At 35.9% G+C, this 144,179-nt stretch overlaps 9 protein-coding genes, 1 long non-coding RNA gene and 1 pseudogene across 11 annotated transcripts; 5 read left to right on the top strand and 6 right to left on the bottom strand.

Annotated features, from left to right (window-relative positions):
• Positions 1 to 23,381: 23,381 nt before the first annotated feature.
• Positions 23,382 to 29,192, bottom strand: LOC145059952 (uncharacterized). The gene is made up of 6 exons (XM_079007709.1): positions 28,691 to 29,192; positions 28,544 to 28,573; positions 27,477 to 28,064; positions 24,076 to 24,528; positions 23,820 to 24,008; positions 23,382 to 23,692 (listed from the first exon to the last, which is right to left on the bottom strand). Exons 1-6 carry the CDS (start codon positions 29,190 to 29,192, stop codon positions 23,382 to 23,384), a joined length of 2,073 nt encoding a protein of 690 aa, XP_078863835.1.
• Positions 29,193 to 29,254: 62 nt separating this feature from the next.
• Positions 29,255 to 29,880, bottom strand: LOC145059951 (uncharacterized). Its single transcript, XM_079007708.1, has 2 exons — positions 29,699 to 29,880; positions 29,255 to 29,618 (listed from the first exon to the last, which is right to left on the bottom strand). The coding sequence occupies exons 1-2, from the start codon at positions 29,878 to 29,880 to the stop codon at positions 29,255 to 29,257; spliced, it is 546 nt and encodes a 181-aa protein (XP_078863834.1).
• Positions 29,881 to 32,131: 2,251 nt separating this feature from the next.
• LOC145058668 (uncharacterized) lies at positions 32,132 to 39,599 on the top strand. Its single transcript, XR_013686464.1, has 2 exons — positions 32,132 to 32,439; positions 39,349 to 39,599. It is a non-coding gene; the product is annotated as an uncharacterized LOC145058668 (long non-coding RNA).
• A 19,322-nt stretch (positions 39,600 to 58,921) lies between these two features.
• Positions 58,922 to 61,787, top strand: LOC145057947 (uncharacterized). Its single transcript, XM_079005863.1, has 11 exons — positions 58,922 to 59,425; positions 59,512 to 59,606; positions 59,687 to 59,744; positions 59,869 to 60,063; positions 60,184 to 60,263; positions 60,342 to 60,424; positions 60,728 to 60,779; positions 61,133 to 61,201; positions 61,296 to 61,382; positions 61,467 to 61,528; positions 61,621 to 61,787. Exons 1-11 carry the CDS (start codon positions 59,308 to 59,310, stop codon positions 61,670 to 61,672), a joined length of 951 nt encoding a protein of 316 aa, XP_078861989.1. The 5' UTR covers positions 58,922 to 59,307; the 3' UTR covers positions 61,673 to 61,787.
• Positions 61,788 to 62,184: 397 nt separating this feature from the next.
• Positions 62,185 to 64,530, top strand: LOC145059326 (uncharacterized). Its single transcript, XM_079007180.1, has 7 exons — positions 62,185 to 62,581; positions 62,727 to 62,938; positions 63,015 to 63,296; positions 63,381 to 63,654; positions 63,731 to 63,954; positions 64,040 to 64,076; positions 64,316 to 64,530. Exons 1-7 carry the CDS (start codon positions 62,224 to 62,226, stop codon positions 64,432 to 64,434), a joined length of 1,506 nt encoding a protein of 501 aa, XP_078863306.1. The 5' UTR covers positions 62,185 to 62,223; the 3' UTR covers positions 64,435 to 64,530.
• Positions 64,531 to 64,587: 57 nt separating this feature from the next.
• On the bottom strand, positions 64,588 to 70,177 carry LOC145059325 (clathrin interactor EPSIN 2-like). Of its 2 annotated transcripts, none has more exons than XM_079007177.1 (12): positions 69,880 to 70,177; positions 68,971 to 69,058; positions 68,730 to 68,861; positions 68,560 to 68,638; positions 68,387 to 68,470; positions 68,138 to 68,283; positions 67,861 to 68,064; positions 67,718 to 67,759; positions 67,487 to 67,582; positions 66,965 to 67,355; positions 65,367 to 66,876; positions 64,588 to 65,270 (listed from the first exon to the last, which is right to left on the bottom strand). In XM_079007177.1, the coding sequence occupies exons 2-12, from the start codon at positions 68,991 to 68,993 to the stop codon at positions 64,879 to 64,881; spliced, it is 3,099 nt and encodes a 1,032-aa protein (XP_078863303.1). In that variant the 5' UTR covers positions 68,994 to 69,058; positions 69,880 to 70,177; the 3' UTR covers positions 64,588 to 64,878. The 2 variants fall into 2 exon arrangements, with proteins under 2 accessions (XP_078863303.1, XP_078863304.1); XM_079007178.1 differs by having other exon boundaries at positions 67,861 to 68,061.
• Positions 70,178 to 72,055: 1,878 nt separating this feature from the next.
• LOC145059324 (mitochondrial import inner membrane translocase subunit PAM16 like 2-like) lies at positions 72,056 to 73,832 on the bottom strand. The gene is made up of 4 exons (XM_079007176.1): positions 73,683 to 73,832; positions 73,034 to 73,121; positions 72,636 to 72,769; positions 72,056 to 72,361 (listed from the first exon to the last, which is right to left on the bottom strand). The coding sequence occupies exons 1-4, from the start codon at positions 73,683 to 73,685 to the stop codon at positions 72,230 to 72,232; spliced, it is 357 nt and encodes a 118-aa protein (XP_078863302.1). The 5' UTR covers positions 73,686 to 73,832; the 3' UTR covers positions 72,056 to 72,229.
• A 2,836-nt stretch (positions 73,833 to 76,668) lies between these two features.
• On the bottom strand, positions 76,669 to 80,927 carry LOC145059950 (1-deoxy-D-xylulose-5-phosphate synthase 2, chloroplastic-like; annotated as a pseudogene).
• Positions 80,319 to 96,497, top strand: LOC145059321 (intermembrane lipid transfer protein VPS13-like). The gene is given in 44 exon segments (XM_079007174.1): positions 80,319 to 80,463; positions 80,612 to 80,662; positions 81,449 to 81,601; positions 81,824 to 81,898; positions 82,034 to 82,133; positions 82,463 to 82,540; positions 82,660 to 82,772; positions 82,928 to 83,021; positions 83,171 to 83,220; positions 83,389 to 83,525; positions 83,614 to 83,821; positions 83,899 to 83,967; positions 84,078 to 84,157; positions 84,232 to 84,381; positions 84,494 to 84,557; positions 84,656 to 84,757; positions 84,839 to 85,033; positions 85,123 to 85,250; positions 85,327 to 85,477; positions 85,567 to 85,665; positions 85,749 to 85,850; positions 86,153 to 86,211; positions 86,293 to 86,395; positions 86,475 to 86,660; positions 86,729 to 86,845; positions 86,945 to 88,622; positions 88,703 to 89,892; positions 89,979 to 90,107; positions 90,186 to 90,905; positions 90,998 to 91,513; positions 91,577 to 91,760; positions 91,845 to 92,655; positions 92,732 to 93,005; positions 93,098 to 93,211; positions 93,287 to 93,370; positions 93,450 to 93,500; positions 93,580 to 93,759; positions 93,832 to 94,109; positions 94,192 to 94,527; positions 94,618 to 94,681; positions 94,748 to 94,958; positions 94,961 to 95,076; positions 95,156 to 95,266; positions 95,338 to 96,497. Coding segments are annotated over 40 exon segments (10,302 nt in total). The 5' UTR covers positions 80,319 to 80,463; positions 80,612 to 80,662; positions 81,449 to 81,601; positions 81,824 to 81,898; positions 82,034 to 82,036; the 3' UTR covers positions 96,211 to 96,497.
• A 1,797-nt stretch (positions 96,498 to 98,294) lies between these two features.
• Positions 98,295 to 99,756, bottom strand: LOC145059320 (NAC domain-containing protein 67-like). The gene is made up of 3 exons (XM_079007173.1): positions 99,370 to 99,756; positions 98,980 to 99,269; positions 98,295 to 98,874 (listed from the first exon to the last, which is right to left on the bottom strand). The coding sequence occupies exons 1-3, from the start codon at positions 99,587 to 99,589 to the stop codon at positions 98,437 to 98,439; spliced, it is 948 nt and encodes a 315-aa protein (XP_078863299.1). The 5' UTR covers positions 99,590 to 99,756; the 3' UTR covers positions 98,295 to 98,436.
• A 29,607-nt stretch (positions 99,757 to 129,363) lies between these two features.
• On the top strand, positions 129,364 to 130,602 carry LOC145059949 (uncharacterized). Its single transcript, XM_079007707.1, has one exon. The coding sequence runs from the start codon at positions 129,364 to 129,366 to the stop codon at positions 130,600 to 130,602; it is 1,239 nt and encodes a 412-aa protein (XP_078863833.1).
• Positions 130,603 to 144,179: the final 13,577 nt, after the last annotated feature.

Below are 144,179 nucleotides of genomic sequence, written 5' to 3'. Positions count from 1 at the left end.
TATATAGTTATAATAGATGTATATACTATCATATAATTCAAAATAATCAATATATTATATCAATTTATTATACGAATTATTATATCAAATTTAACAACAACATTATTGTTATATTTAAAAAAAAAAAACATATATTTGTAAAGATTTCAACTATATAAGTGTTTCTGCGCAACGCGCGGGCATTCGCCTAGTAGATTTTTGAGTTCCATTTATATGTTTGTTCGGAACGACTCTTCGATCCATAATAATCACGTTTATTATTTTTTTTCATTTGATAAGCTTAACAATATTTCGTATTTTTACTCGGTTTTATACATCTATCATCCTGATTCCCGAGTATACATTTATGTATGACGCGCAACCAAGATTAAATAACTTATCACAATTGTAAGCCAACTGAACCAAATCATATTCAAAGGAAAAATACATACCAAATTCATCATGAATCTCATTGAAGCTCTTTATTTATTTTCAAGTTCAACCAAATTCTGAAGCTGATAATAACATTTTGCAAAGCATACATCCATCTTTTCCCTATATCAAATAAATTAAAAATAAAGCATTTGAATTAGGTAGAATCTGAAAGTTAGTTACACAAAAATTCAAAACACTCAATCCTAAAACACCGTTATGAGAATTAGAAAGCACATACGGGTAATGAATGATTGTTGGTGATTTTTTATCATCAATATTATTTAAGTGTAATGAGATTAATTTGTTGACCAAAAGTGATCTTGATAAATATTAAACAAGTAAAGGTGTGGAGTATACAATTGTTTAAGTTTGATCAAGTTTTAAAGTACATTGTCATTTAGGGATGAAGCCCCTGAACGAATGGGGGTCCGGGGCAGAGCCCCTGGATGGGATCGAGCTGTTATAAAGAAAACGGTCTTGACAATTTTCAGAAAAAGGAAGTATTTAAGCATTTTGGTCATAATTTTCTTGGTACAACTGTAATCACAAAAATCATAACTTCCATATTCTCTGTTCTTGAAACTATTCTAAGTCTTATCCGATTAAAGGTTGGAAGTATCACCCAAATACTTTAATCTGAAAGTGTACACACGATTCTGAGAATTTCCAATCCTTTTATTACCCCAAATTCTAACAAAGATTAAAGTATTTTGTGAACATTGAAAGTGGCGATTATATGAAGGACATGACTAGCAAGTTTGACGAATTGGTGAAGTTTGATGACTAAGACTTTCATAGATGGTAGAAAAAGATGAAGTTTCTCCTTACCACTCTGAAAGTGGTGTATGTTCTGAGTACACCAATGCCAGTCTTACCAGAATCTATTGAAGATGAACCTTTTGAGGCAACAAGGAGGAGATCAAAATGAGAAAATGATGACTTCATCTATCGTGGTCACATTCTTAATGGTATGTATGACTCTCTTTTTGATATCTATCAAAATGTCGAATCTGCAAAAGAACTATGGGATTCCCTTGAATCCAAATACATGGCAGAAGATGCTTCAAGTAAGAAATTTCTGGTTAGTAACTTCATGGGTTACAAGATGGTTGATTACAGGCCTGTTATAGAACAATACCATGAAATGTTAAGGATCCTAGGACAGTTTGCTCAACACAATTTGAAAATGCATGAAGTCATTTATGTAGCTATAATCATGGACAAACTACCCCCTTCCTGGAAAGAGTTTAAACACTCTCTAAAACATAACAAGGAAGAATTAACTTTGGTTCAACTTGGAAGCCATTTATGGATTGAAGAGTCTCTAAGGACTCAAGAACTTGACAACAATCCTAAAGGCAAGAGCCAAGTCGGTTCCTCTTCTGTGATCATGGTGGATGGAGAAGGATCAAGGTATCAAAAGCGGTCTAATGGTAAAAGGAAGTTTAAAAGAAAGGATGACAAGTCTTCTAACAAGAAGGCAAAAATGATTTGTTGGAACTGTAACAAACCGGGTCATTTCAAGAAAGATTTTCGCCTTTGTAAGATGAACAAGGATGGTTCTGGTCCTAGTGGATCCAAGGATCTAGAAAAGCAACAAGGTCAAAATTCTGATTTTATGTAGAATTTTAATTATGTGCAGAATTATGTTTTTCTTATTCATGAAGCATTTTATATGCAGGATGATGATGTTTCATGGTGGGTTGATTCGGGTGCAACAAAACATGTTTGCAAAGATCTACATTGGTTCAAGGAATATCAACTAATTGAAGATGGATCTAGTGTGAAGATGGGAAACGTTGCAACTGAACCAATCAATGGCTTAGGATATGTTTTACTTACGTTTACTTTTGGGAATTGTTTGTGTTTGAAAAATGTTTTATATGTTCCAGGGATTCTGTGACAACCCAAAAATTTCCGTTAGTTTTAACGTCGAAATTAATTACGTCAAAAAAAAAATAGCCAAATTTATCCCGAACATATTTTTGACCGGATTTAAACCCGTTGGAATATTTTAAATAATATTCGTCAAGCAAACCAAAATTAAGGCGATATAATTTTAAAATTTGTCGTGATTAACGATGGTTGTGAAAAACCCCGTTCGCGGTTGGTGTCAGGTGAACGCCCAACCAGGCCATAAACTCCACCCTATATAAGGGTTGAGTGGGTTTCATCCCCACTTTTTTCCCACCTTAAATACTCTCTCTCTCTCTACTTTCTCTCTCTACAAATCGGGTTTTGGTCAAAAATCGCCCCTTCGAACATCAAATCGGTAAGTTAACCTTCTTAGCTTGTTGTTTAACCCATTTAGCTTGCAAATTCGTGGCTTAATCACCCAAAAACCCCCCCAAGAACAAGAGTTTACGGTCTTGGGAGCATCCCAAAACCGTAAACCCCTTGGAAGAGGGTTTTGATGCCCAAAAACCCTTCCAAACCACTTCTAATGCTTAGCAATGACTTAGAGGCTTGTATGAAAGGACTTAGAACACCAAAATCAGAACAAATAGGGAGTAAACATGAGTTTACGGGCTAAGAACATCCCTAGACCGTAAACCCATCTTCAAGGACCATAAACACTTATTTAAGTGTTAAACTACCCCTCAAACACCTCCAAAAGCTTCCATGAGTGCCTAGAGCCTTGTAATCCTTCGTTTGATGCACCAAAACATAGGATTCATGGAAAAACATGAGTTTACTACCGTAAACTCATGTTTTTAAGGTAGTAAACTCCCCAAGAACACCTTCTTAGACCGTAAACACCTTTCCAAGGTGTTTAAGTGCCTTTAACACCTTCCTATGCTCATATAAGTGACTAGAACCTTGCATGCATGAGTTAGAACCACCAAAAAACAAAAGAAATGGACTAACATGAGTTTACTATCGTAAACTCATGTGTTTACGGTCGTAAACTCCTCAAGGAGTGGTCATTGGACCGTAAACTCCCTAAAATGGTCCATTTGGAGCCTAAACCACTTCCTATGCCCTAGAATTGAACCTAGCCTAGTTCCACAAGTGGTATATGACCTTAATGCATCCAAGAGCACACCACCCATGATTTTACGATCGTAAACTCACGGGGATAAGGTCTTAGGGTCGTAAACTCTATAAAGAGTTTACTCTTGAAGAGTAAACTCCCTAACTAGGCCATACACTCCCTTAGATGTTACCCGGGACACACCAAGCACTTGACCAAAGTGTTTTCCACTCATTAGCATGCGTATACGTGTTTAATTAGTATTATAATTACTAATTGTATGTAAACATATGTCATCATATGTTAATAGGTCACTAAGTGTGTTCAAGTCTTCACTTGACACCGAGCACCCAACCGACACCTCCGCCCGATCCACTTACAACAGGTGAGTTCATACCCCTGAATTAACCTTTTAAATGTTTTACATGCTTTTATGGGGGGATACAAGTTAAAACATGCTAGTTATAATATCAATCGTATGTGATTAATAACCCGCATGCACAAGGATTTATTACACTTTCAGCTGTTTTACCAAGTATGATACTATAAATGGTTTTCCAAAACGTCTTTACTTGTTTAGATCTTTTCTCAAATTGTCTCTCGCGTTGTATGTTTTACTTCAAAACCAGTTACAGCAGTATTTTAAACAAAGGCTTTCTTTACTTATATTATTTTATAAAAACTCGTTATGAAAGGTTTTCAAAGGATTTCCAAAGGTCTGCAAGCTTGTTTTACAAAAGGATATCAAGTTACAATTTTCTTAAGTGTAAAGGTTTTCCAAAGTTTTCGTCAAAGTTTTCTTCTATGCTTCTATGCTTCTATGCTTCTACTTCGTTAAATGCTTCTACTTCGTTAAATGCATGTCTATACTTGTATAGTTATATAAATAATGTTTAAAGGACTTAGTAGATCAGGGACACTAGTAACTATTATAGAATTAGTTAGGAAGCTCTATTCACTCTTTCTAGTACGAGAATTCCACAGGAGTCAGTTCATATGCGAGTCTACATCATTTCTCCAGTGCCTCTAATAGAATTCAGATTACGAGATGCATCTTCAAGACACGGATCTCCCCGTCGTCGAGTTGGTAACCAGAGTCTCCTATAGGGAGAGCGGGCATTGTGTGTATAGATCTATACAGGACTGACATTCCCGCACCCTGACTACTAGCTACAGTCCACGGCCTACCAAGCCAAGGGGTGACAAATGTCATATTTATTTCGACGCTTGCAGGGCGTCAAGTACTCTAGTGTCAATCAGTATGGTTACGAGTATCTCCATGTTTACCTTATAATTCATGGCCTTAAGGTAACGAGAATTAACACTATATTCTGGAAACAACACTCTTAGAATTACTCTTTGTTTTAGACCTTGCTAGCTATATCTTTCATTTGATACCGTCTGGGGTCTCTGTCTCCTTTTGTTAGATTGAGTCAAGCGTATCATTCATTCGATACTCTCCTGGAGTCTATGATTTCTTTTGCCTTAGTCAGCAGTGTTTTCTGCTGAGGCATATGTTATTTTCCCCTAGTATTTTACTAGTGATATTCTTCTACTTTCTTTAAAGTCAAATACCGTATTTTGGGTAATGATAGTATTTCAGGGAAAATTTCTCTTTAAAACATAACACTGTCGAGTCTTGGTAGAAGACTGCTTTTAATTAGAAAATATAGGATTTTCTGGAAAGAACGCTAATACACTGTAGATTCTAAACTACTACTTTTTATAAAGTTATTTTGAATAAAAGGCTTACTTACACAAATGACACTAAATACTTATGAACTCACCAGCATTTATAAAAATGATGATACTCGCTTTCAAAATAACTTGTATTCTCAGGTCAGCGATAGACAGGTACATCCCAGGAGCTTTTGTGGAGACAGCCTTGCTGTAACATCCCGAAATATCAAGAATAGAGTTGAAGGGCTAAAAGTGTAAGTGTGAGAGGGCAACTCGGCGAGTAGGGTCGCGACTCTAATCGCGTGTTAAGTGACCAACTCGGCAAGTAGCTTGGGTGGACTCGGCGAGTTGGTGCTGAGTGGAGAAAACCCTAATTTCGGAGGTTGAGCCCTATATAAAGAACATAACACTTCTTCCCCAACCTCTTTACCATTCCTTGAGTTCCAGAAACCCTAAATTCATGAGGAGGCCCCATTATTGAGTGAATTAGAGTTTGGAGAAGGATCTTTGGTGCTTTAAGCTTGAAGATTTGGAGGCTTGTATCAGAAAGCTTGGGGAGATCAGGAATCTACAGTTGGTTGGGCTCATTCTAGGGGTAAGGAACCATTTCCTGAAGCTTTTTCTTCATGGGGTTTATGTGTGGTGGTTGGTATGACATCTAAATTGAGATAGAAGCTTGATCTGAGGATGCTACTTCAGATCTAATCTTGTGATGGTCCTATATGTCATAGAGTCCCGATTTTTGAGTGATTGGTGAAGCCCTTTTGTCCCAAACCCTAGCCCTAAAGTGTTAAATGCCTAGATCTCCTTGGATCCACGTAAAGTTTGCCACTTTACGTGATGGATGGCTTGTAGAAGAGTAGATCTACGGTTTAGAGCTTCTGTATGGCTTGGAAAGCCTCTGTATGGTTTCAAATCTAGGGGTACTCGGCGAGTCACAAGGGTGTACTCGGCAAGTTGTTTGAAGATAGACTGGAACTCGACGAGTTGGAAGAACAACTTGGCGAGTTGGATGAATATGGTCAGGAACTCGGTGAGTTGGTTGCAGATAGACTTGGACTCGGCGAGTCTGTTCTTGGACTCGGCGAGTCTGGTCGTGAGGTCCAAACCTTTCTTCTGGTTGAGCTATGAATCGGTGAGTCAAGGGATGACTCGGTGAGTCGAGTGTGAAAGGACTCAGAGTTGTTAGACTCGTCAAGTTGAGTCGCGGATTGGGGAAGTTCTGTGCATGGGGACTCGGCAAGTCATCAGGATGACTCGGCGAGTAGAGTCAGTCAAAGGTTGACTTTGACTTTGACTTTGACCAAGGGTTGACAAGTTGATTTCCAGGGGTATTTTGGTAATTGTTGGCATCTGTTTTGAGTTTAGTGTTTTGGTGGTTGGCCAGTGGTGGAGATCGTATCAGTGGTTGGAGCAGCTTGGGTTTATCGGTTCAGTCGACAGTTGCGAGGTGAGTTATCCTCACTATATCAACAGGGTCTACGGCACCAAGGCCGGCCCTTTATCGGATTGTGATCCGGGTATCGTTGTTATGTTATTGCTTTGCTATGTTGCATCCTAGTAGTTAGGATGGTATATGTTAGAGACCTGGTTAAGGTCGGAATCCTGGTATATAGGATGATGCTATGCTAGTGACCGGTTAGGTCGGTATCCTGGTTAGGATGATGTTATGCTATGTGATCTGTTAGATCGGTTGATTGGATGCGATATGTTATATGATTGAATGTTTATGTGCACTTGGTTGTTGGACTGGGGTTGGGTTGAGGCGGGACCTGCTTTGTGCTGTAGGCCAACATACCCAGGGCGGATCGGTTATCACGAAGGCCCAGCGAGCGGTCCGAATAGGCTGCAGGCCCCAAGAGGGCGGACCAGACGCGCCGAGGCTCGGAGAGTGGACCAGACCGACTGAAGGCCCGGTACGGGCGGACCAGTCATACTGAAGACTCAAAGAGTGGACCAGGTGGATTGAAGGCCCGGTGTAGGCGGACCAATCATACTGTAGACTCGATGTATATTGCTAGACTCGGAGGGTGGACCAGGTGGACTGTTGGCCGGTACGGCGGACCAGTCACACAATAGACCCGAAGTGCATGGTTGTTCTGTGTTCTGTTATGATATGGCATGTTATGCGTGTATGGTATATGTGGTTGGTATTTTGGGGATATCTCACTAAGCTTTCGGGCTTACAGTTGTGGTTTAATGTTTTTCAGGTTCTTCAGGAGACCGTGGCAAGGCAAAGGCGTGATCATACCGCTCCTCATGTTTATGTTTTATGATGTGGTTCTGGGAATGACTCTGAAATAATTGTATTGAAAACCTTTTTGTAATAATTTTATGAAATCGGGTTGTTTTTGAAAAGTTTAAATTAGTTGGAATTTTATGGTTTTTACAAGTTGGTATCAGAGCCTTGGTTTGAGTGAATTAGAGGAACATCCGTGTGAATCCAGTCTCAAATCGAGGAGGGTTTTCAAAAGAGAATTTAAAATGGTTTTTAAAATGAGTAAAGGAGGACGCGGAGGTACGATCAGTCGGAGCCAGTAAGTAACCCCAAAATACCATACATGATATTTGTTTTGAGCCTTGATAGAACATCATGCTGGTACTAGGCTAGGGATCTTCAGGATTTCATGATAATGTTGCCTGATTTATGATGCCTGTTAGCCTAGGGTTTCCTTGTGGGAGATTTACAGTGTTCCTCTAGGAGTGAGGGTTGAGTGCTGTTATGTATATTCTTCACTAGGGTGTTGTGGTATAATTGATACAAATATGGGTAGGTGTGGAAGGTAGTATGGGCCCGTACTAATGAAAGCACAGGACCCATACGCATATCAAAGAAACCATGACCTCTAGGGTTGGGTTGGGATTTGGTTCCCGGGTTTGCGGGAAGTATTTGATATCTTGCAATATTTTCAGTATGGAGGTTTCGAGGCATGTTGGGAGCGGATCCGGGTTAGGATCGGGAGCAGGAGAGGGAGGTCAGGGCGGGTCAGTACCGCCCGAGGTTATTGGTCAGATGAGCACGTGCGAGTTGGATGCGAGGATTCGTGAGATCCTGCATGATGAGGTTGTTGCGTTGTTCCGGGCTGAGTTGCCGAAACTGTTTGGGTCGATCAAGACCGCCATGGTAGAATATTTTGATGAGCGTTATGCGACTCTCACGGAGACGGCTGCCGCGGCGGCTACAGCGGTTGTAGCGGCGGCAGGGGGAGAAGCTGGTCGGGGTTTTCAGTATCGGGACTTCGATAATACAAAGCCTCCTACCTTCAATGGGGTTCAGGACCCGATTGTTGCTATGAGATGGTTGTCGGACGTGGAGGGGTGTTTCTTCACGTGTTCATGCCCTGCTGATCAGAGGGTGAGGTGTGGTCTGAACCTGTTAAGGCTCGGAGCGAAGGATTGGTGGAGATTGACCACGGGGTCGTATTCAGATGCGCAGAGAGCTGCGGTTTCATGGGATCAGTTCCGAGAGATGTTCAGTACTCGTTATGTTCCGCAGGTTGAGAGGGAGAGATTAGCTCAGGGGTTCCTGGAGTTGAAGCAGGATTCGGAGTCGGTGACGAAGATCACCAGGATGTTCACTGAGAGGGCAATGTTTTTCCCGGAGTTCGCTTCAGAGCAGGCTCAGATGTCCTGATATCTGAGTATACTCAAGAGGGATATCAGGCAGTTTGTGTCTACGCAGAGGTGCGAGACCTTGTTGGAGTTGCAGGAGGCCGCCAGGCGGCGTGAGTTAGAGATTGAGTTGTAGTTGCAAGAGCAGAGGCAGGCCCCGGTGCAGTCGCATCTGGCGCCGAAACGGTCCAAGACCGTTGATTCTAGATTGAGAGATCAGAGCAGCCACACTTGTGGGAAGTGTGGGAAGGTCACACCGGGGTTTGTAGGTCCGGTGGTGCATGTCGCAAGTGCGGAAAGGAGGAGCATTATGCGAGGGATTGTCGGCAGGCAGCCCCAGGTCGGGATTTGAGGATTTGTTATCATTGTCATCAGGTTGGACACTTGAGGGTCAACTGTCCACAGCTTGCTGCAGGACCGGTGCAGGCTCCAGCACCGGCCACTTTGAGGATTACGGGTGGAGGTCAGGGTGGAGCGGAGCCCCCAATGGCTCAGGGTCGTGCTTTTCAGCTTATAGCAGAGGAGGTCAGGGCAGTGTCGGATGCATCTGCGGGTATGTTTCTTCCTTGATGTCTTGTTATTTTGTGATTATTTTGGAGTGTTGTATATCTGCTAGTCTCGTTGTGTGGTTTCTGGTATTGTATTCGTTGTTCCTTGAGGGTTATGTTATGGTTAAGGGTTGGGTGTTGGGAATTTCGTTGGTTATCATTCATGAGGGTTATTAGTGGGAATTTGGCTTTTAGCCCGAATGTCGGGTATCATCTGCAGTCTGAGGAGTGGGTGCTGAAGGTCGAGTTTCTTTCGAGCCGAGATCATCTGTGTTAATATGTGATTTTGTGAAGGTTGCTCGTTCTAGTGGGAACCAGAGCGCATGTAAGGGATTGTGTTGTGTAGGGTTGATAATGGAGGACGGTGACGGCTACCGGTGGTTGATAGTCGGTGCTTTAAGTGGGGGAGAATTGGAAAATTCTCCGGAAGATCGATGGTCATGAGAGGTTGTTTAGCTGCTTGGGGATTCAGCAGTGGTTCTGTCTGCCAAGAGTATAGACTGGTATGAGTAAGTGGCAGGCCTGGGATCGGGCCTGGATTGAGTATGTAGGGTGGAGATAGAGTTCGGAACCCCTAGAGGGCTAGAACAATATGCATGGGAGAGTTTTCCTGGAGAGATAATTCGGGATGATGGATGTTGGTTGAGCGGTCCGGATAGATTGAAGGCCAGTGAGCGTACCATTCAGGCCGAAGGCTCGGAGAACGGTCCAGCCAAACTGAAGGCCCAGGAGGGCGGTCCAGATCTGCTGAAGGTTCTGAGAGTGGTCCAGATTGGCTGAAGGCCTGGTAAGGCGGTCCAGTCATGCTGAAGACTCTGCATGTGTTGATAGATCGGTACGAGGAAATGGAATTGAGTATGTCGCGACGTGTTAGCGTCTGAAGGTCTGGCCCCGAGTATTGATCATGGTGAGTAGAAGGTAGAGCATGGACTTGAGAGTCCTTGCGAGCGGATCCAGAGCATGTGTGGTGCATGGGATAGCGGTGATGCTATAAGAGAATGATGTAGTATTGGGTGAGCACCGTGGCACTTGTTGTAGTGACAAGACGGCCAAGTGGAATTCCTTGGTAAGGAAAGGGAGAGGAATGTAGCTCCGAGATGGAGTGTAAATTCATGAAAGTGAAAGCAGTAGTGCAGAGTTATGATTGGGGTGTCCCAATCATGGTTGATGAGCAGTGTGTCTGCGACTGTGGTATGGGATCACATCCGGGTTGGATGTTTGCTGAGGTCATGGAAGGAATTTCCGAGGGTAGAGATAAAATGCTCGGAAGGAATGCAGGGATGGAATCTTGGATTTCCAGTTTGATTTAGATCAAGGATTTATGTATGTAGTGGAAATTCATCATGGGGGATGTTTGGAGGTGTCGTCAGTGTATCGGGTTTTCCCAACCCGAAGATGCTAGAGCCAGTTTAGCATGGGTATGAGATTGTGGTGGAGAAACTCATGGGAGTTGATCTTAGGCTGAAGGATGTGTCATCCTGTCAGCATGGAATGGATAAATTTGGGCTCAGGCCGGGAATTCCGGTGGTTCATGGTTATTTCTAGCTCGTATGAGTCGAGTGATTGTTGTGATTTGGAGCGAGTGATGCATCATGGGGTGGTACTCAGTTGATAAGTGTGGTTATCAAAGGGTGAGGCCGATGGCCGACTTGAAGCGGTGGTCAGAACACCGCAGGAAGGAAAAATTGGGTTTTGGGTTTCGGTGGTTGTGCTTTGAGGAACCTGGTCTGGTTAATGTCAGGTGGTGCATTGCGAGAGTAGTGTTGGAGTTGTGTTGTCTCAGGCTTCGAGGATGAAGCCTAATTTAAGTGGGGGAGAATTGCAACATCTCGGAATATCAAGAATAGAGTTGAAGGGCTAAAAGTGTAAGTGTGAGAGGGCAACTCGGCGAGTAGGGTCGCGACTCTAGTCGCGTGTTAAGTGACCAACTCGGCGAGTAGCTTGGGTGGACTCGGCGAGTTGGTGCTGAGTGGAGAAAACCCTAGTTTCAGAGGTTGAGCCCTATATAAAGAACATAACACTTCTTCCCCAGCCTCTTTACCATTCCTTGAGTTCCAGAAACCCTAAATTTGTGAGGAGACCCTATTATTGAGTGAATTAGAGTTTGGAGAAGGATCTTTGGTGCTTTAAGCTTGAAGATTTGGAGGCTTGTATCAGAAATCTTGGGGAGATCCGGAATCTACAGTTGGTTGGGCTCATTCCAGGGGTAAGGAACCATTTCCTTAAGCTTTTTCTTCATGGGGTTTATGTGTGGTGGTTGGTATAACATCTAAATTGAGATAGAAGCTTGGATCTGAGGATGCTACTTCAGATCTAAGCTTATGATGGTCCTATATGTCATAGAGTCCCGATTTTTGAGTGATTGGTGAAGCCCTTTTGTCCCAAACCCTAGCCTTAAAGTGTTAAATGCCTAGATCTCCTTGGATCCACGTAAAGTTTGCCACTTTACATGATGGATGGCTTGTAGAAGAGTAGATCTATGGTTTAGAGCTTCTGCATGGCTTGGAAAGCCTCTGTATGGTTTCAGATCTAGGGGTACTCGGCGAGTCACAAGGGTGTACTCGGCGAGTTGCTTGAAGATAGACTGGAACTCGACGAGTTGGAAGAACAACTCGGCGAGTTGGATGAATATGGTCAGGAACTCGGCGAGTTGGAAGAACAACTCGGCGAGTTGGTTGCAGATAGCCTTGGACTCGGCGAGTCTGTTCTTGGACTCGGCGAGTCTGGTCGTGAGGTCCTAACCTTTCTTCTGGTTGAGCTGTGAATCGGTGAGTCGAGTGTGAAAGGACTCAGAGTTGTTGGACTCGGCGAGTCTCGGGGTGACTCGTCGAGTTGAGTCACGGATTGGGGAATTTCTGTGCATGGGGACTCGGCGAGTAGAGTCAGTCAGGGGTTGACTTTGACTTTGACTTTGACCAAGGGTTGACCAGTTGATTTCCAGGGGTATTTTGGTAATTGTTGGCATTTGTTTTGAGCTCAGTGTTTTGGTGGTTGGCCAGTGGTGGAGATTGTATCAGTGGTTGGAGCAGCTTGGGTTTATCTGTTCAGTCGGCAGTTGCAAGGTGAGTTATCCTCACTATATCAACAGGGTCTACGGCACCAAGTCCGACCCTTTATCGGATTGTGATCCGGGTATCGTTGTTATGTTATTGCTTTGCTATGTTGCATCCTGGTAGTTAGGATGGTATATGTTAGAGACCTGGTTAAGGTCGGAATCCTGGTATATAGGATGATGCTATGCTAGTGACCGGTTAGGTCGGTATCCTGGTTAGGATGATGTTATGCTATGTGATATGTTAGATCGGTTGATTGGATGCGATATGTTATATGATTGACTGTTTATGTGCACTTGGTTGTTGGACTGGGGTTGGGTTGAGGCGGGACCTGCTATGTGCTGTAGGCCAACATACCCAGGGCGGACCGGTTATCCCGAAGGCCCAGCGAGCGGTCCGGATAGGCTGTAGGCCCCAAGAGGGCGGACCAGACGTGCTGAGGCTCGGAGAGTGGACCAGACCGACAGAAGGCCCGGTGCGGGCGGACCAGTCATACTGAAGACTCAAAGAGTGGACCAGGTGGATTGAAGGCCCGGTTCGGGCGGACCAATCATACTGTAGACTCGATGTATATGGCTAGACTCGGAGGGTGGACCAGGTGGACTGTTGGCCGGTGCGGCGGACCAGTCACACAGTAAGACCCGAAGTGCATGGTTGTTTTGTGTTCTGTTATGATATGGCATATTATGCGTGTATGGTATATGTGGTTGGTATTTTAGGGATATCTCACTAAGCTTTCGGGCTTATAGTTGTGGTTTAATGTTTTTCAGGTTCTTCAGGAGACCGTGGCAAGGCAAAGGCGTGATCATACCGCTCCTCATGTTTATGTTTTATGATGTGGTTCTGGGAATGACTCTGAAATAATTGTATTGAAAACCTTTTTGTAATAATTTTATGAAATCGGGTTGTTTTTGAAAAGTTTAAATTAGTTGGAATTTTATGGTCGTTACACTTGTACCAAGCTGCACCTATATTATTACTTGTATTACTTTGATGTTGCTATGAAATGTAACTTATGTAAAACTATTACTATTAATGCAATGGTTGTTGTACTTTGATTAGTATACTGCATATGTTGTGATACTTGACATGACGTCATCCACCCCATAACGTTTCCGTCGTTCCGGTTTTGGGGTGTGACAGATTCGGAAGAATCTCGTGTCTAAAATTGTATTGAATAATTGTGGTTACAAACAAGTATTAGAAAGTGACAAGTATAGCTTGTCAAGACATGGTTCTTTCATGGGATTTGGATATGTATATAATGGAATGATTAAGCTTAATATTAATTATCTTTTTATTGATAATTCTATTTGCATGGCTTCTACTAGTACTAGCAATAATTTTGATAAATTTAAATTATGGCATGCTAGACTAGGACACATTCAATTGAAGACATTAAAAGACATATCTAAAATGAGTTAATTTTTGCTCTTGATTTTCAAAATAATGAAAAATGTAAAACATGCATGTTAACTAAAATTACTAGACAACCTTTCAAAGATGTTGTCAGGGAAAGTAAGGTGTTGGAATTAATAAATAGTGATTTATGTGATTTCCATGCAACACCTTCCCTTGGAAACAAAAAGTATGTTTTTACTTCTATTGATGATGTATCTAGATATTTTTATGTCTATTTGCTACATTCTAAGGATGAAGCACTTGATAAATTTAAAATTTTTAAACAACAAGTTGAGCTTCATAAAAATGAATTAATAAAAGCATTGCTTACTGATAGAGGTAGTGAGTATTATGATCCAATTTATTTTGAATCAATTGGAATAATACATCAAACCATAGTTCCTTATACACCACAACAAAATGGTGTAGCTGAAAGGAAGAATAGGACTTTGAAAGAAATGGTTAATTCCATGTTGTCCTATTTTGGATTAAGTGAAGGGTTTTGGGGTGAGGCAATGTTAACTGCATGTTACATCTTGAACAGAACTCCAAATAAAAGGAGTAAGAATACTACTTATGAAATTTGGTGTAAAAAGGTACCAAATTTGAGTTATCTCAAAGTTTGGGGTTGTAGAGCAGTTGTAAGGCTCACTAAACCCAAAAGTAAAACAATGGGTGAGATAGGTGTAGATTGTATCTTTATTGGATATGTTGATCATTCCAAAGCATATAGATTCTATGTTTTAGAATCTAATGACTCTATGTCTATAAACACTGTGATAGAGTCAAGAGATGCTATCTTTGATGAAGAAAGATTTACAACTATATCTAGACCATGGGACATGGCTCATCAATCTTCTAGCGAGAGTACTACTCAAGTTGAAGATATTTCTGGTGGTGCAAGTTCTGTACCTGAACCTAGGAAAAACACACGAGCTAGAAAAGCTAAGTCTTTTGGATCTGATTGTCAACTTTATCTAGTTGAAGGAACAAGGAATGAGATTATATGTCAACATTAATATTGTTTTAATATTTAGGAGGATCCATAGACTTTTAGTGAAGTTATGGCTTCTAGGGATGTTCATTTCTGGAAAGAAGCAATTTAGGATGAGATTGATTCTATCATGCATAACAATACTTGGGTGTTGTCATATTTACCTCCTGGTTGCAAGGCATTGAGAAGTAAGTGGATCCTCAAAAGGAAAATGATGGTGGATGGCATAATTGATAAGTATAAAGGCAGATTTGTTATCCAAGGCTTTAGGCAAAAGGAAGTCATTGACTTCTTTCATACTTATGCTCCTATTGCTATAATTTCCACAATTAGATTATTGTTAACTCTTGCAGCTATACATAATCTTGTGATTCACCAAATGGATGTGAAAACTGCATTCTTGAATGGTGACTTGGATGAGGAAATTTACATGAAACAACCTGAAGGGTTTGTGATACCTGGTAATGAACTTAAGGTGTGCAAGTTGAAGAAATCTTTATATGGTTTGAAACAAGCACTAAAACAATGGCATCGAAAGTTTGATGATGTGATCTTGTCTAATGGTTTTGTATTAAACAAAGATGACAAATGTGTATATAGCAAATTTGATTCTTCTGGTAAAGGAGTTATAATTTTTCTATATGTTGATGATATGTTAAATTTTGGTACCGATCAAGGTGAAGTTGGTAAATCCAAGAAATCCGTATCATCTAGTTTTGACATGAAAGACATGGGGGAGGCTGAGGTAATTCTTGGTATAAGAATTAGAAAAGGAAACAATGGGATTTCAATTTATCAATCTCATTACATTGAAAAGATATTGAAAAAGTTTAACTTTGAGAATTGTTCTCCTGTAAGCACTTCTATAGATCCTAATCTTAAGCTTCTACCTAATAAAGGATCTCCAGTATCTCAACTTGAATATTCTAGAGAAATTGGTTGTCTTATGTATGCCATGATTAGTACTAGGCCTAATATAGCTTTTGATGAGGGAAAGCTTAGTAGATATACTAGTAATTCTAGTGCACATCATTGGCAAGTCGTGAATAGAGTATTCAAGTATTTGAAAGGAACCATGAATTATGGTTTGACTTATAGTGGATATCATTTTGTTTTTGAAGGTTATTCAGATGCCAATCATATTACCAACTTAGAGGATAACTCGTCTACCGGTGGGTGGGTATTTCTTCTTGGAGGATGAGCCATTTATTGGGTTTCTAAGAAAAATACATGTATTACTAATTTAACCATGAAGTCTGAGTTTGTTGCTTTTTCTACTGCTGGGAAAGAAGCTGAATGGCTAAGGAATTTGATTTATGAAATTCCATTATGGCCCAAACCGATATCTACCATTTCTATCAGGTGTAATAGTGTTGTAACTTTGCCTAAGGCTTATATTCAAGTGTATAATGGGAAGTCTGGACACTTGGGTGTTAGACATATCATGATTCGTGAGCTCATCATGACTGAAGGAATTTGATTTATGAAATTGCATTATGGCCCAAACTGATATATATACCATTTCTACCAAGTGTAATAGTGTTGTAACTTTGCCTAAGGCTTATATTCAAGTGTACAATGGGAAGTCTGGACACTTGGGTGTTAGACATAGCATGATTCGTGAGCTCATCATGACTGGTGTAATATCTATGGAGTTTGTAAGAACTCAATTGAATTTGGTTGATCATCTAACCAAAGGGTTAGCAAGAGATCTTGTGCACAAGGCAATCATAGGGATGGGTTTAAAGTCCACCTAAATCTTTTATATTGAGATACCCAATTCCCATCTAATATAATATTAGATGTTGAATTCAATGTGGAAAGCTTGATATTTGAAGATTGGAACACATTATTATCATCATCCCAAGGTATGTGTTCAGAACTGCAAGTTAAGAAGGTTGAAATTTTATTACTTAATAGTTCTTTGAAAAATTGCATTTTCGTGTGCAAGGACTACCTATATAAGCATGAAGTTTAGCTACTTCAAGAATTTGGGACTTGACTTTGATATGTTTATTGAAGGATAGGACACAAGCTAGTAAAATATAGTGTCAAGTTAGAACTTATGAGAATATAAATTGTTGTGTATTGTCTTCATGTATTCAGTATGAATAGAAATGGTTCAATTGTTAGTGAAACCCTGATATTCGAATATTTGGATTGTATAATATACTAATGTGAAATTTAATCATCACGAAATCTCATTTATGCATCAGTTTGTTGTTGTTATGTTTTGTTTTTAAGTTAATCAGGATTACACTTAAATGGGGGAGGTTTGTTGGTGATTTGTTATCATGAATATTTTTTAAGTGTAACGGGATTAATTTGTTGACCAAAAGTGATCTTAAATATTAAACAAGTAAGGAAGGTGTGGAGTACAAACTTGTTTAAGTTTGATCAAGTTTTAGAGTACACTGTCATTTAGGGGCGTAGCCCCTGAACGAACGGGATTTCGGGCGTAGCCCAAAATCGAAAACCTTAAAAACATGTGAGCTCACCAACATTACGTTGACGTTTTCAAAACCTCATGTATTCCTAGGAGGCCGTGAGATGGAAGCCTACACTCCCGGAAGCAGCAACTGATGGAGGAAGCAGCTTGAAAACCCCTATAGTTTATCATTCATGTCTATGTGTTAGGACACCTTTCTGTAATTGGTACCCTAGAAATCTGATGTAACGTTTTATCTATAAATAAAATAGATGTTTATGTTACATAATTTTTTGTATTGTTCAATATATGTTCAAGGACTGAAAACAATATCCCTACGTCGCACTATCTGGTGTTTTCACCGACGGTCGGGCAGGGTGTGACAGGTTACTTGTAATATAAATTTGATCATAGAGCTTTCAAGCGTGGTTTTTTTCCACATAATAGAAACCGGACATAAAATTTGTTGGTTACTTGTTTTCAAACTAAAATGAACTGACAAATTCATATTATAAAGCAACAACAGTAAAAGACTTACAAGCTGTGATTAAAGAAGCACTGCCACCCATCGATTCAAATATAGGGAACGGTGTAAAAAATTTTGCGAAAAGAGAGGAGAAGCGGGTGCATATTTTGGGGACCGATTCCATTTACCTAAAAAGCGGGAGGTATTGGCTCCGAGCCTCATGAAATTAGATGGTGGGCGGCGAGCCTTTTTCTGTGTAAGGTAAGTGTAATTGGCTCACAGAAGCGACAAATGGCGATGGAGAGACCAGACGTGACCAGCTCCAAAGTATGCCACTAACAATCTCTCCCTCTTCCGATTGTTCATATCCTTCTCTGTCTGATCGAACACCACTATGGTTTTTCTATTATGAAAACAGAAATGTTAGAAAGATAAATAAGCACATTATGCTATGGAAAAAAACTCTATACAACGAATTCGAAAAGGGGAAAGCTAAAAATCAAAACCCTACATAACGAATTCAAAAATTGGAAACTCTATAGCTTGTCTTAGTAATCAGTACGGTGTATCTGATCAAATGCATGAAACGTCACATAGATGCAGTGCAGAAGGTGAAAATGTAGTGCCTGATATAGATTAGTGGTAATGAGGGCTATGTTAAATATAAAGAAGATGACCCGCAAAATCACTTCCCATGCCATTAACGCAGTAGAGGTCGATGAACATACTTTGAGATTTCTAGCGTATCACTGGAAGAGGCGCCAGGATTTTTTTCAAGGTACCAGGTGGTGTCAAGGCTCAGTGGAAGGTCGGATTTCGTCGGAAGTTAGGAGACGATGAGTTCAGACACATGCTCGTTGGGATCTTGAAGGAGAAGTAGATGAAGTGGTGGAGAATGTTTAAAGATAAGAAAGGGTTCGTCTAGATCACGAATAGAGAACGGATTAAACTAACCCTCATAACCGATTAATAGTGGTGGAGTTAGGTATTGTTCCTAACTCTACTCTCTTTTAATATATATATATATATATATATATATATATATATATATATATATATATATATATATATATATAATTACGCTTTTCAAGATGTTTTTTATTTATATGTAGGTGTTATTATTGACATCCGTCTTTGAAAATTGTTATACTGACTACACAGTTCCTAAGGCTATAATATATTGCCTTAAGAACTGTGTAGCAGGGGACAAATGTCATTTGGTCCGCAGCCAACAAAGTAAAAACAACAATTTTTTAAAATGGATGTCAATGATGACACTTACATATAAATAAAAAAAACAACTTTAAATGTATAATTAATATTAAATAAATGTTTGTAGTATCAAAGCACAAAGATAATGATAAATTTACTTGACTACAGACCTTCCAATACAAATAAATGCAAGACATTCCACTGTACGAAACAAAATATTACTAATAAGAAATATCACAAAAGTTATCTGACAAAAAATATGTGAAACTTTTTCTTAAGTATCATCATATCATGTAAAAAAATCAAAATAATACCAAGGTTCATTTTTTTTAAAACAACATGAGTAATAAAAATTTTCAAAAACCAACATCATGCGTTAAATAATAGAAAGAAGTCTTTATTTTTCAATAAATTAAATATATATTAAAATCTTACCAAGATAAAAAATTTGGTAGCGGCATCAACACTAGTATGTGATTTAGAATAAGAGGGAATCAACGGTCGTCTAATACAAATTAGTAGGAATAGTGTTCCAGTTGAAGTAAGGCATACCTCCGGCATTTGAGCAACGGAACCACCCAAGTGTGGTATAAGTTTGTAATCAATGTCCGGTTTTTTCTAATAGTAAATATCAACACCCATAAATATATGGTTAATGCAAAATAAAGAGGAATATTACATGCATAAGTGGATATCCAAAATGACTTTGTTGTAAAAAAATTAAAAAAAAAACACCCACATAATTAATATGTTTTGATCAGTAAATCTTGAAACATACTTTAAAACAGTTGATGTTGATCATTTGGTTCTATTAAGCACTCTTACAATTCCAAGAAAGCATAGTATGAAGATAAAAATCCAAGGAGTTAAATTTCTAAGCTTATAAATTAACTTTTGAACTGAACCATATTTAATAGAGAGAGAGAGGCAAATTTCCTTCCTTAATACATATTCATATGAACTTAATTTGAAGGTGAACGTTTATTCCAAATCACACACTAGTCTTGATGCTATCAAATTTTTCATCTTGGTAAGATTTTAATATGTATTTAATTTTTTGAAAAATATAAACTTTTTTGTATCATTTAACATATGTTGTTTGTTTTTGAAAATTATTATTACTTATGTTGTTTTTAAAAAATGAACATTGGTATTATTTTGATATTTTTTTCAAATGAAATGATGATACTTAACATATTTTTTCAGATGGTTTTTGTGATATTTTTCTATTATCGGAATAGATGATTAGGGCGATTTTCTATTGACATTGCATATGAAACGATTAGCATAATAAGTAATTTAAAATTTAACAACTAATGTGTTTAGATTACAAAAAGATTTTGTAATATTTTGTTTCTGCAGCCGGATGTCTTGCATATATTTGTAATGGAACATGAAATTTGCAATTATCTTTGTGCTTTGATACAACAAACAATTTTTTGATATCAAGTAAGCATTTAAAGATGTTTTTTATTTATATGTAGGTGTCATTATTGGACATCCGTCTTTGAAAACTGTTGTGTAGTGATGTTGATTATGATGACGAATGTGGAATATGAAATGATAGTGAATCATACAAGAATCATGAACACAAGAGTAAATAAATTCGGTTCTTGCTCTAATTAGTTTTTAGAAAGAGTACGAATGGGTTTGCAATAATTCTCTCTCTAAACTAATCTCTCATAAAGTTCTTCCTTTCTTACTTACATAAAATGAGTGTCACTCACTTCCTTATAAAGGAAAGACAACTCATTACACACATACAAAGGAGTAAGAACATATGACATCCAAGAGTGACTTTGCACCCTAACATTATCCCTCTCAAAGTTAGGTTTGGATGTCCTAGTTTCAATATCCAACGAGCTCACACGATCAATACCAACTCCTCCTCGAAGTAATACCGGTCTTCAAATCTGCAAATGAATACCCAAGAAGCTTCGAATACCCACTCTACATTCTCCCACTTTTTATAATCAACAAGTGATTATAAAACCCCTAAGGTTGAGAAGCGCCCGAGGAATAAACTTCACAAATCTCCCCCTTATTGTGTGCCAAAAATGAAAGTGCAAAAAACTTACATGAAAGAACAATCACGAAAAAGTCATGAAAATTTTCCAATTTTTGTGTGAGTTGCAAGAATTTCGAAAATTCGGGTAAAAACTGTCTATATCAGAATTCTACAGGGACCCGTTGCGCCAAAAACAATCTCAGATGCGACACTTCACCCCAATTGTGAAACTGGACATAAAATGTTAATTCGCATAAACTACATTGACCATAAATTTAAATTCTTCCATTTCTCATAATTTTCTAACCCAATTGTGTTCAACCGGGATGCAACATGAAACTTCTTCATTCTTCACAAATTTGTCCCCATTTCGAATTTGGGTTATTTATGCCAAATCACTGAAAGTTTAGAGATGCTAAGTGAAGAAGCTCTTTCTTCTTCAATCGTAACCAGATGCAAATATGGAGGTTTGACCATAGCAAGTCAAAATGGAACTCCATAGCAATACCGTCGAAATTGATCCTTCGCTTTCCATCTAAAAGACCCTCGACATTGAACCATGTACAGAACCCTCGACATCGATACCCAATTGACCCATTTCGAACCTTCAAGATCAACACCTCGATGCTCGACTCCACACATCCCGTCGAGTGTAACAAGCACCCCAACCCTTCGATCCTCGAAGCCATATAAGGAACTCGACCTCGTTGCCAGGCAAAGAACTTCTACATCAATGCCATTTAAGAACCTTCATTGTCGACATAACCATTTGATAGCAAATTCAACGTCGACTCCAATCCAATCAATCAAACAAACCAGTCGACCCTCAACGTCAAATGAAGACCATCGACCTCAAGACATTCGACCATCACACCCCAAAACTTCCAATTCGATATTCAAATATCACCAAATTCAACTCCAAAGATCACCAATCGACATCAAATTCAATTTTAACCCCAAATCAGCCCTTTGATATTACTGAACCATATTCGAAAACTCGATTTTGACTTTTAACTATGACTTTCAATTGCAATTGTCGACAACACTAAAATCGATTTTCTTAATTCGATTTTCAGATTAAAAACAACTGAACAAATTCATCATGTTCTTCATCACCTTCAACTGTTCTTGAGAGTTCATCAATAGGAATCACCAAATTTCTCATTGATTATCAAATTTCCTTCGTCCGGAAGCCACCAATATGATCATCGATCAGTTACTTCATGGGAATCATTGATATTTTTCAAAATTGGAACAGAACATTTATCAACTCTCCATATTAATCATCAATAACAAACGAATCTATGATTGAACTAAGATTGACTTTTGGAACAGAATAGATGAAGAAAAATAAGAACATATCGATTATTGATGACGAGAAAGATGAAATCGATCTGAAAGCTTATAGGAAAAAAACAAAACGAGATTAATCAGACACAAAGGGTGTGTTTGTCAAAAGTAGCAGTTAGCTGGAAGCGAATAGTTGGTAGCGTGTAACAGGTATCTGGTAGCGGGAAGTTGTAGCCTTTATTTGTTATATGTATGTTTGGCGAAAATAGTTAGAAGCTTTTGAAATATATAAAATTACGTAAATGGACAATTGATTAAAAATATATAAATATATTTTTAAGGGTAATTATGGAAATTGATTTCAAAAGCTCATGAGCATTTTGTTAAACGCTACATGAAGTAGCTTTTAGAATCGGAGCGTTTTGTTAAACTAAAAGCTAAACGCTCATACTGCCAAACGAAACTTTTTGTTTAAACTAGAGCGTTTTATCAAAAGCTAGAAAGTAGAAGCTCCTAAACGCTTCCAAAAGCTTCGTGTCAAACACGCCCAAAGTATTTGATTTTATTGAACAAACTAGGTTTAAACCCGTGGAACTCCAATATTTAAAAATTGAAATATAATTATACTTTTGATAGTGCAAATAAAAAGATACCAAATTTTAGAAATAATGAAGAATTATGATATTGTAATGTAATTAACATGAATAAATCAAATACAATAAAGTATTATAAATTAATTAATTACTATGATGGATGAAGTGTGACACACGAAAACAAAATAAAAGATGGTAGAAAAACGGTTATTATAAATTCCCAAAAACTTCCTTATAAACGACATTGGAAGTTTTATTTGTGAGACTACCATCTTTATCTGAAATTAACAATTTTAATCCTTCCCTGCTTTGAACTCTAGATAAGGCAACATACAATTTGTCATGTGAAAAGACGGGATGCTTGAGAAACAAACCAACCTTCGATAGCGACTGTCCCTGACTCTTATTAATGGTCATTGCAAAACATACAGCCAATGGAAACTATCTTCTTCGGAATGTGAAGGGAATTTTCTTTTCTGATGGAGTTAATGACATTCTTGGAATAATAGTGCGGTTTCCAACATTAGTTCCAGATATGATACGTGCCTCAATAACACGTTTGCTCAATGATATCACTTGGAGTCTTGTCCCATTACACAATCCATTTTTCTTATCAATATTTCTCAGCAACATAACGGGAACACCAATTTTTAAAACTAACTTATGGTTTGGTAAACCCGATACTTTCATACCATTTAAAACATCAGGTCAATATAAATTTGCATCAAACTGATCATGGACAAATTCAGATTGACATATACTATCTGAACTTAAATACTCAACCTCATCTCCTGGAAACTTCAATAGCAAACGGTCGTTTATTTCTTGAACCACTTCATTCTTTGGAGCAAGTATTGCTCTTTCTTGAAAATAGTTTGTATTGTTGTACTTTTCCAAAATTGATGGATATACGAAGTCAATTAATGAACCTATAGGATCATGTGGATCATTAATGAGATTATCATCTGGAGTATCAATAACCGTTTCTCCATCATTGATACCACCAAGTTTGCCTTCTCCTATATCCAACAGCCATTTTGCAAAATCTCTAATTTTTTTCTATGTCAGATTGATCCCTTCCAACAGTTAGTCTCATGTTTTTAGTTAATTTATGGATCTTTATGTGTTGCCATAAATATGAAGAACTTAAAGAAGCATTAACAATGTTTTGTCTACTTCCACCTGGAATAACAAGTAGAATCTGTCTGAAATCTCCTCCAAAAACAATAACTTTCCCTCCAAACGGAATATCTGAGTTGGTAGAATTTTTAGACCTGAATACATCTTTCAAACTTCGATCTAAAGCTCCAAATGCATGCTTATGGACCATAGGAGCTTCATCCCAAATTATCAATGAGGTTTTTCAATAACGTAGCAAGGTCACTATCTCGATTTATTTTACAAACAGAATCCTCATTTAGTTCAACTGGAATTACAAATCGAGAGTGTGTTGTTCTACCTCCGGGCAATAATAATGAAGCAATCCCACTTGAAGCAACATTTAAAACAATATGACCATCTTTTCTAATAGCTGCAGATATTGTCTTCCATAAGAAAGTTTTACCAGTTCCACCATAACCATAAACAAAGAAAGCACCTTCTTTATTTTGTTTAACTGCAGTCATGATATCAAGGAAAATGTGACGTTGCTCATTTGTCAATGCAAGAAACATACGATCAAACTCAGTCATCATAACAAGAATGCCATAATCTAGCTCCTCGATGATAAGTCGATTGTTTGAAGAAGAAACACTATCAACATCCGGGATAGGCATGTTTTTATAATTTTTTAGACTCAAGTTGTTCCGAAGTAAAACTTGTTCTATCTCGAACAAAGTTAAGTTCTTAAGTTGATCTTCATTGATTGATAAGTTTGTAGGAGAAAGAGCAAATTAATTTGAAATATTATTATCAATATTTGTATTAGATTAAAATATTAATTAATGTATGTTTAAAAATAAATAATTGACAATTTAATAAATAATAATAATAATAAACTTTAATACCTGGAGACTTGAATCTCTGTCGTTGGTTATAAAGAATTCCATCTGCCAAATATTCCCATGTGTTTTCTGTAACGCTCGTAGATCCGGGCTAGTCAATATAGAGATAATAGGGGTCGAAAACAACTTTTCGGCAAAAGATTATTTAGAATAAATAATTTTAACCAAGTTGTATTATATGTTACAAGGTTTCCGTACATATAAAGAGCGTCGAAATCCGAGTTATAACGAAGAAGTTATGACCCGTCGAAGTTTCGCGACGGAACCAGCACGGCATCGGGAAGTGTAAATAGTGAATTTACGATAGAGCGAATTTTAGCCTTAAAAATCTAAACAAAAGTCATAGAAAATGTTAAATCGAGAGTGTCCATAAAAAGAACGCCCAAATCTGACTTCGTATGAGGAAGTTATGATTTTTTTAAGATTTAGCATAGCTGTGCACAGCCCGAAAATTCGAATTTTAGATCGGTCGATTTTCAGCCAAAATAATCTAAACGAGAAATGAAGATATCGTTAATAGGAGTTAAACGATAAAAAGACAGTAAAAAACGGAGCTTGTATGTGAAATTTATGGACGAAGCTTAGTCTCTACTTTTCGAGCGCGACAAATTCGATACAGTTTTGTAAATCCGAGATAGATTGAGAATTAGCCAACGAGGTCTAAATGAATGTTTTAGTACTCATAAATACCAACGCATGGATATAAATAACGTCGTAAATGGAGCTCGTATGCGAGAGATATGGATGAAGCTTAGTCGCTACTCTTCGAGCGCGATAAATTCGATACAATTTTATAAATCCGAGATAGAATGAGAATTAGTCAACGGGGTCTAAATGAAAGTTGTAGTACTCGTAAATACCAATGAGTGGATATAAATAAAGTTGGAAACGGAGCTCGTATGCGAAAGATATGGACGAAGCTTAGTCGCTATTCTTCGAGCGCGATAAATACGATACAGTTTTTTGTAAATCTGAGATAGAAGGAGAATTAGCCGACGAGGTCTAAATGAAAGTTGTAGTCCTCATAAATACCAACGCGTGGATATAAAGAACGTAGAAAACGAAGCTCGTACGCGAAAAATACGGACGAAACTTAGCGGCTACTTTACTATAAAATCTCTATAAATAAAGGGTGAACATTTCATTATTTCTTCACACCATAAGCATTTCTTTCTCTCTCTAACTTCTCTCTAACCTCCCTAAACCCCTCTCAAGTCTAGGGAACCTCCCTAGCACGAGAAGAAAGCCCTGGAGCGCCCGACAGCTCCGAGAAGAAAAGCTTTCGGCTCGGAAACGCTGCTCCAGCGAAGCCCGGTTTTTAATAAAAACCCGATGTAAGTGAGCTACGCCTATACTATATTTAATATAGCTTTTATTTAATTATAGTAACATTATTAGGACCTTAAAATAATTATTTGGGCTATTATTATGAGTTATATTGAGTGTTATTTAACACTTATATAATAGTAATAATAGCTAGACTATTAATTAGTCTTGGCGAATGGACTAAACTCTACTGGTAATAATACTAGGTTTCGTCGAAGGAAATTATTTTTTTAAGAAGCGAAGCGCTGTCTGAGTTCGGAATCACCACCTTTTCAAGTGAGTGCATAGTTACTTTCATCTTACACATAGATATGAAGTATTTAATATATATTACGTGTTGCGAGTGCATAGTTACTTTCATCTTACACATAGATATGAAGTATTTAATATATATTACGTGTTGCGAGTGCATAGTTACTTTCATCTTACACATAGATATGAAGTATTTTATATAAATTACGTGCTATGTGTGCATATTATCTGAATACTTGTTGTCTATGCTGGATGAACGATTTTATAAATGTTTTAAATGATTTAAACTGTATATGTATTTTATATCTACGATAATGTTGGGGTAAAACATGGGTAGATGTAATAGATAGAGTATGAGTTGGATGATGCGTTGAGAGGTGAAACAGACCGTGAAGTGAGGGTGAGAGGTGGACGATGTGAGAAGCCTTTTTCCAAAATGATGGTCCCGTCATTCAGCAGAGTATGGATGACAACCACGGACTATTCTAGATAGTCCAGTGGAACACTAGCAGGCTCGCACACTGTAGGTGTTGTGAACGATGTGTTCACCGGTGTACTCTAAAAACCCATTGACATGTATTACGAGTGGATACTGTCGATAAACGAAATAGCCCTGGCAGCTATGGATTTAGTGCCTATTGAGAAAATCCTGGCAGCTATGGATTTAGTGTCCGTTGAGTAAACCCTGGCAACGATGGATTTCGTGTCGATTCCTTAGGAATGAATTAACGAGGAGTAGCTGATTCTTAGGGTAGACCCTTAAGAGTAAAGAAGATAATGGGGATGGGTAATTGGGTTAACTGTTTGACAATTAAACATAATAATTATATTATTGTGGGTTGAAAACCCTATGTACTCACCAGGTTTCACAACCTGACCCACTCAGTTCATTTATATCATAGGTGTTGATATGAAGTCACATTACACTGAGAGATTAAGGAGATATAGATCACTAGTGATAATGAATGTAAGTTCTGTTTATGCTTATGTTTCTGTATTGACGATGACATCCCAAATGTTTTAAAATGAATAAAAATACATTTCTTCATAAATGCTTTGTTAACATATTTATCATGTTTTACTGGGAACAAATTCCGCAACATTTTTATTAAAAGAAGTACTCTGATTTTTATAAAGCATAAACAAAATCGGTCTTTTCTGACCGTGAAAAATGGGGATGTCACATTTTCCCAAACAACCTCCGGTTTAGACATAGTGTTACACATCAACAATGTAGCAAATAAGAATCGTAGGTAAAAACCAGATCCATAATGACTCGCTTCTTTGATTGCATCGATGTATTTCTTGTCATCGTCCAAGAGACCAAGAGCATAACAAGCATCTCTAAAAGAAGAATATTCTTCACCATTTACTATGCAAATTTCTTCAAATGATTTGGGACCTTTCACCTTATTTAATAGTATCCTTAAAAAATAAGCTTCACCTAGATTAGGTGAAACCAAATGAATTCTACCAATGCACTTTCCTACTTTCCGTGGCTTCCAAATCCTATCACCATGTTGCCAAACAAACTTTGTAGGAAATTCAACATACGTAAGTTTCTGTGCATCAGCATTAACTGCATTACACTCCATCCAAGTACTGAACATTGAAGAAGCAACAGAAGGTTTGTCCAGAACATCGTCAATATCATCGTCTTCCCCATATATAATTTGTTGTTGACCAGGAAGATGAAAAGGCAGTCTAACAACAGAAGGATATCTGTAATGAACATCATATTTAAAAATTCGCCATGATGCTTCACATGCAGATAAATATCTACTGTCGTAGTACTCATTTATTTCATCAACTGCATCATTAGTATCACAATCGTTTTTGCTTTGTACAATGCCAACTGTAGCTCTATCAGGTCCCTTATTTATGTATTTAAATAAATATTTTATAGAAGAACCCTGATTGCACCATTCAACATTAATATGTGCTTAATATCTTTCAATAGATATTTGTTGTAAGGGACAACATTTCTATTATCCAACTTCACAACCATCATTTATTCTCCTATATAACGGAAAACCATTCTGATCAACAGACGCATGATTACAGAATTGCTTTGGAAAGTTTTCCGAGCACTTTTTGTCGACCATACAAGGACAATTGATATTTTCAGCACCACATGGACCATGAATCATGAACTCATTCACAAGAGAATATAATTTTGGATCTTCATCTATATTTGGTATCTCAGCGGAATTATCGGATCGATAAATTCAACAGTAGGTAGCTTGTAGTCAGAATGCATAAATAGACATATATGACTATGGAGCAAACCTCGTTTTTGAAATTCAATTGTATAAACAACTGCATAATATTTTGCACAAAAATCAAATATGATTATACCGTAATTAAAAATATAAAAAAATATATAATAAATAGCATAAACTTTTATCAATTATGAAGAAACATTATTTCAAATACCTGCTTGAACTATGCCAAAAATGTGATTCTCCCTTAAGTCTTTAATAAATGCATCAAGCTTGATCTTGAACAACCTGCATAGTATATCAGGTTTGTCTTCTGGCTGAAGTGAAGTATCTTTAAGAAACATTTTAACCTCTGACCATTTGGGATTACACGTAAAGGTTATGAAGAAATCAGGATATCCAAACCATTTGCATAATGACATGTCATCCAAATAGTTTTGCAGCATATAGCGCGCACCACCAGTAAAATATGAAGGTAATATCACATGCTGGCCGACGTTGGAGATATCTGTAGTTCCTTGAGCTTTTTGGTTACGTAAATTCTCATAAGACTCGCATATAAGAACATGTTGTTGCCTACGTATGTAATACAATCTCTCAGTTTCAATCATGGTGTAAGCATCTACCAAAAATTGTTGAAACAACCTTTTTGAATTAAGAATAAGTGAGAACGAATGATCCCTGTCTTGAATTCTAAAAGCGAAAAATTCTCTCATTGTACATTTTCGCGCTTGTTGTTTGTTGTAGATGTAACACCTCTATGAAGAATATCAATGTTCTAACCATCATCTCCATATGAAAATAGTAGTGGATATTGGAGAGGAAGGTAAGAAGGATGCAATTCACTGATACGTTGTAGAAATCCCGACTTAGTTTCAACAACGATATCTTTATTTTCAACTGAATCAGAAATGTCACCTATAATTAAAGCGACAACCTCAGAAGTAGTTGGTAGGTTATATGTCCTTCCATCTCGATCTCTTCTGCCAATGATTTTTAACTTCATATCAACTTGAGGATATTTTTTAAAAGTATCTCTTACCATCCTATAAGACCTAACCAGGACATTATTTGAATCTAACATCAACTTCAAATCTTCAATAATATCATTATCGATTGATGTAGATTGATGTTTTTCCCCACTACAAAAATTGAAAATATACTTAATATTAGTATAAAAAAAGATCGAAATTAAATATGAATAAGAAGGTTGAAGATATACCCAAAACATCTTTGTCTATTTGAATTTTCGTTGTCCGTATCATAAATGTATAACTGAGAGAATTTTGGTTGCGATCCATCTGGTGGTAAAAGGCTTCCAATATTATGATAATTTTGACCACCAAGTCTGAAAATGTAAGGACCATTTCCTCTATTGATTGAAGAATCAATTTTACCACCCATTGACGTAAAAGAAAACATTGAATTGTAACGTCGAATGTTTTTCATAAAGTATTTTGATTTTAGAATCCGTTCCTCGAAACATTCCTTCATAATTTGAACATTGCCATAACTACAACATATTTGACATACCACAATTTTGCATGACATGTTTGACATACCACAATTTGATCACCATATTTTGTACTAAAATAAAGATGTATAAGCAAAATATTGAATTTCATAAACAGTTATAATACATTATTTGAGTTGTAAAAGAAATATAAAATGGGTGTGTATATATATATATATATATATATATATATATATATATATATATATATATATATATGGATTACCTTTGGAAATACAAATTATTTGGTTTTCAGTAATGACTTCATGCATATTTTCTACATCTGCTGTCAAGTCAATAAATAGAATAGGAGATAATTTTTCCAACTTCCTTTTTAATTTATGACATCCTGAATTTAACTTGATTGACGATGGAAAAGCACTTATTGTAGATGCATTTCTGGAGGCCATACCATTACAAAGTCCAGAGTAATGTGTATTATTTTGTAACGTTGAAGTTGTGTAGTTATTGAAACTACTATTGCCTGGAAAAAAAATAGTAAAATTATTAACATTTGAAATGTTTAAAAGTGGTTGAAAGATATTTTTGAAAAGTAAAATTATTACTATTTGAAATGTTAGATAACGGAGTTCTAATATTTATATATGAAGAAGATGATTGTAGGGGTGTATTTTGGTTTACATGAGATTTATACGAACAACCATTTTCTTTTTCACGAACAACTTGTTTTGATTGATCGGTAAAAAATAAATTGTTAAAAAAATGAAGACATTTATTATACTTTTAAATTAGCATGTAACGTTTATATTAGTACGTTGAAATAATAAAAAATGATGATAATGTATGTATTTTTATATAAATATATGAATGGTGAAAATTAAAAAATAAAATAATAAAATTGCAAATATCTGTGTGTGTTAAGACATGTGTTCCACATCGATTTTGAACACTAGATTTTGTATTCTTTTTCTTGGACCTCTTGTTATCCAAATGTAATTTTCTTTGTCTTCTTTTCTCTTTTGCTTGCAAGTAGTACATAAAATCATTTCTTCCTGTATAACGAATAAAAAACATATGATATAAAAAGTATATGAGTGTAAAAGTGTAAATAATTGTTTTCAAAATCAAACTGAATATAATAAATGGTTGAAATTTGGTTAAAATTAAATTTTTCATATTAATATGTAATAAATAATAATAACAGTGAAGAAAGAAATTTACCTTTGTAACTGTTGTTAAGAATTGTTGCAAATGATAAATCTTCCGTGGTCGATGAAGTAGGCAATTTTTTTGTTTTTTCTTATTATGTTAATAAAGATTATTGATAGAATAATACATGTTATTGTTTGATTATGAAATTGCTTCAAGAAGATAATATATTTATTTAAATATGGATTTAACAATATGTTTTAAAAATATATAGAAATTATAAAAACTTTGTAATTTTATAATATGAAAATAAATTATGTGATATTTTTGTGTAATTAAAAAATATATTTAGAGCTTAAAAAATATGTAACAAAAATATAAAAAAAAATGTTAAAGAACAAACATACCGTTAAAAGATGTATCAAGTGTACTTGTAGCTGTTGAAGTTTGTCGGCTTGATGTAGTAGACAAATTAATGTTATTTTTATTATCTAAATAAAAACTATTTAATTTTCTACTCTTTTTAGAATTAAACGACTTCATGATATATCTGCAATCTGAAGAATTAACAACAATTAATTTATAAGACAGGTTTATAAACAGTAAAGAGTATGATTAAATTAAAGCAAAATAAAGTATAAACTAAGGTTATGAAAATATTTGACATATAATTGCAATTTGTTTTATCATATTCTTTAAATGGGTCAATTTTTTAAATATGATTGCATAACGTTTCTTTTATATTTTCTTATGTACCTTAATATAATAAGTATATTTATTGTATATTTATGTAACATTTATAAAATAAAATGTGAACAAATATTATTTATATTAAAAAACATATGAGTAAAAAAATGTACATAAATTTTTGTTAATGATTCACAAGTTAATATACAAGTTAGTTGTCATCTATTATTAAACAGGGACCATTTACGCATATTTACTTAAACATGGAGCATCAATAGGAACTTTCTTTAGTAAAAAGATAAAAGAAACGCTTAGATTAGTCTGAAACTGGTTCTGCACATTACAGTCGGAGTTGTATGTATAGATAGAAACGAAGAACGAAAACAAATAGTTAGGTTAAGGCTTATTCGTTTGTTGTGTCGATCTTTTAAACCTAGAAGGTCAAAGATGAGTTAAGATAAGAAAAATGGGACCGGAGGCGAAGGTGTATTACAAATCGACTTCAATATTAACTGGAAATTTCATTTTTTTCAAGAATAAAGATTTGCGTACTTGTAATTGTCAATTTGAGAGGACAACATAAATCAACAACGAAAAAGCGCAGCTACTATCGGCAAAGCAAAGACGATCCAGAGGAAATGAATTAAAATAAGGTTAGGATTTTATAATTTTTTAATTCAGGTTTGAACTTTTGATTTTGAAATTGTGTGGAGGGAACGATAATTTTTTTTTGAAATTTTGAAACTATTATAAAAATTATTGTTAATCATCCATGAATATCGGTGAAATTTTTAAAAAAAAATGTTTTTTTCCTATTTGTTCTTCATTGTAAGAAGGTGAATTGATATTATTAATAAAATAACTTAATAACTTAATTAAATATAAAAGTATTCTATTAATATTATGTAAAAAGCCATTAATTGTCAAGAACATGAAATTACAAAAAATCCAAGAACAGCTTACGGTGCATCCATATTCAAATAGCTTACAGTGCATCCATATTCAAATTCCACAATCTTAAGAGTATATTAATAGTGGGATAGGCATTTTATACATCTTAAATGCTCGAAATTTTTGGTTAACTTTTTCTAGATTCTTAAAGTTATATATTACTAATATTATGTTTAATTACACAATTTCATGAGATCAGCAACACAAAATAATATATTAAATCTTTATTGGTGATATAATATCCATAATTACAAATATACTATGCTCCAAAAATGAAAAACCTAGGGAGTTACATGACCATTAACATAAAATATATAAACACATCATATAAGACATTAATCAAAATATGAGTTTCAAAGTGGTTACAAAATATGATGTTCTATTACACCAAAATATACAACACATAATTACAAAATGTCTTAACCATGAAATATGTAATTTCATCAAAAAAAAAAATAGATAACTGTTACCTACACTAAGTCTTTCCATGCAATGACATTCTTTTTAGCCATGTCCGTTACATCTTCCATCTTTCCTCTAGGAATGGTCATGTTTAGCATATGCTTTATGTATGCTATTCCATCATCAACTGTTGCCACTGGGTGTTCTGTTACAAATAGATGAATAAGCTTCTCAGCTCTTTTGGCTGGTGAGTTCATCATGAAGTGGGGGAAATTGGTTGGCACATATACTGGCTTGTGTTCCACATATAGATGTTCAATCTCATGGAATTGATGTACCCTAACCATTGCTTTGAAATTTACCAAAGCATCATCATCCAAAATTGGAGTCATTGACAAACCAGAATGTTGTTCAGCTGGCTTATGATACCAGTATCCCATAGTTGTATAACCCAAACTTTTAGAAAAACTACCAAGCAAATCCATGTCAAGCAAATCGATGTTGACAAAATTAATAAAGTGAACTTTTGTTTTTTCATAAGTTTTACCTAGATAATCAGTAAAAAATCCACCATGGACAACTCTAATGGTGAATCTCTTGTCGTTTCCTTTGCCATACTCTACAATCGGTGTGTTTTTTGGTTGCTCATTGCTTACAGTCCATAGTTGATACCTCGGCTTTCCCATGGATCCACGTTCATGTTTGTTGCCATTGTTGGCCGGATTTTTTTTCATAGAGGATGAGAAATTTGAAGTTATCTATTGATGGTGATGAAAATGCAAGAATGAGAATTTACAAATTTGGGGAGGGTTTAAATGGATTATCAATCAGAGATGAAGAGACATCGACGCATGCGGTAAACACATCAATCCCGATTACGTCCAGTGTACAGGGGAGGTTGAAGTTGAATGACGACGGGTTTAATGATTAATAAATATTAATTTACTATATTTAGTTTTTAACCTCTTGTGTAAGTCTGTCAAATTTTAAGATATTGTTTCATTTAAATAATTTTTTTTATGTAGCCTAAAATAAAAGTATATTTATTGTATAGTTATATAGGATTGATAAATCAAAATACAAACAAATACTATTTATATTAAATACAAAAGTCTTAAATTAAAATGTTGTAAAACACCATTAATTGTCCAGAATATGAAATTACAAAAAATCAGCAACGAATAAAAAATTAATTGATTAAAGACTATCTTAGTGGGAGGGGCATTTTAGGCATTTTATAAGATTAAAAATAAAGTTCTTTTGGCAGAAATTACATTGCTATAATCAGCAACGAATAAAAGTACATATAGAATCTTGAATTTGAGACATGAATTTTTCAAATATAATAACCTTATAACTAAATTAGGAACTTGAAGAATTTTTTTAGAATCGTTATGTACAAATTCAGAATCAAACTTTAAGGGCAATTTGGGTGAGTTGTTATTAATTAAAACTATCTTAATAATGGGAGGGGCATTTTAGACATTTTAAAAGATTTAAAAAACCAAAAATATAGTTATTTTAATTACACTAATCGTGATACAGATAAATTGCTATTTAATTTATTTTGATTTATAGAATAGATAATGTTAACATTTGTTTAAGTGAGTTTTTAGTAAATAAGTTTTTTAAATACATAGATAATGTAAATTATACATTTGATTGATTAAATACTATCTTGATAGTGGAGGGGCAATTTAGGCATTGTATAATATTTACGTTTCAAATTGAACAACCCATGATATAAGTGTAAAAATAAAGTTCTTTTCGTAGAAATTACATTGTTATAATCAAGAACGAATAAAAGTACATATAGGATCTTGAATTGGAGACATAATTTATCAAGTATAATAACCTTAAAAGTAAATTATAAACTTGAAGAACATTTTTAGAAACATAATGTACAAATTCAAAATCAAACTTTAAGGGCAATTTGGGTGAGTTCTTAGTAAATAAGACTATTATAAGATTGGGCGGGGCATTTTAGGCATTTTAAAAGATTTAAAAACAAATAATATAATGGATGGGCAATTTAGGCTTTGTATAATATTACGTTTTTACATTGATACAGGTAAATTGCTTTTTAACTGAATTTAATTGATAGAATAGAAAATATTAACATTTGTTTAAGTGAGTTATTAGTAAATAAGTTTGTTAAATACAAAGATAATGTAAATTCTACAATTGATTGATTAAACACTATCTTGATAATGGAGGGGCAATTTAGACATTGTATAATATTTACGTTTCAATATAAGTTTTAATCCATGAAACAGTAAAAAAGAAAGTGCATTTCTATTTAACTAATTTTGATCGATAGAAAAACAGAATCTTATCATTTGTTTAAGTGATTTATGGGTAAATAACTTAGTTAAATTTAGTTAGAAATACAAAATATTATCATCAAAGGATTTTATTTTGGTGATGTTCAATAACAAATACCTAATATTACTTAATGTTTATATTTGATGTTTAATATCATGATACTTTTATTTTTTCTATTAACAAATAAATTATAGTACATTGCTATTTATTGTATTAATACCTAGATTAATGTTTTCTCCTTAATTAATACTTTCGAATGAAGAATAAAGTCATAATAAGATGTTATATTATCAAATATTGAGGAAATAATAGTCATTTAGGAGATAAAATCAATGTTGTATCAAATCAGTTATACCAAAATCAAAATAACCTAGTGAAGGGCATTATAGGAATAACAAAAATAACACAATGTATACTCAAGAAATAAATATAAAAACCATCAAATCCCAAACAAAAACCATTCAAACCAATCCACCAAACAAAAACCATCAAATCCCAAACAAAAAGCATTCACAACCATGAAGTAAGATTGTTTGTAAAAGTAAAATACATTTACTTTTCTTTCTTTGGGACCAATAGAGCCATAGGTTGTTCATCTGGTGGTGACAATCGAGCAGACTTAGATGTTGACAAATTCTCCATTTCATCAATATCTATGCATGTAGAAAGGTTTCTTTTCAACTCAGTTGGTGTAAAAATCAACTTTGTAGGACTTGTTGCAGTTGAGTTGTCCCTAGCACAAGGTGTTAAATTGTCACCTGTCTGTGAAAAAGAATCCTATAAAAGATTTAGTTAGTTGTTATACATTAAAACATAAAACTTCAGAATTATAATTTAAAAACTACAACCTTGACAACTTTGGTCTCTTGGGAACCAATATCTGAAGAACCAATCATGAATGAATCTGAATTAGTAGGCTGCATCATGAGATGAAAAAGAAATTGCTATTGAGTCAGATATTGTTGATCAAAGTGTTAAAAACTAAATATAATTGTTGAAAAAAACCTGAGGACTAATATTCTTTTTTTCAAGTTCATCAATTATGTTTGCATTATCGATTAATCTTGATATCCCATAAATATTACTTTTATTAGTCACATTGTAGCTTGAGATATCAATCTTAATTGCCAACTTTTTCTCCACCACAACTTTCAACTCCATTGGATACAAATCCAAATTGATGACAAGCTAAAATATAAAAAATAATTGTTAGAAAATTTGTGTATAACTATATAATTGTATAACATAAAGAAGTAATTTAGAACTATAAAATAATACCTTGTTGTTTATATCATACAACTCTTTACCTGTATATTTAAACAACTTCTTTGCTTCTTGATCAAATAAGGTTAAAGTCAAGGTCCTTGTGTTGTCTTGAACCCGAAATGGGATTTTAAATCTAAATAAAGTATAAAATCATATTATATTACACAATTACAATAAACATATATTGCTTTTATATAAAATAAATATGTAATACCTTAGAATAACCAAAATTTTGATATTTTTACATTTAGGATTAGCACATTCATAAGTAACGAATTTGGCCACTTCATGAGAACCATCAACCTTATCAGTAGAAGACTCTTTTTGTTTTGATGACTTTTTGCAGTTGCTACAAGCAAGGTAATACCAACGTATGTTTTGACGTATTCCCTTAACAGTACAAACAATAACGATAGTTTTTTCCTGGAAAATTAAATAATGTTTAATGTTAAGAAAATGTTAGTTTATGCCAGTGTATGTTACTTTCGTTATAACAATATATTATGTCTCTTTCTTAAACTTTTAAAATTTATAAATAAAAGTGCATTAAAGTAAAAACTATAAAAATAGCGTAAAGTACCTCCAAAGGTTCAAACAAATCATCAATGTTAGAAAACACATTATTTTTTAGAAAGTCATCCTGTTATGTGACTTGTTTTGATTCCATCATTTTGATTCCACTTGATGAAAGTTGTTGTCCATTTTCAGAAACCAATCTGTTCATTTATAACAAAGAAAGGAATTAAAATTTATTATAATATGAAAAAACTGAATGTGAAAATACAAACGAAATTATAAATGAAAATATTTGTTCTTGTAGCTTGTAATTTCATCCATATCATTGTTTATGAACAACCTACTAACATCAAAGTAGCTGGATGAAAAAGGATGACCTACAAAAAATATAATTTATTACTTAAGTATATATAAAATTTTATTAAATGGTTGTGAAAAATAAGTACAAAACATTAATAAACTTCACTTTGGCAAACTGAACAATAACAACTACTGGAGCAAGGCTATTACTGTTAGCAAGAAAATCTTGCATGTAGTATGCATTATGACCCCACAAAGTTACCTTTAGCTTAGTATCCCTGAAAAAATAAACAAATATTGTAGATAATATATTTGAAAGTATATTATTTGTTTGTAATAATGGTGAATACTCTATATCTTGAAGATGCAAGAGCATCTTGTGTTTTGATGTATCTTGTTCCGAGGTATCCATACGCCCATATTCAAAAATGTGTCTAATAATATCTACAAAAGCAACAAAATATAAGATTAAGTTAATAAGAATTATCAATTTGTAATAAAATGAAAGAAAATAAAATGTTATATAACAAAACTTAATATGAAAAGAACCAACCAAAAGAGTTTGACTCCAGGATGTTGTTAGAAACAATCGTATTGAAGTCAACAAAAACAAAGCCATGTGCAGAACCAGAAAAGTTTTCACAATTTTTCACAGTTGTATCTTGATTAAAAATAAGTTTTTTGTCTGGATCAGTAAACTTAAAGTTTGAAGTATTTGGTGCGGCATTAGGTTTCCTAATGTATAAGGAACTATCCTCTTTTAAGTAGCGGTGGAATTTAGGAAACCATTTCTTCAGACAAGATGCATGACTTTTCCTTCCCTAAAAAAATTGAATTACAAAAATTTAAAAATAATTGCTTGCAATTACGAATATATTTTTATAACAATAATAATTGAATATATGCATTTTATACCTCCTCATCCATCAAAACCATTTCAATCTAGTATGTTTCGTTTGCATCAAATCTTGACTTTTGAGTCCAAAGACATATGATCCGAACCTTAATTGTGAAATCGTCCTTGATTGAGTCAATCTCCTTTATCGGAGTACTATGTTCCATTGTACCTTGCAAGTTAAAAAAATATAATAAAAATTACATTGATATTTAACTGATTTTCATTGGTAGAAATACAGAATGTTATAACTTCTTTAAGTGCCTTATGGGTACATAAATGACTTCAAATACTTAAGGAAAAAACATGATTAACAGTTTATAAATGCATTGCTATTCAACAATCTGAGATACAGATACATGATGAAACAGTATATATCGATGAGTATATAAAGAACAGGGTTAACAGGATATAAAAAACAGTAAACTAACCCAGTTGATTATGCAATATATATATATATATATATATATATATATATATATATATATATATATATATATATATATATATTGATGAGTATATATCATGGATATAAGAAAAACACACTGCAAGCAAAAAAAAAAAAGATAGATCCATGAGTATACCATCGATATATTAAAAACACAAAGTAAACAATGTAGTCTCCTTACCTGATGAATAAAGTCTGATTTGTGCGTAGTGAAACAGGAAGTTAAACACGCATGTAAAGGTGTATATATATTCGACTGATATTCGATTGCTGATTTAGTGGGATGGAAAATTGATTTGCTGATTTTTTGGAAGTGATAGAGTTTAAAATTTATTTTATGCCATATTTGTTGCAGAATCATAAGGTATAATTGAAAATTCAAATTTCAAATATCTTTATTTCGTGATTTAAATATTTTCCGAATTATAAAAAAAATTTATAATTTTTTCATGTTTTCAGTGATAAATAACATGGAGGGCAATTCTGGAATTTCAGTTGACAAAAATGAGCGGGAAAAGCAAGGAAGGATGGACTAAGGAGGTGCCACGTGTCATTTATTGTACTGTTTTATTAGATAGGAAGATATCGGAAGAATCAATTAGGTATAATTATTTGACTTTTTGGATGGAATTATCGGATCATGAATAGTATAACAAAAAAAAGTGGACTCAAAAACTTTGGATCAATGAAAGGTAACAGGTTTGTTTATTTGGGCTTAGAAATGATCGATGAACAGTAATGTGAGTTGTAATTTTGGGCTCAAGTGAATTTCGAAAGACAAAATTACAAAAATGGTCCCCGTGGTTTCTTATTTTATATGGTTATGGTCCAAACGTTTGAAAAGTTGCAAATTTGGTCCTTTTCAACAAGCTTTATTGTAGTTTTAGTCCCTCATCCGTTAAGTTTAACTGGTTGGCTGTTAAGTTTTTTAAAATGGTAATTTTACCCTCATTGACCATTTTCGTAGTTTTGATTTTTACCATACCATAAGGACCATTTTTGCATACATTTTTTTTTATTTTATCGAAGTATTATATATTAATAAATATTATTTTTAATATATAATATTATAAATTAATAAATATTGTTTTATTGGATTATTAGTTTATTATAGTTGATTTTTTTTTGTTTTTTTTGTTAGAGTAATTCTTTTTATTTAGTTATTATATATCAATACATATAGTTTTTAATATATAATATTTATAAAATAATAAATATTATATTATTAGATTATTAATTTCTTTTAGTTAATATTTTTAACTCTTTTTTTAAAATTATTTTTATTGGATTATTTAATTTTTTATTTTCTTCATATACTAAATATTGTTTTATTGGATTATTAATTTATTTTAGTTAATTCTTTTTTTTAAAAAACAATTGTCGAAGTAATTATTATTTATTAAATTATTATATATCAATAAATATAGTTTTTAATATATAATATTTATATATTAATAAATATTATATTATTGGATTATTATTATCTTTTAGTTAATTTTTGTAATTTCTTTTTTTAAACTATTTTTTATTGGATTATTACTTTTAATTTATTATTTTCTTCATATACTAAATATTATTTTATTGGATTATTAATTTATTTTTAATTATAATAATAGTTCTTGTTAATTTTATTAGTTCCACCACAAAGTCATGAGATACGCAAAATCGTCGTCTCTCATCATCGAAATCATTAAGATCGCTGCCAAACACTTTCATTTCATTTAGTTTATAATGAGAAACCATAGGGAAAATACCACCACCATCACTCGGTCACCACCACCACTTATAAATATTATAAGGGTTTGTTGCGCATTATGTGGGATATGAAGGATTCCAGTGGATTATGAAGAGGTTGTCGCAGGTGGCTACCAGCAACGCTAGGTGGAATAGGGTAGGGTATCTATTGAACCTTCAATGAAGGTGTTTGGAGATGATCCTGCCAATTTTTGACAATGATAAGCGACACTTTTACGTATTTCGGCGACTTAGTGGTGAAACTAATAAAATTAAAAACAATTAATAGTATACATTCAAAATAAAATAATAATCCAATAAGATAATATTTATTATATTAAAAAATAATAAATTAAAAATAATATTTCAACAAATTAATAATTCAAAAAAAACAAATTACAAAAATTAATAATCCAATAATGTATTATTTATTATGATGTAAATATTATATATTAAAAATAATATTTGTTGATATATAATAATCTAATTAAAAAGAATTGCTCCAACAAAAAAGAAATTATAAAAAGAATCAACTAAAATAAATTTATAATCCAATACAATAATGTTTTGTAATATATAATAATCTCATAATATAATATTTATTATGATATAAATATTATATATTAAAACTATATGTATTGATATATAATAATTCAATAAAAAAGAATTATTTCGACAAAAAAATTAAAAATATATATAATTAACTAAAATAAATTAATAACCCAATAAAACAACATTTAGTATATCAAGAAAATAATAAATTAAAAGTAATAATACAATAAAAATTAATTAAAAATTACAAAAGTTAACTAAAAAATGATAATCCAATAACATAATATTTATTATGATATAAATATTATATATTAAAAACTATATGTATTGATATATAATAATTCAATAAAAAAGAATTACTCCAACAATTTTTTTTTTTTAAATCAACTAAAATAAATTAATAATCCAATAAAAAAATTTATGAATATATAATATTATATATTAAAAATAATATCTATTAATATATAATACTTCATTAAAATAAAAAAGAATGTATGCAAAAATGGTCCTTATAGTATAGTGAAAGACAAAACTACGAAAATAGTCCATGGGGGTAAAATTGTCATTTTAAGGAAGTTAACAGCCAACCAGTTAAACTTAACGAATGAGGGACCAAAACCACAACAAAACTTGTTTAAAAGGACCAAATCTACAACTTTTCAAATGTTTGGACCGTAGCCACATAAAATGAGAAACCACGGGGTGCCATTTTTGCAGTTTTATCATTTCGAAATATTGAAGAAAAAAAATGGATTCAAAATAAAGAAAAATTGTGACAATATGATTTTGATTTTTTGATTGATGTAAAAATAATAATTGAATCAACAATGGGGTTTGAAATGAAATATATCCAATGAATCAAAACGATCAAAAATGAAAAACAAAACGCACGAATAGAAATTAAAATTGAATTTCAATAAAACTTGGATCGTTCTTAATCGGATCATCAAAAATCAAGATCGTTTTGGAATCCATTTGAAAACTTGAGACATCTTCTTGATGATTCTTTTTCCATTTGCAACACATGAATCAACCATTGATGATCTTGGTTTTTTTGTTGGAACAAGCAAATCACCAAATTGAAAATTGTACCACCCATGATGCGTGTTGTACAACTCGTTCTTTGTGTTCTTCAACGATCTAACACCATCTTCATAAGAACCCTCAACACTTTTGGGTTTTGAATTCAAATCCATTACAAAAACTTGGAGATTGTTGCTTTGGAACCCATTTTGCTTCATGGATTTCAGCTTCACAACAACATTTGAAGATTTTTATGAATAAACCCATTTGTTCTTGTTTTTTATCTTCTTCTTTTTCTTTCTCATCTTTTTGCATCTTGAAGATTTGATTTCAAGAACAACTTTATTCTTGACAACTTCAACTTTGCAAGTTTGAATCAAATCTTTTGGAGTTTGATATTTGTAAATTTCTTGGATTGATGGCTTCCGATAAGGAATCATTCCTTCAAACGAATCACAAGAACACAAAATATCATTGGTTTGAACTCTAACTGAGCAAAAAAAAAAAAACTTTTTCATCTTTAAGAGAATCAACTTGAATCTTCTTATCATGAACTTCAATAACATCAAGAACATCACATTGAATTACATAGTATTGAACTTCAAAAAACTTAAGAGCATGAAGATCATTTGGGTTTTCAACAAGAGAAATGTATTTCTTATCAAACAAATCTCTTTCTTCTAGTTCCTTTTGATTTTCACTCCAAGATACCATGTTCATGGAAATTTCAACCAAGCATCCTATCTTCAAAAGTGGTTGAAAAATCAATCTTCCATGATCGTCCTTCAAATCTCCATAAGAAACCATAGTATCCCATGAAATGAAGCCACCTTTCAACAATAATCCATAGAATTGATTTTCGTTGACTTTGTATTTGACATCTTCAATGATCACAACGTAAGAATCATAACGCAAGTACATCATCTTTGATCAATTGATAAGAACTTGGGTTTTTCGAGAGAGAGAGAGAAAGTGATTTTGAATGGGTTTCTAGAGATAGAAAGCAAAAATCACTTGAATTCTAGTGAAGAAAGTCGAATTATGACTCAAATCAAGTAACAATTTGATTTCTAGAATCCAAAAACTCTCTAAAACACAAAGATCAAATACAATGAAGAATCACCAAATCAAAAATGTCATCATGGATCAATTCTTGAGAGATTTAGGAACACCTACTCTGATACAATTGTAGTGGTGTTGATTACGATGACGAATGGGGAATATGAAATGATTTAGTGAATCATACAATAATCATGAACACAAAGAACACAAGAGTAAATAAATGCGGGTTTTGCTCTCATTAGTTTTTAGAAAGAGTAAAAATGGGTTTGCAATAATTCTCTCTCTAAACTAATCTCTCATAAACTTCTTCCTTTCTTACTTACATAAAATGAGTGTCACTCACTTCTTTATAAAGGAAAGACAACTCATTACACACATACAAAGGAGTAAGCACACATGACATCCAAGAGTGACTTTGCACCCTAACATGTTGTTTTTACATTGTTGGAGGCAGACCAAATGACGTAAGTGGGTGCGATATTGATGATATTAATTAGGCATTTAAAGATTTTGAACTTACTGGAGGATGTTGATGATTTTGTGGTATATTGTGACGCGTCAATCATAGGTTTTGGTGTGGTACTGATGCAGAGGGGTCGGGTTATTGCTTATACTTCGAGGCAGCTGAAGCTTCATGAGGTGAATTATCCCACTCATGTTTTATAGTTGAGGGCAGAGGTTTTCGCCCTCAAGATTTTGTGACATTACCTCTATAGGGTATGTTGTACCATTTACCTGGATTACAAGAGCTTAAGTTACTTGATGGATCAACCAAATCTGAATATGAGGCAGCACAGGTAGTTGGATGTGTTGAATTATTATGATTATGAGATCCTTTATCACCCCGGGAAGGCCAACGTGGTGGCCGATGTGCTTAGTTTCAAGGTGACGAGTGCACCTGTTCGAGATCTATGACTGAGGCTGATAGTGATTACTCTATTATTGGATTGTAACGCTTGTATCAGGTATTATTTATTTCTCAAATTTTTAGGGTTTTAGACCGGAACTCAACGAGTTAGGGAGCTCCAACTCGTCGTGTAAGGATCATATTGGACGTGGGTTAAGGGTCTACTTGACGAGTTGGAAGGCCCCAAATTGACGAGTAGACGCTGGAAAGGAAAATCCTAATTTTCAAGGCTTGTACCCTATTTAAAGGCCTTAAGCCTCATTAGTAGCCTCCCTTATCGCCCCATCGTCCAGAGAAACACTAGTTCACCCATTTCCTCTCATTGTGTGTGTGTGTGAGAGAGAGAGAGAGAGAGATAGAGATAGAGAGCGCTTAGAAAGTGACTTTTGGAGCTCTTTTGGAAAGGAACTAGAAGCTTGAAGAGGATATATTGAGTAGAAGGTAGTAGATCAGGGATTTCCTCCAGTGTTGTAGCTACATTGAGATATAAAGTCGAAACCTTGGCCTTTTATTGCTTAGATCTTCTTCTATGAAAGTTTATGGTCATTATTAGCCTAGTTTGGGACTATTCTTGGATTTAAGCATGATATGAAGATTTGGCTTCAGATCTGGATATCTCAGGGCCTTTGTGGACTTAAAGTTGCCAACTTTATCAAGTCTTGGCCCTCCTTCATGCTCTAATACCCTTGATAAGCTTGTTTAAGTGTTTCTAGCCCTTTGATGCCTTGCATGGATGTAAAGTTAGCAACTTTACATGGTATCTCAACCTTAGGGGACTGGATCTGTAGTTTGGGGCTTTAGAATCGACTGAAAAGGGCTGAATATGTTAAGACTGGGAAAACTCGATGAGTTGCCCTAGTAACTCGACAAGTTGGATCGGATTTCCCCGCCTTCCGGATACTAAGTGAAATTGATGAGTTGATGAGACAACTCGGTGAGTTGGCTAGGGCTTATCCCGATTTTTTGAACACTGAAGGAACTCGACGAGTTGCTAGATGCACTCGAAGAGTTGGGGTCAACATGGACAGTTGACCTTGACTTTGACCATGGTTGACCAAGTTTGACTTTAAGGGTATTTTGGTATTTCGGGATTTTGACAAATAAGTCACTTGGCGATTGTAGGCTGTTGAGTTGGAGTTGTTGATTGGGATTGATCTTATCGGTTCAACATTTCTTGAGAGGTGAGTCTCCTCACCATACCAATGGGTCGAAGTCACAAAGGCCGGCCCATTATATGATATGTGAATTGTTAGTTGATTATATGATATGTCGGTATGGAAATTGTATGGAAGACCCAAGGGGTTCTCGTGGCAGTAGATTAAGACCATGTGGGGGTTCCCATGGCATTTAGTATAAGTCCTTGGAGGGTTTCCAAGGCATCCTAGTATGTTTACATGTTTAGCTCGTATGATATTTATTTGGTTAGTGAAGACCATGTGGGGGTTCCTGTGGCAGGTAGTCAAGACCACGTCGGGGTTCCAATGGCAGTTAGTAAAGACCATGTGGGGGTTCTCATGGCAGTTAGTGAAGACCATGTGGGGGTTCCAATGGCAAGTAGTTAAGACCACGTGGCGGTTCCAGTGGCACTCGGTATTAGACCTTGGAGGGTTTCTATGGCATCCTTATATGTTTGTATGCATGACTTATGTGGTATGTGTAGCTTATAGAGTTAATATGGATTATGTGATTATGTGGATTGTGTGGGGTATGCCATGGGGAACTCACTAAGCATTAGCTTACAATTTGTTGGTTGTTTCACGTACTTCAGAGCCTAAGGGAAAGGGCCCAGCTTGATGGCACGACGTGCACTCTCCGACGATTTTATTGGGGACACTCTGATATTATGAATAAAATGTTTGATATTGTGGATTTTGAAAACAATTTTGATTGGTATTTTATGTTTATTGGAAACGATTTTGTTAATTAAAAATGAAAAATTTTATTGGAAATTTGGGTTGTTACAAGTTGGTATCAAAGCCTTGGTTTGAGGGATTTGGGCACACTCTCGGGTGCGTTAGGACTCAAACTAAGGAAATGGTAAAATTGTTTTCAAAATTCAACGTTAAAACTTCTTAAACTGAAAAAGGAGAGTGCAATGTACGTAATCGGTCGAGCCCAAGTAAGTGGTTCCCCAATATGTTAGTCATGCTATACTGATATTTGGATTATGATAGTCGAATGGATTTTGCTATGTGTATGCTTTAAAAATTGTATACGGTTAGGATCTTATAGCCTTAGAATGATTGATTTGGCGTTATTTCATGTTCCTTGTCTGGTTGTGGTCCTAGGGTAGAGTCTATTATTCGAAAGTCTATTTGATCATGTTCTGTGTATAATTTGCATGCACAAGGAACCTGTTATGATTGATCTGATTTCTGGTTTGATGTGGATGGAGCAAATCTTAGGATAGCCTAGGATTTGATTTATGCGGTATCCTGTGAGATATGTTTTGTTCTGGGACGAATTAGAGTTATCAGGTAGAGCCTTGGGGAAGGTACAGGTAGGTGTGGAAGGTAGTTTTGGCCCCGTACTACTGAAAGCACAGGACCGGTACCCGAACCAGTGTTAGATCTGGAAGCTTTAAGGAGAACCGGTATGGAAGGATCCCCTTTTTGAATATCCTGATCATTATGTTTTATGGTATTTCAGAGCAGTATGGTGATAACACGACATGGAGCAGGGGGTTAGGATCAGGATCCAGATATGGGTCGGGCGACGGTTACAAGCCCATTGACGAGAGGCTGTGCGAGCTTATTGCAGCCAAGGTTACGAGGGGCATCCTTGACGCTACCCTAGTGATTTTTGGGACAGTTAAGGAAGGGATTGCAGACTGTGTAGAGTCGACAGAAGAGCTATGTAGATAGGCACCAATCTGATTTGGAGTTTCAGGACGGAGATATGGTACCCCTGAAGGTGTCACCCCGGAAAGGTGTCATCTGGTTCAGGAAGCTAGGCCCCAGATATATCAATATTTTCAGGTTTATTGCATGGGTGGGAAAGGTTGCCTATCGTTTGGAATTGCCTAAATAGCTCAATCAGATCCACAACACTTTTCGAGTATCTCAACTACGGAAGTGTTTGGTTGATGATTTTGTAATGGTGCCTTTGAAGGACATTCAGGTGGATGAGCGGCAGAACTACATAGAGACCAGATATGATCCTCGATAGGAAGACCAAATCCCTAAGAAACAAGGAAGCACTGGAGGGGCTCAAAGTGGACTTGGGAGCCTAAGGTGGAAATGAGAGAGCACTATCTGGAGCTATATGTAGCAACGGACTTTGAGGACGAAGTCTGATTCAAGTGGATGATAGTTGTAACATCCGGTTCTGAAGTATGTTTTATTTTTATTTAAGATTTGATTTTGGGGAGTCACCACGACGTGGCGAGGCATTTTCTAGTCGTGAGTCTTTTTGAATCACCACGACGTGGCAAGGAGGGCCGCCGTGTGGCCGCCGCTGACGTCTTAAACCCTATTTTTCGGGTTTTTCACCTATATAAGGAATGAGGAGGCTAGGGTTTGCTCACCCTCAGCCTCCACCACCCTCTTAAACTTAGAAGACACTCTAACTCCTTTTCCTCTATTGTTGAAGCTTTCTTGAGTGCTTTTGAGAGATCTTAAAGGAAGAAGCAAGAAAAAGTAATCCAAGAATCATCAAGAGTGTCCCTATCTCAATTTTGGACCCTTGTAAGTGTTCAAGGTTCCACATTTTTTATTATAGAGTGCTAGATCTTGTATTTTGTCCCATTTTCTTATTGATCTTGTTAGATGGAATGGTGAGATTTCATAAAGGTTGCAACTTTATGAATCTCGGGATCATTTGGAGTAGTTCATGATTTGGATCTGAAGTTTGGTGGGTTGTTTGAGCCATGCATAAGATTTTGGCCATAAACCCCCATTTTGACCTAAGTTGAGTCTAAGACAAGCATTTCTAAAAAGCTCCAATTTTTAGGATGGTTTTAGTATCATAATCCCTTATAGAACAAATAGGCTTGAGACTTAAGGGATTAAGTGCTTCTCGATTAAGTTCATGCCATAGTTATGCTTTATAGACTATACACTTTAGATCTAGACCTCTTGGTGGGTCTTAAGGGATAAAGTTGGAAAATTTATCAATTTAGACCATAATAATGATCAAATTTGGACCATGGAACCTATGGGATTAGAGGATTTGGCTTAACCCGTTGAGACACTTTGTGATGGGTTTTAGGCATAAGAACAGTCCTATGTGCTCATACAAACCCTAATGCTTGGATCTAGGTTTCTCTCTTGTACATGCTTTGAATCCAAGACTAATAAACTTAGATCTAACATATTATAAACTGAATTAGGGTTTATAAAATTACCTTTGATTGCTATATAGCAATAACAATCAATTCCTTGCTTGGATTGGCTTCAAAAGCTTAGTGCCTCAAGTGCTGCACCTCTAATGGAGTCAAAAACACCTTATGCAACTTGGATGAAGAGGAGAAGAAAGGAGGCTGCCCAAAAACGACTAGAAACCCTAGAGAATCCGTTGTCCACGTTTTAGGAGCCTAAGGGGTCCTTTATATACTTGTGTGGGCTGCTAGGGTTTCAGTCAAAACCCTAATGGACAGCTTAAACTCTAAGCAGCCCATGGAACCTTCTGGATAAAGACCATGGACGAAAATATGATGGGCTTCCATCATAATTTCGTTCACCCCTTATTCCTTTAGCATTCCTTAGCCCAATAACTCAATTATCCAATAATTGCAGTCCAGTCCCCTAAATTTAATTAATCTCTTTTAGCCACAAAATTAATTCATAATTAATTATTGACTAATATTAATTAAACAATATGATTTCTCCTTTAATATATTATTCTCATAATATATTAATAAATCATATTTAAACCTCTCTCTTCTTAATTCATCCTACATATTGCTATGGTGAAGGCAACTCAAAAGGACCATGCTCATAATCGGGTCAAGTACATACCAAAATAGTTATGGACTTTGACACTAATCCAACAGTCTCCCACTTGGATAAGTCTAATAACTATTTTCCGTATGACTTCAGAACCTGATCAGCAATCGTAGCTTTCAAAAGCCGCTGTCAACTCTGATCTTATCAGATAGCGTGTCCTCTAGATAAGGGATTATTTATTCCTCCATTCTCAAGATATCGTATAGACAAAAGACATGAATTTCAATCATTCTCTCTATACTGTTTCCCGACTTCCAATTTATGACGACTGACAACAGACTACAATTGAACACATCAACTTAGTCCCGGCTTGGCCAAGCGCTTAGGTGTCATCACTAAATCATCGAGAGGCCCACAGATATCTCTTTTATCCCACTTTGGATAAAAGGAATGGATAAACTTCGACTCAAATGCTCGCTTGAATTTACTGATCGAATCACACACAACAATAAGTTTTATAACACCAAGTTACTGGTGCGTTTACTTATTATCAATGTGCAACCGACCAACAAATAACAACTCACACGTCTCGGTTTCAAGAATATACAATATTATCGTCTTACTAATCACTCGTGATAAAACCATGAAGTGATCCAAGTGAGCGTGGGTTTAGTCCAATACTCTAATCTTATCAAAGCACTCATGAACTCTGCAGCAAACTTGTGCTATGTCTAAACCTTTCAGACAATCTACAGACTCTTCATGACAGCCTTCCTTCATACTTACTTCCAACGTATGACTGACTGTGGATGTTTGAATAACCTAGTTATTCTGGAAGTCAAAACATGCAAACTGAAACATAATAATAATACTTAATGCTATATGGCCCCAAACTTGTGAGAGTAAATAAAACACTTCTATTTAACCACCATATTGATTACTCATTATTATCGTTTAATGTTTCGGATAATCAACTCATTACTTGAATTACAACAACAATTGTCCCATGCTCTAAACATGCACACTTTGTTTCCTATGATCCATGCTTTGTGAAATAGATCAATTGAAAAACTTTTTCAATGATGCTCATTTCACAATTCCTTAATCCCCATTGTTAGTGTAAGAACACAAGGTTCTTGCCACTACTAGAATATGCTAGATTCTAACATTTTACGAAACGATCCTTTCGCAAAGTCATAGCACAAAAGTCACCAAGACTTGGCCAATGAAATTACAAAGTACTCTATCGAAATTGTTACAAGACAATTCCATAAACGTGAAGTCTCACATTCAAAGTACATTCATTTGAACATCCTTCCTGCATAAAAGTTTCTAATCTAGGCATAGACTCTCAATATCCAACTCCCAATATGGAAACATTTCCACATTTGCCATATGACAACTCATTCTTAATAGAATCTTATCTATTCATAATAATGTCGATATGTTCCATCCAATATCATACTTCCAACTACTCACAAGCGAGCAATCATCAGTGAACTTTGGATCGTCCTTTGATGGTTGTTTGATTATTTTAGTCAAAACCAATTCTAGTCCTTTTTCCCTCTTAATGCGCTAGACAATTGGAAAAAATTTTAGAATGGTAAAATATTATAGCATTTGCAATCGATCCTATACCCGAAGCGTATGGGACACGATGCATAATGTCTTACATAAAGATATGATACTTTACCAATCGTTTGCAATAATATTTTATGTGTCATGTTCTCACAATTCAAATTATGAAGAGGGATGCCGTAATCATAATCGAAATTTAAGAACACACAATGTATCCTTTGACTGAAGATATTAAAATTTCTCAATCTAAGCTTTAGATTTTGAAACGAAGTAAAATATTCTCTCCCTTAATTATATCAAAACAACTTTTCAACCCATGCAGCTTTGCAAATTGAATCTTTGTTTTTCTATAATTAATATTGCTAACTTGCAATACTTTCCATAATAATCATAACACTTATGCTCCTACTATCATGATGATTATTATCATATAAGCATAACACTTATGCTCCCACTAGCTTTGACATGTATTCAGAAAACAAATGAACTTCCAGAAAAACAATGCCTATTGAATTTCTGAAATTCATATTTTTAATACCAGATGCTTCGATAAGCCTTTATCTAAGCTTCTTAAACTTATACACCTTTGCCTTAGATAGCTCATATGTGTGTTTAAACAATTTAGAACTTATGTTACTAAGTTCCAAATCTTCAAACTAATTGTCAAATCTCACAATTCGAACTATGGAAAGGGATGTCGTAACCATAATCGAATTTTGAGAATACAATTTTCACAATTGCTATCTTCTTAAAATCTCTCTTAGTGAAAGCATTTTCTCACAGTCATTTTCATGAAGGAGGGAATCTTATGACACTTAGATTTTATGGTGTATGAGTTCCTATCCATGTGAGTTTGCCAAAACCAAAGTTTGTGACAAATTCAACCTCATATGGACTGAACTTTCTTAATCTTGATTTCTTGTCGAGTGCCCACCATGTCTTCCAAGTAGTTTAGTAACTTGTCCTAACATATCAATGTACTTTCCATCGACTAAGGCTCTAGTATGCATTCAAATGAGAACTCATAGAATTCACATACACAATTAACTCAATTGGAATGGCATAGAAACAAAATGATGTCAGCACGATAGGTTGTAAACCTCAAGTCGTGTGCTAGTGATGATCGATAAGGTTTATTCTTGATTTGTTCTTGAAACCTTTCAAGACCATTAAGACTCCCACTGACTCCTTGACATATAAGATTCTCTTGTCAAGAAACATTTCTTGACAAAGCAAATACTCAAGAGTTAGTGTAGTTCTTATCAAGACAAAACACTTCACATAATTGGTCCTAGTTGGTCTTTGTCTTATCCAAGACAACACAACTTACCAATTTCAAATGTGCAAGAATAAGAAAATTTTTCTAAATTCCACATTTGATGAGTGTTATAAACCTACTTAAGACTTTTCACTCAATGTCACAATCTTGACTCTAAGACTTGATATTGGAACGAAGTATGACTGACTTATTGATTTAACCATTTCTACAATACTCGATTCCTCTTCTTAGACATGCAATTGCACTAAGACTCACTTAGAGGATCTATTGAGACATGGTTCTTAATCTTTAAGACTTATCATAAAACACAATAAAAGGTACTCTCCCTTCTTCTTAGAAAAGAGAAACTTTTATCTTTCTGCCTACTTGATTCTTCTTTATTCGTTCTACTATTCATTTAAACTCTTTCAATCAACTCAGAATTACACTTAATCTTATAAGTATGATCATATTTACTAAACTTTAGTAAATCATGACGAATATCTTTGTCACTCTTGTGGTGGACTTGATCAACGCACAACCTTGTGTACTCGATCTCCTTGTCCTTCAATTGACACTTTGCCAAAGAATTAGTCTAAGTTTCCCAAATGTGAAAGTTTTTCATTCATCATACAATACACATTGCATGATTCCAAGTTTCTGTCCGATTGAAACTTGGGCGATGAGAAACTCTCCCTATTTGGTAAACTTCTGATATTTCCACAAATAACATAATTAAGAATTAAATCCATTTTGCTAATAATAGAAGTGCACAAACATCAATTTTTTCATATATTTCATTGCAAGGATAAACAAATAAGATAAAATCAAAATTCATTTTATTGCGGAAAAAATTTGTCCTTAAAATGCAATTCAATTGAAAAACTATGTTATTACATATTTCTTAACAATCTATTCTAACTCCAAGTAGTAGCTCAAGAACCCAATCTTCAAGAAATGCGACCGAAATCCATTTCTTCACGATCAGATTTAGCTCACTTCTTCCCTTAAGCTTCCTCTCTTTTCTTCGATTCTACAAAACATCAAAATGTAATATTATCACATCATGTATTAAGAATCTAGAATAGGAACTTAAAAGAGTTAGATAATGGATTTTACCTGAAGTGGAGCCATACGTCTTGACTCTCCCATCTCTTAGATCTCTCAAGTAAATAGGACAGCTTCGTCTCCAATGCCCCTTCTCTTGGCAATAAAAGCAAATGGACTCCTTTGGCACAACACATCGGACAATCACAGACTTAGTTCTTTCTGGACTTCCAATGTTGCCAGTGTCCATTGAAGTTTGGGAGCTTGATTCATCAGACAAATTTGCTTGACCAGCACGCCAAATCATTGCTGATTCAGCAGCTATAAGCAAATAGGTGAGATTAATGAGGGTCACGTCGTGATCCATCATATAGTACTCTCTAACGAACTCACTATATGATTCAGGAAGTGACTGGAGAACCCAGTCAGCAGCCAACTCACTTGAAATCTCGACACCCAACATTCTTAACCTATCAATGTGTGACTTCATCTCTAAGACGTGTGCACACACATGTTTCCCATCTTCGTGTTTACTTGCCAAAAGGGCTTGAGTGAGCTTGAACTTTTCAAGCCTTTGAACTTGTGGGTCAAGGAGAACGATTGGAGGAGGTGGAGGAAGTGAAGCATGACTCTCATTTCCTTGATCGTATCTCGGAACGTCATCTTCATTTGGAAAGCTTGTTCCAAAGGATTTGGGAAGACCATTGTAAGATGTAGACATCTACAAAACGGGAGAAAATTCAAGTTAAGTTGATTGAGTCCTTAATAAAACACCCAAATGAGTTATTAAGGCTAGGATCCAACACAATATTCTACAACCTAGAAGAGGGATGTCGTAATCTAGTTGCAGAATATTTGAAGGTAGGTAAATGACGATTCACCAATTTCCACCATGAAAAACGAAAAGGAATATTAAGTTTTAAATGAATTGAAACTCCTAGATCTTTTGAGATTCATTGAACTTTTCAATGGCATGTTTAATCTCGATTATGCCCTACTATTTGTGACTGGGATGCCGAGGATCACAAACAAGGTGTGAATAACCATACGAATCACGTGGTGCACCCAATGCTACTATCACCTAATCAATGTGCCGGTTAGCCACACACGCTCCATTGATCTATGACAAACATCGAGTCACCCTTCGCTACCAATGTCATCCCCAAATTAGTGTGTCGGTTAACCACACACGCTCCACTAACGTTTGACAGGGGTACGAAGTGTAATTCTATGGATTAGCATACAATTTCACATTTTTCCTAAAGTAATTATAATGGAAGGTTTCTGTCCTATCCTACCCGTTCGGCTAACGACCCTCCACTAGTCAAGAGTGCGGTGGGTAAGAGTGGATACCCATTCAATCGCCATTTTATAGGCAATTTCCTTAAACACCCCTTATAGACCAGCTTCGTGAATGAGGCCTACTAACGGTAAGACTGACTGTTTACTCATACATATATATATAATATTAGACTTTTAATGTTATATATAATATAGGGTGTATTTTACACTTTTAAAATACTAGGTGGTTTAATTTAGTGAATTATACTTTTAATTTAATTAAATGTAAACCAAAACTTTATGGATTTATTAAATCACTTTTAATTATACATGTTAATTAATTAATAAAACCATAAGGGTGAGATTTGAACTTTTTCAAATTACTAGGGTTTTAGAATTTAACATTTCAAAATTAAACTTTTAATCAACTTTTAAATCCCAAAACTTGAGGGCAAGTTTTGAGACTTTTCAAAACATAAGGGATCAAATAACAAATAACATAAATTAAACAATTAATTTCATAATTATCTATATTTGACCTAATCTTATTTTAGTCATTAGATAATTACCAAATAACTTTAAATAATCCATATTTATCACATAAACAACCAATATTTAAAAGATTTGAAATTATCTATTGTTTTGGCATGGATAAACACTTAATTAAGATAAAATTCGGATTTTAACTTCATAAAACAAATTAAGCATCAAGTCCAAGTCAAAACAGCAGCCAAAACCCGAAAATCCCTCTGTCTGACCCCTGGACTCGCCGAGTCAGGGACTAGACTCGCCGAGTTCATCCACTGACTCGCCGAGTCAGGTCGGGCAGAGGCCAAAAAATTGTTTTTTCAGCAATAATTCAACATAGCATCACATACAACTGAAACCAATCAAGGCTCTGATACCACTGATGGGTTTTAGGCATAAGAACAGTCCTATGTGCTCATACAAACCCTAATGCTTGGATCTAGGTTTCTCTATTGTACATGCTTTGAATCCAAGACTAATAAAATTAGATCTAACATATTATAAACTAAATTAGGGTTTATAAAATTACCTTTGATTGTTATATAGCAATAACAATCAATTCCTTGCTTGGATTGGCTTCAAAAGCTTAGTGCCTCAAGTGTTGCACCTCTAATGGAGTCACAAACACCTTATGCAACTTGGATGAAGAGGAGAAGAAAGGAGGCTGCCCAAAAACGACTAGAAACCCTAGAGAATCCGTTGTCCACGTTTTAGGAGCCTAAGGGGTCCTTTATATACTTGTGTGGGCTGCTAGGGTTTCAGTCAAAACCCTAATGGACAGCTTAAACTCTAAGCAACCCATGGAACCTTCTGGATAAAGACCATGGACGAAAATATGATGGGCTTCCATCATAATTTCGTTCACCCCTTATTCCTTTAGCATTCCTTAGCCCAATAACTCAATTATCCAATAATTGCAGTCCAGTTCCCTAAATTTAATTAATCTCTTTTAGCCACAAAATTAATTCATAATTAATTATTGACTAATATTAATTAAACAATATGATTTCTCCTTTAATATATTATTCTCATAATATATTAATAAATCATATTTAAACCTCTCTCTTCTTAATTCATCCTACATATTGCTATGGTGAAGGCAACCCAAAAGGACCATGCTCATAATCGGGTCAAGTACATACCAAAATAGTTATGGACTTAGACACTAATCCAACACTTTGAACCAGTGCCCACGACGTGGCCTAGGTTGCCACGGTGTGGCGACTAGGGAAAACGCGTCTGTTTTGTCGTTTGAAAGCCACAACATGGCCAAGGATGGCCATGACGTGGAGAATCAACCTTGACAGTTGACTTTGAATTTTGACTTGTAGTGACTTTTGGTCAAACCCCTAGTTTGGAATGGAATATAAGGTTGTACTTTATATGGTTGTATAGGAGGTTTGTAGCATTTGTATTCACATCAATAAGAACAATATCATTGTTTGTTAGGTGAGTTTCCTTACTAAACTCGTGGGTCGAAGTCACCAACCCGGCCCACTAGATTATGTTTGTAGGATGATAGTTGTCTTTGTAAAACTTGCTAATATATTTGTATGTGCTTGTTTTCTTTGTGACTCTTGTTGATATGATTGTATGCTTAACTGTAGGGGTGAAGTAGATCCAGTACCAGTTGAAAGATACCGAAGGGGGTAAAATAGACCTAGTATTGTTTGAAAGATATTGAAGGGGGTGAAATAGACCCAATACCGGTTGAAAGATACCGAAGGGGGTGAAATAGACCAAGTTTTAGTTTCAAGTTGTTATGTATGTTTGGTATGGGGTATTTTGGGGGAAATTCACTAAGCTTGTGCTTACAGTCTTATGTTTATGGTTTCAGGTACTTCCAGTTTGAAAGGGAAGGGTCTGGCATGATCGCACCACATCCACTAGCATTCCGCATTTTATGAGATGATTTGTACTATGATAACTATTTTATAGATTATCACATTTTTTATGGATTTTGAAATGAATTAATGATGTTTCTGTTGGTTTTAAAATGAAATTTTTACATAGTAATTTTGAGGACGTTACAAGTTGGTATTAAAGCCTTGGTTTGATGGATTCGGGCATACTTTTGGGTGTGTCTGAACTCAAACTAAGGAATTGATAATCTTTTGATAGGAAATGAGTTTTCTAAATAAATCTTTACAAAGAAAATGGGGTGTGACGTGTGCGTTCAATCAAGCTCAAGTAAGTATTTCTCAAAATACTCATACATGTTTATTATTTCAGTATATATATATATATATATATATATATATATGTGTGTGTGTGTGTGTGTGTGTGTGTGTGTATAGCATGCTAGATTAGGGATAAGGATTTGCTCAAAATTTCATGGTAGGATGCTAGGAGAGATGCCTTGTATGTCGGTTGTAAGAACCTTTAGAACTACATGCTAGTATAGGTTTCAGATGATTAGATAGAGTGGTCTAGTTAGATAGTGCTCTGGTTTAGAACTCAATGCTTGAATGTTGCTTGCTTTGTGCTTCTAGGGACCCCACTGGTGTCGGATAATTATTAATAGAATACGTTAAATTACATGTTGTGGGGATTAGATAATTCTCGAAGGTTAGGTTCTACCCTATTGCACAACTCTTGTTTGAGTCCAACCGTTATAGGGTGGGATCTGGCGGTCGAAAACTATCTGATGTCGATAACATGTAACTATATTCGTAAGGTAGTTAGAAGATGTTGGAGGGAGTGTCTTCTGCAGCTGATGGCAGAGGGTGATGAGAACCCTAGGAAATCGTGGGGTTGAGACATATTTTTCACAAACAACATTTTTTTCTTCCTAATACACACTCAAGATCATGACTTCACGAGTTCTCGTTCCTAATTTACCCTAGTCACTTCAAATCTTCGATACTTCCAACTTCCAAGTTCCACCCAACTCCTTGGTTCGTCAATGGCTTCACCTCCATCCGATTATCTAAAGGATGCGATTCGATTCACACAAGGTATCAATTGATACCTTTGATTACTGGGTTGCTATTAGCATTTAGCCACTTTAATACTTATTTTATAGTGTAGTTCATAAATCCTAAAGGTTAGCTATTGATTCAAATAGTTTTCTTATAAAGTTGTGTTTTAAACGTCCTTTGCTTTTGTGCATTGTGATTTGTGAGTATTGAAATTTTGTTAGGAATTAGAATCATATATTGACGGATTTTAAGGAAAGTTTGCATATGAATCATAGTAATCTTAAGTAGGGGTTAAGTGTATAATATTTGCATACAATCTATCAGTTTTGTCTTAATTTTAATGTTATTTTTTCTTATTTTTAGAATTAACTAACAAATAAATTAGATACACTGACAACCACTGATATATACTTATGATTTTTTCAAGAATGATGTTGAAGTTGGAAATAGTGAACTAATATTTTGAAATGTTAATTGTGTGTTTTAAACTTTGGATTGTTTTTTGGAATTTTGTTTGTGTGTTTTATACTTTGTATGTTTTTTTTAGTTTACAAGGGGTAACAAATACACTAGAATCTTATATTTACTCATTGTTAACATTTAAACAAGTAATATGTAATGTTATTTTTCAAATTTTTTGACATTTGAAGAAACAAATATAGATGATTGCGTTTTCGGGTATCTCTGATATTTCTGTATCCAAAATTGTGGATACAAAATCGGATATCAATATCTATTTTTGGAAATTTTCGGATATACGGTTATGAACACCCCTAATTAGTGGATTATGTGGAATTTATGCCTTCGGCTATGCTCAATCCCACAAATTATTATCAAGATTTTTGAGGATTTTTATAGTAACTAATTAGACGTAAAATTACTTTGTAAAGAAATAATTTTGTTCGCAAAACAATATTGAACTTCAACTTGGTAATGTGTATTTGCTAGTTAGCGAACATGTTTTTGGGAGGATTATAGTTGTTTTTTTATGAGTAAAATATTAATGGTTATCTAAAAAAATAATGCGAATCTTTATTGTATTTTTATGAATAACTACAATATTTTTTTGTTAATGTCATATTTTATTAAATAAAAAATCCAATATCATGGATTACCACCAATAGAAGCAGATTGGATTTATCCAAAAGATTTAATTAAATATAAAATAAATAAATTGCCAACATGCACAAAAAGATGAGAAAAAAGTATATATACTTGAAAAAGATCTCCGAGGCAATTTCGGTCATTCCGTTTTCCACCGATTAAGAATACGAACAACAAACAGTCCTAAACCCTCCCTCACCTCTTCACAAAACCCTGTTTCTTCTTTAAGAATCCTTTTCATTCTCCACTCTTTCCTTCAAATCGTTCTCAATATATAATTGAAACAGACTTTTTTTTTTCTTCTCTTTCTTTTGCATATTGCATTAAATCCAACAATAAATTCTTAGGTGGTATTTAATTTGCTTACGTAAGGTCAAAATTTTGTTTTCCTCCCATCCTTTTACACTTATTCCTAAACATTTGTCGATTTCAAAAGCAACAGGAATGGGGATTTTGTGATTTGGGCATTCTGGGTTTCTTGAATTCGGTGTTTTTCGCAAGTATTCTAAGATTCTTAAAGGGTTTTGATATTGAATCATGGTGTCTTTTAAGGGTCTTTTTACAAAGAAGACATTGTTCGCCCTTTTTCTCGGACAGATTCTCTCCCTTTTTATCACTTCAACTGGGTTTACATCATCTGAGCTTGCTAGAAGAGGTTTGCGTTTTCGTTAATTATTTTAGTACTTGTATAATTGATTGTAATATAGTTTCTAATTTATGTTGTTTTATGTAATAACTTAGGAATCAATGCACCAACATCACAGTCTTTAGCAAACTATGTGTTGTTGGCGATTGTTTATGGTGGGATTTTGATTTTCAGGAGACATGAGATGAAAGTTAGTAATTAAACCTTCATTCCATCTTTCTTCTCATATCATAACATTTTATTAAAGTTGATTGGTTTATAACATTACAGGCAAAATGGTATTATTACTTACTTCTTGGACTTATAGACGTAGAAGCAAATTATCTTGGTAAGTTTATAAAACGATATAATGTTTAATAATTTCTTACAAATTAACCATGCTTAATTTAATAAATATATATATATATATATATATATATATATATATATATATATATATATATATTGAGCAGTGGTGAAGGCATATCAATACACGTCATTAACGAGTGTAATGCTGCTGGATTGTTGGTCAATCCCATCAGTCATAATCCTGACGTGGCTCTTCTTGAAAACAAACTACAAATTCAAGAAAATTGCGGGTGTTGTCATTTGTGTTGCGGGTCTTGTGCTTGTTATTTTTTCAGATGTGCATGCAGCAGATCGTTCACGTGAGCATATATTTAGCGTTTTACTTTCAATTTCATTTTTTTTACATGTAAATATGATACGGGATTTAGGATTTTACTATATGTTTTTTTTTTTTACTTTTTTTTTATGTGTATGGATAGAGAGTGGGAGCAATCCTATTAAAGGGGATTTGTTGGTTATTGCTGGAGCTACACTTTATGCTGTCTGCAATGTTAGTGAGGTGAGCAAAAACAATTGTCATTTATGCAAGAAATAGCATTAATGTTGTGCATACACTTATTGAAAAACCCTTGTGCAGGAGTTTTTTGTGAAAACAGCTGATCGAGTTGAACTCATGGCAATGTTGGGTCTCTTTGGTGCCATTTTCAGTGGTATTCAAATGTATCCTTCTTTTATATGCAACATTTTGTTTAAAATAGTTTAAAGGGTTACTACATTTATTTTATAGAGAGCTTCTAAGCCAAAAAAAAAAAAACACCTATTCACTTGACATTTGACACCCGTTTCTTTTTGTTTTTGTTAAGTGTTTTTTCCCATTTACTGTTGCTTACATATAAATTATTTTTAAAATATATTTTGACCAAATGAGGGCATTTTTGAGGAATTGGAAGGAAAAATAATACCACTTTGATCTTGTTTGTATATTTTTTTACATTATTTTGTGGTCTTTAACAATGTCTATAGAAGCGTACTTGAGCGTGAGGAACTAAAATCCATCCATTGGTCATCAGGAGCGGTACTCTTTCTCTCTCTTCTCTCTCACACACACACACACACTAATCATGTGTGTGTGTGTGATTGTACTTTCATCTATAGATTTATTCTACAAGGGGCTAAATGCAAGAAATAATAAAGTACTTCCATTTATTTGTGTATTACAACATCCTACCTTCATTTTCTTTTTTTGAGCATTTCACTTCAAGATTTCTTTTTGTATAACAATGCTATGTAATTGGGTAGACTTATAGAATTAACGATACTGTAATAGAAATAATGAAAGTAGGATGTTGTAATAATCAAATTAATGGAATTAACCTACAAAAAAAATTCAAACACCTCTATTAAATACATGTTGTTTGTTTTTCTTAGGTGCTTCCTTATGCTGGATTTGCAGCAGCAATGTTTCTATTTTACTCAGGTGTGCCAATCCTGTTAAAGGTGAGACTTTGCAACATTCTTTATACATCTTTCTAGTTATGGAAATTTTAAGAACTCTATGATTGAAGTTTGTTTGTGTTGGTATAAAATGCAGATTAGTGGGTCCACAATGCTAAATCTGTCTTTGTTGACGTCAGACATGTGGTCAGTTTTGATACGTATCTTTTTGTATCATGAAAAGGTTTGTAAAGAATATCGAGTTTAATTTTTTTAGTTTTTTTTTTTTTTTTTTTTAAACGAAGCTGACATTGTCACATATCGTCAGGTCGATTGGATGTACTTTTTAGCTTTTGCTGCTGTTGCTGTTGGGCTTGTTGTTTATTCAGCGTATGTTTCTTATTTCATTATCTTTTGGGCTTAATAGAAAAAGCAAAATGAAACCCATCATGACTAAGTTTTTTTGATGTTTTTTTTTGCAGGTTTGATAAGGAAGAAGACAAAAGCCATGGTGATGAGGAAGCTGGTGTATAAGAGATTTGATATGAAATTTTTTTATTTTTTTAGGTTGAAGTAAAGTTAGACAGGTCTCTCTTAATTGTGAACAATCTGAGTTTTTTTGGTAGTGATATTGTACAATCGATGAAAATGGTATCTTTGGTTTTGAAATTTTTGTAGTTTTAATGTTTGAATCTAATTTTTAATGAGCTTAGAAGGCTTTAGTAGGTTGACCATGAAATCTATTTATAACTTCATCCGAAGAGTATGAGAATTTTTTTATCCTTCCATTTTTTTTCAGTCTTTAACTTTTATTTCCTTCTGTTTTTTCACACTCAATAAGTATTTTTAAATCATCTCGTCTATTCTGATATTCTTCTATTTGTTTAGTTAAATCTAGAATGAACTTTTGAACCATATACTGATTTTTGTAACATTTTAGAAGATTTATGACGAAATTAAAAATAAAGTGTAAACTCTACCAAGTATTGTCATTTAGCCATAGTTTATGGGGGTTTTATATAAAATTAGTTTGTAAGTAAAACAAGCCAACGGAATCTTGCCAGTCTCCAACCCCCAAACACAGCATGAATCTCTCCTCCTCCGTGTGTCGCCACCGCTCTCCTCCCTCATCGCCGGAGAACTTAATTTCAAATTTTAAAGGTTTTACACTTCCGAGCTACCCGATTAATCCGATTCTTACCAAGAAAAACATTGGATATGATAATCTTCGGAAATCACGGCCTTCAGTCCACTCCAATTCCATCGTCGTTAATTCTTATGGAGGAGACAGAAAGGCCTACGACGCCACTTCAGAGTCGTCTCCGGCGAAGAAGCTACGACAACTACTTGATTCTCCCGGAATTCATCAAGGCCCTGCTTGTTTTAATGCTCTCAGCGCCAAGCTTGTAGAGAGAGCTGGCTTTCAGTTCTGCTTCACGACTGGTACCTTTCTCATAATCATTTGTAAAATTTCGATTCAGGCATCCTTTTTGGGCATGCTTCAAAGAGAATGGTGAAAACTGGTTTTAATGTGCAACCTCGTCTGATCAATCCTATAAATTTTGCTTGTGATGGATTCTCTCGCTAGGTTTTGGAATATCGGCTGCTCGATTAGGCTTGCCAGATACCGGACTAATATCTTACGGAGAAATGGTGGAGCAAGGGCAACAAATTACAGAAGCTGTATCCATTCCAGTGATCGGCGATGGTGATAACGGATATGGAAACGCCATGAACATGAAGAGAACTGTGAAGGGATACATCAAAGCAGGATTTGCAGGAATAATTCTCGAAGATCAGGTTCATTTCTTAACATCAACTATCATTATATTCATCTGTAGGTCCTACAGATTGCTGATAATGCTCAAACTGCAAGGTATCCCCAAAAGCTTGTGGTCATACACAAGGAAGGAAAGTGGTATCTAGAGAAGAAGCTGTGATGAAGATAAAAGCAGCTGTTGATGCTCGGAAAGAGAGTGGTTGTGACATTGTTATTGTAGCAAGAACAGATTCACGTCAAGCATTGTCCTTAGAAGAAGCTCTTTGGAGATCAAGAGCTTTTGCTGATGCAGGAGCTGATGTACTTTTCATTGATGCACTTGCTTCAAAAGAAGAGATGAAAGCATTCTGTGAAATCTCTCCTGGAGTTCCTAAAATGGTTAGCAATCTTGTTTTTGATCGTTAACATAAAAAAGCTATAACTTTAAGGATTCTTAACTTTTTTTTTCTGATTCTTGTGTAGGCTAATATGCTTGAAGGTGGAGGGAAAACTCCAATACTGACTCCTTTAGAACTTGAGGAGATAGGATATAAACTTATAGCTTATCCTCTTTCTTTGTTGGGAGTATCCATTCGTGCCATGGATGATGCATTGGTGGCTATTAAGGGAGGGCGTGTGCCTTCTCCTGCAAGCATGCCATCATTTGAAGAAGTCAAAGAAATCTTGGGTTTCAACACCTATTATGAAGAAGAAAAACTTTATGCTACTAAGAACACTCAACCTGTGTGGCAAACAGGTTGGTCAAGAACCTCACTTTTCAAAAGGGTTTTTTTGCTTGTTTGAGTGATTGATTTTGGTTATGTGTTTGCCAGGTGGCGGAAATCCGTATGGTATTAGAAGATGGGGTCAAGATGATAAAGAGCAGACAGGTGAAGGTGAAGAAGCATCCAAGCCTGTTGTTGAACTGATGAATCCAGATATGTATAAGTATGGTGGAGGAGGTTCAAATGATCCTTTCTCAGGGATCTGGTCTCGTTCTTTAAGAGTCAAAATCACTGGGCGAGATGGCTTTGAGAAACTTGATATCCGAATTCCTGTATGTCATTTCTTTTAAGTGAAAAAAAATAGTAATGAAAGAGCTAATTCAGGGACTAATATTAGTGGATGTATGATGTTTTCAGGCTGGTTTTCTGGATGGCATCACGAATATTGTCCCAGGTATCATTTCTCTGACAAGACGTTATGGCTTTGTACTTATCTGACATGCATTACACACAGACTATGTCAATGAGACAAAAAAAAATTGCAACTTTTGACCCACACAAAATGATGGATCATGGACTTGTTCTTGGTCTTTTGTACGTGCAAAAGATGTGAACGTCTTTCTCATCCTTGTTATTGAAAATATGCCTAAAAAGTTTGTCTAATCCTATTCAATCATTGATTTTGTCATACAGCTTTGGGAGGAGTAAACATAAAGGCATTGCTAGATGATGTATCATTTGAAGTGGGAGGAAAGCTGTTGCTAGATTTTAAAGATTCAATGGGTGACAGGATACAAGTCTTTCTGGAGTAAAATATGTTTATCCTTCTTTTAAATAAACTAATTACTTACTAGTTTTGGTGCCCATTTTACGTCATTCTGATTGAATACACATATTGTTTGCTCTTACTTTGGTTGAAAAATACACACTTATACAAAAAGCGAAGAAAGTTGGAAGATGAATAATTAAAAACAATAGTGAATCCTAATGTTTATTGTTTGCAACTAGGCATTACATGGTTCAAGAATCAACAAGAAACCAAAAAAAATGTTTTAAATGTATAAAAAAGATGCAACCTGAGACTAGCTGTCCTTGATGGTATACAGAAAGCTATATGTAATGAGACAAAAACCTGAATAATGTAAATGAACATTACAAGAAAAGAAACTCATAACAAAATTACAAAGTGAAAGAATTCTTATATATCACAATAACATAATGGGGTTGGGGTTGGGGTTGGGGTATGGCTGAAAATCTTATCTGTAACCACCATAAGGTTGTGGAGCATATCCAGCAGCACCTCTACCCATCATTGGATTATTATTATAATTTGCAGGCATGGCTGAGCCAGGAGGATACCCTTGCTGCATCTGAAATCCTTGACCCATGTTCATTCCCATATTCTGAGGAGGCATAGGGTTCATTCCCATGGGCTGGTTAAAGCCAGTGGGTGCACCCATCATGGGGTTTGGTGTGGGTCTTAGAACAGAACCAGCACCAGCACGTCCCATTCCAGAACCGGAACCCATGGCCTTACCCATGGAGACATTTGAAACGACTGGGGTTTGGCTAGGTTTTTCCATCCTCTTTTCCTTACGGTTTATGGCTTCAAAGTCGATTCCAATGTCGGATAATGGGTTTGTTTTAGCTGCACACATGCATAATAAGTACATAACTAGTAAGTATCATATTCATATATGATAATGTGATCAGTTTGACACTAGAATGACTAGGGTAAAGTTACCTCCAGATATGTTCAAGTTGACAAGGCCTCGGTTCAATGTATCAGCCCAGACTGTTGATTTGGTCTCAAACTTTTTATCCGTTGGTTGTTGTGGTACTAGAGCGAGAGCACCTGTTGAAGTAGTCAGAGCTGGTGGTTGTTGTGGTTGATAGAAATTTGAAGGGTTGTATTGTGGGGCAGGTGTGACTTGTGATAAGGGCGCCATTGAAGCAGAAGAACTGTGTGGCTGGAAACCCCCAAACAAGTTGTTTGACTGAGCATGACCATTGGAATTGGTAAACCCTGGTTGTGGCTGTGAGACATTTGGCTGAGCAAGTTGACCATTTGAAGGAAAACCACCAACACCAAGAGATGCATTTTGGCCACCCTGAGCCACAAAACCAGGCTGCAATAGAGACTGGCTGCCCTGAGCTTGAGCTTGCAACATCAATTGGCCACCCTGTGACGGAAAACCAGACTGGCCGCCCTGAGCTGGAAAACCAGGGTGCAACACGGATTGACCATTGGCCCCTGCCCCTGAGACACTCACACTACCCAACTGAGAAGAAAAACCACCATTTTGGCTGCTGCTTTGGGGTACAGACTGGCCACCCTGACCTGGAAAACCTGGTTGTGGTGCATATTGACCACCATGACCTGGAAAACCTGGTTGTGATGCATATTGACCACCTTGAGCTGGAAAACTTGGCTGTGGTATAGACTGTTGGCCACCTTGGACTTGTAAAGCTGACTGTGGCATAATAGACTGCTGGCCACCTGGAAGTTGAAAAGCTGCTGACTGTGGCATAGACTGCTGGCCACCTTGGAGTGGTAAAGGTGCTGACTGTGGCATAGACTGCTGGACACCTGGACTTTGAAAAGCTGACTGGTGGCCACCTGGAAGTTGAAAAGCTGACTGTGGCATAGGCTGCTGCTGCTGGACACCTGGAAGTTGAGAAGCTGACTGTGGCATAGACTGGTGTCCACCTGGAAGTTGAAAAGCTGACTGTGGCATAGGCTGCTGCTGCTGGACACCTGGAAGTTGAGAAGCTGACTGTGGCATAGACTGGTGTCCACCTGGAAGTTGAAAAGCTGACTGTGGCATAGACTGCTGCTGCTGGACACCTTGAGGTGGAAAAGCTGGGTGTGGCATAGATTGGGCAGCTTGAGGTTGAAAAGGTTGACCACCTTGACCTTGGGATGAAAAAGTAGGTGGTTGGCCAAATGGGGTTGAAAAACTTGAAGGAAATGTGGTCTGGTTAGGTTCTGCTGAAAAACTAGATGTTTGACCATTTTGAGAAGGAAAAGCAGTTTGTGAGGGTCCAGGTGGAGGCAATATATCAGCTAAAATGTCAACAGTTGAATCAAAATCAAACGTATCCCCAAATCCCCCTGACCCTGACATTGGGTCAACTGAAAATGATGGTGGTTCAGCAGTTGTAGTGAAGGGTGATGTTGGTGGTTGAGCTGAAAATCCATCAGTAGAAGGAACAGCTTTAAAAGGACCATCACCAAACGGATCATCAAATGCCTGCAATGCATAAAGGAGTGTACATTTACAATATAAGCAAACTATCAATATGTGTGTGTAGAATCCAGCTTTTAAGACACTCACACACCTGACTTGTCGATGAGGTGTCGAAGGTGAGATAAGGATTAGTATTTGCTGGAGGATGAACTTCAGTGGTTATAGATGAAGTAGATGTTACAAGAGCCAATGCATTTGAAGAAGAGAAAGACTCCGATAGAGAACCAAATAAATCCTCCATCTCTCCGCCACCTGATGCTTGCGGAGCAAGGGCAACGGCAGGAGCAGGAGCAGGAGCAGCACCACGGGGATCAAAAAAGTCAAACCCGTCGTTTTCATTGTTGACTGTCACTGCAGGTGGTGGCGGCGTAGTGGTAACTGGAGGTGGTGTGGCGGCGGCAGCTGGTGGTGGAGCAGCTGCTGCCGGAATTTCTTGATGGTTAATGTTCACCTGAGGTGATGATGTTGCAGTTTCTCCATTCCTTCAAATGCTTATAAGTTAGACTAGATTCAATTATTGTATATATATATATATATATATATATATATATATATATATATATTATAATTTACAAGTAAATAAATCTTTTGACTTATTAATTAATTAATTCACCTCTTGGTATCAACAGGGCTATGACCATCACTCACAGCATCTTCATAACTAGGAGGCCCACCAACATTTTGTCCAGATAACTTTGGTTCAAGCCCCCTGCCCTCACCACAAAAAAAAAAAAAATATATATATATATATATATATATATATATATATTTCAATTTATATATATAACAAGGGTATTTTGGTCTTTTTAATCAAAAAGCAGATTCCTTCCACCATCTAAATTACCTTCCATCCGGAGAAGCATCCTCAACTCTAGCACTGCTTCCTCTGCAATGAATATAAAATCATAAATATAAAGAATTATCATTTTTCAAGTAATAATAAACAAATCAATGAAATTAGGTTGCTATAATTGGAAAGTTGTATACCTAGAAGAACGATGACCATCATCTTCAAATGATCGATCCCTCTCTCTATCAGAGCTTTGACTTCTTGTGCCATAATCACCATCATTGCTTCTACTTCTTCCACGATATTCATCATCACCCCATTCTCTTTCTCTCCCATAACCATTACGATCTTCTTCTCTATTACCAAAACGCCCTTCATCTCCCGATGTATTACGGAATCTACTTCAAAAGGTTAAAAAAAGTCATTCCACTATCTAATCATAATTTCTAAGAATCTAAGATATTCACTACTCACTTGTCCCTGCTGGCATTTGCCTTCTCTCTTGCTTCTTGTAGTTTCTCTTTATCATTCACGAGGGCAACAAGAATCTGAGACTTCTTCCTTATATTGCTCCCTTGATCCCTCCCCGTTGAATCAATATATTGAAAAGAAGCCAACGCCTATTAAAAAATAAAAACATTAATTTATAAAAAAAAAAAAAAAAAAAAAAAAAAAAAAAAAAGAAACTCAGAAATAACAAAGTTACAAGGAATAAAAACATACAGTTATTTGGTTTGCATGTTCTCTGATATCTTCAATGACACGTTCCGATCCGTTTATCACCAAATACTCAAGAACCGTTAAACCCTGGTGCAGAAAACAAAAGTACTTAAAATGACAAAACTACCCTTGACACATGTTGGAATAATTTACAATGGATGGGTAGAGTTGTAAACCTTGAACACATGGCGCCAGTTCTTTCCAGTATCACTGAGGCGCTTCCAAACTACTGACATGATCATTTGGTATTCATGGCTGAAAAAATAAGAAAAGCAGATTAATTTGGGCACTAAATAATCATTTTTTTTTGTTTTAAAATTTTATAGGAAAATAAGGTATGTCATACTAGTTTCTTGAAGCCTGTGCAATATCAATAAGATGAGTTCCATGAGGACCCCATGGCTCGTTGCTGGTAGCATCAAGAACCTTTTGTTCTATTGAAGGAACTTTAAGAACTTTCTTATTTACTCCTCTCTTACTGCAATGAAAAAGGATCAAATCCATATGAACAATCATGATTGACATAGATAATTGTGATGATATAAATAACAATGGTTCAAATGAAGGATAAATCTTTTATTACTTACATGTCCCTGAATGCCTTCTTCATTTTCACCTAGAAGAGCACTAACCCTCTTCAAGTGAAGCACACACTCGAAGAGTATTCAAGTCCAGCTGGAAAAAGGAGACCAATAATAATGTTTAAGTGACAATGCTAAATGGGTAATAGAAGTGAATATTGATATTTAAGTAACAATGCTAAATGGGTAAAAAAAATTCAAAGTACAATGCTCTAATGGGAAGAAATGAAAGTAAAACGCAAAAATAAACAAATCAATGAAAGTATGTTCACTAATCACTATGTTGCCACTCCTTGCATTTAACCTTAAGCAAAATAAAGTTAAAATAATGGCATATAAGTTATTGACAACCAGGTTTGTTGTGATTTGTATCAAACTGGTTATATAATCCTCTAAATAATGAAATAATTATAAGCAAAAATGGGATACATGAACACTAAAAACTTATTAAGGCAACATGATTTGTAAAATTCTGTAGCACCAAAACTCAAATGTCTAAAAAGATTGCCTTAAAGCCTAAAGATGAAGAACAGAGTTACAGAGCCAAAATAAAATAAAGATCGACATATAGTCTTTAACAGTTCCTTAATTATGATGACAAAACCGAATCGAAATGCAAAAAAGAATAACAGCCATTAAATACACCAATTACATAACTTCACACATCTAGTTAATCCTCACGACTACAAATCAAAACAGCAAAACCTTCAACCAGGAGAACAAAAAAAAAAAAAAAAAAACCCTAACTAATCACAATGACGTATGAGCTAAACACACATCCAATTACATAACAAAAATTACGAACAAATACGAATCAGAAGTCTACAATACAAAACAAGATCTAGTCAATCGAGAAAATTGAAACTAAACTAACACAGATCAGAAAAGTGATTTTTCGAAGAAAAGGCATCGTACCTGATCGAACTGAAGATGGCAGATCTGATAAACTGGTATCTTATAGTAAAAGATGAATCGAAAGATAAAAAAGATGAAGAACGGATGGTCGATTGTAATATAAAACACTCAAAACTCAAGATTTATTTCTGTTTTTTGTTGAAAAAATTGAACGAAAATGATATAGTAAACAGAGAAAGGGTTTGGTCTTTCCTTTTTGTTTCTCTGTCAACAACAATTAAGGGAAGGCGTAAAACTTAAAAGATGAGAATTGAGATTTGAGAAGAGACAGCGCACCTTAGCGCGGAGAATTTCTGGGATACATGTATTGGTATTACTATTTATTTCCCTTTTACTTTTCTTCCTTGTTTTTCAAAATTTTGAGACTTATTTATTAAAAAGAAATCAAACTAATTTTTTTTTTTGTATATTTAATAATATTCCAGTATGTTAATTTGTAGCTGGCATGTATAAGTCTTTGTTGGGTGTTATGTCAAAAGTTATTCTAAACACACATGGCCGTCAAAGGTCATGGGTGGTGTCACAAGAAGATTCTAAATATTCTATAAAACAAACTCTTGAAAGCATATGAAGAATTCTTAGACATATATAAATTCTTGTACTTTTTTTTCATTGGAGGTCTTATATATAAGTTTATACTTTTTGTATGGCTTCTATAAGAGCTATTCACTTTCAAGCCAAATATCATATGATAACCATGTTTTCAACTACTATCACAAAATGGCTATCAAGTTCGTAAAAAACATATCGGATAATTGCTTTCTCATTTTTCACAAAAAAAAAAAAAGAAAAGAACAGGTTGTGAATTCACAAATTTGTGTCGTAAGTGAACTTTGTGAACTTTTCGAATAATTCAAGAAGTTAGCGAACTTCTGCATGATTAGCTATGTCTTAGTCTCCCACCAAAACAAAAAATATTCCTCAAAATTGACCAGTTTCAAGACTCGTTTCAATACACTTGGAAAGACGTTTGACTCGTTATGCAAGATTAAGCTTGGATCCTTAATCTTCCGCCAAACATTTTATTGATGTGTTTGTTTGAATATTGGTGGGTGTCTTACTAGACAAAATTAATGGAACCCAAATAAACTTAATATTTTGGGATGGCATGTGATTCTTATTCAACTTCCAACTAAGGTTAAATTGGACATAAGGGGTGTCGACATTGATTGTATTGTTTGCTCGCTTTGTAATCGTGAGTCTCAAACAATGGATCACCTTTTTCGGATTGTGAGGTGGTGAGATCTTTGTTGGGTTTGACTTCATGGTGATAGAATCATATGGACAAACCCAACTAGTTGCAAATTTTCCCATAAATTTTCAGATGTAATGTAAATTTTTTGATGATTTTCCAACATAGTAAAAAATTCCAAGCATGCTACCTCCAAAAATCATGTGTTACCCTTACATTTTATTACTAGACGGAATATTCAACTCTCGTCTTTTTGTTTGCCAATGATTGGACTTATTAGGCATATCAAATTACATTTTTCTTTGGTTAAAAAGAAAGACTTTTGTTGCGGTTGACTTCACAACAATTTGGTGGATTTGGTTGTTTCACAATGGTTGGTTTAAAGACCCTTGTATTAATTGGAGTAGGTATCATACAAAAAGGTTTGATTGGAATGGTTGGCTTAAAGACTTTTGTATGAACTTTGATTTTTTTGTAGTTCTCTCAAGCCCTTTGCTAGTCTCAAAGAAAGAAAGAACCTAATGAAGGAATATCTCTTCACCTGCTCACTAGAGTGCTCCTTAAGGTGAGGAACAAGAATACGATGTTATATTTTGAATTCTAAGTAAAAAATCTACATAACAAAAATTTTATCTAATTACATACCCAACAAAAATTCTATAGAATGGTATTTATTGACAAAGTATCAAAAAAAAAGTTTCTTTAACCTGCCTTTTTTAATTGAATTGTGTTTGTGCTTATGCTTTGATAAAGCATCAAAAAGTAAAAGTCATTAAGAAGTGAATTAGGTTTTCAATAATGACAAAAAAATTCTCACAACAAGACAAACATTACAACGTGAACAAGAAGAGATAAAAAAAATGAATATTTGCATTTTCTCGCAACCTTTTCAACAACTAACAATAACATCAGGCAAATGGATTATTAACAATGTATAATTTTATATATATAATTTTTTCAATAAAATTTACCAGAATCACCATCTTCTTTAACAATACCCGTGTATTTATTCATACTCAATATGATAAATCCATGGCTGATAACAGCATATGAAAACACAACTCAAGAATACAAAAATCCATCTTCAAAAAATTTATCAGACTACAAATATACAAATGTTTAAAATATCTTTTTAGTTAAAAAAAAAAAGTCAAACAGTCAACCAACAGGATCACCTGGATGATCTTTCGGTTGATAAACCGTCTCCAAACACTCCTTGGCCCTGTGAACCTTTGACTGCAGATAAAAACTCCCATTCTTCGCATTTCTCTCAAATAGATTATCATATTTCTGTATAAAGATTCAACAAATATATTATTTTTAAATGCAAAAAAGAAAAAAAACAACATACTTTCATTAATTTGTTTATTATAGCATCCTATTCTCATTTATTCCTATTACTGTGTTTGGCATACATTGGACTGTGTGACTGATGTCAGTAGGGAAAAAGTTGCAATTTTTTATCCAACCCAAAAAGATGAGACAAGGACTTTTCTTGTATGTGCAAAAGACATAAATGCCCTTCTCATCCTCATCATCAAAAATAGCCCTAGAAAGTACTAACCTGTGCAATCTCCTCCCAAGATGATTGTTCAGTCACACCAAGAATTTGTCTCGCTTCTTGTTCAGTCATAGCTTTGCTTCCTCTTCGCACAGCATTCTGTAATGTTTCTTGAGCAACCCCTGACTTTGAGGCATCTGCAATTTTGACACCAAAAGTTATATAATTTATAAATATACACACATAGATAACTAAAAGTCAAATTGCTTGGATAACAAACAAAGTATATGATCCAAAGGATATAAATCTACAAAGATAGTAGACACAAATGAACAACATCATTATAACTGACATTTGATTTCATAACACCATCACTATCAATGTTTTTGACTTCCTTTTTTTGTTTTGAGGTTTTACTAAATGGAAAACAAAGTTACAACATGTTGTAGTAGATAACTTACTTTGGAGAGCCTGACGATATGCTTGAACCATTCCCCTAATCAAGATTCCAGAGCCCATTACAATCAAATTTGCAAGAATCTTAGCAGCCTGCATAGCATAAAGAAGGTTGCATCATGATTCAAGAAAACATTTTAGAACTCAGATTTATATTATTAATACGTAAACCAATGAAGCTGTTAAAAGAATCAAACTGGATTTGGCTATGGTAGTTGATTCATGGAATGTTCTGTAGCACAATCTTCCAATATAAAATGCGAAGGAAAAAGATTTATTGCAGATTTTACAATTACATCCTCCTAAACAATCTATTAAATGAAATCGCATCTTGATTTATATCTTTTCATTGACAAAGGTCAAACGCCTCATTTCATACATCTAAAAAACATGGAAAATGTTGCAGAAAGTGATGAAATCTATTCATAATCAAGCACTAATCCAAAACCAACAAAAATAAACTAAATTCACTCGATTACACCTTTTGTGTCTAGCTGTTTTGAGCCAGCTGAGAGCTTCTTTTTTCATAAACAAGGGGAATTTTTTTTTTTAAAGTTGAAACATTCGTAAATTTCTATGAGATTCTTCGATAACCAAAGGAAATTGTGAATCGAGAGTACATAAAACTGAAGATGATGGAATATTATAACATACCATGATTGTATCCGATCAACGTTCTGTGAAATTTAACGAAGGTTTCGTCGGAAAGTAATTTTAGGGTTTTGTTCGGGGCGAAGCAAATGTCGGACCGATGGAACTTGGAAAAGAAGGCGGACTTGCAAAATCTGCAGCATTATATACAAAAAAAGGATTATGTACATTACAGCCCCTTAACTTTATTTATTTCTGTATAAACCCATCAAACTTGTAAAACTACCATTTTATTGTTTTATGTGAAAGCTACAACAAATGGTTTGGTGGCGATTTTTGTTATTTTTGTTATTATAACTAACCGTTTTGTTTAACTAATTTTTTTATTATATTTATATCCATAACTGAAATTACATTCATGTATCATAGACTAGGTGTAAGACCCGTGTATTACACGGGTTTAATAAAAATAAAATTTTAATATCAATATATAAATATGAAATATTTTATAATGTAATACTTTACATAACATAATGTAATCTTCTGAAAAACTTCAAAAGAAACTAAATCGTTTGAAATATTTATGAAAATTTATTACCAAATTAATAGGATGATTTTATTTCCTTATAGAACCCATTACAATTTTATAGAATTTTATTTTAAGAAAATGGAAATTTTTAAAAAATGACAAGTGGAAAATAAAATTTCTAAAATTCTCACAAAATGACAAGTGTCAAAATGAAGAAGAAGATGACGTATGACAAAAAAAAACCTTCATTTATTATAAAGGAAGCATCTAAAGAATTTCATTGATAACTGAAGCACAAACACATACATAATTATCCTCGTAATCTATTCTCATTTCACATTCAAAAGTAAACTACGCATTCATTTAAAGGTATTTCATCCTTCAAAATCAGTTTTTCACATTCCAATGTAAACTACACCTTCAAATCGAATGAATCAACAACAAGGCAAATTATATCAGATACTAGAAAACAGATACAACAAAACCACATTTTGTTGAGTTCCAATTCAAATCAGAATAAGTGGAAAATTCAGAGAACCAAAAAAATTAATCTAACAGAAAATAAAACGATTGTTGCAAGAGAAAAAAGAAAACAAAACCATAAACAACTAGGAAAGAAATAAACACGAGTCCATGCCTGATCAATGATTAATTAGTCTTAGGGTTTCAGGCACCAGAAAACAAGCAGGGCCGGTCCTGAGGATTTAAATACCTGGGACGATCCGGAACAAAAAGGCCCTTAATCTTGAAGGTGTAACGGATTAAATTACATAAACTATTTTTTTTTTAAACGACAATAAACTTTATAGTAATAAATTAAAGCGTTGCTTTTTCCTGCACTTAACCCTAAAGTTCATTACTTGTTACCAAATGACATTATTTTTAACCGAAGTTCCAATACCCTTTCTACATGAATCTGTAACACCGTAAAAATTAAAACAATTTTTCGCATTTTCAAAACACATTTTCCAAACACATTTATTAATAAAATGTCATTGTATCATATCCTTGTTTCACAAAACATCCCCCAGGATCGAAATACATAAAATCCCATGTGTATGTGTACGAATCATGTCGGCGCCTTCCCACGGTCATCACTGGTACCCGAAACACATAACACATAACAATGTAAGCATAAAGCTTAGTAAGTTCCCCAAAATACCACTCTAACATATATTAGCCACTCGAGGCTATAACTTTGTTGACCCTCTGGTTAATGTGTCTCAGTGGGACCCTCCAGCCCTAACTCTATGTGGGCCCTCTGGCCCTAACTCTATGGACCCAAAGGTCTTAACTCTATGGACCCACTGGTCCTACTCTATAAACTCTGAATCATGCATATCACGTATCACAATAAAACACACACATAAATAACATGCAAATACACTAGCACACATCTCTAAATTACACTGTCACATGACTCTGTTACCACACTAGGTAAAGTATAGTGAGAAGACTCACCTCTGGTATCTCGGTAAATCTCAGTCTCGGTAAACACTGGCCTAGCCTCCGCCTAATCATATGAAATAAATACTCTATTTAATATAACTCTCAAAGGCTAGACTATGTCCTCTTATGACACTCTCGGAAGGGTAAAAGACCATTTTACCCCTCTCATAACTCAAAAGGCCCCTCAATAAAAGTCAACCAAAAGTTAACTTTCCGGGTTACGCTGCGCGTACCAGATGTGTACGCTGAGCGTACCCGGCTGCCTCTCAGAATCAGGGAACGCCACCCAGTACGCGGCGCGTACTGGGAGTACGCCCGACGTACTCCCCAGCTTCAGCCCCTTAGCTCTTGAGGTCTAAACAGTTAAGACCCACGTCCAATTTCTAGATCTGACCACATTTAAGCCTCTTAATCCATAAAGTTGATGACTTTAAGCCTTTGCATGGCTGAAGAAGCCACCAACTCCCATAATATTCCATCCTCTAACTCTAGAAGGCTTAATACTCAAGCATGACCTCAAACTAACAGCCAAGATGGAAACTTTATGGTTCTAAATCACTAATACCACTGAAAAGGGACAGATCTTGGACCATGGAGCACCTTATACTCATAAAGTCTCCACCTTTGGGGTTTTTAACCCTAGAAATGACACATGCAACAACAACCAAAAGTTTTGAACTTTATACCTCTAAGTGTAGCCCCTTTCTCTATAGATCTCAGATCTAAAATGACACTTCAAGCTTTAGCTTCCAAGAGCTCCTTTCCTTCTTCTTCACTAAGCCACCAAAACACAATTAGCTCCAACAACACTCACACACACTAAGGACGATGGGAGACTCTCTCTTAGGGTTTCAATCACTAATATGGAGGCTGAGAAATGAGCCTTAACACCCTTTAAATAGTGCACAAGAAGGATTAGGGTTTTTGCTCCTGGGCCGGGTACGCCTAGCGTACCTTGGCGACTCCGCGTCCATTGTGCCTTTCTCCCGTACGTGACAAAATACGATTTTGGACTATTTTGCATTGACTTTGGGCCAAAACTAAATATTGTGTTAAAAAAAAATCGGACCCCTAAATAAGATGGGCCCTGTTCATGTGCCCATCTGGCACACCCTCATCACCGGCCCTGAAAACAAGTGAAAAGAAGAAGATCGACATAAGCATAAATCGACAGCAAGGAGAAGAAATTCTCACACGAATACAAGCAGACAGGAAAAAAACCTTAGTTGTGGTTTGCGTTGATCTCTGGTGTTGTTGTGGGTTGCGTCAATTTCCGGCAGTGGCGACGAGATGGCTAACGGCGGCTAGCAAGGGAGGGAAGGCTTGAGGAATCAACGACAAGAGAGAAACGACGAGCTCTAATGTGCAATGTTTTGAAAACCGGACTGGACATCGAACCGAATGTTTTACCGGGTCGATGGTTCAACTGGTCTGACCGGTTGGACCGGTCCTAAAAATCGGAAAAACCGGATATATATATATATATATGGGATAATAAATTTTTATTATAAATTAAAATGTTTATTATTAAGTCCATATATGAAAGTGTCATTGTGTTGTGTTATGTGTAAAAGGAATAAATTATATTTGTGTATATGTATATTAAATATACGTAGTGTGTTTGTGTTTTATATATGTATATGTATTTAATGTGTGTGTAGTGTAAATGAGTCGCATATCTTTACAATATGGAAGAGTTACATTTAAGGAATCCTACATCGGCGGGTGATAAAGAAATAAAAGGCAAAGTGAGTAAATAAAAGGAAGCATTATCATAATTCAGTGGAAAGGTTATTGTCACTATAAACCAACAAACTTTAGTATATTATTTTAAATGGTCCCTCGTGATTTTTTTTGGTAGTTTAGGGCATAAAGTCTATTTTTACCTGTTAAAAAAATACCGAAGACTTGTTATTACCGGTATTTCTTGATGATGTGGCATTTACTTTACTTTTTCAAAAATGATGACTAGATCTTCAACATTATATCCATCAATTGGACCAATATAGTATAAACCGAGCTCCTCAACTAATTTCTACCCACTATCACTAATCATTCCCCTTGCATACTCATCCACCTTCGCTAATGGGATTGAGGTCTGATGTGCTTCGTGATTAATCGCAAAATTTTATATTTGGGTATTCTTACTAAATTGCATAATCAATCGCTAGATTAATGACAAAATTTAATCGATCAGTTAATCTATCACCTTTACAGCTTCATGAAGCTTACGGAATTTGGGACTTGCTTGGATTTTAGCTAAAGTGCTACTCAAACCTCCGACGGGAGTTGTTGGTCCATCTAATGTGGCTGTGGGTAAAGAGACTTGTTTGTTGTCATTTAACATGACGATCATATTTGAATCGAGGAATCCTACGTTGTTCATGGCTTCATATGCTTGTCCAACTGTCATGGGGTCATTGTCAATTACAGAGATCACACTATTGTTCTTCCCTAATAAATCTCTTCAAACAGCCATACCTATTGAATTGATTCCAGATTCACCATGATTTATGATTTATCCCAAATAAGAAAAAGTTTTTTTTGGGGAATCTAGACATACCTAGGCCGGCGGAGATGCTGGCGGAACTATGTCCGGCGCCAAAAGCATCATAAACACTCTCGTCTCCTTTCGGAAAACCTGTAAGTCCTGAAGTTTTTCTTATGGTGTTCAACTTAGACCTTCTTCTTGTAAGAATCTTATGTTGGTATGTCTGTTTTTATGTGAGCCATTAAGCAGGGCATGACACTACCTGCCATGACTGTTTTTGTATCAGAATCTCCTTCATTGGTGAGCGTATTGAGTTTGCATATAGATCTATACTGGATTGACTATCCTACACCTTGCTGCTCGCTACAGTGAGACTTGAAAGTCTACGGGTGCCAAACGTCATTTTTACGGCATCTTACATTGTCATTTTTCAGCTAAGTCGGTAGCAAGATACATGCCGATCACATGTTACCTTAAAATTTACATTTGGTTTAAGGTAGTTAGTACAACAGTAGTTACTAATTACTACATTGCAGTACTATAACATTTTCCCTTTACTTTTTACTTTGTGATATTCACACAATAAACAATAATGTAAAAACTATATTTTTGGTTAATGATAGTCGGATTTAGGAAAATACACACTTTTACAAGAGACACACACACAAATACTAGATGCCTTGGTAGAAGGCTACTTTTAGTAGAAAACATAGGGTTTTCTAGGAGAGTTCAATCAAATACAAAACTTTTACAAACATACACAATACATCTTACAAAACATCTTACAAATGCTTTCATACAAACACAGACACTAATATACTTATGAACTCACCAGCTCTAAAGCTGATAAACTCTTTCAAAATAACTTGTATTCTCAGGTCACCAGTAAACAGGTACCAGTGCCAGGTTTTTGAGAAGACGGAGCTCGTTCAAGACTCCTCTTTTATTTTTGAAGTATATTTTTTTGGTGTCTATATAACTTGACATAACACACTTGTATGAAATTATATTATTAATGCAATGGATGATGTTGTTGTTTGTTTACTACTTGCATTGTTGTGATACTGTACATGACGTCCTCCACCCCAGAACGTTTCCGCCGTTCATCGGTTTTGGGGGTGTGACAGTTAAGGTGTTTAAATAGGGTGCTAAACCCTGAAAATTAGGGTTTCACCAGCCCTACTCGTCGAGTTAAGGCTCTCACCTCGTCGAGTAGGCTTTAAGTTTCGCGTCCAAATTCCGTTCCTACTCGACAAGTTTGGGGCCTCAAACTCGTCAAGTTCCTGTAGAAAAATGAATAAATTGATTTAAAATACATATCAGGAACATGGCTTTACAAGAGAGTTGTGAAAAATCATATTAAAGCAGGAAGAGGAAGACAACGAGAGCTGAGAGGTCAGATAATAGTGAAGAAGACATTGGGAGGTAAAATCACATTATCATGTTAACACCTCTGATTTAGAAGTCAAGGGCAATTTTTTTTCATTTGAATGATTTTTAAATATAAAAAAGATTCTAAAATATTAAAAACTATTAAAAAACATATGTGGGTAAATATGATATTTTAAAAGGTTAAGAATGACAAATACAATATTTGGATGTTAGGCTGGACAAATACGATATTTTAACATTTAATATGGACATATACGAAATTCTCCCTAAATTTAACAAGTGATACTTATGGTAATATTTTTTTAAGCATAATGTTTTTTTGGGTTATTTTTGTTAAACACAATTAGTTTATAAATATCTCAACTTAAATCTGATCACAAATATATACGAGAAAGATAGAGAAAGAGAGGCACCAAGTCACAAGTACTAACACAATTCACCCTGTTTAAACTGTTTTTGGCATCGACAATTCTGATGCTTCTTGGTCACGTCTATAATCACATGCTCATTGCTCGTGTGCTAATTTCACATTCTTGTATTAGAAGAACTTGAAAAAGAAACCCTCAAATTCTTCATTGTCTTCTCGAAGGTAGACTCCCAAATCAGTAATATTCTCTCTCTTCTCTCTCTCCCTTCGTCGTCCCTCAGGGCTGACCCATGGGCCTGAGCAAACTGGGCGACCGCACCGGACCCCAAATACTGAAGGGCTCCTATTTTATACTACTTGTTATATCAGTTATATAGTACTGGCCCAATAATATAGTACTGACCAATAGTTTTAAGCCTGTTGGACTGATTATTCAAAGACCAATACTGTTATAAGCTTAAAGCGCCAACCCAAAAGAGGAAGCAGGAGGAGAAATACCTGGCGTGTGATGAGTGACGTCCGACTTCCTAAGGCGCAATAAATCTTCAACTATCGATTTCTATGGAAAATCCAAAGCAACGGTTCTTTCTCCAGATTCCATGAGCAACGGTTAACGGTTAGTCAGATTTCTTATTCAAATTTCAAGTGAATCACTTTCTTTTCCATATTTTCTGATTTTACGATTTTGTCCACAAGAACCGTATCATACTAAAATCGACAGTGAATTGAGAGTCTTATTGCTATTTGCTTCTCCTTCTTTTCAGTTTTCACGATTCCTGACAAGTGTGTATCCCACCTTCTGATTGTGTATCTCTGTAAGTTCTACTTTCTAGCCTTGAAATATCTTATTCTTATCTGATATTCTATTTTTTTATGAAACTTTTCTGATCTTTAGAATTTCATGCTGTGCTACTCTCTATAATCTGAGAATCTAAGTCCCAATTTCTATCTCTAAACTCCCATTTTTTGGATTCCCTCTGTCCCTTTCCCAGTTTTACCATATCTCATCAGTCATTCGATTTATAAATGAGTAAACTCCCGATTTTTGGATACCTTCTCACTTTCGATTTTTGGATACATCTTATATTCGATTTGTGGATACCCTCTCCCGATTTCTGTTAATCTAAAGAGTGAATTGAGACCAAAGTTGGAGCTCCAGGTTTGCTTCAAGATGTATGATTTTCTATCTGATTAATCTGTTCTGATTTTTGAATTTCTAGAGTTCATGCCTTTGGTTTCTTATCTTTGATTTAACACTTTTATGTTGTGAATTAGGAGGTATACTTTTTATTTTATTTTATCAGAACATCCTCAGACTAGAGGTATACTTTTTTATGTTTCGCTGTTTTGATTTATGATTTTTCTGTGCTTCGGCTAGTAAGGGTTGTGATCCAAAAATTGTGTGTTATTCTGTTTTATCTCTAAAAATGGATCTTAATTCTTTAAGGCTTGACTTGTTAACTATTTTGGTATTATATAAATGCAAAAGAATGACGTTTGTGAAAGTGAAACTTGCATGACTTTATCAAAAGAAGTAACTATTTGTTGGTCATAACATTATCCCATTTAATTTGTTTGAAATATAATGTTTCTTTTTGCAGTTTGTCACTTTTTATGGTATTAGCAACTTAGCATGGGATTCAAATGATGATGATGTCAAGAAAAAAGAATTTGTTGTGAAGAACTGAAGCAAGTATTTGGAGAATGTAGATTGTATGGATTTTGCTTCAAACATACATGAAGATATGTTTTAGGTGATTTGTGTAGGCAGTTGTTTGTATTAATACTCAAAATTTTTATTGCATTTTTGTTTGGTCTATTGTGTATTACAAACACAGTTCTTTGTTACATGTCATGTGTTGATACTGTTTTCTGTAGCCTGATTTTCTATCTGTAATTTATCAGTTAGGGTTTTTGGGAATTATATACTTAAAGCATCTTGTTTTCGTTTCTGATTTTGATTTTTTTTTGTTTAGGTTAACTCATGAATGTCAGTCATTTGATGATATAGTAGCCCCATGCTAAATTGGCACGAAGGTTGCTGACTTCAGGTAATACATTATTGTGATGTTGATGCATTTTTGGAATTTTATTGATGCAATTATCATCATAATGGTTTAACTACCAATTCAATTTGCCAATCATATGTAATTTATTATGTTCTGAGTTGTTGATAATTGGTATAGGAAATGTTTGAAGGTTTAGTAAGGCAGCTGATATTAGGTTATCTTGGCCAATATATTAAAGATATACACAGAGAACAACTCAAGATCACACTGTGGAATGGTAAGTCACCAGTGTCTATCATGACCTTTTTTTTTTTTAGACTTAGTTTGTTATTAATGGCTTGCTACTTACACTATTATCAGCACAATATATTTACTTTTTTGTTCATTTACATTTATGTAGTTTGAAGGGTATAACAACATAAGCAGAGAATACTCATACCATTGTTACCACATTAATGGTTGACACCAATATGCCATTTGTCATTCATATTGTGGCGTATCATGTCAATATGCAATGAATTTCTTATACTATAATTGTCATTTGTATGTATCGAACTTTTTGATTACAATCTATACTATTGACTTTTTACGTTTCCTTTAATGCAGAGGAAGTGTTCTTAGAAAATGTGGAGTTGATTCTAGAAGCTTTTGATTATCTAGAACTTCCATTTGCTCTAAAGCAAGGTGATCGATATCAACCTTAAACTTGCAATACTTATTATTATACTTTGTTATTTCTTGGATGTGTTTTTTCATGTTTGAGCTATGGCTGTGATGATTTGACATTTGTGAGTGTTTGATAGGTCGGGTTGGGAGGCTAAGCATTAGAATTCCTTGGAAAAAGCTTGGGTGGGACCCTATTATAATAATTTTGGAGGAGATATTGGTTTGTGCCTCTCAACGTGAGGATGAAGAGGTAAGTGATATCTGATATCAAGATATGAGTATTTTTGCATCTCCATCATATTAGATAACTTTACATTGCGTGGGCCCAGGGTTTCCCTGCCACGTCAGCAAAGTTGGCCTTCTTTGCCACAAAAAATCTAATGTAAACAGCTATTCTTTTTGTAGTGGAGTGTTGATGATGTTGAAAGACGAGAATTTGCTGGAAAAAAGGCCAAACTTGCTACAGCAGAATTGGCAAAGTTATCACAACGTGTGTGTGGTGAGTGACTGAAATCCACCTATAGGCTACATTGTTATTATAACTCCTGTTTTTCATCGTGCATTAGGATGATATGCATCCATGTATCTAGAGAATTCTAATCAAATTTGCACAGATATTTGGTGCTAATATATTCTCTTGTTCTTCAGATAATGATAATCAAACTGGGAAATCATTTATGTCATACATTACTGCAAAGGTAGTGAGATTCCATGGTGCTTTAACTTCTTAATAATGATAAAATCATAAACACATACATCTGTGTTTCTGTTGCTTGTTAGGGTTACTTATCATGTAATACAAGTTTTCTTAAACTTATATGCAAATAAGGTTTGATGATACTTATTTATTTCCATCTTTTCTCCAGATTATTGATGGCATTCAAGTCACAATCAGGAATGTCCATGTTGTATATAGAGATAGAGATATTTCAAATGACAAGGCACAAACTGTATTTGGTTTGAAGTTAGCTAGTTTGACTGCAATGAAGCAGAATCTTGTTGGGTATCTCTTTCTTTCTCTACAATCATATTGTTTTTTATATATCAATTTTCAAAGAAAAAAAAGACATAATACTTTAATATAATTTCAGGGTATTAAGTGGAAAGGTGAGAGCTGGACAAGTAAACAAACTTGTTGAGATACAAGGTTTGGAAATCTACTGTAAAACCTTTCATGGATCTGCAGAAGATCTGTATACCAACAATGGTGAAGACTCTATATCAATGGTTGCTACAAGCTTTCAAAATGATGAACATGCTCACTTGTTGTCTCCAGTTGATGTATCTGCTTCTCTTTCAGTATGCATCATCTCATAACAAAATTTCTACTGTTTTACTTTGCACATTAGATAGATTTTTACTGTTGTACATTGCAGGTGAACAGGTCTGGAAGGCTTGAGAATAATGCAGCACAATATTCGGTTGATATCGAGTTATCTAATTTGGTTAGTTTCTTAACTTTTGTAATTATAGGTAAATAATTAAGCATTTCTTAGTTTATTATGTCAGATTACATAACATTCAACTGACATGTCAGCATGTCACCAACTTTTAGGTTTTGTCCCTTGATGAAGATCAATTGCAGCAAATACTGTATCTGTATGATTATCTATGCACCTGTCGGATAAGAGAGAAGTAAGTGGAATGTTGGTGTTATCCTTTTTTAATTACACTTTCAGATTGTGAAAGATGAGACGTTGGTTTTTTAGATATGGACGATATCGCCCTTGGGGGATACCTATATCAGAAAGACCTTTGGGATGGCAGATACAATGGTGGCATTATGCTCAAAACTCTGTGTTATCTGATGTTCGTAAAAGAATGAAGAAAACTTCATGGAAATACTTAGGAGAACGTCTGTAAGTTGTTCTTTATTCATCTATGATCTAACATGCTATACTATTTTTTGTCTGCATTTTCATCATGGAATGCTTGAAATCTTAAACCCTTTAAAATCTTTTACTTGTACAGAGGCAGAAAAAGACGATATGTTAAGTTGTACAAGTTGAAACTGGAATGTCTTCGAAAAGAGCAGGTGAGATCATTAGTCATTACACATATATTTTTCTTGATTTAAACATTAAATGGTGTAAATGATTCAAACATTATTTGGCGTATATGAATTATGATCAGCCTCTGGATGATGAAATTGTTTTGGAGTTAGACCAAATGGAGAAAATATCTGATATTGAAGATATCTTGAGTTACAGGTCTGCTGCTGAACATGAGCTTCAGGTATGAATATGATCATTGTTGTTAATATCTATTGCATGTGCTTTTTACTTATACATTTTATTAAAGACTATGAACATGTAGGAGTTCTTGGTGGATTCAGCTTCTGGTTTTGGAAATAGTGAAGCAAATACTTCCATTGACAAGTCAATGGATGATGATCAAACATCTGGCAAACCACAAGGATGGTTGAAGTGGCTTTCCCGTGGTATGTTGGGTGCTGGAGGCACAGATGATTCCAGCCAGTTTTCTGGTGTTGTTTCAGATGAAGTAATTAAGGTAAGTGTGTGTGTGTGTGTGTGTTAACTGTTAATCTTATTTATCCAAAATGATTTCACTTTAACTGATCTTTATATAATATGATACAGGACATTTATGAGGCAACAAAGTTTCATCCTGCACCTTCCCCTGTTCTTGATGCTGCTGGAAGTGATAGAATTCTTTTGTCCTCTATTAAATGCTCTATACATCGAATTTCTGCAACTCTGCGCAATAAGTATAATTTATTAATTATGTAATCATGTAATTATCTTTACCTAATGTAGTTTCTAAGACTTTATTGTTTATTCTAGGAATTTGGATTGTGCTATTGGTGAACTGGTTTTTGAGGAGAATCTTGTGGAGTGTATGATTTGGGAGGAATCTGCTGTTGTTACTGCATCAATTAATGGTGTTGAGATGATTAATCCATTAAACAAGCAAGTCGTTTTACGTGTGAAAAGGGTTTGTGTCTTTATATGTATTGCATGTCTTGTTAATGGGGAAGTCTTGTGTTATTTGACTTTTTTTGACTATTTTCCATTTTCTTTCAGGTCATCTCTGAGGAGAATTTCATTGAAGTGGAGAAGCCATCTCTAAATATCCAAGCTTACATACCACAAGCAAATCGTGAGGGTGACTTGACATTAAAGGTACCCAACTTACATTTTAAATAAAAAAAATATCTTGTGCTATAAACTTCTGATAATCACAATGACCCTTAACTTTGTTTTAGGTCTTGCTTGAGCCGATTGAAATGACATGTGATCCAACATATCTTGTTAGTTTCATGGAGCTTTATACTGTGTTGGCTTCTTTTCAATCTCATGAAGGAAGGGTCAGTGTTATTCTAGTTTACATGTTTTGAAGCACTTGCATGCTTTTTTAAATGTTACATGTCTCAAAGTAGATGCATTCTTTTTTAAGAACCTTTTGATTATCTGTAGATAGTGAATTCAATATTTCTTTAATACACAACTAATAGATTCTATATGATTAAATGAGATAGACCGGAAAAGATCTACATAATTTTTTGATACAACTAACATGAGTTCAAGGCTTGAAGCTTATTATGAAAGATTATTTAACTTTTCCTTATGAGGTTTTTGAGTAACAGCTTTCATTGGTGACATGTTACAGGTTCTAAACTCGCTTAATGGGATAAAAGACATGAAGTCACGTCTAATATCGAAAGCCGAGTATGTCTTCTCCTATGATCTTACTGGAATATTATTTAAACATCTCTTCAACAATGTATTTTCTCTTCTTTTGTTTTGCAGATACATGTTGTCAGGTCGGAAGAGAATGATGTGGGATATTAGTTTAATAAACATCAAGATAATTATTCCATGGGAGAATGAAAAGTCAGAGATACATAAATTGGTATTAATTTCTTTTTAAATGGTCATACAAGGTCAACATATTCACATTATTTGTATTAACTTCAAACCTTAACATACAGGTACTTGGATTAACAGCTGTCACCTTTTCATCCAAGCATGATGTTGCCTGTTTTGCACCAGATATCAACGTACCTTCTCAATTCATGAGGAATTTAATAGATGAAAATTCTTCAAGTGAGCTTCTAGAAGGAACTCAGATTCAAGATCTGTATGATCTCTTGGAAGTTAAATTAGTCGACTTCCAGGTCAGCATCTTCTCTCATTTTCACTCAAAATCTCACATTTCACATAACTGATGTTCCACTTCTTGCAGATAAACTTGTTTGTACCTTTCTATCCTTATACTTTTCCTATCTTGGAGAAGCTCAATGCTTCTTCTGCTTTAGCATTGTGCATTGTTCAGGATGAATCATTACTGAAAGCAATTGAGGTAAGTAAAGTGTAAACCTTTCTGGAAGTTTCCATTTTACATTATCCTACTAAAAGTTAAATTTTTGGCACACTTGTCACCATGAATAATTGGTTTCAGGTTTATGTAGTGGTGGCACCATTTCTGGCACACGTGTCACCATCAATAATTGATTCAGTTTTGAAACTAGTTGAAAGCATCGACATGCTCCATCAAGCTTCTCACTTGGGTGCCACGTCAGCAACCTCATCGTTTGATACAGATTCAAATAACCTAAACAACTTTAGCAGTATCTCTGTTATTGTCAATTTGGAGTCTGCTAGCTTCATTGTTGACCTTGAAAATGGCTTAGATGCTAGCTGCACATTGACTGTTTCTCTTCATGATTTGGATATGAGATTGATTACTATGAAACACACAAAATCTTTCTGGATATGTACACAGGGTTTAAAAGTAACATCTCGTTTGTTGAAAAATGATGATGACATGGACCTTATAAATGTTTCAACTAATGGGCCAAGCCATGAAGAGGAAATTAATGTTTCACCTAATGGGTGCCTCATGTTACATCATGATGGTGATTTGAACATATGGTTGAGTGATCTTGATCTTCATTGCTATCCACACATTATTGGATTGCTGATTGAATTTTTCGATAAGCTACCCGAATTTAGCCCTTCACATGATGACAAAAATCAAGAATTTGTGGGAAGTAACAGTAACAGTGACAATAACAGTGTCCTCTCAGGTTCTTATTTTGACTTCCAAAGATTTGGTTGTTCCAATTTTTATGACACCTGTTCTTCAGATTGGGAAAGCATTTCAGTTGATCATTACCCTTTTGTTACAATACACAATGATAGATCTCTTCTTAGCCTCGAGAGTTCACTTATTAACATCAATCCAGACTGGAAGAAGGTTGTCAAGATAAGAGAGGGTAAGATAAATTGTTCAAAGTCGAGGGCAAAAAAGGAATTCCAGAAACAATCTGATCTTGATCTGGTTGTAATCAATCTTGATCTCAAAAGCATTAGACTACACCTTCATGACTCTTCATCCATTGTTGCATCTTTTACACTTCCTACTGCTAAATCTTCTATTTCTATCCATGAAAGCTGTCTGGATTTGTTGTGTTCAACTGAGGGATTGAGCCTTTCATCACAATGGTTTCCTCAGACTCTACAAGACTCTCTGTGGGGCCCTGCTTTACTGAATCTTTCTCCAGTTATCAACATTCGAGTGAGAAAAGGGAATCATGGAATGGAACTAGATTTTAGCATTCAGAATGTTTCATGCATATTGTCAACTGAATTTCTAGCTGTACTCATTGGTTACTTCTCAATGCCTGATTGGAACTCGAATGCAAAAGAGTCATCTGGTATCGATAATTCCAAGGACACAGATAGCTTTCCTTTCACTTACAAGTTTGAGATATTGGATTCCATTTTGTTTACACCTGTGGCTAATGTTGATTACCAGTTTCTAAAGCTTAATATTCCACAGCTGTACTTCACTTTTATTGAGAATAGCGATTCAGACATTCTATTAAAAGAAATCCCTTTGGAGTGTTCTGTTCCACCTGGATTTATTGGAGATAAAAATTATTGTCTAAATGTATTCGGGAGGGATTTATCTTTACATCATATTCTTTGGAAAGACAATGCTTCTGAAGTGACAAGTGTCAGCTTAATTGCTCCTTTTAGTGGCGATATATGGATCAGAATACCATATGGATCTGATTCTCCTTGTGCAACATGTATCATGTCAAGGGTTAATAAATGTCAGTTTATTGTCGAAGGTAGAATATCATCTTTTATGTCGCTCTGAATTTTGTACATAATTGATATTTGATTAATGCAATTGTCTTTCTTTTTTCAGGAAGTGAAATACTTGGCTGCTTTGAAGCATTGCTAGCTGTCATCGACCAGTTCACATCTGTTGAAACACTATCCATGTGTTTCACTTCTGATGTTTCAGAGTTTCTCAATTCAAAAGAGAGTTTTAAAGAAAATCATGTGCTTCCAGTTCCTATCGAATCTTCAAGTGTCAGCTATACAGAAATCAGATGCTCTGTTCAATCCATGTCAGTAGAACTTTACTCTGACAAGATACAATCGGATGCTACCAAACATATCGCCAAAACTGACATGAAATTCACATGTTCAGTATCATTAAAAAACGAAAAGCCTCTATCTCTTGATATATCATTCACTTGTTTGACACTTTCTTCAATGCTTACCTCTGTTGTCTTACTGGAATGCACATCTTGCACCAAAAAAGTACCAGTTCTTAACATGAAACTCTTGATGTCAGATGAAGGAGAAAATCATCTTCGATTCTCCCTTCCTTGTGTTAACATTTGGTTATTTTTGTCTGAATGGAGTCAAGTTGTTGACCTTCTCAATTCTTGCTGTGAACATCTTCCCAAACCTGCAATCCAAAATGAGGAACCAGAAAAATCCATTTCAGAGCCGGTTTCTCGTGTTGATACTGCAGAAAACTCGCCTCAATCAATCAATGTCTCCAGTTCTTTATCTCCAGAAGATCGTTTTTCATTAGCTGTGAAGTCGGATCATATTGGTATTAAAATTCGTGTTCCTGTTCAGGTTTCTGGAGAAGCATTTAAATATTTTGGGGCACCTCAAGTTCGTGAGCAGAATTCCTTTGTTGGAAGAGATGATGGAAGTTTTCTATATATTTATTTGGAAAGTAGGTGCACTGAGGCGAACATCAATGGCGAAAAAGTAAATTTGAAGTCCAATCTGGGAAAAGCAATGGGAACAGTTGAACTATTTCAGAACAAGAGTGTCCATTCTTGGCCTCTTTTTCAGTTATTGGAAATTGATATAGAAGCCGAAGTTGGTAATGATGATATGGATCTCATGGATTTGAAGACAGAGGTTCACTGTGATAATCTAGATGTTTGGCTTTCACATCACACATTTTACTTCTGGCAAACTATGCTATTTGTGTTTCCGGAAGATTCTGGATCTTCTCAGCTTCCAGTTGGCAGTGTAAATTTCAGATTTCACTTGCAAAAGATTTCCATTCTTTTGACAGATGAAAAGGTATGTATGTTGCCATATGTAAAACTGTTTTCCCATTTTCAAAACTATAACTCGTGTTTGTTTAATCTGTGATTTTGATTATCTAGTGGAGCTCCAATGGTCCTCTACTGGAGATTCTTATGGGAAGCTTGTTGTTTCATGGTATCATAACTGCAAATGTGATGGAAGGATCGGTTGATAGTGAGCTTCAAGTGAACTACAATAACATTCATAAGGTGAACTGGTGAAGTATTTTTTCTAGCAATTTATATAATGATGATATTATGATAACTTATTTTGATTATGTTCTCTAGGTTTTGTGGGAGCCTTTTCTTGAACCCTGGAAGTTCCAAGTAAGCTTAAGAAGAGAGCAAGGAAAAAGCGCCCTTCAAAACAGCCCACTCATGACAGATGTTCATCTCGAGTCAACAACGAATCTCAATATCAATGTCACTGAATCCTTCATTGAGGTTGCTTTCAGAACATTTGATATGATTACAGATGCTTGGGATCTCATGAGTCTGAATGTTTTTCCTGAAAACTCAAGATTAACAACAGCTCACACCAATGAAAATACACTAGCCAGTAGATACGCCCCTTACACACTCGAAAACTTAACTTCACTCCCTCTAGTGTTTTACATCTCCAAAGCCTCTAAAAAAGCTGATGGTTTCAATATATTGAAAGATGGAAAATACGTGAAACCTGGTTCTTCATATCCGGTGTACATTGATGATAATACAGATGAACAAACCTTTGGCTTTAAACCTAGCCATTCAACTGACAATCTAGGAGACAAAAAACTCGCTGATGCACAACATCATTATATAGTTATTCAACTTGAAGGAACTTCCACTTTGTCAACTCCTGTTTCTATCGATCTTGTTGGTGTGAGCTTCTTTGAGGTGGATTTTTCCAATTCAGTTGACAATTCCAGGGATATTTCTAAAGGTGTCAATAATGGCTATGTTGTTCCTGTAGTAATTGATGTTTCAGTTCAACGATACACAAAGTTAGTCCGATTATACTCAACAGTAAGTTTACTTTACTGTTTACCCATGTTAATTTAGTTCCACTTGTAATGGTTTCTAGCTATTTTTCTCTAAAAAGATTCATAAAATGCCAGGTCATACTCACAAATGCAACAACAATGCCATTTGAAGTCAGATTCGATATCCCATTTGGTGTATCTCCCAAGATTCTGGACCCTGTATATCCAGGGCATGAGTTTCCTCTTCCTCTACATTTAGCAGAATCTGGTAGGATAAGATGGCGTCCATTAGGAAGCACTTACCTATGGAGTGAAGCTTATAGCATTTCCAATATTCTTTCTAATGAAAGTAAGATTGGACATTTACGTTCATTTGTCTGCTACCCTTCTCTTCCAAGTAGTGATCCTTTTCGTTGTTGTGTGTCTGTGCATGATGTGTGTTTGCCTTCTGCTCGGAGGGTAAAAAAGGGATCAAATTTATATGTTCATGATGCTATTGCTGACAAGATAGAGAACCAGGATCTGTCAAATAAGAGGTGTATTCACCTGATTACATTAAGTAATCCTTTAATAGTGAAAAACTATTTACCAGTTGAAGTATCTGTGATGATTGAAAGTGGTGGAGTTTCTCGTAGCATGCTGCTTTCAGAGGTTGGTTATCTTGTTATAGAGTTCCACATTTTCTTAATGACTTATAGTTTTTAACATCTGCAGGTTGAAACTTCTTTTTGTCATATTGATTCTTCACATGATCTTTCATTAACTTTTGGTATACGCGGGTTTAGACCTTCTGTTTTGAAGTTCCCACGTGCAGAAAAGTTCAGTGAAATTGCTAAATTTAGTGGAACAAAGTTTTCTTCTTCAGAATCCATTAACTTCACTGCTGACATTTCTAAAGGTGATGCACACTTTTTCTCATCTCCCTCTCTCTCTCTCTCTCTCTCTCTCACACTCTCACAAAAGCTGATGTGTCTTTGTGTAGGTCCCTTATATGTGACAATGGAAAAGGTGATGGATGCGTTCTCTGGGGCTCGTGAAATCTGCATATTTGTTCCCTTCTTATTATACAACTGCTGTGGCTTTCCCCTCATGATTGCAAACTCAACTAATGATCTGACAATGCGCGACACTTTGCCTTCCTGTTATGATTTGGATGAAGAGGACCCGTTTTTGGGTAAAAAAGATGGTTTGGGCCTTTTGTCTTCAAACCAAATCTTAAACAATGATGGTATGACTATGAGGTTTCCCCTAAACAATAACCTTGTTTCCACTAGAAAGGAATCTTTCGGTTCATCAGGATCATCAAACAAGAACATCGGCACACAAAAACCATCTTTGTATGATCAGGAAAAAAGCTTAGTTCCAAACAGTCAACAGATTGACTTTGACGAAACGAGTCGCAAAAAAGTCAACTTCCGCATGTATTCTCCTGACCCTAATATTGCTTCTTCGAGTGAGATCATGGTCAGAGTTAGTCGGTCCCACTCTGAATCTGATGTGGCAAGCACCTCAAACTACACATGGTCTAGTCAATTCTTCCTTGTCCCTCCAACCGGTTCTACTACAGTCCTTGTTCCCCAATCATCAATCAATGCTTCATATGTAATATCTGTTGCATCTAGTGCTATTTCTGGGCCATATTCAGGAAGAACAAGGATCATCAATTTCCAGCCTAGATATGTTATTAGTAATGCATGCAGTAAGGACTTGTGCTATAGGCAGAAAGGTTCCGACTTTATATACCATTTGAAGGTGGGACAGCATTCTCATATTCATTGGTCAGACATAACAAGGTACATTGTTCGTTTTTCTTTTTAATTAACTTTTTGTTATCGCAATTTACTTATATGTAGTTGTAACATAAAACAGGGAATTATTGGTGTCTGTTCGTTTTGATGAGCCTGGATGGCAGTGGTCAGGATGTTTCTTTCCAGAACATTTAGGTGATACACAGTTGAAAATGAGAAACTATGTTACTGGTGCTGTAAGTATGGTACGTGTAGAGGTTCAAAATGCTGACGATGCAATCAGAGATGACAAGATTGTTGGGAATCCACATGGCGATTCTGGGACCAATTTGATTCTTTTGTCTGATGATGATACAGGATTTATGCCTTATAGGATTGATAATTTCTCAAAGGAGGTTAGTTAGTTGGTGCATATTCTTGATTTCTTTCCCTATGTTTTCAAACAGTTGTACATGATTAATGATTAAATTTTGTTGACATGTTGCAGAGACTACGTATTTATCAACAAAAATGTGAAGCGTTTGAGACTGTTATACATTCGTACACATCTTGCCCTTATGCATGGGATGAACCTTCTTACCCACATCGTTTAACTGTTGAGGTATGCATTCCATTTACAAGTCATATATATATTTTGTAATTATTGATTAAGTCCTCATATGTTTTAATCTCCAAGGTGTTTGCTGAGAGGGTAGTAGGGTCTTATACTCTTGATGATGCCAAAGAGTACAAACCTGTGGTTTTACCTTCAACTTCTGAGGTAAATTTGTAATGTATACAAAAATATCTACATGGGGTAAAATCCGTAGTAACCATTGTTTCATGATTCCTTTTGGCAGAAGCCTGAAAGAAGGTTGCTAATATCTGTCCATGCTGAAGGAGCATTGAAGGTATAATTGTTGTATTTCAGATGCAATCATTCCTATTTATCACTTTATTTTTTTTTTCTAAGTGCTCCTTATCATACAGGTCCTCAGCATCATTGATTCCAGTTATCATATCTTTGATGATATAAAAATCTCGCGTTCTCCTCGGTTAACTGATAAAAGAGAATATGATCAAAAGCAAGAAAGTTCTGTTCTTTACAAAGAAAGATTATCAGTTTCCATACCCTTCATTGGAATTTCTGTTATGAGCTCTCAACCACAGGTACCATTACTTCATAAACAAATTTAAGGGTATGTCATTTTCACTGTTCTTATAAAATTTCCCCATTTGTAGGAGTTGCTTTTTGCATGTGCAAGGAACACAAGCATTGATCTAGTTCAAAGTTTGGATCAACAAAAGTTTTCCTTAAAAATTTTTGCTTTACAGATTGATAACCAACTACCAAACACACCTTACCCTGTTATATTATCTTTTGACCATGAGTATAAACAAATGGCAACCTCTCCCATCAAAAGTAAAGATGCTTCATGTGAGCCTGTGTTCTCATTGTCTGCAGCAAAATGGAGGAATAAAGATAGAGCTTTGCTTTCGTTTGAGCATATAAACTTAAAGTATTTATTATTCTGTTTGTTTTTGTAAATAAATAAATACCTTTAATCGTTTATGAACTACTAACAGTTTCCTTTGTTTTAGAATGACAGATTTTCATCTTGAGCTTGAGCAAGATGTGATTTTAAGTCTGTTTGATTTCTTTAAGGCAGTATCTTCAAGGTTCCATAGCAGAGGAATGCCACATATGGATTCAGTCCTGCTGCCTCTTTCCTCAAACTTCAGTGTAAATAAAACAAGTAAATTTTCAGAGACTGAAAAGGCAGAAAGTGGGGATCTTGTTGATAATGAAAGCTTCCCTTTACTACCATCAATATTGCCAATTGGTGCACCTTGGCAGAAAATATATCTCCTTGCAAGAAAACAAAAGAAAATATACGTTGAACTGCTTGAAGTGGCCCCCATCACTTTGACCCTAAGGTGATTCATTTCACTCCCTACTGAGAAGGAAGGGCATATGTGTAAATATGTTCCGCTTGTGGGCCTGATTTCTTTTTTCTGTTTTTACAGCTTTTCGAGTAGTCCGTGGATGCTAAGGAATGGAATACTTACATCAGGAGAATTTCTTATCCATGTAAGTATATGAGTATTTACATATTTTTCAAAATAAAGTTAATTAATTAAATACTTATACATGCAGAGAGGTCTAATGGCTCTTGCTGACGTGGAGGGAGCAAGAATTCATCTGAGGCGGTTAACAATTTCTCATCAACTGGCTAGCTTGGAATCCATACGAGAGATCTTGATCATACATTACACTCGCCAACTTCTTCATGAAATGTACAAGGTTAGATATTTTATACTCTGTGAAATCCAATTTTATTTTACAGTGTCGTTAAAATCTGATATTTTTTTTTTCTTCAGGTTTTCGGCTCTGCTGGTGTAATAGGAAATCCCATGGGTTTTGCAAGGAGTGTTGGAGTTGGCATCAAAGATTTCCTCTCAGTTCCAGCCAGAAGCTTCATGAAAGTAATGTCATTGTCATGTCACATCTAACATGTTGCTTTAAACCCTTAAAAGCTTTGAAATATATTAATTATTTTTGCAGAGCCCAGCAGGACTTATCACAGGCATGGCACAAGGAACTACTAGTCTTCTTAGCAATACAGTTTATGCCATAAGTGATGCTGCAACTCAAGTCAGTAGAGCTGCACACAAGGTATATATTTTTTGAATTCTTTTGTCTGATGTGTTGAAGTTAAACAAAGATTTCATGATACTTGCACTCAGGGTATTGTTGCATTTACAATGGATGACCCATCTGCATCAGAAATGGAAAGGCAACAAAAGGGGATGTCGTCTCATGGCAAAGGTGTAATAAATGAAGTTTTGGAAGGGCTGACTGGTCTTCTCCAATCTCCGATAAGAGGAGCTGAAAAACATGGGCTTCCGGGAGTCTTCTCAGGTATAGCACTCGGAGTAACTGGACTAGTGGCAAGGCCAGCTGCAAGCATTCTTGAAGTAACAGAAAAAACTGCTCGCAGCATAAGAAACCGAAGCAAACTCTACCACATGGGATCACAACGCCTCCGAGTTCGTCTCCCAAGACCATTATCCCCAAACTACCCCTTAAAACCCTACTCATGGGAAGAGTCCATCGGTATCTCTGTAATCACCAATTCCGATTCCGACGACACCTTAATGCTAAAAGACGAAACCCTAGTCCTATCCAAATCCTTAAAACAAGGGGGCAAATTCGTCATTATCACCGAACGACTCATCCTGATCGTCTCCTCCACCAGTCTGGTAAACTTGGGGAAACCGGAGTTCAAAGGCGTCCCGGCGGATCCCGATTGGGTGATTGAAGCGGAGATAAGGTTGGACAGTGTGATTCATGTGGATGTTGATGAGGAGGTGGTGCATATAGTCGGGAGTAGTTCGGATGTGGTGGTGAGACAGAATGTGAACAGGGGTGGTGGTGGTGGTGGGAAGCAGCGGTGGTATAATCCGCCGACGCCGTTGCCGCTGTTTCAGACGAATTTGGAGTGTTCAGGGAAGGAGGAGGCGGGGGAGTTGTTGAAGGTGTTGTTGGTGACGATTGAGAAAGGGAAGGAGAGAGGGTGGGGGTGTGTGTATCGTTTGCATCAGAGTAATGTTAGGTGAGGGGATAGTGAAATCCTTGTATATTTATTTTGTAGATGTTACTAGGTTAAAGGTGGAAAAAAAAATAATAAAAGCTACATTAGGAGAATATTATATACGAAAAAGAAGGAAACAATTGGTTTAAATTGTTTTTAATTTTAGCTGGTGTTATGTTATCACTCTGTATATTGTATGGTAGATCATATGGAAGGATCGTTTTGATTTTTTCAAATTTTATCATGTTGCAATATTTGCCAAACTGGCCACTGGGTTTGGTATACTCTGATAAATGAAGATTCATTTTGTCATATGTTAATCTTTCATGAGTTTTGACACTTGTCATTTTGTAGTATTTTTGAATCTACTATAATATTTTTCATTAGTTTTGATATTTGTCATTTTGTGGTATTTTTGAATCTATTCTAATAAATGAAGATCTATTTTGCCATATGTCAATCTTTCATTAGTTTTGACACTTGTCATTTTGTGGTATTTTTATTTTTTAAAATAAATAATATCTACATGTCAATTTTTTGTTTTTTTTTTCAATTTTAAAAATTAAAAAGTCTTATAATACTTATAGTTACATATATAAAGTATTAATTGTAATAAATATGATTGTAAATTACAAAAAATATGTTTTTTTTTTTTATTTTAAATATTTATTTAAAAAAATATTAAAGGTTTACATATTAATTTTTAATATTTTTGAATCAACCCGTGTAATACATGGGTTTCACACCTACAGTAATAACACGGTTTCACACCTACAATAATAACAGTAAGACGTTAATAAAGTAAAAAATGACAAAAAGAAGCTTTTCCAAAATTGACCATTTAATCTGACCCTCTACAAATTGACGAGACTATTCGCTGATGATTTTTTCTCTCAATTTGTTTTTTGTCAATAATTTTTTTTCTTTGTAAAATAAAAAATAAAATCTGAAAAAATCTAATTCTTAAAATTTAATTTTATATAAAATGAACAATTGTCATGAAATTTTGAAAAAAAAACATTAATATTTTTTCTTTTAAAAAAAAACTCTAAAAACCATATAAATTTAAGGGATATTTCTACTTGTTATATTAGTATGCTTGTAACAATTTTTTTTTTAAATAAGTTTGCAGGAGTTCGTATTTTAATTTTAAGAATATATTAGTTTTTGTAAGATACTATATATATTTTTTTCCTCCAAATTCAAAAACGAAAATGGAGTTCTTTGTCTTATATTTTAATGACTTGGTAAAAACAAAAAATCAAATATCTTGTTGTTAAAGGTACATATGTTTTGTTTAAATGACTCTAGTTTTTTTTTTTATAAAAATTAAGATAACAAAAATTTTGTTTTAGAGAAAAAAACATTTTAAAGGATTGTTAGTTTCATTATTTTTATTTTTATAATAATCAAAAAATATATTTTTTATTTAAATTTTATATATAGAACTTGTAACAAATTTTGATTTATAACATTTTGAATCATACGATTTTGATTTAGATTTTAGATTAAAACGTAAAAATTACAATAAAATCTTTTGAATCAATTTCATATCATTTTCAAACCAAATAAAGCCTTTTATTATAGATTTTGGTTAATAAAGAATTTTATTCATAATATTTTTGGATAACAACATTTTGAATCATATAATTTTAGATCTTAATATTTTGGATTATAAAATATTTTTTGAATCATAACAAATTAGAGATATGTTGACTTATAACATTTGCTCTTTAAAAACTTACTAATATAGTCAATATAAAAAATCCCTTAAAATTTCATTTTATTTGAAAACAATTTTTTGTTTTAGTTTTTATAATAATAGAAAAATTAAAAGATCATATATACTTTTTTGAATTTGTATGATGACTATGCTTAATTTATGGATAATTAAAATTTTCGAACATAGTTTTTTTTAGAATGACCCTTTTGAGATCCAAACCACATTACATTATATTCTATAAAAATTCTCTCAATTTTTCAAAATTTTCAATAAAAGGTTAAATTCAATCATCACTAATAAAACACATTAAATACCTTCCTTTTGCATTTAATGGCACAATTATATAGATCCTGATTGAAATATTTAACAGTTGGCAGAAGTATTGATTTTGTATGAACAGATTTTATTGCATAAAATTTTTAATACCACAAGAAAAAACCTAACTCAACTACCTACTTACATCCGCAACATTTTACATCTCATCTAAATACTGAAATACTTAAAAAAATTCCTAAAACGATCAAAATCCTAATTGAAAAAATATTGTTGATTTTGGTTATAAATGATTGGCAATTCATAAACATCATGATTAGGAGGCATTGCTTCCAACCAATGATTCAAATCTTCCAAACTCAAGCTGTCAAGCCACTCATTCCCATCATCACCTCTTTGCATCAAATTTTCCATTTCTTCTATGCTGCTTTCCTCACTTGTACCTTTGATTTTGGTCAATGATTCAGGTGGCATGTCGCTTAAGAACATGACATCACCTTCAAAGTTACCACCAAATTCACCTTCTGAATTTTCAAATGAATTCGTACTATCGCTGTTGTTACTTTGTGCTTCATCAAATGGTGATGCAGGATGAAGATCACGGCTATGGTGGATGTTATTGTCCTCTGGAGTGATCCTCTCTTTCGGATTGTTCTTCTTGTTATAAAGACGACACAAAACCCAATCTTCCAACTACAGTTATTAGAACATACCAATGTCAACCCCAATGTTTTTTATAAAATATTTTAACTAGAAGCCACCAATCGATCAAATATATAAAATGAAATGTCAACGCACCTTGGAAATGGTTGAATCGGTGTGTTTATTAGAAGGGGTAGAATTTGGTCTATATTCATGCATGATCCAATTCGTCTTGATCCCTTTAGGCCCTTTTCCAGCGTAAAAGACCAAAGCTTTCTTGATCCCAACGATTGTATTCGGGTCGGATTTTCTCTTTATGGGTTTATCAGCTCCAGTAGCTTTCCAGTACCCGTTTCCTGTGACCCGGTTTGGTCTTGATCCGTTAGGGTATTTCCTGTCTCTTGGTGTGAAGAAGTACCATTCCTTTGTTCCAAACAGAGCCAATTCTGAAGAGATTTAGGGACAAATAACAAATTCATCAGTAATCAGAATTGAATAACCTGTAAATTGCGAAGTAAGATGTATGGAGTTGAAACAGAAAGTTACCAGGAAGCTCCCATGGATCGTGTTTGTAGAGATCAACATCGGCGATGATTGACGGCGGTGGAACGACACCAACTAGCTCCGCTGTAGATCGGGATTTGCGGCAGAGATAGTGAACGATGAGCTCCTCGTCCGTTGGGTGAAATCGGAAACCGGGAGGCAAATTCAACTCAGCTTCAGCATCTCTTACCCTTTTTGTTACGGATTTCGACGGCGATCTCATCTTCTAATGCGATTGAACCAAAGTTGACTTGAATCGAATCTCTATCTGGTAAGCTTCTATCCGGTTGAAGCTGAAACGTGTGAGAATTGAAGTCGGAATCTGGAAGTTGAATATGAGGAGAATTGAGGAACCCATGGGAGTCTTTTATACGTGCTTTTGAATTGGATTTGGAGACGAGGGAATTATTTGGAGAGTTAAAAGGGAAAGACCGAAGAACAGAAGTGTCTCATGTGGACTAGACATTAGGGCCCCACCTCATGTGTGGGCTCCACAGATTCAATGATCGTGCAAATTATAAAAAATTACAAAAAAATGAAACATAAAAAATAGAGTAAATACACCCTGTGTGCATATATGGTATATTAATATCATTAGAAAAGTTTTTATTGTGTTTCTGTTAAAAAATAATTTTGTAGGGTAATATAGGGGGAGCCTGGCCAGGCTACTGCTTCGATTCTTTTCTTTTTTTAATACAATGTCTTAAAATACGAGTGTAATTAATTTAGATAGTAATTATTAATTTAAATTTGTTTGGATGTTTATTAAAACTTTATATATATATATATATATATATATATATATATATATATATATATATATATATATATATATATATATATATATGGGAAAAGGGAATATAAGGCTCTAATGTATTTATGCTTGGGTATAGAACCCTTCAAAACTACACCGTTTTGTGATGACGCTGTCGAATCTTGTTCCCCTGTTATACGGTTTCTTTAAAACCACATGTTTTGTGTAACATCCCGGAATATCAAGAGTGAAGTTGAAGTGCTAAAAGAGTAAATTGGAAAGGGCAACTCGGCGAGTCCACGAGTGGACTCGGCAAGTAGGGTCGCGATTTTGGTCGCGTGTTAAGTGGCCGACTCGGCGAGTTGGCACTGAGTGGAGAAAACCCTAATTTCGGAGGATGAACCATATATAAAGGACATTATATCCTCTCCCCAGCCTTCTTACCTTCCCTTGAAGTCCAGAAAACCCTAGAAACGCGATTGTGAAGGTTTTGAGTGCAATTGAGCCTTGGAGAAGAGAATTGGAAGAAGATTCTGGAGTGGAGGAGGTCTAAAGTGCATTAAAGTCCCTGTTCTTGAGTGATTAGTGAAGCCATCATGTCCCAAACCATAGCCCTAAAGTGTGAAATGCCTAGATCTCTTTGGATTCACGTAAAGTTTGCCACTTTACGTGATGGATGGGTTGTAGGAGGCTAGATCTACGTTTTGGATCAATTGCATGGCCTGGAAGGTTCTGTTTGGGATGAGATCTAGAGGCACTCGGCGAGTCACAAAGGTGTACTCGGCGAGTTGCTTGAAGATGGTCTGGAACTCTGAGAGTTGGAAGAACAACTCGGCGAGTAGGTTGAAGATAGCCTTAGACTCGGCGAGTCTGTTCTTGGACTCGGCGAGTTTGGTCGTGAGGTCCAAGTTTCTTCTGGTTGAGCTGTGACTCGGTGAGTCGAGTGAGAAAGGACTCAGAGTTGCTGGACTCGGCGAGTTAAGTCGCGGATGGGGGAGATTCTGTGTATGTGGACTCGGCGAGTCATTGGGATGACTCGGCGAGTAGAGTCAGTCAGGGGTTGGCTTTGGCCAAGGGTTGACCAGTTATTTTTCAGGGGCATTTTGGTAATTTTTGAATATTGTTTTGAGTTCAGTGTCTTGGTGTTGGCCAGTGTTGGAGATCGTATCAGTGGTTGGAGTAGCTTGGGTTTATCTGTTCAGTCGGCAATTTCGAGGTGAGTTATCCTCACTATATCAACAGGGTCTAAGGCACTAAGGCCGGCCCTTTATCAGATTGAGATCCGGGTATTTGTTGTTATGATATTGCTTTGATATGTTGCATCCTGGTAGCTAGGATGGTATATGTTAGAGACCTGGTTGAGGTCGGTATCCTGAGATGTAGGGTGATGCTATGCTAGTGACCGGTTAGGTCGGTATCCTGGTTAGGATGATGATATGTTATGTGATCTGTTTGATCGGTTTGTTGACTGTGAATTGTTATATGATTGTATGTTTATGTGCACATGGTTGTTTGTACTGGAGTTGGGTTGAGGCGGGTCCTGCTTTGTGCTGTAGGCCAAGATACCCAGGGCGGACCGGTTGTCCCGAAGGCCCAGCGAGCGGTCCGGATAGGCTGTAGGCCCCAAGAGGGCGGACCAGACGTGCCGAGGCTCGGAGAGTGGACCAGGCCGACTGAAGGCCCGGTGCAGGCGGACCAGTCATACTGTAGACTCAGAGAGTGGACCAGGTGGATTGAAGGCCCGGTACGGGCGGACCAATCACACTGCAGACTCGATGTATATGGCTAGACTCAGAGGGTGGACCAGGTGGACTGTTGGCCGGTGCGGCGGACAAGTCACACAGTAGACCCGAAGTGCATGGCTGGTCTGTGATCGGATATGATATGGCATGATATGCGTGTATGGTATATGTGGTTGGTATTTTGGGGATATCTCACTAAGCTTTCGGGCTTACAGTTGTGGTTTTATGTTTTTCAGGTTCTTTAGGAGACCGTGGCAAGGCGAAGGCGTGATCGTACCGCTCCTCATGTTTATGTTGTGATGTGATTCTGGGAATACTTTAATTTAATTGTATTGAAAACCTTTTTGTAATAATTTAATGAAATCGGGTTGTTTTTGAAAAGTTTAAATTGGTTGGAATTTTTCGGTCGTTACAAGTTGGTATCAGAGCCTTGGTTTGAATGAATTAGAGGAATACTCGTGTGACTCCAGTCTCAAATCGAGGAGGGTTTTCAAAAGAGAATTTAAAATGGTTTTCAAAATGAGTAAAGGAGGACGCGGAGGTACGATCAGCTAGAGCCAGTAAGTAACCCAAAAATACCATACATGATATTTCTTTTTGAGCATTGATAGAACAGCATGCTAGTGCTAGGCTAGGGATCTTCAGGATTTCATGATAATATTGTCTGATTTATGATGCCTGTTAGCCTAGGGTTTCCTTGTGAGAGATTTCCAGTGTTCCTCTAGTAGTGAGGATTGAGCGCTTGTTATGTATGTTTTACACTAGGGTGTTGTGGTAGTACTTCATACACATATGGGTAGGCGTGGAAGGTAGTATGGGCCCGTACTACTGAAAGCACAGGACCCATACACGTATCAGGGAAACCATGACCTCTAGGGTTGGTTTGAGAGTTGGTTCCCGGGTTAGTGGGAAGTGTCTGAGATTTTGTGGTGTTTTTCAGTATGGAGATTCCGAGGCATGCTGGGAGTGGATCCGGGTCAGGATCGGGAGCAGGAGAGGGAGTTCCGGGCGGGTCAGTACCGCCCGAGGTTATTGGTTAGATGAGCACGTGCAAGTTGGATGCGAGGATTCGTGAGATCCTGCATGATGAGGTTGCTGCATTGTTTCGGGCTGAGTTGCCGGAACTATTTGGGTCGATCAAGACCGCCATGGTTGAGTATTTTGATGAGCGCTATGCAGCTCTCACAGAGACGGCTGCCGCAGCGGCTACAACGGTTGTATCAGCGGCAGGGGGAGGAGCTGGTCGGGGTTTTCAGTATCGGGACTTCGATAATACGAAGCCTCCCACCTTTGATGGAGTTTAGGACCCGATTGTTGCTATGAGATGGTTATCGGACGTGGAGGGGTGTTTCTTCACGTGTTCATGCCCTGCTGATCAGAGGGTGAGGTGTGCTCTGAACCTGTTGAGGCTCGGGGCAAAGGATTGGTGGAGATTGACCACGAGGTCATATTTAGATGCGCAGAGAGCTGCGGTTTCATGGGATCAGTTTAGAGAGATGTTCAACACTCGTTATGTTCCGCGGGTTGAGAGAGAGATTGGCTCAGGAGTTCCTTGAGCTGAAGCAGGGTTCGGAGTCGGTGACTGAGATCACCAGGATGTTCACTGAGAGGGCGATGTTCTTCCCTGAGTTCGCTTCGGAGCAGGCTCATATGTCTCGATTTCTGAGCATGCTCAAGAGGGATATCAAACAGTTTGTGTTTACGCAAAGGTGTGAGACATTGTTGGAGTTGCAGGAGGCCGCCAGGCGGCGTGAGTTAGAGATTGAGTTGCAGTTGCGTGAGCTGAGGTAGGCTCCGGTGCAGTCGCAGCCGGCACCGAAACGGTCCAAGACCGTTGATTCTAGGGTGGGAGATCTGAGAAACCACACTTGTGGGAAGTGTGGGAGGGGTCACACTGGAGTTTGTAGGTCCGGTGGTGCATGCCGCAAGTGCGGAAAGGAGGGGCACTATGCAAGGGATTGTCGACAGTCAGCGCCGGTTCGGGATTTCAGGATTTGTTATCATTATCATCAGGTTGGACATTTGAGGGTCAACTGTCCATAGCTCGCTGCAGGACTGGTGCAGGCTCCAGCACCGGCCACTTTGAGGATCACAGGTGGAGGTCAGGGTGGAGCGGAGCCCCTAAGGGCTCAGGGTCGTGCTTTTCAGCTTACAGCAGAGGAGGTCAGAGCAGTGCCGGATGCAGCCATGGGTATGTTTCTTTCTTGATGTCTTGATTATCTTGTGATTATTGTGGAGTATTGTTTATTTGTTAGTCTCATTGTGTGGTTTTCGGTGTGGTATTCGTTTTTCTTTGAGAGTTATGGTATGGTTATGGGTTAGTGATGGGAAATTCGTTGGTTATCATTCATGAGGGTTATTAGTGGAAATCTGGCGTTGGTCTGAATGTCGGGTAGCATCTGCTTTCTGAGGAGTGGTTAGCTGCAGATTGAGTTTCTTTCGAGCGGGATGATCAGTGTGGAAATGTGATTTTGTGAAGGTTGTTTGTGCTTGCGGGATGCAGTTCGCGTGTAAGTATTTGTGTTGTGTAAGGTTGTTGAGGGAGGTCGGTGATGGCGACCGATGATTGTTAATCAGTGCTATAAGTGGGGGAGAATTGGAAAATTATCCAGAAGATCGATGAGCATGTGAGGTTGTTTAGCTGTTTGGGATTCAGCAGGGTTCTGTCAGCCCAGAGCGTAGGCTGGTATGAGTAAGTGGCAGGCATGCGGGGCGGGATACAGACCTAGGGCATTTGATTGTGGAGGGCCTGGGATCAGACCGGGATCGATTATGTATGATGGAGATAAAGTTCGGAACCCCTAGAGGGCTAGAACAGTTTGCATGGGAGGGTTTCCCGGAGAGATAACTTGGAGTGATGAATGCTGGTTGAGCGGTCCGGCTAAACTGAAGGCCAGTAGGCGTACCGGTCAGGCTGAAGGCTCGGAGAACGGTCCAACCAGACTGAAGGCACTGGAGGACGGTCCAGATTGGCTGAAGGTTCTGAGAGTGGTCCAGATTGGCTGAAGGCCTGGTAAGGCAGTCCAGTCATGCTGAAGACTCTGCAGGTATTGTTAGATCGGTTCGAGGAAATGGATTGAGTATGTTGTGATGTGTTAGCATTAGAAGGTCTGGCCCCGGGTATTGATCTTGATTAGTGGAGATAGTGCATGGACTCGAGAGTCCTTGCGAGCAGATTCAGAGCATGTGTGTCGCATGGATAGTGGTTATGCTATAAAGGAGTGGTGTAGCGTTGGGCGAGCACCGTGGCACTTGTCGTAGTGACAAGGCGGCCAAGTGGATTTCCTTGGTAAGGGAAAGGGAGAGGAATGTAACTCCGAGAGGGAGTGTAAATTAATGGAAGTGAAAGCAGCAACGCATAGTTATGATTGGAGTGGTCCAATTGCGGTCATTGAGCATCGTGATTGCGGCAGTGGTATGGGATCACATCCGGTTTGGGATGTTTGCTGAGGTCGCGGAAGGAATTCCGCGGGTGTAGAGCCAAGAGGCTCGGAAGGGATGCAAGGAGGGAGTCTTGGGCTCCCAGTGTGATTCTGATCAGGGAATTGTGTATGTAGTGGTGGTTCATCCTGGGGGATGTTTGGAGATGTCGTCAGTGTGACGGGTTTTCCCAACCCGAGAGTGCTAGGGCTAGTTCAGCATGTGCATGCGATTGCAAGAGGAGAACTCATGGGAGTTTCTCTGAGGCTGAAGAATGTGTCATTCTGTCAGCAGGGTCTGGATAAGGTTGGGCTCGGATCAAGAACCCGGTGGTTCAGGGTTATATCTAGCTCGTAAGAGTCAAGTGATTGTGGTGATCAGGATCGAGAAAAGTGCCATGGAGTGGTACTCAGTTGTTAAGTGTGGAGCCTGATGGGTGTGGTTATCAGAGGGTAAAGTCGGTGGCCGGCTTGAGACGGTGGCCAGGACACCGCCAGAAAGGAGAAAGTGAGTTTCGGGTTTCTATGGTTGTGCTTTGAGGAACCTGGTTGGGTTAATGCCAGGTGGTGCATTGCGGGAGTATTTCTGGAGTGGAGTTGCCGCAGGCTTCGAGGACGAAGCCTAATTTAAGTGGGGGAGAATTGTAACATCCCGGTATATCAAGAGTGAAGTTGAAGGGCTAAAAGAGTAAATTGGAAAGGGAAACTTGGCGAGTCCATGAGTGGACTCGGCGAGTAGGGTCGCGTGTTAAGTGGCCGACTCGGCAAGTCGGCGGCTGGACTCGGTGAGTTGGCGCTGAGTGGAGAAAACCCTAATTTCGGAGGATGAGCCCTATATAAAGGACATTATATCCTCTCCCCAACCTCCTTACCTTCCCTTGAAGTCCAGAAAACCCTAGAAACGCGATTGTGAAGGTTTTGAGTGCAATTGAGCCTTGGAGAAGAGAATTGGAGGAAGATTTTGGAGAGTTAGGAGGCTTGGAGCAAGGGGCTTTGCTTAGATTCGGATTTCATTGCTGTTGGGGCTTCCTTTTGAGGTATTATCTCGTTCTTGGGCTGTTATTCTTCTAGATTCATTATTCTTGGAATGTATGGGAGGTTTAGCTTGGGGTATCTTGAGTTTGAAGAGTAGATCTGAGGTTGCTACCTCAGATCTGGAGTGGAGGAGGTCTAAAGTGCATTAAAGTCCCTGTTCTTGAGTGATTAGTGAAGCCATCATGTCCCAAACCATAGCCCTAAAGTGTGAAATGCCTAGATCTCTTTGGATTCACGTAAAGTTTGCCACTTTACGTGATGGATGGGTTGTAGGAGGCTAGATCTACGTTTTGGATCAATTGCATGGACTGGAAGGTTCTGTTTGGGATGAGATCTAGAGGCACTCGGCGAGTCACAAAGGTGTACTCGGCGAGTTGCTTGAAGATGGTCTGGAACTCTGAGAGTTGGAAGAACAACTCGGCGAGTAGGTTGAAGATAGCCTTAGACTCGGCGAGTCTGTTCTTGGACTCGGCGAGTTTGGTCGTGAGGTCCAAGTTTCTTCTGGTTGAGCTGTGACTCGGTGAGTCAAGGGATGACTCGGTGAGTCGAGTGAGAAAGGACTCAGAGTTGCTGGACTCGGCGAGTTAAGTCGCGGATGAGGGAGATTCTGTGTATGTGGACTCGGCGAGTCATTGGGATGACTCGGCGAGTAGAGTCAGTCAGGGGTTGGCTTTGGCCAAGGGTTGACCAATTATTTTTCAGGGGCATTTTGGTAATTTTTGAATATTGTTTTGAGTTCAGTGTCTTGGTGTTGGCCAGTGTTGGAGATCGTATCAGTGGTTGGAGTAGCTTGGGTTTATCTGTTCAGTCGGCAATTTCGAGGTGAGTTATCCTCACTATATCAACAGGGTCTAAGGCACCAAGGCCGGCCCTTTATCGGATTGAGATCCGGGTATTTGTTGTTATGATATTGCTTTGATATGTTGCATCCTGGTAGCTAGGATGGTATATGTTAGAGACCTGGTTGAGGTCGGTATCCTGAGATGTAGGGTGATGCTATGCTAGTGACCGGTTAGGTCGGTATCCTGGTTAGGATGATGATATGTTATGTGATCTGTTTGATCGGTTTGTTGACTGTGAATTGTTATATGATTGTATGTTTATGTGCACATGGTTGTTTGTACTGGAGTTGGGTTGAGGCGGGTCCTGCTTTGTGCTGTAGGCCAAGATACCCAGGGCGGACCGGTTGTCCCGAAGGCCCAGCGAGCGGTCCGGATAGGCTGTAGGCCCCAAGAGGGCGGACCAGACGTGCCGAGGCTCGGAGAGTGGACCAGGCCGACTGAAGGCCCGGTGCAGGCGGACCAGTCATACTGTAGACTCAGAGAGTGGACCAGGTGGATTGAAGGCCCGGTACGGGCGGACCAATCACACTGCAGACTCGATGTATATGGCTAGACTCAGAGGGTGGACCAGGTGGACTGTTGGCCGGTGCGGCGGACAAGTCACACAGTAGACCCGAAGTGCATGGCTGTTCTGTGATCGGATATGATATGGCATGATATGCGTGTATGGTATATGTGGTTGGTATTTTGGGGATATCTCACTAAGCTTTCGGGCTTACAATTGTGGTTTTATGTTTTTCAGGTTCTTCAGGAGACCGTGGCAAGGCAAAGACATGATCGTACCGCTCCTCATGTTTATGTTGTGATGTGATTTTGGGAATACTTTAATTTAATTGTATTGAAAACCTTTTTGTAATAATTTAATGAAATCGGGTTGTTTTTGAAAAGTTTAAATTGGTTGGAATTTTTCGGTCGTTACATTTTGTAATTATAGATACCTTATTTGATTCCATGTTGTTCAATTTCCATAAAAAAACTACCTGCTGAGAATTTGATTACGTTGTTTTTTTCTTTCGTTCTTCCCTACCTGCTAATTTCCCCTCTTTTCTTATACCTTTCGTCAAGACTTGTTGATTATTGTGTTTTATATGACCTGCTATTCGGTGCCCCTACTTTTTGATTTCAACAAAGTAACCATCTAATTCGAATTTGACATCATCTTTTTTCTTCTACCTTTCTCTTTGACCTGCATCTATTTCCAAATTCACGTGAATTGGGGTCGGTTTGGGCATTGACTGATAACGAAAATTAGGGAATATTTGAAGCCTCTTGGTTCTTTTTTGGATTCGAAGATATTGAGCAGGAAAGTTGGGAAATTTAAGTCTAATATATTAGCAAACATTTTCAAAGGGAATTTCCATTATTTGCTTTAGTATCTTTAGTAAACATGATGATCTACTGAGTGCACTAGAGGTGCTCGATGATATGTCAAAGAGACAAGTCGTTATATGAGGTTATATTGTTCAACCTTTCGTGGGTCTGCTTCAACAAGTCTTGGTTAGAGATTAAACATTCATGTGTATCTTTACATAACCTCATGTATATCTAAAATGAGACATATTATTTATTCTTTTTCTTCCTCTTCCTTTTTGGTACTAGTTAGTGATTGAATGTATCAATCTGAAGTCCTTGGCATCCTCTACATAAAGAGTGAATAAGCACTGATGAATTGGAGATTATTAAACCAATTAGTAGACGGGCTTATGATAAAAAATTTCTTGCGGGTATAACACCGTCTCTATAACGAAAAAACCCACATACACATCAAGATTCTTCGAAAGAGAAAACAGAAGATCAAAAGTTCCATCTAAGTTGTGATTTTAGCAGGACTTCTATTGCATTCCTAGAAATGCTTATAGTGTTTAGTGAATTGGTACATTCACTATTGTAATTTGCTTTAATACTTCAATAAAACTTGGTTCATTATTTCCACTTTTTTTGTCTCTGGCTGTTTGTAAGTCTGGAATAGCAAACAAGTGACATCATGTTCAAAAACGAAATCGAATTCTAATCTTTCATTGAAAATACTATGAGGATATTTGACCTTTTGAAAGTACAATGTTATCTCGATATTTTTTTTATAATTGTAGAAGTACATAAGTATTCAACATTAATTCACTGAAAGTTAATTGCTTCTAACCCTCGATGTTGGTAATTTTGGAACTTAGTCCATCCATTTTATGTTTTATAAGCTATTAGTTCATATGTGTTCAGTTTTTTTGGCATTTAGTCCATCCTAAGGTCAAAGGGCTAGTGACTGGAATTATAGGTTCATATACATCATTACCAAGGTTCATATCCTCATCAACATCTTCGGTTGTATCTGTTTGTAATGGATCATCAACATCTTGAGCTTCTAATATCATGGTGTTTTGCATGTCCTGTATCAGATACACAAGGCATCACCCATCAGTAAAAACTCATACTGTATAAACATTGATAAATTGACAATTATAGAGGGTTAATTCTGTTTGTCTTTCTTTCGTTGAAAAAAGTGTTACAGATTCACCATATTCAAGATTTCATTAATTTATTCAAAATTAACAACAAAATAACATAACATGGGATTGGTATTTTAGTTTTTCTCTAATTTTGGTGTTTGAAATTATTTCTCTTGAACACGAAATTAATATTATGGCCCATATTATTATAATCGATACTTTCTTCCATCTTTGACTCACAAAGCTCTAATTTTAGTATTTGAATTAAATGTTTTTCATTGAGCCGCTAAAGATTTAAAACTTAATGGTTTTATGAAGCTTTGCCTCATAAAGCACTTTCAAGAAGCTTTTGGAATTATTGGCATGTGCTGTGTATGTATTGCAAAATTCATAGAACGTGATGATAATGATAAAAAAACTTATTATTATTATTATTATTATTATTATTATTATTATTATTATTATATGATGATCGCATTTGAGGCCGAATGAACGAAACCAAAACAAAAAGTAAATATATGTATTTCTAAATATCATACTAACGAACAATTGGGAAACAAGTGTTTTTACCTTAAATCAATTTGATTGTACACAGAGAACTATTTGCCGATTTGACTTGGAGAATTTGTATTGCAGACGATGGGAGTTACGATTACAATTGGGTTTAGGGTTTAGGATGAGCAATCAATAGAGAAGATTGTTAGCAGAGTTAGAGAAGGAAACAAAGGATATGCATGGAAAAAACTCGTATAAGCTGGGAACGTGATTTGGTGGGTTTTTCCACAAAACGGTGTAGTTTTGAAGGGTTCTATACCCAAGCATACATACATCACAGCCTTATATTCCCTTTTCCCTATATATATATATATATATATATATATATATATATATATATAGAGAGAGAGAGAGAGAGAGAGAGCTAGGTTCAAATGTTTTTAGCAACTATTGTGTGCATAAATGTACCAATAAGAATTTAGGAATAATAAAATTATTAAAAAAATAATATAAGGGTAATTTTGTAACTTTACATCACCTTCATTTATTAAACCAAAAATTATTCTCTTATATAGATAGAAAACTCTTTAATTAATGGAACAGTTACCATAAAAGGCCCTAAACTAACCGTAGTCGTCCAAGTCCATCGTGTGAGGACGTGTTGCGTTGGTTCCCTTTTTGCTATCGGTCGAGAAAGAGAAATCTGGAGGGGAGGGGCTGTGTGATCGGAAGAGAAGAGGATGGAGGGAAGTGAGGCTGAAATAGAGTAGGAAGAAGAAAGGGGTGCCTGGTGGTGTCAATTTTGAGGTAAGTAGGCATTCTGTTTCATCATGTATCATTAGTTGCCATCAACGACCAATTAACCATAGTTGCAAGTATGTTTTTCTTGTGTTTTGAATTTTTGTTTGATGCCAATCGATTCCAATTTTCAACCATGCTTCCATCATTGACTTATGTTGAGGTTGTTTTATTTTCTTTCCATTAATTTCTATAGAGGGTTGTATATAAAATAGTAATCGATTTTTGTAGAAATTTCAGCTTTTCTTACAAATTCAAGTTCGTTGTGAAGTTACAATTCTAATCTATTGAACTCAGAATTCGATTTTCTTTGTCAATAAATTAATTTTCTGTGTTATTTCTTATTTTCTGATGGAGGATATGACTGTTCAAACATTCAAGAATGCCTAGAATTTTGTTTTCATGGCAGAATTCTCACATATTGTAAATGCCTAGAATTTGATTTCATGACATTCTCATAGAATATAATTTTTTTTTTATCAAAGATAGATTTTAATGGTTGTAGATAGGAAATCATTTTACTGAAATTCACATGGTTCTAAATTTCACATGGATATTGGCAAAGTGGATTTTGATTGCAAAAAAAAAGTTATTTAAGTGCATTATGTAATGTATTCTGTCAGAATTTATTTATATAAACACATTCTGTTAGAAGGTTTTTTGAGAATGTTTGAATGGTATTTAAGTGCATTATGTAATGTATTTTGTCAGAATTTATTTATATAAATGCATTCTGTTGGAATGTCTTTTGAGAATGTTTGTTAACAACAAGTATATTTGTTTAACGAGTAATACTAAGTAATACTAACTAGTAATATATCTTATTCTTTCAGAATTGCATGGAGAAGAATTCAATATTGATCATACAAGAGAAATATTTGAAATCAAGTTCAACAACAAGTATATATGCGAAGATCAAGTGGATATTCTGTTAGAATATGTATAACTATATTTAAAATGTAAAAGGATTTTAGTCTGTAAGAATATGTATGAATTTGTATTTAAGTTCGGATGTATAAGAATATATTAGAATGGTTGTTATTTTTCAACATCTGATTCAAAAATTTTGTTTTTCTTCAATAATATTCTATTAGAATAAAATTCTGCAAGAGCATCATTATAACAAAAAATATTCTGACAGAATAAAATCGGTAAAAATTGAAATTGAATTAATTAAAAAAATTCAGATTTTTTTAAATTAGGAGAATTAGTCATCCCTAAAAATTCGAAAATTTCCTTTTATAAATGTAGTTAATTGTCCAAAATACCCCTTTGCTAAAAATTGTGTGATTATATGGTACATGTTACCCCATTGTAATATCATACACTCTCAAATCATGTCCATTGATTAATTTCATCCGTTGGTCCAGATATGTGCATTCTGGCACACAATATTTAGTAAAAACAAAATAACCTAAGCCTATATATATATATATATATATATATATATATATATATATATATATATATAGAGAGAGAGAGAGAGAGAGAGTGAGTGTTTAACATTAAATTTATTTGAGTTGATAAAATCTATAATTTTAAGGGTTATGTAGGTTAATGTTTTTTATGCATGTAATTTAAACATTTTTATACAATTAAATGTCCTTTTTAGGTTAACACCATCCACTCTCATCACTATCGTCCATTTTCTACTGCCACCATTCACTCCAACAATAAAAACTAAATTTCATTATCCAAAAAAGTACAATTAAGTTATGATTTTTTGATGGTTGTTTTATTTTCATTAGGTTCAACGGTACACAATGAAGATTGAACCAAAAATGATGAAATCTTAATGTAAGTCTCCTATGAATCTAATAAAGTTTGGGAAGGGTTCTAGGCATTGAAAATGTGATGTCTAGCAAAATCAGGAGAGACAATGAGAAAGAAAAATAATGTTGTCTCCAGTGGGTTCGACCAAACATTCTAGGAGTAAGTGTGAGTGTGTATGGTAAACCATATACTTGTTTTTCTTTGCATCAAGCTCTAGTAACTACAAAACAGAGCATGTAGAATGGAAGTGGTGTTAAGCTCTGTTGTGACAAACAAGATGTAAACCTTACATATATCTTGGATTCAATTAGGAAACAATTGGTAATGGGAAAATTGTAACTAAAGGTGACCATAAAATTGTTGTTGGGTGGTAATGATGTGAAACTCTTTTACGTAACATGATTTTTAAAGATAAATACAAGGATAAAGATAGCTCCCACCATAATAATCCATAAAGATCGAACCATCTTGATTTATGATAAAGGAATCAAAATCCACCATGATACTCTACAAACGGATAAGTCACCATGAAGGAACCGCCAAGATCAAAGACCTATAAAGTTAATGAAGATTCATCAAAGCGAGTTTTAAATCCCAAATTTTCCCAGATGTCTTTACATGTTGTTTCCCACAATTTCCTTATAAATAGTAGATAATAAAGATGATGAAAATAGAGTTCAATATTTTTCATTTTCTCTTCATTTTAATATAAAACAAACAAGAGAAATAGAAATAATTCAATTTCCCATCTCTTATTTCTCTGTACCAAACACCTCCTTAATTCCTTTTAGTTCTCCCGATCCTTCTCTTATATTCTCCTTACCCTTATAGGAATTTTGAACCGAAACGATCTTTTTCTCTTAGTATCCTTCATGGGGATAATAAATTTTGTTAAAGGCTAATATGGAGTTTGTATTTTATGTATGTTCTCTACTTTTATGGCAAGTTTGCAAGCAGCTTCAAAGGTCCATAAAGGATGTAACTTAATTTTCAATAGTGGAAGTGTTTAAGCCTCTGAGGAATATTGATATTGTATGTTCCTTGACCTCTTTAATGTTGGTGTAGATCTTTAGTTGCTCAAACTCTCTGATGTAGTCCATTACTTCCTTAGTTCCTTGCCCCAGGCTACTAATCCAAATACAAATGTCCTATATGTAGGCATGAGGAACAAACATCTTTTGCATGCATTATTCGAGTTTGGACCATGTATTTGTTAGAATAGTGTCAAATGTCATAACCAATTGGTAAGACTTTCCATTATATCAAAGTCTTTTTTAGGTTGCCCTCAATGATCCAAATAATATTAGAATGTTATGAGAGAGATACAAATAGTTTATTAATTATTTATACGATGATAAATTAATTAGAAACTAGTTTAGAATTATTTTGTAATTAATTTATACTAATTAAAAGTGCATTGACTAAATGTTAATTATTCAATAACCGAATAATGGAAGATTCTGGATCCCATATCACGGCCGACAGAAATCAACAAGGGATAAGCCTTGCGATTTTTATCCCATGCTATTCTGGGTAAGAGGTTTGAATTTTGATAAATTGGATTATTTAATTATTATATTTATCCAGTTACCAATTCAAAATCAACTTTCTTTCCAAGCAACCAAAAGCTATAAACCCCCCTGCCACCTCATAAATTCGTCACACTCTTATCTAAGGGTTATTCTCATATCTTGGTTAATCTCTTAGTCGATTTCTATTGTTCTAAGGGTTAATCTTCTTAACAACTAATAATTTGGACTTATTGGATGTGAACCATTAGATGTAATCTACTTTGGTTACTATCTTCCGTGGCTTGGAGTACTTCAATATCTTCATCAATGGTTCTTCAAGCAAATCGGTTAATTTGTGTTTCTGATGCTATTGTTAGTCTAAGTAAGTATATATAAAACCTATCAGTCTTGACCTTTGGTTACTATCTCCCTCTTCAAGCAAATCAGTTAATTTGTATGTTTCTGATACCTTGGTTACTATCTCCCTCTTGTAGTTGTTCTTATTATTTAGGTTAAAGATTGAAAGACCCTAACTTTCGTATTTATTAAAGACCCAAACTTTCATACTCGACAATATAGTTACTCCAAAACATGCTACTTGCATATTCATAAAAACAATATTTTACATTGATAAAGAGATTACAAACTACTGGATACAAACCGACTATTTTAAAGTGTTATATATTACATAACTTCCCAGGATTCTATAGTTTTATACATATGGGAGTGCAAAATACAAGAGTTTCAAACTATTCATAAGCTTCTATCGATACAATAGTTTCAAACTATTCAAAAACCTTCTACCAGTATATAACTATACTGGATGTTTATCTCCTGCAATTTGTTAAACATCGAGAGGGTAAGCGGTGACGCTTAGTGAGTTCAATAATAGATACAATATAACGTTATGCCATATATATACTTTAATAGGGCAGAAGCAAAGAGGAACAAGGAACAACAAGGGCATATGTGAATCATGTGACAAACATTCCATATCAATCATTGATTTGATTTAAAGATATACAATCAATGAGACATAACAATTTCCAAGCTTGATATACATCAATAAAGCTTTGGCCCAAACGGCACAGAAGATATACAACTTCGGATTAACATTTCGGTAGATTTCAGGCTTATAGCCCTATCTAACCTTCTGCCACTACCATAGAATAGAATTCATTCTCTTACGGAGACATGTTCCACATGGCCAGAAGCTACATACCAGTACCGACGTGAATCTAAGTCCTTTCACTGATCACATGGTCAAAGGTATTTCTTTGCTATTAAAAATAGCAATTAAAAATAACCCGGGAAAATAACCCGGAATAATAACACTGAAAAGCACGCAGCACATATAACACATAACATACAATTATTTCTATATATTAAACTCACCGTGAAATAACCGGGGGCTAAAATATTAATTTGGGCAGTACTTCGGCTCTAAATATGACTTTCGTCGTTGAAAACGGGAGTTTTCTTGAAAACCGGGCTCTGCGAAGGTAGAGCTTCGAAACCGAAAAGATAAATTTTTCGGGCTTCTCGGGAGTCTCGGGACGTGTTTCGGGCTTTGGAATCAGTACCGGGGCTTCGGGAAATGTCGGGATAGTAAAAATATTGAAAAAGGGGGTGAAAGTGGAAATTTTCTAAAATTAGCCGAGAGGGCTCGCACCCCTTATATAGGCCCGAGCTTCGGATCCGAAGCGAAGGGAAGGAGGCACGCGTCTGCGAGGTTCGGACCAGGTGGCAGCTTTGGCGAGGCTTGGATGCGAGGAGTCATCAGCTTCAGGCGCGTCATCGGCTCGGTCTTCGGCTCGGAACAGCAGGCTCGCTGACGGCAGCCTCGGGTTGGACCCAGCTTCGGTCCAATGGGTGGATGACACGAGGGTGCGAGGGTGATCAAGGGGGTGTCTCCTACGAAGGTGTTCCGAGCTTAGTGGTCCTCGGGCTTGGTCCAATCAGAAGGCAACACGCGAGGCTGCGGTCCAATCAGCAGCGAACACCTGTCCGACACGTGGAAGCCTCGCATACGAGGGTGACGTGGCAGTACTATTCATGCGAATTTTCTCGAAAAATATGCCAAATCTTGTAAAATTCATAACTTTCGCATACGAGCTCCGTTTTTTACGTTCTTTATATGCACGCGAAGCTAAAATTATGCTCTACAACTTTTGTTTAGACTTCGTCGGCTAATTTTGACTTTAATTTTAATATTATTATTTTTAACAGACCGGGACAGGAAAATCCGTTAAAAATTCATAACTTCTTCATCCGACGTCCGTTTTCGTCAGACTTTTTACCGTTGCACTACCAATGACGAGACCTTCAATTCTCGTTTAGGTTGTGTCGGCTAAAAATCACTCGATCTAAAATTCGAGTTTTTAGCTATCTACTGCTAAGCTGAAACTTCGAAAAATCATAATTTCCTCATACGAAGTCAGATTCAAACGATCTTTATATGAAAGTTGATTATTTTCACGAGTTCTAAAACTTTCATTTACATCACTAAGGCTAAAAATTAGTTTATCAAAAAACTAAATTTTTACGCGACAAAGTATTTTCCGGATTTATCACGGATCTTCGTTTGGTCATAACTTCTTCGTTATCACTCGGATTTCGATGAGGTTTTCGCCTAAATGTTTCTAACGAGATTATCTACAACTTTCAATAATAAAATTTTACTTATTCCAAATTTTATATTTTCGCTATATTTTACTATTTGGTTTTTAATTGGAATCTCATAAGACTTCAAACATTTTATGAGTGTTTCTAAACATAGTTATACTTCATTTCTAGTAAAAACTTTTTGTTAGAACTCAACATTCAAATTCACTTAATATTTCATAATATTATTTACTTAAAACACGATTTCAAAACGTGTATGTTACAAAGATCCTTGTAGGTTTTAATGGTTTGCTTGCCTTAGATTAATTTGTATGTTTTCAATGCTATTGTTAGTCTGAATAAGTATATAGAAAACCTATCGCTTGATTTCTTCTTTCCTTCAAACTCTCTCCTTCACGCTTCATGTTTTGTATTACAACAAAACATACTTCTCAAGTTTGATCACCACAAGCTTTGACACTTTCTTTCATCATATTCGTTAACCTTAATGATTCTATCAGTTCGAGATAGTTTCTGGGGTTGAGGAGCCTTCAAAATCTGGTGGATTAACTTTGATATTTCCTAAATCATCTTTCTCTTTCGGTTGTGCCTTCTTCTTTGCGATGATCTACGGGAAGCACCAAAGGATGGTAAAGGTGATATTCGTTTAGCAAAATCATTACATAATATAATAATTTAGACATTAACCCTAATTTTTAAAGGCTTGATAAAGGTGCCATTTGTTTAGCAAAATTGTTACTTAATAGTTAATAATAAATATTAAGATTAGGTCAACGAGGTTTTCTTGGTTTATAGTAATTTTCCTTATTTAGTATTATGCCTATATGTACTAGTTCATATATTATTTAAAAAACGAAAAGAATCCCGTCACACGTTTTTAATTATTGTTGACACCAAGCACCAACAAATAAAAAGGATACCAAGTATTGATGCATTTAACCCATATCGAATTTGTATTACAATGTGACGAATGTGTGTGAACGGTTTCCATTTTCAGCAAAAACGTATGCGTGGTATTAAATGCAGATTTTTCTTGAGTACCCAACATTTATTATTATTATTATTGTGTTTGAACATATTTATTAAGGGAGGTTGTGTGGGAACCTTCTTCAAAATTGGGACCATTTTTCTATTACAATATTAATTGGATATAATATATCCGTAAAGGTTCTTACTTCTTACCTCCTGATCTTTCAAATGGGTCAAACGATATTTACTATTTGTTAAAGGGTGATGTTGTCTTTACATACCATTGATTGTAACCAATGAATAATTTAATAAAAACACTTTCAGTCATACCCAATTAGAGTTTAATATAAGATTCAGTGCATATAGTAATGATTCTTGTAAAAGTTACTTGTTTTAAATATTAAATATTAACATTTATTGACTGAGACTTGTATATTAAAATAAATTAATTATGCAACTCATCAGGTCTAAACTGGAAGTTTTCAAAGACATATTTTATTCTTATCATACGAGATAAATAATTGCTACAAAGTACAAACCCAATTGATAAGGAGAAAAAAAAAAGAAATATAATATATTGAATTGTATTAAAGAACTGAAATGAATTTTAAATAACTTGTTTCAGATTCCATGTAATGAATAATGAATTGAGAATCTTTTAGTATTTTGACTTTGACTTAAAAAAAACTATAACTTGACTTCAAAAAGAGCAGCTCGCTACATACGCAACTGCTGACGTTTATGTGTTTCAACCTCCCCGATGGCAGAGAATGAATTTGATGACGTATTTGCTTACGTCAGTTAATTTTATCATTATCAAGGTCAATATCAGTTCTTTTTTGTTTGACATACCATTAAAAAGCTTTGTTTAGGTTTTTTCAGTTTCACGTAAATATTCATTCATTGTATCTCTTGCTTTTTTATGCAATTGTTTTTGTTTACTTAGGTTTTTATACAGATGTTCTTTATAGTATTAACTAAACAAAATTAGATCTATCTATGGAGGAATTACATGGGTGGTGGGATATTACAACATTCCCAAAAAAAACATTTTATATAAAAATTTTTATTTATATGCATGTTTTATGTTAATGTATTCCCAATTAAAAGGATTTTACCATGTTTTTTTAATTCTCAGGATAAGATAACTAAATAAAATATATCTTGACAATGTTTGTATCCTGTATCAAAATTCCTGGCTCCGTCACTATGATTTGAAAGTCTTATATGTTTGGTTAATATAGTTTCAATAATTGCTTAGTAGGTCATTTTTGTTTATAAACTGATTTTCATACCATTTTAATTTAATTTATATTTTTTGTAGTTATGATTTTAAAAAAAAATATTTTTAATTTTGTTTTTAAGAAATAAATAAGGGGGCATCCTCTCTCTCTCTCTCTCTCTCTCTCTCTCTCATGCCATCCTCCCAACACCATCGCCGCAACAACATACATGTTGGAGAACTGACGTGTATATTTAATGCACTGGTTTTTTATTTATAATTCCTAATTTATCGCATCTAAACCACACCTTACAGGCAGTGAACCCGATCGAGTATAGTATAGCTTTGATAAGCAAGGGTGTCGAACACAAGGGGAACAGTAGTGAATTAATTTAAAATATTTGATTATAGGTTACAAAACATACGAAAGGAATAAATAAATGTTTAATTAAATCTCAAACGAATTACTAAATAGCAAATCCCGATAAACTAGCAGGAAGACAAATCTCTTTAAGCACTTTGGTTTAGACAGATTACACCTTAAAATCATAGACAATTGCACACACATATTTATTTATTCATGTTCACCGATTTCTAAAATGATTAGGTTCATGTTTATTATTACTAATCCTTTAGCAAACAAGTCAATTCAAGCCGTGATCAATTGTTTAAACTAACATGTTTCCTAGTGTTCAGTTCGTATCAAGCAAGACTTGTAATAATAGTTAATCAAATTGGTCATTCAATTAACCTCTTGTTGATGGTCATCAATCAAGGATCACACGTTAACTTACTTATTTCCAAGTTAATCCTAGTTTCACATTCGTTATTCCTAGACTTATAATCTCGATGGTCATCAAAATCATAAGAGACAAGCAATCAAGCAGATGTTCATACAACTCAATTTACTTAATAATTAACAGCAAATAATTATCATTAACACATAAGGATCTTTTAACAAGTTTGGAAAGATAAATTAAACATAAACAAACAATTCAATATAGCAATTAGTCCAATAATTAATGTTTCATTCAATCATAAACACAAAGTAAAAGGTTTTTACACCTAAATCAGAAACTAAACACATAATAGTATCACAATGGAATGCTAAACATGGTCACGTTAACAACCCATATGATTACCGACATGTATCCGCTCTCCAATCCTTCCGGTCTCCACTCCCGTTAGCTTAACGGCCTTCCGGCCGCCTTCTAGACCCTCAAAACGGATTAACAGAAGTTAATTATCGACTAAATTAGGTTAGAAGTCGAATCCCCCCTTCTGGTTAGCTGATAATCGCTTTTTATAACCCGTGTAACCGACTTACATACGCTGGGCGTAAGTCGGATTACCCTGGGCGTACTGAAGATTAATGCGCGATGAGGAAATCCGGATGCAAGCAGTTACGCTGGGCGTAACCATATATTACGCTGGGCGTAACTCTTTTTTACTATTACGCTTAGCGTACATGTCCATTATGCGGGGCGTAATTGACTCTTCCAACATTTTTTCTTTCTTTTAGCTTGTAAGCCCTAATTCCGTTCCAGTCTTTTCTTTTGTGCTCCATCAACAACGAATAACTGCAAATCATAATTCAAAGCATTATAAGTACTTTTTAGTTCTAAAAGAGAATAATAAAGGCTAAAATATTAAGATATAATGTATAAAAATACACATATCAAGAACCATAACTTCATCGCCGCCCCACTTTGTTGGATCACCATTTTCTAATGGTAGACGTTTATTTGGGGATTAAATCTATATCATCTCCATCTCTGAGGCCTTCAAGACGGTGACCATCCCAAATATCCTTCTCCCTTAGAAAAGATCGATGAGATTATTAGTCTTTGACTCGCTTCACTGCCACAATTGTTGGATTAAGGTGTCTAAGATCCTAACTAAATTTGTATAATATTGATGAATAAAAGTAAAGTCCTTTTTGGGTTACCCTCATAACCAGTAAATAGTTTGGATTGATCAAATGGGAGAGATAAATGATCTATTAATATATTATATGATTAATATATGAATTAGAGATAGTTAATAATTAATTATGAATTAATTAAAGATAATCAATTAATTATTAATCAAAATTAATCTGGAATTAATTCGGGATTAATTGGAATTAATTAAAGGTGCAAGATGTGAATTGTAATTGTTCAATAGTTGAACAAGAAAGGCAATTCTAGAATGTACCAAGGCATAGACGGGTTTGGGAGCCTCTTTAGGGTTTCCAGAAGCCTCCTGGTAGCAGATAAGGAAAAGATTTGAATTAAGGATTAAATCTATTATTTAATCATTCAAATCCGACTTTGTCTGTATGTTACCTAAACTATAAATAGGACGATTTGGACAACTAATTTCGTGGATTATCATACATATAAGGTGGAGAGCACAATTCTCCTCATCCTCTCCCATCTCTCCTTCAATCCTAGGGTTTCTTGATATTTGGGTGTGACGTATTAGAGACCGCCATACTTTTGGAGCTAGTTTTTCAAGGAGACTAAAAAGGGTATTTGATTAGCTTGTTTCGAATCAAGCAAGAGGTATGTGGTTCTATTCATGAATTTGATTAATAGGGTTTATAGTTTTGTTTCATAAGTATGTTGCTATTATTTGAGAAAAGACATAAATCCAATTTAGGTTGCATGTACCCTTAAGTGTTAAGTGAAATCTCACAAGTACATTTGTAACCTAAAGTATCCTACCAGTGCTATCAGAGCCTGTGACAACCAGGCATTTCGAAACAATATAATGTAACACCAGTCAAATTTAGGCAAAATTTAACTTTCCTACAATCTTATTTGGGTTAAATAAAGTGGTAGGAATCATATCAAGGTTTTCATACATATAAAGAACACTAAAGTCCGAGTTATAACGAAGAAGTTATGACCAATCGAAGATTCTCGACAAAACCGGCAACACCGATTAAACGAAAAACGCGAAGTTTCAATACAATAGTTTTTAGCCTTAAGTATCTAAATGAAAGTTGTAGATAACATTAAACCGTAAACGTACGTAAAAAGAACGTCCAAATCTGACTTCATATAAGGAAGTTATGATTTTTCCAAGATTCGGATATAGCAGCAGACAACTAAAAACTCGAAACAGAGGTCGAGAGACTTTTTGCCGAAACAACCTAAATGAGAATTGAAGGTCTCAAAAATATTAGCGCAACGGTAAAAAGTCTGACGAAAACGGACAATGGATGAAGAAGTTATGGATTTTTCGTGTCCCGGCCCGTTAAAAATAAATAATTAAAAATAAAGTCAAAATTTGCCAATGAAGTCTAAACGAGAGTTGTAGAGCATATTTTCAGCTACGCGTGCATATAAAGAACGTCGAAAACAAAGCTTGTACGCAGAAGTTACGGATTTTAAAAGTTCGAGACACAAAATTCGAGGCCGTCAGGCTGGCCACGACGTGGCACAGTGACTGATGGGGTTTTCAGGCTTCGCAGAAGACGTCTTGTCCATGGAAGAAGATAAGGATCGACCACACGACGTGGCAACCTTATGGCCATGACGTGGGACCCTAAAAGTTGGCCTATAAATAGATTTCAAGGGTTTTCCGAGTTAGGTGCTCATCTCTTTCCATCTAAGTGCTGTTACTTTGCGAAATTACCTCGATAAACCATCCCGAAGCCCCGGTTTTCACAATCAAGTCCCGAAGGAAGTTCTACACTCTCGAAAGTCCCGAGAATCTCGAGATTTTCCTGCGTTTTCAACTTTTCATGTCGAAGTTCTGCTCGATTCTTTTCTCGACTACTTCAAATCAACCACTTCAATCAAGTGAGTTCATACCCCTATAATCTACATTTTCAAATGCTTTATAAATGTTTTTATTCACTTTTAAGGGGGGGAATACAAGTGAACACACGGTTATCCCCGTGTGAAAGACATAAATCTTTGTTATACTTTTTGGTTATGTAATCAATCACATGTGATTTATAACTAACATACAATTGGACTTACTACACTTTTAGCCGTTTCACCAAACAAAGTACTTCAAATAGCTTTCTCAAATGTTTTTACATGTTAAAACACTTTTTGAAACTGTCTTACAAACTGTATGTTTCCTCTTTGAATCTGTTATAGCTGTGCTTCAAACAAAGGTTTTCTTACACTTAAACTGTCTTGTCAACTGTTTTCGAATCGTTTTATAAACTGACATCAAGTCATAAATTCTTATTTATTAAACTTTTCAAAGGTTTTACAAAACTTCTTTTATACTTTTATATTGTTAAATGTTTGTCTATATATGTATAGTTAAATAAGAAAGGTTTAAAAGACTTAGAACGGCTAGCTCGCCTTATTTCTTTTTTTTTTCTCGTTTGGATGTGGCCTTAGGGTATTAGTTATTCGTCCGAATGTCATCTAAATATTAGTTATATATCATGTATACCTATATAGACATAAAAGTTCCATCAGTTAGTTCAGTTCCGACACTCTTGGGTAGCAAGGGTGTATAAACCTACTTGGACACTCATCAATTACATTCCAGTAAACTATTATAGGAATAGTTTAGGGGATACAAAACATTATTCCTATTACAAGTTCATTCATGAGTCTATACTACATGCTATATGAAGGGATACTCTTACAGAGATTCCTCTTACATGGATACACTTATATGGATACTCTTACAGGGATACTTTTACATAGATACTATATGATAAGATACTATTACATATTATTAGTGTAGATATTATTAGATTAGATCTGTCTATCCTAGTACCAAAGGATAGTATAAGGGGTTAACCACTCCTAATCCCTCTGTTAGCTACAGAGGTAAATGCACATCTACGAATGTCTACGGTTGATACCATTACAGGTATACTTAAGGGACTAACTATTCCTACACCCGACTGTTAGCAACAGAGGTAAATGTACATCTACGAATGTCTACGGTTGATCCATTTACGGCGAGTTTCTACAACGTGTTTTTTCTAGTACCAAAGGATAATACCTAAGTTATTAGCTCATTACCTTTATTTTGTGATACATTCACATAACGACGGGGTAGACTAATACCTATATAATTATATTGTTAACTTTATTTGGTGTCACGTTCACATAACCGACGAGGTAGATCATACCGGAATATCTTAGTACCAAAGGATACAACATAAGTTATTATATTATTACTTTTATAGTTTTATAATAATAGTTAAACAGGGGAAAAACCGTCACATTTACAGTGATGCGTACTTCCAAAACATTCAGGTCTTGGCAGAAGACTACTTTCAAAACAGTCAGGTCTAGGTAGAAGACTACTTTCAAAACGGTCAGGTCTTGGTAGAAGACTACTTTCAAAACATCCGGGTCTTGGTAGAAGACTACTTTTTATACTAGTAGGAAATATGAGATTTTTTAGGGTTTTCATACTTATACTAAATGTTTCATCAAACATTCACTAGTCTTTCATAACAACTTTTCTAAGCAATAACATTAAAATACTTATGAATTCACCAGCTTTATTGCTGATACTCGCTTTCAAAATAACTTGTATTGTCAGGTTACAAATAGACAGGTACCGATGCAAGGTTTAGAGAAGACGGAGCAGTCAAGACTTGTCTTTTATTTTGAGTATTCATTATGTTGTTTTATACTATGAAAGAACACACTTGTAAGCAGAATTATTCTATTAATGCAATGGATGATGTTGTTGCTTGTTTACTACTTTACATTGTTGTGATACATACATGACGTCCTCCACCCCAGAACGTTTCCGCTATTCTCGGTTTTGGGGTGTGACAGAGCCACGCTTTTCTATTAGTAGTGCATAAAAGATGAAACAAGAAAACTAATAAAAATAAAAAATTTGTTATGACCACTTCGTGAACAGTCCTCCGCCACGAGGTGACGACTGCTAAAATCCGATTTTGGGATTTTCTTGACTTATTCAAAAGATAGGATAATTATTAGTTATCTCATTATTTTAAATGTATAAAATCAGAATATAATAACTGGATAATTAGAAATCCTAATTTGAATACAAGGAAGATTTCAAAAAGGTAATTATCTAATTATAAAATAATTAGATCATATGATTATCCTTCAATAAGATTTCTATTAATTAATCAAAGGTTTAATTAAAGATAATTATAAAATCTTAATTAGTTCAAATATTAATTAATTAAAGATTAATTGAATTAATATGATTTGAACCTTTTAATTTAAAAGGTTTTAAAATACACCCTATACATATGTATAAAAGTATATTACTATATGTATAACTAAAAGTCAATCAAATTAATAGTAGACCTCATTCATGTAGCTACACTCTAAGAGATGTATAAGGAAACGACCTATAAAATGACCGTTGAACGGGTGTTCTTTTCACCCATCGTTCTTTGTATGGTGGAGGGTCGTTAACCGAATGGGTTTGATAGGACACTAATCACATAAAAAGTATAATGTATAAAGTAGTAGAAACTTCTATAAAATCCCACTATAGTTACTTTAGGAAAAATGTGAAATTGTATGTTAATCCATGAAAACGCACTGTAACACTCATTCTAGGTATCTTTTTATTTTTCAGAATTTTGGGTTTTATAGTGGAACTCGACGAGTTGGGGAGCTACAACTCGTCGAGTAGAGTTCATTTATGGGACGCGGAATCTAGGACCTACTCGACGAGTTGGAAGGCCTAACTCGACGAGTAGGCGTTGTAAAGGAAAAACCCTAATTTTAGGGTTTGCACCCTATATAATCTCCTTAAAACCTTGAGGCTGACCTTCCATCAGCCTCCAAACCCTAAGAACGTCTGTGCTAAATCCTAATCCCCATTTCCTCTCATATTGTGAGCTAGATTGACTTTTGGAGCTTAAGAAGAAGAAGATAGTGAGAAGAAGGAGAAGATCCAACAAGCAAAGCTCTTACTCTTGAGCTTAGCAATCTTGTGGACTATTGGGTTTAGCCTCTTTGCGATGGTTGTAATAGTATAATTATGACAGTTCTGATATATTTTTAGTTCATTTCAATATGGTGCTCACGAGAGGATTTGGTTCTGGAGTTGGTGGCTAGGATAGGCCAAGATTGACAGATGATTACATCTGTGAGTTGATCGCTACTGGGGTAGCTGCTGTTCTCCTGGTTGCCATCCTTGAGTAATTTGAGTCTATCAAGACCGCTATGATTGAACTATTTGATGAGCAGTATGCCATTATGTATGAGGATGCTATTGCTGCAACTACCGCAACTGTTGCTGCTAATGTATGGATTCAGTGAGGGAGAAATGATTATTTATGGAGAGGGTACCAGGGATGGATCGAACTTTTTTTTTCTAATACCAGGGCTCGAAAATATTTACATCATGGGTGTATGGTTTACCTCATGTATGTGGTTGACACTCGGGTAGAGAGGGAGGTCTCGGTTTCGGATGTGCCTATGGTCATGGAGTTCCCAAATGTGTTTCTGGAGGAATTACCCGGTGTTCTTCCTGAGAGACATGTTGAGTTCAAGATCGATTTGGTCCCCAGTGCGACCCTGATTGCTAAGGCATTGTACAAATTAGCACCACCAGAGATACAAGAGTTGTTTTCTCAGCTTCAGTATCCGTTGGGCAAGTAGTTTATCAGACCGAACAGTTCGCCTTAGGGAGCACCAATATTGTTTGTAAAGAAGAAGGTTGGGTCTCACCGCATGTGTATTGATTATCAGGAGTTGAACAATGTTAGGTGCATTTCATGCATTAATTTTGTAGTTTTAGTTCATAAAATGCATATTTTTCGGGATTTTTCATGATGCAATTCCATTCACAGACTTTTATGATATTTCAGGGACTTTTTGAAGGTTGGAAATCACTAGAGGAAGTTTAAAAGAACTGGAGACAGAGTTACAGAAGTTTTGGAGCTCAGAAGAAAGAGAATAAATAATTTGGCTTCTCAGAAGTTTACACGGCCGTGTAAATGCTCCCCTTTTATTTACACGGGCCGTGTAAACGTACATGCAAGGGCAGTCTACTTCGATGACCTCGAAAGATTAAGCATTCTACTTCTATTTTTTACACGGCCGTGTAAATGGCACCCTTTAATTTACACGGGCCATGTAAACGTCTCGGCAGTTTTAAAGTGGTTTTGTCTTCTTATAATTGAGACAATCGATTTTGTGAGGAGTTAGGTCGGATTTTGGGAGGAAAGAAGGCGATTTTCAGAACTTTTGCAAGTAGATTAACACTTGGAAACACTTTAATTTCCTTTTTGTAAGTCAATTTGAAGTTTAAACTTGTTTGATTTGTAGTTCAACCTAGATATGTGTGGTTGATTTCATTATCATTTCCGAATCTGAATTCTTAAGTATGTGTTGTTAGGTTGTAACTTGAATTTGACTTGTGTTTAACATCTAGTAATCTTTTATTTGATCTTAATTATGTGTTTGGTTGGTTCTCTTTTTCACTTGATCAATGAATTAGGGTTCTAGTCAATCTAGTTAATCAAATTATGAAATTCATATATGTTTTATGATTTGATGTTAGTAACACACACTTACTTGGTTGTAATTAGATCAAAATTAGTGTAATCAAAGATTAAATGTTTATATTCCCAAGCTTAAGAGGAATGTTAAACATTGTTGGTAATTAGTGCAAGAACTTAATGTCATTTAATGATTTGATGCAAGAGCTTATTTGAATTGAATCAATTAAATGAAGTTTTATTTGAAGAGCTTGTTTTGAATAAAATACTTTTGCTAATTTGGATATTAGAGTTTATTAATATCCAACTTACCAACCTAGATTGAACACGAGTTATAATCATATTACATCTTTCAGCATAATACATGTATAAGAGTCAGAATCGGAAATGTACTTCTTTTACTGTATTTGTTATTAATCTTTCTTATCTATGAAGTTTAATTCAAGTTCAAACACAATCCCCCATTTTAATATTATGTGTATTATGTGTGAAAATATGGCAAGATAAGAAGTCCTGTATTCCTGTGGACCGACCCTGCTTACTCTATACTATCTTTAGTATTAGAAATAGCAGTGATTTGAGTTTTATTAATATTATTTTATCCCATCATTTGTTGGTTTGACAGCCAAACAAATTGGCGTCGTTGCCAGGGATACGGTAGTACTAATTGTTTATGCCAAGATCTTTTCGCACAGGTACACCTTTACCAGTTGATTTGGAGATAGAAAAATCTGCTAAACAGAGAAGGAAGCAAGCCAGACTTTTAAAGAAACAACAACAATCCGGAGCTTCTTCGTCAAATCCATCAACTACATCCTCTCCAACATCCAAAAATATCACCCACCATCTTCACCTACTCCTACCATGGAAGATAACCATGGAGGAAATCAAAATCCTCCACATCCACCACTTGAACAAACCTTTAGACAATGGGCCACTCAAGATGTCACCCAACAACCTTTGTGCATAAATTACCCTGCAGCAATCAACTTTGAACTCAAGTCTGGACTCATCCATTTGTTACCCTCATTCCGTGGTCTTGAGAATGAAGACCCACATAAATTCCTTAAGGAATTTCATGTTGTTTGTATGGGTATGAAGCCACAGAAGATCAAATCAAGTTAAGGGCATTCCCCTTTGCTTTACAAGATTTAGCCAAGGAGTGGTTGTATGACTTATCACCGGGGTCAGTCACAACATGGAATGAACTTGCAAGGATGTTTCTGGATAAATATTTTCCAGAAATAAGAGCTTCAGCTTTACGTAGAGAGATAATTGGCATCAAGCAACAAAAGATAGAAGCCTTGCATACTTATTGGGAACGGTTCAAGAAATTGTGCTCAAGATGTCCACAACATGGGATTACAGAATATCAGTTGCTGTAGTATTTTTGTGAAGGAATGTCATCTTGGGATAGGAGATTACTCAATGCATCAAGTGGTGGATCTATAGCTGATACGACTCCAACAGAAATCAGAGTTCTTATAAAAAACATGGCAGAAGAGTCCAAGCATACAGTCCAAGAAGAAGAGTGGTACAGTGATGCACCAAGGGGGGTGAAAGAAATTTCTACTCCAAAAATTGAAAGTCAACTTTCTGAGTTGACTAAGGTAGTAATGATGCTTGCAAAGGACAAGGGCGTGAAACCACCAACAGTTAGACCTTGTGGTATTTGTACACAAGTTGGACATCCAACCGACATGTGCCCTCAACTTCAAGAGGAAGATTATGAAGAAGCAAAAGCCATGGGAGGTTTTCTTGGATCTAGTCAAAGGGGATATGAGCAGCCACGGGGTGATCAAAGATGGAACAACAATCAAGGTTGGGGAGGAAATCAACAAGGGAACTACCAACCAAGTCAACCACATCAATACCAACAAAGACTACCTTTTCCACCACAAAACTTTCAGCCAAGGCAACCACAACACCCTCCTTAACAAGCGGATTCATCAAGTATGCCTTTAGAGGACATAGTGAAAAGTTTGGCAACTAGTACACAAGTTTTCCAACAAGAGACAAAAGCAAGCATAAAGAACTTAGAGAAACAAGTTTCACAGCTTGCTATTTCCGTAAGCAAACTAGAATCTCAAGGAAAGTTGCCTGCCCAAACTGAAGCAAACCCAAGGCACAATGTATGTGCCATCACATTGAGAAGCAGGAAAAGTTATGATGGTCCAAAATTTTCGGTTGATCAAAAGGAAGAAGAAATAGTAGTTGAAGAGACGACCAAAGAAGAGAAGGAGGAAGAGAAAACAATTGAAAAGAAGCCCTTCATCACTGAGTCTAAAGCCACACCTGCTCCATTTCCCAAAAGATTAAAGAGCACTAAGAAAGAACGGGAGGAGAATGAGATCATGCAAATGTTCAAGAGAGTTCAAATCAATATTCCACTCCTCGAGGTCATCAAGCAGGTACCTAGATACGCAAGGTTCCTTAAGGATCTTTGTGTATCTAAAAAGAAATTAAAAGGAAATCAAGTCGTAACGGTTGGGGAGCATGTATCCGCGGTTTTGCAAAAGAGGATGCCCCCGAAGTGCAAGGATCCCAGTGTCTTTACCGTGCCTTGCAAGTTGGGAAATCTTTATGTACACCGAGCTATGCTTGATCTAGTTGCATCCGTAAATGTCCTACCATATTCTCTTTTCAAATCAATTGGCGTAGGAACATTGAGCAAAACCGGTGTGATCATCCAACTTGCTGACCGGTCTTTGGTACACCTAAAGGGAGTATTAGAGGACGTGTTAGTGCAAGTCGACAAATTTTTCTTCCCGGCTGATTTTTATGTCTTAGATATGGGAGATGATGACTCTCCAAGTTCAAGTTCCATACTTTTGGGTAGACCTTTTCTTAAAACTTCTAAAACAAAAATCGATGTCTACAATGGAACTTTGAGTATGGAATTTGATGGTGAAGTTATCAACTTCAATATGCATGAAGCAAAAAAGACTCCTTTTGATGTTCAATCTGTTAATTTTGTCAATTTGATCAATCCCTCAACAAAAAAGGGTTTGAACTTGTCTAACAATGAATTTCTAGAATTAGTTTTGTCACGGAAACTAGACAGGGACAAAGCCAAAGAGCTTGCAAAGAAGTTTGATATGGATAATGAAGTGTTTGAGATTTTAGAGTTTATTGATGACAAGAAGCATGTGAGGAGTGATGATATGTTAGAGAGGCCCACGTATCCAGACTGAAGCACAAATAGTTAGGGTCCAAGTCGAGCCAACGACATTAAAAAGGGGCGGCTAACCGGGAGGCAACCCGGGGGTATTTTTGTCATTTCGTATATTTTCGTTGTATTTTCTTTGTTTTCAAACTTCCAAGTTGTTTTTCATGCTAAAAGAGGGTTAAAAACCATTTTTCGGGCAGTAGAGGTTTAGCGGGTAGCAATTTCAAAAAGTGAAAAAAATCAAATTTTTTTGGCCTTTTCAGAAGTTTACACGGCCGTGTAAACTTATGTCTTTCATTTACACGGGCCGTGTAAACGATTAAACGCGGTATATCTGATTCAGGGATTTACACGGCTGTGTAAATTCTCCCCTTTAATTTACACGGGCCGTGTAAACGCAAAAACAGAGCTGAACGATTTTAAGGTCAAATCTCGATTTTTCTAACTCATTCTTCTCTCAATACCTGCGATTCCTTCTCTCCATACTGCCCCCCTTCGAAAAAACCCTTCCAAATACTCAATCTTCCTCCATTTTGCATCAAAAATCAAGCTCCAAGGTATAAAATTCTTCTATTTTCTTCATCTTCTTTATCTTTCACATCTATTTCAACCTCTCATGGCCGATTTTGGGGTTTTTGAGCAAAACCCTAGAATTTTTGAACTTCAAAATTTCGACCTAATGCTTGAAATTTCTTGTAGGATAAGCTTGGGGATAGCTTGGGGAAGCATTGGATATCACCCTATCACCATTTTCAAGCACAAATCGGTATAATTGTTCCAAACTCTTACTTTGTGCATTTAGATAGAACCACATTTTTTTGGGTGATTTTTGGTAAGACTTGCTAGTTCTTGTGCTTCAATTGTCTTAATTGTGTGCAATTCTTTGTTGATTCATTTGGGTAATGGCTTCCCGGGGTAAAAGACCTAGAATTGGAACTTCACAGGATGAACAAGACCCACACCCCATGGACAACCCTTATGAATTTGGTCTAATTTTTGAGACCAATAGACATGAGATACTGTATGCAAATTTTTGTTACAAGAACAATGGGTGCTCAAAAATTTGTGGACATCCAAGCCCTCAAAAATTTACATATCTATAAGGGTGTCCACAAGCTCTTTAAAAACATAGGATGGGAGGGTCTTTTGAATCTTCATGCAGTTAGTTACCAAACACCGATGTTGGAACTTTTGTCTTCCATTACCTTTGACTATCAAACTCATCTCCTGACTTTCCGTTTGCTCAGTCAAATCCATCAGTTTCATGCTGACATTCTTTGTGATATGATTGGTGCTCCCAAAGCAAAAAGGGATGTATACACAGCCAAGGAAGAAAAAATATCATTTTTGAGCAAAACTGTACAAATTTTTGGAGAAGCATTTCTTGTGAGTATGACTATCAGTCAGGCACAACCAAAGCTTCTAGCATTATCCATCCGGTCTTGAAAGTCACCCACCGGATCATTGCTTCTCTCTTATTCCCTCAAGAAGAGATTAGCAAGGCTAATAAGAAAGAGTTAGAAGTCTTGTGGTGTATGGTTCATAAGCCTGCAGAAGTCCCTCATTTTGGGTGTTGGGTTATTCAAAAAATGCTCAGAAGTGCTATGAGCCATGGTGGGCAGCTACATTGTGGAGGCATGGTTTCTGTTATTGCTGAGCATCTTGGCCTCCATTTACCCAATAACCCAACAAACATAGTCATGGGCCGTACTCGTCTATCCATTGATGTTATGGAAACAATGCATCTCTTCCACCGCCTTCCCACTGGGGATGTTCATTGGACAGTAGATGGGAAAGAGTATCTACGCATAGGCAGCAGAAACAAGAAGATACTCAATTTAGCCAATGACATTCCATCAACCACTTGGAAACTCATATCCAATTTAGGTGTTATAGTAGATCATAGTCCTCCACCCTCTCCTCCTCCTACTCCTACTGCTGGTGCCTCTAGTTCATCTCACCCCACTTCTTCTTCTGAACACAATCTTTATATGGGTGAGTTTGCACGTTTGAACCACCGTTACACCAGTATACAACAGGAAGTCGGAGAAATTTATACGAGTGTCGCTGAAATCACTTTTGATTTTCAAGACTATCGTAACTTGCAAGAAGAGAATTGGGCCCACCAAGAGTTGCAGTGGGCTGAACAGGATCAAAGATGGGCCGCTCAAGAGCAGCACAACCGCAACATTCATCACCTGCTGAGCGATATCCATAGAGTTCTTGTCCTCCCCACACAGCCGCAGCCACCATCAACATCTCAACCCCAATGGCCTCCCTACTACCCTGCAGATTATCCTTCACAGTTCCCTCTGTACCAACCGCCCGGTCCTCAATAGGACGGTTATGCCTCTCTCCAAGCATCAAGGACGATGCTTATTTTAAGCTTGGGGAGGGGCATCCATCCATGCATTATCCCGTTGCATGTATGTTGCATGTAAATTTTGTACATATTGTATTGCATTGCATTATTTTTCTTTGTCATTTTTGTAAAAAAAAAATTCAAAAAAAAAAAGTAAAGGTAAAATTTTTCTTGATCCAATTCCAAGCAGCCAAATCTTCTCAAAACAGTTGAGATGGTAAGTGAGTTGTGTGCCTTGAGATTTTACTTGCTCTTTTTATTGAAAAATCTAAAAGCAAGTTAATCACACACGAGCACATCTCCCGAAGCTACTTGTGCAAAGCAGAAAATGAGAAGATTGTCAACACTGGAGCATAACAGCAGGTATGAGTCGATTCTTTGGGAGATATGACCGGTCTTATGAGTAGTAATGCTCAATTGAACTTAAAATGCCAAATTCAAAAGTTCATAAAAAGAATGCAAAATCTCAATGTCCCGCCTTCCAGCGCTCTTAAAAGTCCTTTCTACTTATTCCCTTTTATATACCCTTCTTGAGGACATAGCTTTCAACTATACTTATGGGTTTTTGCATGTTAACATTTAGTCCCCCGAAAAATGTCTAGAAGTCCCTCACGGTAATAGACCGTGAGATGTCCCATAGCAGAAAAGTCAAGGACGAAAATATAAAGAAATCGGACAAATAAATAAATAAATAAAGTGTTATGTGTTAACTTAGTTATTTGTATTTAAATAATAATACTAATAGATCTAATTAAAAAAAAAACTATTATTAAGTTAATCTGTGACCTTTGGGATTCGAACAAGTAAACTCTGAGGGGTGTTCTACACCTAATCACCTAAAGCTAAATTGTTTGGGATTGATTGGGTTGAAAGTTCGCCATACGGGTTCCATAGAAAGTCATGAACTTAATAATAGCAAATAAAGCTAATCTGTGGCCTTTGAGGTTCGGGCAAGTAAACCCGAGGGATCTCTTCAAATCTAGCACACTAAGGTCATTTGATTTGGATGTGTTGGTTGGAAGCCCGTTACACGGATTTCAAAGAAAGCCATGAGCTTTATTTGTAAAAAAAATGTAATTAGGAAGTTTGTATATAGTTATGTTTATAGTTTAATTAGATGTTGTGTTTAGGAAAAATACTTGGCTGTCAAAAGATTCCCTTGGGCTTGGATTTGAATTTATGACATTGGACTGAATGTTAATTACTTCGACTGGTGTAAGTGGTTTGAAGTTTGTAACCAATCTGGATAAATATTAGGGAATTTTTAGAAAATATTTTTCAGAAAAAGATTGTTGTTAACCAACAAATAGCTGGAATCGAACATTGTTATATTTTATGAAGCAAAGATGGTTGAGCATGTTTTGTCACATATAATTTCACGAGAGTAAGACCATAATTTGTTCCAAGAATTGACTTGATGATATCGAAACGGAATAAGTGTTGTGATCTTTGATTCTGCTGAGTTCTACTAGGGAGTGACCAAAGTCTTGTTTCTATTATCATATAATATTTTGAGATTAAAGCCAAGTTAACTCAAGGCATGACATGTACATTCTCAACTATGGTACAAGACAGGGTAATTGGGTTGGATCTTTTCATGTTTGTTTTAATTTCATGCATTAAGTTTCAAATAGTTTTAACTTTAATTTCTTTTCTTCTATTTTATTTTATTTTCTCCGGTTTAAATTCCTTGTTCTTTCTTGAGGACAAGAAAGGTTCAAGCTTGGGGAGATTTGTTAGGTGCATTTCATGCATTCATTTTGTAGTTTTAGTTCATAAAAGTGCATTGCATTTAGGTTTAAACTCATGCATTTTGCATATTTTTCGGGATTTTTCATGATGCAATTCTATTCACACACTTTTATGATATTTCAGGGACTTTTTGAAGGTTGGAAATTGCTGGAGGAAGTTTAAAAGAACTGGAGACAGAGCTATAGAAGTTTTGGAGCTCAGAAGAAAGAGAATGAAGAATTTGGCTTCTCAGAAGTTTACACGGCCGTGTAAATGCTCCCCTTTTATTGACACGGGCCGTGTAAACGTACATGCAAGGGCAGTCTACTTCGATGACCTTGAAAGATTAAGCATTCTACTTCTATTGTTTACACGGCCGTGTAAATGGCACCCTTTAATTTACACGGGCCGTGTAAACGTCTCAGTAGTTTTAAAGTGGCTTTGTCTTCTTATAATTGAGACAATCGGTTTTGTGAGGAGTTAGGTCAGATTTTGGGAGGAAAGAAGGCGATTTTCAGAACTTTTGCAAGTAGATTAACACTTGGAAACACTTTAATTTCCTTTTTGTAAGTCAATTTGAAGTTTAAACTTGTTTGATTTGTAGTTCAACCTAGACATGTGTGGTTGATTTCATTATCATTTTCGAATCTGAATTCTTAAGTATGTGTTGTTAGGTTGTAACTTGAATTTGACTTGTGTTTAACATCTAGTAATCTTTGATTTGATCTTAATTATGTGTTTGGTTGGTTCTCTTTTTCACTTGATCAATGAATTAGGGTTCTAGTCAATCTAGTTAATCAAATTATGAAATATGTATATGTTTTATGATTTGATGTTAGTAACACACACTTACTTGGTTGTAACTAGATCAAAATTAGTGTAATCAAAGATTAAATGTTTATATTCCCAAGCTTAAGAGGAATGTTAAACATTGTTGGTAATTAGTGCAAGAACTTAATGTCATTTAATGATTTGATGCAAGAGCTTATTTGAATTGAATCAATTAAATGAAGTTTTATTTGAAGAGCTTGTTTATGTAATATGATTATAACTCATGTTCAATCTAGGTTGGTAAGTTGGATATTAATAAACTCTAATATCCAAATTAGCATAATACATGTATAAGAGTCATAATCGGAAATGTACTTCTTTTACTGTATTTGTTATTAATCTTTCTTATCTATGAAGTTTAATTCAAGTTCAAACACAATCCCCCATTTTAATATTATGTGTATTATGTGTGAAAATATGGCAAGATAAGAAGTCCTGTATTCCTGTGGACCGACCCTGCTTACTCTATACTATCTTTAGTATTAGAAATAGCAGTGATTTGAGTTTTATTAATATTATTTTATCCCATCATTTGTTGGTTTGACAGCCAAACAAACAAGCTAACGGTGAAGAGCCGTTACCTAATTTTGTGGATTGATGACCTCTTAGATAAATTACATGGTGAATCTTGGTTCTCCAAGATTTTTTTGAGGTCAGTGTATCACCATATGAGGGTTAGGGAGCAGGACGTGGAGAAGGCAACATTTAGACACATTATGGTCACTATGAGTTTGTGGTGATGCCGTTTGGGTTCACCAATGCACCTGTGACATTGATGGATTTGATGAATCGAGTGTGCAGGCCGATACCCGATCTATCATTATTGTTTTCGTCGATGATATCCTGGTCTATTCCAAGACCAGGAAGCAACATGAGGGGCACCTTCGAGAGCTTTTGGGATTTTGAGGTGGGAGCCAAGTTCTTGAAGTGTGAGTTTTGGTTATGGGAGGTCCAGCTCTTGGGACACCTCGTTAACTAGAACCGGATTTTGGTCGACCCGACCAAGATTGAGGTTGTTACGCAATGGGAGGTCCCGAAGTCTCCCTCGGAGATCAGGAATTTTCTAGGTTTATCAAGGTAATATCAAATATTTATTCAAGATTTCTCCAATGTTGTTGTGCCCCTCACTCATCAGACGAGGAAGGGTGTGGATTTTTGCTGGGGGCCTAAGCAGCATGCTGCATTCAAGACAATAAGATAGAAGTTATGTGAGGCCCAGTGTTAACTCTTCTCGAAGGTGTATTGGATTTTGTGGTATATTGTGATGCATCCATCACCAGTTTGGGGGAAATACTCATGTAGAGAGGGAGGTTGATTGCTCATGCTTCTAGGCAGTTGAAGCCACATGAGGTTCGTTATCCGATGCATGATCTTGATTGGGGGGGGGGGTGGTGTTTGCCTTCAAGATTTGGTGGAATTATATGTATGGGTTCCGGTGTACCATCTACATGAATCACAAGAGTTTGAGATATCTCATGGATCAGCTAAATCTGAACATGAGATAACGCACGTGGCTTGACGTGGTCAAGAATTATGACTGCGCGATTTTATACCACCTGGGGAAAGAGACTGTGGTTGCTTATGCTTTGAGTCGCAAGTCAATTGGTTCTTTTGTTGGGAGCTTATGTATGAGGATTTCGATCGATTCGCCACTTCTGGATTTGATTAGGGAGACTTAGGTCGAGAGAGTCAAGAAAGAGAACTGGAAATAGGAGCAAATCAGGGGTGAGATCGACATGTTTTCTACCGATAGCCGTGGATTATTGACCCGGTGTGGTCGGGTTTGGGTACAAGATTTTGCAAGATTAGACAGACTGTGCTGAAGGAGGCACATAAGTGCATATTTTCAATACATCATAGAGACACCGAGATGTATCTGGATTTCTACTTAGTTACTGGTGGTCGTGTATGAAGAGGGATATAGCCTGGTATGTTGAGAGGCACTTGACCTGTTTGATGGTCAAGGCCGAGCACTAGAGGCCGCATGGCAAGCTTCTGCCTTTGGAGGTTCCCATGTGGAAATAGAAATAGATCACCATGGATTTCATCTCCAAGTTACCTCAGATGGCTAATGGATTTGATGTGATATGGGTTATCATGGGCTGTTTAACCAAGAGTTCCCACTTTCTAGCTATTTAGGAGAGCTCTTTGGCCGAGAAATTGGCCGATGTTTATGTGCACGAGATTGTTGCTTGACATGGTGTTCCATTTTCCATTGTATATGATAGAGATGTTTGGTTCACTTTTCAATTTTGGCAGAGGTTCCATGAGGAACTGGATACAAAATTGAACTTTAGCACTGCTTATCATCCGCAGACGGATGGTCTGAGCAAGAGGACCATCCAGACACTTGAGGATATGTTGCGAGCCTGTGTGATCGATTTCGGTGGGAGTTGGGACTCCTACCTGCCCCTAGCTGAGTTTTCTTACGACAACAGCTATCACTCCAGTATCGATACACCGCCATTTGAGCTTCTCTATGGGAGGAAGTGTCATACCCCAGTCTATTGGAGAGAGATCGGTCACAGGATCATGGGAAAGACCAAGGTAGTTCTCCAGATGAAAGAGCTTATTCAGCAGATTAGACATAGGTTGTAGACAACTCAGAGTTGAAAAAAGAGTTATTTTGATAGACGTTGATCTGAGTTAGAGTTCTAGGTTGGCAATATGGTTTTACTAAATGTATCACACTGGAAGGGTGTAATACGCTTAAGGAAGAGGGGCAAGTTGGGGCCCCTATATGTTGGGTCGTTTCGAGTGATTTCCAGGGTTGACAGGGTAGCCTATCGAGTGGATCTGCCTAAGGAGCTCAATCAGATTCACAACATCTTTCATGTTTCCCAGCTACGGAAGTGTATAACTGATGATTCAACAATAGTTCCTTTAGATGATATTTAGGTCGATGATCGACTGAGCTATATTGAGAGGCCGGTGGCAATTTTGGATAGGAAGATAAAGGCATTGCGCAACAAGGTTGTTCCATTGGTCAAAGTTTAGTGGAAGCATCGAAAGGGTTCCGAATGGACTTGGGAACCTGAGGCAGAGATGCGACAGTATTACCCTGGGTTATTCACGACATCAAACTTCCAGGATGAATTCTGAATCAAGTAGGAGAGAATTGTAACACCTCAATCTAGGTATTTTTTGTTTATAGCCTTAGAATGAAATTATAATGCAAATTTGGCCCCTTTGGCTCACTAGGAGAAGTCGTGTGTTTTTGCCAAGTACGTTGGGTGTACTCAACGTACGCAAAGTGTATGTGGCTAGGGTCAAACCATAATTTTTAGGGTTTGAGCCCTATTTATACAACATTATCTCTTCAAGACCACTTCCCTCATTAGCCTCCATCTCCCCGATCGTCCCTAGCTAACCCTAATCCATTGTGTGAGCATTTTGAGCTTGAAAGTGTGCTTTTAGTGATCTTGAAGGAAGAAGAAAAAAGTGGAACCAACTTGGAAGCTCAAGGCATCTTGGATCAAAAAGTATCTTTCCATCAAGCATCATTTGGAGGTATAAAGCTTGGATCTTGATGTGTTGATTGCTTATATCTTGTTAGTCTAGAGTTTGTATGCATTTTTAGTCCCATAGTTTGGTCTAATTGAGTATGAGTTACTCCAGGTCCTTGAAATGTATTTTATTGTAGTTTTGAGCTCATAGATTCTAAAAATGAGAGCTTGGTCACTCTCATTGAGCCATGCAAGAGTATTGGGACTTTGGATGACTTTTGGACCAAGGGTTTGAGTTTTTCCCTCTTGTATGCATGAAAATGGATAAAGTTAGAGACTTTATCCATTAAGACTACCCTTTTTATCTGGATATAAAGTTTGGAGCTTTGGCTTAATAAAATAAGAGCTTAATGGAAAAGTAGGGGTTTAGCTCTGGTACGCTGGGTGTACCTGGAGGTACACTGCGCATACCTGGTATCGATCTTTTGTTTTTGAGGGAACCCTCTACGCTGGGGTTAGAGGGGAGTACGTAGGGCATACTTAGCCCAGATGGAAATGTTGACTTTTGACCTTGACTTTTGACTAGGATTTTAACCAAGTTTGACCTAGGGGTATTTTGGGTATTTTAAGTAGTAGTTTGATATTAGGTCCTTGTTTATTGTGTAGGTGGCCTGTAGAGTTGGCATTTGGTGCAACAAACTTTTCTGCTATCTTCTCAGGCTGTGAGGTGAGTTTTCCTCACTGTACTTGTGGGTTGAAGGCACCAATGCCAGCCCACTGGATTATGTATCATGGTATATTAGATTAATGTTATGTTGAGTATGTGTTAAATTGGTAGATCTGTATGATTACCTGTGTTCTTTGAGTATGCATTAGATTGGTACATATGTATAATTATATTTGTTCTTGTTTACTGATTGTTATTGTATATGTCAACATGTTTTTATTTGTTGGGTTGAGGCGGTCCTACTTTGTGCTGAAGGCCAAGATACCCGAGGCAGTCCGGATAGATTGAAGTCCTGTGAGGAGGTCGAGTTAGGCCGAAGGCCTGGAGAGCGGTCAAAATAGGTTGTAGGCCCTGCGAGGTGGTCCAGTCAAGATGAAGGCACATATATACATGCTCTTATCTTTTTTGGTTGTGTGTGGTACTGTGGGGGAACTCACTAAGCTTTGGCTTACAGTTTAAGTTTTATGTTTCAGGTACTTCAGATGATCGGGGAACAGCAAAGGTGTGACTGAACATATCATTGGGTGATATGTTTTGGAGATGTTATGATACTCTGATTTTGGAACATTTGTTCTTAATCTTGGGTTCTTATGATTTGGGTTGATTGAAAACAATGATTTCTCATTAATTGAAAATGAAAATTTTTATTGCGATTTTGGGATGTTACAATAGGTGGGTTGCACCTAATCCCACATCGACTGCGAAGATGAACTAAGCATTTCTTATAAGGGGTGTGGATAGCTTCCCTGTCACAACGCGTTTTAAAGCCTTGAGGGCAATAGATTCCATAAGAGCTCTGCAGTTAAGCGTGCTCGGGCGAGAATAGTACCAGGATGGGTGACCCCCTGAGAAGTCCTCATGCCGAGTAGCCCAAAGCATACAATATTGTGATACATACCAGAGGGGGATGTTATAAACGATATCAAAGCTAGGTCACAGGTCGATGTGTTGAACATGGACGTCGAACCCTGTAATAGGGGGGTGATGGTGGGTTGTATCGGATCCCATATTGGCTGGGAAGGACAACTATGCATTCCTTATAAGGAGTGTGGATACCTTCTCTGCAACAATGCGTTTTAAAGCCGTGACGACAGAAAATACCATAAGAACTCGTGACTAGTGGCCCAAAGCGGATAATATGGTGATACTTGCCAATGGGGGATGTTACAATTCTCCTTAAGATAGGTCTCTATAGACAAATAAATAAGATAATGGGAATGGGTAATTGGTTTAATTGTTTGATCTAAAATCGATAATTAAACAAATTAACTATACTATTATGGGTTGAAAACCTTATGTACGCTCCAGGTTTTCCCAACCTAATCCACTTAGTTTCTTTGTATCACAGGAAGTAGTACAAAGATAATGATGTTCAGAACTGATGAGAGATTCGAGGATATATAGGCCATAGTATAGAATATATTGTAAGGTCTGTAACGACTACGTTTATGCTTTTGTTTCATGTATCAGTTATGACTGTTAAAATGGGGATGTCATAGCGGGGCACTCTCGTCCCAGTGGGATGCATGTTTTTTTTGGGTTATTGAGGTATTTAAAGGCTATTAACCCTTAGGGTTTGATCATTTTCAGCCTCCAACACATCTAGATCATTCTTTGGGTGAAACCCTAGCATCCTTTGAGTAAGGTGAGCTTATCCTATCTTTTAAACCATTTTAGGGTGTATTCTGGTGGTGATTTGATGATTATTACAGATCAAGAAAGTCTTGTTGGTTGCAAGGGATGTTGTTTTAAGTTTGAATCCATGAAGTTCATACCTTTTCTAGACTTTTGTAAGTAAAAAGATTCAACCTTTGCTTTCTAGTTGTTAGATCTTAGCAATGGTCCCTTTTATGCACTTTTGGTCCCATTTTGGTGGTGAGTTTGGAATTGAGATAACTCCAACTCCTTTTAAGAACTTAGGATTGTTGAGTGGACCATATATGTAACGCCCGTAGATCCGGGCTAGTCAATTTAGAGGCAATAGGGGTCGAAAACGACTTTTCGACAAAATATTATTAAGAATAAATAATCTCAACCGAGGTTTAGTATATGTTACAAGGTTTCCGTACATATAAAGAGCGTCGAAATCCGAGTTATAACGAAGAAGTTATGACCCGTCGAAGTTTCGCGACGGACCCGGCATGATACCGGGAGGCGTAAATAGTGAATTTACGATAGAGCGCGATTTAGCCTTTGCGATCTAAACGAAAGTCGTAGTATATGTTAAACTGATAGTGTGCATAAAAAGAACATCCAAATCTGAATTCGTATGAGGAAGTTATGATTTTTCTAAGATTTAGCATAACAGTGCACAGCCCGAAATCTGAATTTTAGATCGGTCGATTTTTAGCCAAAATAATATAAACAATAAATGAAGATATCGTTAATAGGAGTTAAACGATAAAAAGACATTCGAAAACGGAGCTCGTATGAGAAAGATATAGACGAAGCTTAGTCCCTACTCTTCGAGCGTTGCGAATTCGATACAGTTTTGTAAATCTGAGATAGAGTGAGAATTAGCCGACAGGATCTAAATAAAAGTTGTAGTACTCGTAAATACCAACGCGTGGATATAAATAATGTCGATAATAGAGCTCGTATGCGAAAGTTATGAACGAAGCTTAGTCCCTACTTTTCGAGCGCGGCGAATTCGATACAGTTTTGTAAATCGAGATAAAATTTAAATCGAGATAAAATGAGAATTAGCCAACGAGGTCTAAATGAGAGTTGAAGATCTCATTAATAGGAACTCAACGGTAAAAAGACAGACAAAAACGGATCTTGTATGCGAAAGTTATGGACGAAGCTTAGTCTCTACTTTTCGAGCGCGGCGAATTCGATACAGTTTTGTAAATCCGAGATAGAATGAGAATTAGCCAACGAGGTCTAAATGAAAGTTGAAGATCTCATTTATAGGAACTCAACGGTAAAAAGACAGACAAAAACGGAGCTCGTATGCAAAAGTTACAGACGAAGCTTGGAGACTACTCTACTATACAATTCCTATAAATAAGAGATGAACTCTTCATAATTTCCTCACACCTTCAAACCTTTCTTTCTCTCTCTAACTTCTCTCTAACCTCCCTAAACCCCTCCAAAGTCTAGGGAACCTCCCTATCACAAGAAGAAAGCCCCGGAGCGCCCGACGGCTCCGAGAAGAAAAGCTTTCGGCTCGGAAACGCTGCTCCAGCGAAGCCCGTTTTTAATTAAAAACCCGCTGTAAGTGAGTTACGCCTATAATATATTTAATATAGCTTTTATTTAATTATAGTAACATTATTAGGACCTTAAAATAATTATTTGGGCTATTATTATGAGTTATATTGAGTGTTATTTAATGCTTATATAATAGTAATAATAGTTACACTATTAATTAGTCGCGATTAACGTTAAAACTAAACTCTAGTGGTATTCATACTAGGTTTTGGTCAATGAAAAATTGTTTTAAGAGTAACGAAGTGCTGTCAGAGTGGCGACTCACCACCTTTCATGTGAGTGCATAGTTACTTTCATCTTACACATAGATATGAAGTATTTTATATAAATTACATGCTAAGTGTGCATATTATTTGAGTACTTGCTGTCTATGCTGGATGAACGTTTTTATGCATGTTTTAAAGGATTTAAACCGTATACGTATTTTATATATACGAATATGTTGGGTATGACATGGTAGATGAACGATGAGAGATAAAAGATGATGTGAGTAAACATTGGCAGCTATGGACTTAGTGCCTAATAAACATCAGCAACTATGGACATAGTGCCTATTGGACAAACACCGGTAGCTATGGATTTAGTACCTGTTGGGAATTGGTAGCTATGGACTTAGTACCTATTAGATAAACATTGGTAGCTATGGATTTAGTACCCGATGAATAGACTATAGCAGCTATGGAATTAGTGCTTTACGAACGAACATTGGCAGCTATGGACTTAGTGCCAGTCCTATAACCCTGGAAGTAAGGGACTTCGGAATAAACGAATGCAGGATATATGACTCTTAGGTTAAATCCTTAAGAGTAAAGAAGATAATGGGGATGGGTAATTGGGTTGATTGTTTAAACATATAATAATTATAATATTGTGGTTTATTTATCCACTTCCAATCGGTTGCTATTCCATTCATCAACAACAATTGAGGTTTTTCAAAGGTTTCGAGCTATGTTAGTTGAAGGTGTAGTTGGTGCGTTAACCATTCGTTAAGTTTTGTAAGGTAGATATCTTGGTTTCTAGGTACGTGTACCCTCGATTGTTGGTTGTGCAATTATTGTTCATAGAGAGCTCGAGTTTGGAAGATGTTCTTGCTTATTGGAAGTTCAGATGTCGGAGCGGTATTGTTCAGTTTTTCATGTGTGACCTTGGATCTACACAGAGTCTAATTTTGACATGTCACTTCGGTAGGTTGGTATTTGGGTTTATCCGATTAGGGTTCTAACAACATTTGCAAATAATTTTGGAATCTTCCTCCGAACCCGAAATTTTTATCAGGTTAGTTGCGCATT

The sequence above is a fragment of the Lactuca serriola genome, chromosome 6 (genome assembly GCF_051521515.1).
Source record: "Lactuca serriola cultivar US96UC23 chromosome 6, Lser_US96UC23_V15, whole genome shotgun sequence".
Classification (NCBI taxonomy): domain Eukaryota; kingdom Viridiplantae; phylum Streptophyta; class Magnoliopsida; order Asterales; family Asteraceae; genus Lactuca; species Lactuca serriola.
This window is presented reverse-complemented; position numbering and strand designations above follow the sequence as displayed.

Coding starts and splice junctions, on each gene's coding strand:
- LOC145059952 (XM_079007709.1), bottom strand. CDS start 29,192: ATGAGAGAATTTTTCGCTTTTAGAATTCAAGACAGGGATCATTCGTTC. Junction 28,065..28,543: donor AATTGAATTTCAAAAACGAG/GTTTGCTCCATA, acceptor CTAATGATGCAG/TTGATGAAATAAATGAGTAC. Junction 23,693..23,819: donor CATTGTTAATGCTTCTTTAA/GTTCTTCATATT, acceptor TGTTGGATATAG/GAGAAGGCAAACTTGGTGGT.
- LOC145059951 (XM_079007708.1), bottom strand. CDS start 29,880: ATGGGTGGTAAAATTGATTCTTCAATCAATAGAGGAAATGGTCCTTAC. Junction 29,619..29,698: donor AATAGACAAAGATGTTTTGG/GTATATCTTCAA, acceptor CAATTTTTGTAG/TGGGGAAAAACATCAATCTA.
- LOC145057947 (XM_079005863.1), top strand. CDS start 59,308: ATGGTGTCTTTTAAGGGTCTTTTTACAAAGAAGACATTGTTCGCCCTT. Junction 60,264..60,341: donor CTGTCTGCAATGTTAGTGAG/GTGAGCAAAAAC, acceptor ACCCTTGTGCAG/GAGTTTTTTGTGAAAACAGC. Junction 61,529..61,620: donor GGGCTTGTTGTTTATTCAGC/GTATGTTTCTTA, acceptor TTTTTTTTGCAG/GTTTGATAAGGAAGAAGACA.
- LOC145059326 (XM_079007180.1), top strand. CDS start 62,224: ATGAATCTCTCCTCCTCCGTGTGTCGCCACCGCTCTCCTCCCTCATCG. Junction 63,297..63,380: donor CTCCTGGAGTTCCTAAAATG/GTTAGCAATCTT, acceptor ATTCTTGTGTAG/GCTAATATGCTTGAAGGTGG. Junction 63,655..63,730: donor TCAACCTGTGTGGCAAACAG/GTTGGTCAAGAA, acceptor TGTGTTTGCCAG/GTGGCGGAAATCCGTATGGT.
- LOC145059325 (XM_079007177.1), bottom strand. CDS start 68,993: ATGAAGAAGGCATTCAGGGACAT. Junction 68,471..68,559: donor ACTGGCGCCATGTGTTCAAG/GTTTACAACTCT, acceptor TTTCTGCACCAG/GGTTTAACGGTTCTTGAGTA. Junction 66,877..66,964: donor ACACCTCATCGACAAGTCAG/GTGTGTGAGTGT, acceptor TATGCATTGCAG/GCATTTGATGATCCGTTTGG.
- LOC145059324 (XM_079007176.1), bottom strand. Junction 72,770..73,033: donor ATATCGTCAGGCTCTCCAAA/GTAAGTTATCTA, acceptor TCAAAATTGCAG/ATGCCTCAAAGTCAGGGGTT. Junction 72,362..72,635: donor CTTGGGAGGAGATTGCACAG/GTTAGTACTTTC, acceptor ATCTTTATACAG/AAATATGATAATCTATTTGA.
- LOC145059320 (XM_079007173.1), bottom strand. CDS start 99,589: ATGAGATCGCCGTCGAAATCCGTAACAAAAAGGGTAAGAGATGCTGAA. Junction 99,270..99,369: donor CGATCCATGGGAGCTTCCTG/GTAACTTTCTGT, acceptor AAATCTCTTCAG/AATTGGCTCTGTTTGGAACA. Junction 98,875..98,979: donor CCGATTCAACCATTTCCAAG/GTGCGTTGACAT, acceptor TAATAACTGTAG/TTGGAAGATTGGGTTTTGTG.
- LOC145059949 (XM_079007707.1), top strand. CDS start 129,364: ATGCCTTTAGAGGACATAGTGAAAAGTTTGGCAACTAGTACACAAGTT.